This window comes from Lissotriton helveticus, chromosome 2_1 (assembly GCF_964261635.1).
Source record: "Lissotriton helveticus chromosome 2_1, aLisHel1.1, whole genome shotgun sequence".
NCBI classification, from domain to species: domain Eukaryota; kingdom Metazoa; phylum Chordata; class Amphibia; order Caudata; family Salamandridae; genus Lissotriton; species Lissotriton helveticus.
The window spans coordinates 1,836,038,763-1,836,182,941 of record NC_136059.1 but is presented as its reverse complement, the minus strand read 5'-3'; positions in this window follow the sequence as shown (position 1 = coordinate 1,836,182,941).

The window sequence follows — 144,179 nt, the reverse complement described above, 5'->3', positions numbered from 1 at the left end:
CCCCATCCTGTTTGAACTCCATTGTCTCCCATTGAGACCAACACCACCTTCAAAGCCAGACACATTATTTACACAGCCGTCTGACCCAACCTCCCTGCTTAAACTGCAGACAAGCTCACCATCTCTGATAGATCTTGACATATCCTCAGTGAAGACATCATTATACAGCAGACTAAGTAGTGTAAAAGAGAAAAAAGCCAGACAGCAGGCCTTTTACCCTGTATGCACCTAAGATCTGGAACACCATCCCTGTATCCATCATGACCACCCCAGCTCTGCTCCAATTTAGAAAAGAGTTGAAGTGTCACCTGGATAAAGAACAGTATATCACAATGTATTATTCATCCAAATACTTGCTTTCTCCCCTCCTACACATTAGCTTTATTCATGTCTTTGAACATGTACGGCGCTCCGCTGCCTGTTCGCTAGGTTCTTCTATAGAAATACAATATACATAGATCCCGCACCTAGCGAGTATATATGTCACTACTGATTCAATAGGGTGCCTTGTAAATGTGATATAGCAGTGCCTTCCACTTCTCTGTTTTCTTGCTCGAAATCCGGCATAAAGAGCCGAATATGAATTTGCCTAATGATTACCACATCTTTTTGCTTTTTTTAACAGATTTCCATGTTGACATTTCGCCATGCTTTATCTTGATGAAATGTGAATGAGGAAATGTACACAATGTATGACTCTTCCAACACAACCAGTACATTTATTTTAGGCATAGATTTCCAATTGTGCTCGAATGAAAATTATAATGTGACACAGATTGAGGCCTAACGTACAGAAAGGAAGAAAAAATAGCATTAAATTCTGAATTTTCCACCTTAATCCTATATCTAGCATGAAGTCTTTAATCTCAAATAACTTGATTGCCGCTGCATGTTCACGTCTGCAGCACAGAATACTTGCTAATCAAAATCATCTGTCTACCCGGTTTGGCCTTTCGAGATTCATTAATAATGTATACATTAGATCAAACTAGAGCTGATGGGCAACTCACAACTTTTTGATCGCCAGACATTGAAATGCCATCCATATGTTGAAGAATTTCTGAACACCTGACAAATCCTTTCTTCCAATGCATCACATTTCCCAAGGGATCTTTACAAACCTGGACATAATATTTTAATGTTAACATGTCACCATCTTAAACAGGATTGTTTTATGTTTTTCGTTTCATCTTCTTCAGAGAGTCTGCATTTAGTACAGACAAAAAAAGTTGGAAGTAAGCCACTTTTTTCTACAAGTTACTTTACATGAAATGCCTGTTTTAAAAAACAGATTTTAATCATAGCATTTTGATATTGCTAAATAATACTCAACCCATTATTGTCATATTTGAATGAAGACCTTTCAGGAATGCAAATGTAGCAAACGATATCTTCAGTCTTAATCTATAGCTGTATCAAGTAAAAAGCATTTGCAACAGAAAATAGATGTGCTAGATTACTTCTATAAAAAATAATCAAACAATAGACAGTGGGCCCAATTCACAAAATGCATTTTGAGTCACGTAAAATAATACTCCAGTAGTACTATTTGCTCAGTACAAAATGTAATTCACAATCCTATAAGTGGATACCTCCATCTCTGCCAAGTCTTTCTATTCTGAATGGATATCTCCGCAAATGTAGGAACATGTTTTTGTAGTAAATGTTGGCGGGAACAGAGGGAAAGGTGGGAAAATGTGGAAAGATTATAACAAAATGGGTGTTATTAGGGGAAATGTTGGAGAAGAAAGTCCCAATGGAAAACACACATCCACAAAACAGTATGACAACTGCATTCCACAAAATACACTTCAAAATTTAGTACAAGCATAATAGTGTCAAAACAGGCTTAAAGGTACTCCAGCCCAGTCTTGGAGTTAGTCAGCATCACACCACATGGCCAACCAGTGTTACTGCAACCCTCTCTCACAGCTATCAGTTAAGTGAGGGAATTAATCTAACACCCATATTATGTCATGTTATGTTATGTAGATTTGTATGGCGCAACTAATTAGGCCCATAAGAATTCATGCTAAATTAACTAAATTAATTCTATGTTTTGTATATGTTATAAACATATATATACACACACGCACACATATATATGTATATATGAAAAAAATATTTTGCCTACTGGCGGTTGCAAATAGGTAGTTATAGTTAGGACCTAGTTCCCAAAGGAAAAGCACTTTTTGTTTTGCTAATACATTGGGGCTGTTTGACAAATCTTTATGAACTTTTCAAAACTAATACAACAGTCTCTTCAGCTGCTGTCTGGAAAGTTTCAGGGTAATTTGACTAGCAGGGTCTGAGAAAAAGGGGGGTTCCAACATACATTTTCCCCTTGCAATATCCCCATGGCAGTGATAGCTCCTCTGCTAAGGCAGAGGAACTTCACCTCACTGAGAAAGTCTAAAGAGGAAAAGATAAAATGATTCTAAATCATTGCTATGATCATTTTATTTTTCCGCTTGTTCAGCTGGGTTGGGGCAGGGCTGCACTGCTCACAGGGCAGGAGAGGAGTGCTTTGCTCACTCCAAGTGCGCATGAGGCTTTGGCTGTCCATTTCGGGCAGAGGCAAACAGTCATGCACACTTTGCATGTTCTCCATGCAGGCTGCATTACAGCCTGCATGGAAAACATGCCAGCCTCCCATTCACTGGCTGAGCGCCGAACCATGGCACTCAGACCAATCACAATGCTGCATTGCAGCATTGTGATTGGCTTTCGGGAGGCTGGGAGCCGGGTGCTTCCTGCCCTGGAAGCGGGAACGAGAACCAAGAGGAGGAAGCTGTGTAGGCGGGCGGCAGACAGGTAAGTGTGCATTTTCATTTTTTTATTTCCTCTTCCTCCCTTCCCATGACCTTCCCCACACCGCCTTCAAATACCAGCTGCCACTGCCCATAGTGATTTAGATACGACTACAGCCCGAACCACTGAACGGAATAACATCAAATTTGGCAGAAAGCCAGCTCCTAGTCCAGAAGAGGCACCTTTTGTAATTTGGTGTGAATACATTCAGCAGTTTTGGAGTTATTAAGGAAAATATTTATAGATATCTAGGGATGTGAATCTTCTGTGGATCCTACAGGTATTATGGTGAGATCTGATCCACTGCCACCACTTCAACCAAGAAGTGGTGGCGGCCATCTTGGGACTAAGACTCAACCGAGTCCTTAGAAAAAAAGGAAACAAAAAACAGAAGGGGCAGGGTAGGAAATACCCTTACCCCCTAGGCCTGGAGTTGGGGTCCCACAGGTACTTCACCAGTGACCCCCCCAAAAGAAATTCTTACATTTTAGCATGAATTTGCAGAGCATCTGTGGATCCGTGGGATTTTCTTCTCAAAAAAGCAAGCCTGGTTACCCATGTTTGCTTTTTTTACCCTCTGGGTTGGCCAAGTACTAAAGGGAATTTCATTCATTTCTATATTGCAGGAAGGGACACACACTCATTATGGCCCTGGGGACCCCAACCCCTGGGGGACTTGTTAAATTTGAAAATGGGGAGGGGGCCCCACATCATGCATGGCGGGGGTCGGTGGCAGGATATGGCCGCATCCGGGAATATGACAACAGGGTCTGGCTTGCGGTAAGGCCCTGCCATCAACCCCCACATTGACGGCTTTTGGGGGCTGTACGGTAGCGGTTAGATTAATGTTTGGCTAATATTACTTTACGTTAAAAACCCCATAGGAATGCACTGAAAAAAGCAAAGGTTACAAGGATGCTATAGTTAAGAAAAGGAATTAAATACACCTTACAAATTCATTGAAAAAATCAAAGGCTACAGAGAGATTATAATTAGGTTCACATTTTACACACACAAAACCATTGAAATTCAACAGTTATAGTAACACTTATATAAAGAAACTATAACTTGTGCATTTAAGAAAGTTGAGGCCATGACTTACATTTTCTTAACATACAAATAACTATAACTGCTGAATTTCTATGGTTGTGTGTGTGTAACATGTGAACCTAACTGTAATGCCTTTGTTTTTTTCAGTGAATTTCTGCTTAAAAAAAATTCTAAATATAACATCCCTGTAACCTTTGGTTTTTCAGTGTATATGGGGATATATATATATATATATATATATATATATATATATAAATATATACACAAACAAGCTCCAAGTTCCCAACAGATACCCAGCCGGGTTGTTAAGACAAAAAAGCACTCCCAAGAACGACAGTTGCTTAGGCAGGGGTAGGTTTATTCCGCTAGACGCGTTTCAGGAGATGGCACTCCCTTCGTCAGTATTACATCAATGCGAACCAAACTGAATCCTTATCTATGTTTACCCTGAAATAAAGGACATAAACAAGGGACTAAACACGCGCCTCGTAGGCGCCATCTTATAACGTGCAAATACATCAAATAATCACACATTGTTCGTCCATGTGTCACACCACAAATTAAGCCGTGTATCGGCAAATTCGTCATCCAGATTATTACCCGCATGATTTAAAACGGACAACCTGTTAGTGTCTGAGTAGCGGAGCTTGGATGACTGTAAAATACAACCTGTGCAGCATATCATTCATCATTGATAAAAACATCAGGAAAATCTCGCCGTGGATCGGCATTGGCAGCCCAGAAGGACTTCCCACTTAGGGTGGACCATGTTATAAACAATGCATTAAATAGATATTAACAGACAGTTAATAATAGTGGCATCATACATCCCAAGCCTCAACTTGTTCTTTAAACCATCAACAGATATATACAGATAAACCATCATCAAGACAGTATTAATATAGTTACAATTCATTTTTCACAAATCACATATTCATCAGCCCAAATGTGAGGCCAGTTCCTCTCCCATATTCAGACCCTTCGGTGCTTTTGTTTCTAGATCTATGATATAACGGGACTCAAGTCTCCTTAAGGCAAGCAATCTATTGCCGCCCCTCGGATTTACTTCTACCCTATCCAGACAAAAGTACCTTAGAAGACTCCTGTCACTGTTGTGTTTGATCGAGAAGTGGCGTGCCACTGGGTAGGTAAAATCCTTGTTGGCTATTGCACGCATGTGCTCCAATATTCTCAATTTGACAGGATTGATGGTGCTTCCCACATATCTCAACATGCACGGACATATTAGGCAATAGACCGCGTGATCAGAATCGCAGGACATAAATTTGTTAATCCTCTTCTCTCTGCTCTGTCCTGGGACCTCATAGTACAAAGTTCTCCTGCTCGCAGAGCAGGCTTTGCACTTCCCACACGGAAAAAAGCCCTGGGCTTCCTTCAAAGTGCCCTGTCGTTTCGCAATAGGCCGTAGATAACTGTGGACAACTTGGTCACGCAGTGATCTCGCCTTCCTGAAAGTGATTAGTGGCACATTAGGCATATCAGATCCTATAATTGGGTCTGATTTTAAGATATGCCAATGTTTAGCCAATGTATCACGTAATTTATGGGAGTCCGCAGAGTAAGAAGTAATCATGCGGAATTTGCCATCCGTGCTAGAGACCGGTTTCTTAATGAAAAGACTAGACCGGGGGACACTTCTAACTTTCTTCAAGGTCTTTTTGAGAACTTGGGGACTGTATCCTCTTACCACAAATCTCTCTATACATTCTTTGGCTGCTTCCTCAAATGCATCATCCCGGCTGCAGTTTCGTTTTAACCGCAAGAGTTCCCCATATGGGATGTTGTTGATTAGTTTGCCAGGATGGCTACTGGACGCGTGTAAAACGCTATTCCCAGCTGTCGGTTTGCGATACAAATCCGTACAAATATGTCCATCCCTAATGCTCACTTCCAGGTCCAGATAGTTGACCCTTTCCTTACTGATGTCCCCAGTAAATTTAAGATGAAACTCATTGATATTGAGCATATCAATGTACTGATTTGCCTCCTCAATGGTGCCATCCCACACCAGGAACAGGTCATCAATATACCTGCTCCATAGTACCACCTTGGAACTCCAGGAGGACAAGCTGTGGGCCCAGGCTACCTGCTCCTCCCACCAGCCCACGAATAAATTCGCGTAGCTGGGAGCGAAGCAGGAACCCATCGCCGTACCGGTCACTTGGCGATACATTGTATCCTGAAAAAGAAAGATGTTATTGCGTAAACAGAATGCGGTTAGTTCTAGTAGCATCCTATTATGTATTGCAAATTTCATTTCTCTTTTGTTGAGGAAATACTCTATAGCCTGTAAACCCTGATCGTGCTCTATGCAAGTATACAAACTTGTTATATCAAGGGTGATCAATGTATAGGATGGTTGCCAGTTCAAATGTTCCACCTTTTCTATAAAGTCCGAAGTGTCCCTGATATATGATTTCAGAGACAAAACCGTACTGAACAGATGGTGGTCTAGGAATTTGGAGAGATTCTCCGTCAGTCCTCCCATGGAAGAAATTATAGGTCTCCCAGGGGGATCTCTAATGTTCTTATGGACCTTAGGGAGGTGGTAAAAACAAGGTAACACAGGATTGGTAGTCTTGAGGAACAGATATTCTTTCAGGTCAAGCATCTGTTTGTCATGCCATTTTTTAAGTAGAACATAAAGATCATTCATACTGGATAGATAATCTGATTTCTTTATTACAGCATAACAGGAGACATCCTGCAGTTGCCGCATGGCCTCTGCTACATACTTGGTCCTGGACATAACGACAATGTTGCCTCCTTTGTCGGAAGGTTTGCACACTATGGTCTCATCGTCCATAATGGACTTAATGGCTGATTGTTGTTCCTTAGTTGTATTAAATCGAATTTTTTGTTTTTCTTGAGTGGTTCTCATGGTCATCAGATCCCTGATGACTATCTCTGAAAAAATATCGATCGCGTCCACTGCAACTTGTGGAACAAATTTCGAAGCCAATTTAAAATCACTTTTAGGTGCGGTCTGTTCAACATCAACATTAGCCAGTCTTTGGGTAAGCGTGTTATCTGTTGTTTCCATTTCGTTATTGCTTTCCATATATATATCACAATCCACCTCCAGTGAAAACTGAAAGAAGGAGCCACAAGCGAGGACTGGATAGAGAGGTTCTTTATTTGCTAGCAGGTGAGGTGTGATGCATTTCGGCGTGAGCCTTCCTCAGACGCCCCTGCTTAACTGAAAGTTCATGCGCCCAGCTAGTTAAAGTCTCTGCAGCACTCCCTAATTGATAGGAGCACGCCTCCCCCAACCATGTGATCGTTGGTTGTAGTGTAGAGTAGCAAACACTACAATTCCCAGCATTCTTCATACCTGGGCTGAAAATACGTGGGGAAACCAAAGTGAAAATCTTGTGTTTTCAGGCGTCTGCAGCGCTCGGCGAGCTTCAAACAGTTTTTAAAAGCGTGAGAACCCCTCGAGTCCCCGCTGTACCGCTTCAACCTGCAGGGTACAGGTCCTCCAGGTCGTGGGTCAGTAACATTGTACTAATCACCATCCGTGAAATCACAGACTGCCATTTGCGCAACGTCCCGTGCTTTCCTGCTTTGCTGTAGGTGGGATGCCTTATGTCAATCACTTGACGAGAGAAACTGCTTGCGCAGGCACCAGGATTAGGCAGCCAACTTTCCGAGACGGGAGCTCCTTGACGTGTCTCTGGACGACACGAACAATATCACAATCCACCTCCAGTGAAAACTGAAAGAAGGAGCCACAAGCGAGGACTGGATAGAGAGGTTCTTTATTTGCTAGCAGGTGAGGCGTGATGCATTTCGGCGTGAGCCTTCCTCAGACGCCGATATATATAAAACCATAGGCTTCACACCAGTTATAGTTAGCTGGACGTTTTACTGCTGATGATGTCACATATTACATCATTCATGACATGGTCAGTGACATCACTGATGACATCACCGATGACATCTCAAATGACATCACTGATGACATCACTGATGACATTTCAAATGACATCATCCAGTGAATGTGTGTTCCTGAAAATTAAAAATGTGTTTCACATATTGTAGGCTCGTGAACAAGAGGAAACCTCCTCGAAACGCGTCGAGTGGAGCTATCATTAAAAGCTCGTTAAACTGCACAAGCTGGCCCGGAAATTCCTTCTTTGAAATCGAGTTGTGGAATAAGCTTTGATATATATATATATTCACTGAAAAAACCATAGGTTATAGACCATATATAGTTAGGAATTAGCATTTACAAAACCTTGAAAATTCACTGAAAAAAACATAGGTTATAGACCATATATAGTTAGGAATTAGCATTTAAAAAACCTTATTTTACTCACACAAAACCATTGAAATTCCATATATAGTTAGTTGTACTAACTATATATTGGGCACCCGCAATCCACTGCTGATCATGTCACATATTACATCATTCATGACATGGTCAGTGACATCACTGATGACATCACTGATGACATCTCAAATGACATCACTGATGACATCACTGATGACATCTCAAATGACATCACTGATGACATCTCAAATGACATCACTGATAACATCTCAAATGACATCACTGATGACATCTCAAATGACATCACTGATGACATCACTGATGACATCTCATTTGACATCAATGGTCACATCACTGATGATATCATTCATGTGACAATACAATGCATCTCCTCACACTTTAATATAACCTCTGTTACACCCAGTGTTAAATACAGAATATAATTTTTTAAACCATTGACACACCAATACTAGTTACTACATACGCACTCACTGATTCCTACGTCTACACACACATTCACTCATTCACCCATACAATCATTCATACATACAATCACTCATCTTTACAACACTATCATATGCACTCATACACCTATACAGACACTCACACTCTGCCACTCATCCATGGAGTTACTCACACACCTAGTCAGTCCTGTAAAGAATCAATCACACTTCCATTTTCTAATCTATACAGTTAAACATAGAGTACCTTACATTTTCAAACATATACTAACACATACTTACTCTCTTATACAATCATTGATACAAGAACACATTGATCTGCACAGAGTCACACATCTCCCAGCCAGCCACACACATACTCAGTCTCCCATACAAATACTTGGACAATCAATCAATAACCCATATAGTTACTCATATAGCTACTGATCAACACATGCAGCAGTTTACAGAACAACAGACATAATGATGCACAAATTAAGACAGTTTAGTCACTAACCCATGCACTCAGTGACACACATTTATTCACTCACTCATACAGTCAGTCATGCACCTACTAAATCCTTCATCCAGACACTTCTACATCCACTCATTCTTCAATATGTAAGACATATTTTAACTTTACAGAAACATACAGTCACTGGATGTTGTCATCAGTGATGTCATCAGTGATGTCATTTGAGATGTCATCAGTGATGTCATCAGTGATGTCATTTGAGATGTCATCAGTGATGTCATCAGTGATGTCACTGACCATGTCATGAATGATGTAATATGTGACATGATCAGCAGTGGATTGCGGGTGCGCGATATATAGTTAGTACAACTAACTATATATGGAATTTCAATGGTTTTGTGTGAGTAAAATAAGGTTTTTTAAATGCTAATTCCTAACTATATATGGTCTATAACCTATGGTTTTTTCAGTGAATTTTCAAGGTTTTGTAAATGCTAATTCCTAACTATATATGGTCTATAACCTATGGTTTTTTCAGTGAATTTCATTGGTTTTTTAAAAGCTAATATCTGTAGCTGTAAAATGTATTCTTCTTTAAATCCAAAAATATATTTTATATGTTTATTAATAATTTTTTTTTTTATATTTTGTTTTTGTTCGCTCCCGGTTCGCGAACCGGGAAGCTTCCCGTTAGCTCAATTTGATGCCGCGACCCGGTCCGCGAACCGGTAAACGTTCCGTTTGCGCAACTGCCCTGTTAGAAATCAACATCGTGACGCGTCGCGGAAGTGCGACGTATCACGTTGTCGCGTAATGCGTCTTATGACGCGCCGCGTTTGCGCACCCGGAAGTGCTCCGGTACGCGAACTGAGACGCGAAGCGCAGCTCCCCGTAAGCGATCCTGGGCGCGTCGCGAAAGCGCGACGTATCGCGTTGTCGCGTAATGCGTCTTATGACGCGCCGCGTTTGCGCACCCGGAAGTGCTCCGGTACGCGAACTGAGACGCGAAGCGCAGCGACCCGGAAGCGATCCGGGGCGCGTTCCGCAGCGCGTAACATAAGCGGAACAGGTCATGTGACTTGTTAATAAAACTTTTCATTGGTTCATTTCACTTTTGGTTTCATAATGATGTAAGGCTAGGTCAGGTGACCTAAAAATAACACTTTTCATTGGTTTAGAACTATTGTTTTTCCCAAATGATGAAAACCCCTCCTTCTTTCCTCACTCTGACTTTCATCTTTGTGAGAGGAAGACCTTTTTTGATATTTGAGCAATGGCTTCATTGGTAGCTTCAGCTGGTGGACCCCCACCACCACCACCTCCTCATGGGAAGAGAGGACCACCTCCACAGTTCATCAGCAACACAGAGGAGGAAGAGGATGAACAAGAGGAAGAGGAGACAGAAGAACCACAGTTTTTACAAGAGGAGCCCCGGGTTTCTCATCGTAAAACCAGTTTTATTTGGCAGTTTTTTTCAATCCCTGAAGGGCAGAAGAAAGTTAATGCTAGATATGTGACGTGCCTCATATGTAAAGAGGCCTTATCTAGAGGCACCTTAAAAAAGTATAGCTTCGGCAACTACACCATGCATCGTCACATGAGCAGGTGGCATCCATTAAACTACAGCCGGGCAGAGATGCGTGACCTGCAGGACAACCCATCAACTCCTGTGGCCACGACATCAACACAGGTATATTTGACAGGACCAGAGGCACGGGAAACCGTGCCAAACATTCAGGACAACTTTGTCCATATGAAGTTTACCTGTTTGTATTGCGGTGCATTACTCTCATGTGGCAATATGAGCATTACCTTAATCAACCGAGCTTATGAAAATCACAAGTGCTCTAAACGCCCCAGAAAGTAATTTTTTTTTTTGCTCCTGTTGAGCCCTTTCCAATGCCTGTTTTTTGTTGTTTCCCCTCCCAAAAAAACAAAAAAAACATAAAACTGTTCAAAAAATACAAAAAAAACAATAAATGTTCAGAAAAATAAAAAAATATATAAAACAACAAAAACATTAAAAAAAAAGTTCTTTTCAGAACTACCTCCCCTTTCAAAAAAAATTGCTAGAATGTTTAGCACTCTGGCAAGCTGTATTTCTTTTGGTTCGCTTCCTGGTTTCGCTCACCGGTACACGAACCGGGAGCGAACCCAAAATTTTTTTTTTTAAAAAAAGAAGAGTAAGTATAAGGGAAGTAAACAGAGAGTAATGTTAAAACAAAGACAGCTATAGGGTCTAAACCAGAGATACTGTTTAATAGATTTATTTACCGAAGAAAAGAGGGAAGAGGATATAATTGTGAAAAACAAAATAGATAAGGAAGTGAAAGAAAAAAAAGAGAGTAGAACAATAACAAAGAAGAGTTTCTTAGAGAATATGAGTGAATGTTCAAAATAAGATTAAAACATGTGGAATAACAGAGAGAAAAAACAGAAAGCAGAAAAGAAGAAGTAACAGAAAAAGAATAATTGAAACAGCAAAGAAATGTAAATAACATAGGGCCATATGATCAACATAGGCAATAAAAGTTTTGCAGCTTTTATCTGCAGAAATGTGTCGCTTAAGTCGCTTTTGCGGCAGAAAACTGCCGCTAAAACCACTTTTGCAGCAGTTTTCTGCCGATAAAAACAGCAATAATTTTATTGGTTGTGTTCATAATATGCCCCTTAGTGTGCTTCAACTACACAGAAAAAGCATAATGAACAAGTAGTGAAAGAGTGATCAGTCAAAGACACTAAGAGTAATAGAGACGGAGTGAGTGAACAAGAGTGAGGAACTAGGAGAAGAGAGGGACTGAGAAAAGGAGTGGAAGGAGTAGAGTAAGTAGGTAATAGAGAAAGGAATGAGGGAAGTAGCAAAGGCAGGAAAGTGATGCTTAAAGAAATGAAGCTGTGGAACTAATAGTAGGTGAATGTGATAGAAATGTAACGAAAAGAGTACAAAACATTTACCTTATAATTGTCGTTAACTTACTCACTTGTAATTTTTATACTTTCAATCTGTGAAAGAGATAACAAACATTTGAAACATATTAAAACATGTATTTAAAAATTAGAAAAGACAAGGGAAAAGATTGAAGGACAAACAGTTTTTCAACAACTTTGACACTTACAGAAGCTTCTGCTTCTCCAGGCCCCCTACACAGTCCTAATTATATACATTTTAAACTGACGGTATCTTGCTGGAAATGAACTGAGGCCTATCTTGCAACATGGTGCATCTTTTACACAAAAGTGACAAAAGAGGCACACAGCCTTCATAAAACTGCCCTTAACATTTTAAATAATTGTTTCTAGATGCTGATAAGGTGTAACCTATCCACAGATTTGTTTCAGGTAAGTCCTACTCAGGGTTGCAGATGAAATTTAGGATTGTTGAAGAGTATAGAGGAGATAATACATGTGAAGGCCTACCAATGAAGTAAGTCATGTCCACTTCACTCTTGAACAAAGGCCAGACCTCTTCTGTGTCCGTGGACAGACCTAAACTTCATCTGCACAATGTCATTCGTAAACTTAGGAAACACAGGTGATGTAATTGAAAAATGTGGAGTTTCTTTTCCTCATTTCACAATGACATCACCTGTGTTGCCTTTGCTTAGGTATCTCATAGTGCAGATGTAGTCCAGCATATGAAACAGTACCCAGAAATGCACACTGCATGCAACAACTTTGACACTTACAAAAGCTTCAGCTTCTGCATGTCCCCTACGCAGTGCTAATTATATACATTTCAAACTGATGGTATCTTGCTGGAGATGAACTGAAACCTATCTTGCAACATGGTGCATCTTTTACACAAAACTGACCCACAGCGGCGCAAAAGAGGCGCACGGCCATCATAAATCTGATCCTAACATTTTAAATGATTGTTTCAAGATGCCGATAAGGTGTAACCTATCCACAGATTTGTTTCAGGTAAGTCCTACTCAGGGTTGCAGATGAAATTTAGGTTTGTTGAAGAATACAGAGGAGATAATACATGTGCAGACCTACCAACGAAGTGAGTCATGTCCATTGCACTGTTGAACAAATGTCAGACCTCCTCTGTCTCCTGGAACAGGCCTAAACCTCATCTACACAATGTGATGTGTAATGTTAGGAAACACAGGTAATATAATTGAAAAACGTGCAATTTTTTTTGCTCATTCCACAATCATATCACCTGTGTTTCCTTTGCTTAAGTATCTCATTGTGGGAATGTAGTCTATCATATGAAAGACTACGTAGAATGTGAGCACTGTATGCAACAACTTTGACACTTACAGAAGCCTCTCCTTGTCCATGCCTCCTACACAGTTCTAAATGTACATCATAAATGCAAACAGTACAGAATTAATTATACATGTTAAATGGTTTATTTTTGCTGTTCTCAGAATGTATCAAATTTCACTAAAAACAGTGACTTGAAGGTATTCATCATATAACAGCGGGGAAAAAAAAAACACAATCAAAATGATTGTGTTTCAAAAACCCATACAACATAACAAATCAGAATTCAGAACTCCTTAAAGTTAACTTACTTTCCAGGACGTCGAAGGATGTCCTATGAACAGCTTACACTCTGTTGTGCTGTTATTACTTTCAGCCCGCCACTTTCTGAAAGAAAACCTCCATCGTTTTGAAAAATATGTTACATACAATAAATGACTTCTCGCTCTCTACCACACGTTTCCACAAGGCCAAATCATGTAAGAGCCATTTATAACTCTTGGAATTCTTGTAAGCCAATCCCGTCATTTTATATTTCCGCAACTTTCAGAATTAAAATGTTGAAGATCCTTTTCACAATCCTGGACTACTAATATCTTACCCTTCTTGCTCACTCATGTTCTACATTTCAGATGACACTGATACTGCTTACTATGAAGCAGACTTACACTACCTCTATGACTACTACAATTATTTAATTCTCTACATCACTTTTAATCACAAAGCAATATAAAACAGTAGACAGCATTGCAGACTTACATTCCCTCTACTCCATGTTTTGATTGGCTGCTTGAATTAGCTTATAAAAAGAAATAGTTTTTCTGAACTCATTCAAAGTGCAGTTATTTTTCCATGACGTCCAGTGTTATGGTAAGAAGTTATGTCTCTGTACTACACTTATCCTCAAGGCCAAATCGTGTAGGAGCCATTAGAACTTCTTGAAATTCCTCAGAGCACATCCCGAGATTCTTTCCCTAAAATTTTGGTTTTAAAAACACCAGGTAAGAATTTTTAAGGTCATACGGCAATTTTTTTGGGAAAATTAAAACAGAATCGTTGCAGAATGACCAGCCATTTCTAGACTTTAAATAAGCTGTGTAATGTCCTGATGTTATTGAAGGACCGTCATGATATATAATTGCTGCAGTTACAAAAGTCCTTCCTGATATTGACAACTGTGAAGCCACAACATTTTTAATTAAAGTTGTCAATTTTGTTCCATCAGGCCTACATCGTTGGAACATTAAAATGACATACTGGCCATATGTTCGTATAAATAATGTTGACATCATTTCAGATTTACATTGGCTACACTCCATGTTGTGATCAGCTGCTTTTACCAGCTTATTAAAAGAGACTGATTTACTGTCTGGCAAAGTTAAATATATAAATCTTTCTGAGTCTACACTAGTAGTACTTGATACCCTACAGTTCTCGCAGTCATGCTGCCATTGATAAGAAAGCCCAAACAGGTGATCTACATCTACACCTTCAGCATGCAATACATCAAGTATATACATTAAAAACTCCTGACAATCTTGCTGAATATTTTGAGAGAATTGTGTTTGACCTGAACATCTGTCTAACAGATTTCGAATTTCAGACACACTTTCTATTTTTGTTCTATCAGTGCTACATTTCTGTAACACAGAATTTAACAAACTGCAAAATCTTTGATCAGAATTGACCACAATCTCTTCTTTTACATTTTCTAGAGAAAACAAAACATTAACCACTACATTAGCATAGCAGTTGACACCAGAACTGTTTTCAAATTGAAAACCAACAACATCTTCAACAGAATCCTTTTTGTTTCTGCTTATAATTTCAGGTTCATCGACTTTTCGTCTTTTTGCTACAACCTCCCTAGTATTGGTCACATTTCTTCGTTTCCGGCCTACCACACGTTTCTCAAACAAAGGATATTGAGGCAAATGTGGCGCATACTCTCTTCTTAACCTATTGTATTCCTTAACACAATCTAGATCCGCACAAATGTTTGTGACATCACACTCAATCAAGTACAATCCCGATAAAGTTCTAACTTGTGACAATGCCACATATGCCATACCCTCCTTGAACACAGAACTGCCAATATTCACCAATGCACTGTCTACACTTAAACCTTGCGATTTATGGATTGTCACCGCATATGCCAAGCAAACAGGAAACTGCTTACGGCGAACATATAAGTCTTTTACAAGCAAAAATCTAGCAGAACAACGACCAATTAGCTGTACTTCCTCAATGCCATCAAATTTAATTTTTAAAAATTCAATTCCATCTCTATTTCTGTATTTCACAAAATCAACAACATTACCCATTGATCCATTTACCAGACCTCTTTCAACATGTAAATTCCTTCTTAAAATTATACGGCAGTTTAAGCACACATTCAGAGTCTTTTCAAAACCTGCAGTTTTAGATATAGTCTTCTCTAATGAATCCAATTTTGTTTTCAAATTCTCAGACAAAATAATTGTTGATCCCATATGCTCTACTCTGTCAATAGCTTCCAGTTTCACAATCTCTTGCTTTTCTAAATGCAACATTTTGTTGTTGAAGATGGCACATTCTGCAAGAGTTGGCATCAAACATATTCCAGATTTCTTCTCAGTAATTTTCTGAAAAATATTCTCAGGCACAACATCTTGTTCTGGATATAAATTTGACAGTAATCGTGCATGTAAAGCTTCTTTCCCATGCTCGGTCACTTTTCCAATTCTAACATCTTGTAGAATATTCTTGTAAACTTCATCCTTCGCCTGACGCATATTTTCATGCAGTTCAGCATAATTGAAGTTTAACCATATATTGACGTTGCCAATGCTCCCTAGGCACTTCCTGGTATCTTCATGCGTGAGCATTTTGAACACAGGTTGTCCTTTCACTGGTGTCAGCTGCAGAAGATCTCCGAGAACAATGATGTGTTTGCCACCAAATAACACATCATACTCTGTTTTGAGAACTTCTTGCATTCTCAAATGTACAAAGGCAAGCATGACATTGGAAACCATGCTTACTTCGTCAATGATAAGAAGTTTCATTTTCCTCAATATTCTTGAAACTTCACAACAAGCATCTCCAGATAGCTTGTGATATTGTAATTTGTTGTCATGCTCCACTGGCAGCATCAGTAAACGATGTAAAGTAATCCCTTTAATGTTATGTGCTGCCAGTCCAGTTGGAGCGGTGACAACACAGGACAGCGATGACTCAGTCCTTTCCTGCAAATAACATGAAATTGCTTTAATGAGGAAACTTTTTCCAGTTCCCGCTTCTCCACTCACGTACAGTCGGACAGGCTTCAACGACGTACATGAGCACTCTTTCTTCTCATGACTTAATCCATGATCAATTTGCTTGGTAACTTCGTCATATATTTTCCTCTGCTCAACGTTGAGTTGTCTTTCCAAGTCTTCTAAGTTAACTGCATCCTCCTGAGCATGTGCCATGGCTCTTTCCACTTCATTCATGGCAGTGGCAGCTTCATTTTCGATAACAGGTCCTCCTAGTGGATCCTGACTCAATGAAGCAGAACTCTGACTGTCCTGAGAACTGTCTCTGGCAATCTCGGCTGCAATCGTTGCTTCCTGCTCGATTTCCGCATTCAACATTTCTACATATTTAGGAAAAGCAGGACATTCTATGGTCTCCTTGGCGGCAGTGAAAGAGTCTTCGTAACAGAGGAAATCTCCAAGCAGTTCCTCTTCTGCACGCCAAGGCTTGAAAAGTTGCAAAAGTGCTAAATAGAAAAACTCCTTTTTTTCAGGAGATTCGCCACTCAATTTTCGATGGTTTACCAAGTGGCATTTTCTTTGCTTGACCAGACATCCCTCACTTCCAATTACAGCATACACTCCTTTCTCAGTATCTTCTTTGATGTTCCTCTTGAATATGTAAATTTGTAGAACCTCATACAGACAAACATTCTCGAGGTGACTGCTTCGATTTGGATAATATGTATCCAACATGTTGGTCTTCAAAATGTCGGTACTGTTTGGCTCCTTTTCCGCCAAATACTCAATTTCCCGCACAGGTTTCAGAACTCGATCACGTGTTGCAGCAAGACCAAGACTCGCCCAAACGATACTCCTAGATTTGGCATAGAGACTTGCTGAAGACAACCGGTCAGAACATTCGTAAGCTCCGATTTCTCGATGCGACAACATCTTCAGACTGAAACTGTACAACTTCTTACTGAGGCTCTTTTCATGGGAAATGTCCTCCCACATATCCTTCAATTCTGTCTTTTCTTTTTTGGTGATGTAAGATGTCACATACCGAGCCACAGCCATACAGTTATCAGCCACAAACTGTATATCCATGTTAGCATTCCACATGGACAAAATCACTGGGTTGTAGTCGTTGATGTACTTGGACTCTTCGTTCCTCTTCAAATTGTATGTGTTTTTAGGTGATTTCTTCATCACATTATGTCGCAGCGAAGACATCAAACTGTTTACTCTTCCTTTAGAAATCACCGGTCGTGGAAAGCCGAAACGACATTTGGTGTAGATCTTGTCTTTGTTTCGGAATTTACGACGACAGTATTTTCCACAACGATGGCTTTGGAAACGTAGAACTTTTTCTCTTAGGCTTTTCTTCTCGTTTGCGTTTGGTACAGCACACGTAGAATACTGTTGTATGAAACTCATCACTGAGTCTTCTGGATCTGTTCCAAATTTAGGTGCATCCTTGATCCACAACAGCATATGTATGTGAGGAGCACCTCTTGCTTGGTACTCCTTTCTCCAGAAGAAATCCAACACCTCTCCAAGAGGTGGATTCTTCTTATTCATGATGAAAGACATCATAGCTTCAAATCTATGATTGAAGTACCGGCATACATTGACTGGATCCAAAGATCACAGTTCTCCGGGTGTCTTGAATTCGATGTTTTCGATGTTTCCATTTGCCTCTCGTAGAAATTCAAGTAAGTCTTCCCAGCCATACTCGGCACAGCTCAGAGTGAGGAACCATGTGGGAGTTCCTAAGTTCCTCAGCATACATTTTAAATCACCATGATGACGGTACCAGTACTCATTAGTACCACGCTGACACGCCATGAGATTAATCAGGTGAGAATCCAAAATACTGTCTTGGACATTGACTTTATCCATAAAGTCACTTGCCGAGATGTTTTGCATGTGTATACCACTTTTCAAGATGTGGTTCACTGCATATGACAGTCCAGACAGATCGCTTTCAAACAGGAGATGAAACAAATAGGGAATACATTGTCGAAACCTAGCATCTCCTGCATACAATCGCAAAGTCCGGTATTCAGAAGCAGGAATTTGATGAGGTCGCTCATCATATCTTCCTCCCTGACCTGTTGGAAAAAGCTGTGGGAAACACCGAGCTTCCAAACTTTCCTCCCAAACACTAATGGGACTCCCTTTGGCTTGTTTCATTTGAAACAACTCAATAGCATTCCCCATGACTTCCTTGGAATGCAAAGGATGAACACTATAATGTTCATATATTTCTTCACTAGTAGAGGGTTCTACTTTCTCAATTTGACCAGCACACAAATCGCTATCCTCTTCCTCACTTACTTCCTCTTCTGCAACATATATATTCTTATAGTACTTATTATTTTTTTTCAAATACAATGTTGCCTTTTTGACTTTCCTAACATCCACTAAATCTTGCCATATTTTCTTATTCTTTGTCGGAACCCCATTAACTAAGATAACCAGAGGGTCCTCTTCCACTTTTTCTACTCCAATTGTGTTAATGTTTTTCTTCAAATCCAGAGGCAAATAAACAACTCTTCCCTTTAATCCTCTCTGTAAATCTGATGGAGGCAATTTCCCTGTCTTTGGCTCCATTCTTACAATAGCCTGAAAGGGATGGATACTTTGAATCAAAATAGATTCATAAGTATTTAAATCCTTCAATTCAGAAGGAATCTCAACCAATTCCAGATTATTATGAACTGCTCTAGCAGGCATCTGGTTTTGATTTAATTTGCTAGAACAATAAGTACACACACGTTGATCCGATCCCAAATCAAAACAATTTTCTACCATCAAGTATGTTGTGAAATCCTTCCATTCACTATTATTTTCCCTTTCACTTTTTGCATATAAATCCACTAACTTAGTCTGATTCTTATAATAAGCGCGTCGACAACACACACAAGTGAAATTAGGCCTCTCACTTGATTTCACCTGAAACGTCGCAATTTCCCTCTGAAAATTATCTGTAAAGGAAACCTGTACACTATCTTCCACATTACCCTCTTCTTCTTGGTCAATTTCAACATTCTCCTCTTTACTTCCAAAGTAACAAAACTCAATTTCTTCACAAATATTCTTCACATCTATTTCAGAACCATGCAAAAGAGCAGCGCATAATTGTTTAAGCATAATTGCTGGACTCTTAGCATAATACAACATTCTAACTAATTTCCTCACTTTATTATGATGCACTGCTAGCATCCTGAAATGATGAAAAACACTCTGGCATACTCTCCTGGAAAGACAAGCCAGTGAATGACCATGCAAACCTGTCACTTCTCTCACTCTGCAAGGATCTAATTCTTGCAACAACTTCATTTTCTGCTTCAAACTTTTCTTATTAAATGTCCGTACGAAATCACAAAGCAAATTGATGGAATCCTGTCGCACACTGCAAATACTACTACACTTCCAGGTGTACACAGGACCCTTAGGACGTCTTCCTAAAACCTCATTACCTAACACCTCTTCTGTCTCTGTTGTCACAAGTTTTTCTTTTTCAACTGGACAACCATCTTTCACTTCATAAGCTCGACCACTGGTGTCAACTGCATGCACCAAATCATTATCCTGGAAATAACTCTCCTCATTAAAAAATGCCTCACAACTTGAACTATGCATCCATTCTCCGGAAAAAACTTCACAAAAATTACTACGATTAACTATTCTCTTCCATCTACTATTTCTTTTGAAATCATAAATTGCCTTGTTTAGCTTCCTAATTCTATTGATTATCAAAATAAATAACTTGCGTTTAATTTCAAATGCCTGATCAATAACTTTCTCAACTTTTTTTTTCTCTCTTATAAAAAACCACTTTCTGTTGACCTTTCTTAATATTTTTTAACAAATTGCCAATTATCCTGTTGCGGAACATTCGTTTACGAATGTCCCTAAACTGTTGTTTCCTTCTACTATCATGCACAGAGTTATCTCTTGCTCTAGCAGTAACATTTTTGATTGGCCTTTCCTTTCCGTTTAAATTGCTTCTCTTTTTCTGGACTGAAACATTTTCTGTAGTAATACTTTTTTTACTACAAATATTTCTTATGAATGTTTTTGTGGTCTTACCCGGTGCTTTCTTGGTGACTTGACAAGTTTTTTTGGTAGAGGACTGCTGCATTATTTCATGGACCTGCTGTCTTTGACGTTTTGCAGCCTTTCTAAGTCTATCCTTGGTTGGCATGCTGAAATCTTGAAATGATCTGCAGTTGAATCTGTGGTAAAATATAATAAAAAATGTTATTAACCACTATTACCAAACAGTAAATCAATAACAGTCATCAAAAACTTAACACACTACTTCACATTTTTACATAGAATATTTTTTAGTGCTTGGCAAATTTAGAATACAGAAATAGCAGAAAAGAAATGGAATTCATATTCATTTTACCTGTGCTGTTTTATATGTGAATCTGATCTAATTTTATGAGCATATTTTAATATTTTATTGAAGACACTACACATAACCTGTTTTTGAAGGTGTGTTTAATTTAAAATTAAACAGTTTACATTTTTACTTTTCATTTATTGTAAATTTTGAAAATAAATGTTTATAGTTCCATAGGCTCACGCAGGTCAGCTTCCCACCCTATGTCATACAATTCTGACAAATCTGCATCCTCATCATGTTCTTCTTCATCCTCAGGATTTAAATCATCCAAGGGATCTACTTCCACTGACGTTTCAATTACGAGTTCAATGATGAGGTCAAGATCAACTGATTGCTGATTGTCGCTCATGTTGATGTTGTCGTTATCTTTAAAGAAAGATAACAACAATGAGATGTTGCAGAGTAAGAGACAAATCTCAGAGATTATAATAGTAAAATTGTTTAACAAGAGTAACATTTTGCAGCTATTATTTAGCCATGTCCAGCGATGCTGAGGAGGTGAGGCCTATATCCAAGTTTTCAGTGAACAGGACTCATCTCTTCTTAACATTGGATAAGCCTCACCGACTCTGTGTCCCCTGCTCATACTTAAATGTACAGGGGCAGATTTATGCTAAGTGGCGCATCCCCACGGATGCACCAGTTAATGTGCACCGCTGCTCTGCCACCCATAGTGTGCCGCATTTACAATGTGGAGCACCATTGAGCAAAAACAGCACAGATGCGTCACGCATCTGTGCCGCAAAAGCAGCACATTGCAGGAATCACGTCATAAGCGCGACATGTCTACTGCAATGCACAGGAGGAACCCTCACATTGCATGGTGCATCACTTCTTATGCCTGTTTCAAACAGGCGTAAGGATTTGATTCAGCAATGCTATAAAGCTGACTCAGTGAAATCTTCTAAATTTCACTGTGTTAGTTTTACAGGGCTTTCTTGCAAATTAATGCATACCTTGCAACAAAACACCTATATGAAAACTGACGCAGGTTTCATGTGGCACAGGACTTTACAGCATGACACATCTGCCTAGATGCATCAATTTTTAAATATGTCGCCACATAGCAAATCTTTTGCACCACCGCTGCGTCACAAAAGTGACGCACAGCAGCGCAAAAGAGGCACACGGCTATCATAAATCTGTCCCTAACATGTTAAATGATTGATTCAGGATGACGATAAGGTGTGGCCTATCCAGAGGTTTGTTTAAGGTGAGGCCTACTCAGGGTTGCAGATCAAATTTATGCTTGTTGAAGAATACAGAGGAGATAATACATGTGAAGGCCTACTAATGAAGTAAGTCATGTGCACTTCACTCTTGAACAAAGGCCAGACCTCTTTTGTGTCCGTGGACAGACCTTAACTTCATCTGCACAATGTCATTCATAAACTTAAGAAACACAGGTGATGTAATTGAAAAATGTGGAGTTTCTTTTCCTCATTTCACAATCACATCACCTATGTTTCCTTTGCTTAGGTATCTCATAGTGCAGATGGAGTCTAGCATATCAAAGACTACGCAGAAGGTTAGAACTGTATGGAACATGGCTATGTAAGTCAAATAATCAAAATCTAAATTTGCCAAGCACAGGTGGGAGCATATTTACAAGGAACTTGCCCCACGGAGAAAGGTCTTAAATTAAAATGCGAAAAATAACATCAGAGACACTCAAATGCCTTATAAAGAAGCAGACACCATTATGTCCTTGTCATAAATTTTAAAAGCATTCCTTTTCCTCAAAAACGATTTTCAAGACATAATTTGAAAACACTGCACATGGGGAAATGACTGAAAATGTCCTTAAGACACATGAAAGCGTTTTTTGATTGCCTTTGCAGCATTTTTGGGTCACTTTTAACATGGCTATGTAACTCAAAGACTCAAAATCTAAATTTGCCAAGCACAGGTGGGAGCATATTTACAAGGAACTTGCCCCACAGAGAAAGGTCTTAAATTAAAATGGGAAAAATAACATCAGAGACACTCAAATGCCTTATAAAGAAGCAGACACCATTATTTCCTTGTCATAAATATTAAAAGCATTCCTTTTCCTCAAAAACGATTTTCAAGTCATAATTTGAAAACACTGCACATGGGGAAATGACTTAAAATGTCCTTAAGACACATGAAAGCGTTTTTTGATTGCCTTTGCAGCATTTTTGGGTCACTTTTAACATGGCTATGTAACTCAAAGACTCAAAATCTAAATTTGTCAAGCACAGGTGCGAGCATATTTACAAGGAATTTGCACCACGGGGAAAGGTCTTAAATTAAAATGGGAAAAATAACATCAGAGACACTCAAATGCCTTATAAAGAAGCAGACACCATTATTTCCTTGTCATAAATTTTAAAAGCATTCCTTTTCCTCAAAAACGATTTTCAAGTCATAATTTGAAAACACTGCACATGGGGAAATGACTTAAAATGTCCTTAAGACACATGAAAGCGTTTTTTGATTGCCTTTGCAGCATTTTTGGGTCACTTTTAACATGGCTATGTAACTCAAAGACTCAAAATCTAAATTTGCCAAGCACAGGTGCGAGCATATTTACAAGGAATTTGCCCCACGGAGAAAGGTCTTAAATTAAAATGGGAACAATAACATCAGAGACACTCAAATGCCTTATAAAGAAGCAGACACCATTATTTCCTTGTCATAAATTTTAAAAGCATTCCTTTTCCTCAAAAACGATTTTCAAGTCATAATTTGAAAACACTGCACATGGGGAAATGACTTAAAATGTCCTTAAGACACATGAAAGCGTTTTTTGATTGCCTTTGCAGCATTTTTGGGTCACTTTTAACATGGCTATGTAACTCAAAGACTCAAAATCTAAATTTGCCAAGCACAGGTGCGAGCATATTTACAAGGAATTTGCACCACGGGGAAAGGTCTTAAATTAAAATGGGAAAAATAACATCAGAGACACTCAAATGCCTTATAAAGAAGCAGACACCATTATTTCCTTGTCATAAATTTTAAAAGCATTCCTTTTCCTCAAAAACGATTTTCAAGTCATAATTTGAAAACACTGAACATGGGGAAATGACTGAAAATGTCCTTAAGACACATGAAAGCGTTTTTTGATTGCCTTTGCAGCATTTATGGGTCACTTTTAACATGGCTATGTAACTTAAAGACTCAAAATCTAAATTTGCCAAGCACAGGTGGGAGCATATTTCCAAGGAACTTGCCCCACGGAGAAAGGTCTTAAATTAAAATGGGAAAAATAACATCAGAGACACTCAAATGCCTTATAAAGAAGCAGACACCATTATTTCCTTGTCATAAATTTTAAAAGCATTCCTTTTCCTCAAAAACGATTTTCAAGTCATAATTTGAAAACACTGCACATGGGGAAATGACTGAAAATGTCCTTAAGACACATGAAAGCATTTTTTGATTGCCTTTGCAGCATTTTTGGGTCACTTTTAACATGGCTATGTAACTTAAAGACTCAAAATCTAAATTTGCCAAGCACAGGTGGGAGCATATTTCCAAGGAACTTGCCCCACGGAGAAAGGTCTTAAATTAAAATGGGAAAAATAACATCAGAGACACTCAAATGCCTTATAAAGAAGCAGACACCATTATTTCCTTGTCATAAATTTTAAAAGCATTCCTTTTCCTCAAAAACGATTTTCAAGTCATAATTTGAAAACACTGCACAGCTCCTATGCACAAAAACACCCTGTCAGTACTAATACTTCACATTTTCTCCAATTACAATTTCTCAAAGAAACATAATCTATTTGTAAAACACTATTCTCTATCTAAATTAAATAAATCTTTTCTCACCTTAGCAAATACTTTATGAGTTTCAAAACAGTCTCAGAAATACACCAATTTGTCTTCAGCAGAACAAAGGGTATGCACTCCAGAGGCTGCAGCTATAGAAAGCACAGAAATGCTGTAATTCATCACACATATCTCTCATGTCACCCAATCAAAACTCTTCCCTCACTTTTTTCAAATCAAAACCCTTCTCCCCTCTGCCCTCTCTGCCTTTTTTACATAGCAACCACCTCCTGGAAGACCTCTGGTGTTTGCAAGTTCACACAACAATGTTTCAATTGAACTCTGAACTCTCAGTGCCCCTGCGTATCCAGTGCAATCTTTCATTAAATGATTTTTTTTGACCATTCAAATTACATCTTTCAAAGTACTCATCCATGCACCCTAACTTTCTGTTTTCAGCAATCAAAATCCACCAATCACTGTTACTGCTTCATTAACACAGAAACTCCACAGTTTTTTTCATTTTATACTCTTATTTTTTCAACTGCCATTTCATTACCACACTTCATCTGACTGCAGCAGAACCTTCTCTCACCATGTTTTCTGTCTGGATTGTTGGACATAGTTACATCTATTGGGCTCAGAGGTATGCTGAGAACAGAAATTTACCTAACCTCAATTTACAAGATGTGGAAATTAAGTGGTTTGGCCACAGAGGATTAAAATGTCACCAATTGATACCATTGGTGAAAACCTTTACGCATTTGCCAAAACCTGACCTGTTAATTGTGCACTGTGGAGGTAATGATTTGGGCACTTTGACTGGAGTAGGTCTGGAAATGCTTTTAAAGGACACCTTTGAGCAATTAATGGCACTTTTTCCTCAAACTGCCTTGGTATATTCAAATATATGCCAAAGACAGAAATGGAGGTGGTCGAACCAATTTTGTCCACAAATTGAGAAGTCGAGGAAGCATGTAAACAAATCTGTTTCAGCTTACATGAGAGACCATGGAATGGGCTCCGTGTACAACAATAACTTGCGTTACTACATGCAAGATATCTACAGAGGAGATGGAGTTCACTTCTCAGATGAAGGGAACAGAGTTTTCATTCTGAATTTAAAAATGTGCATTGGTACCTACTTATAAGTACCTAAATGTACCATAAACCCAAAAGCTCTTCTCAGAGCTACCCTACATCTGATCACTCACAATTATTATTTTACTCTAACTTTTTTTACTAATTTTCAACAAAGTACGCTCCCCGGAGCGCTACCCGGTACGCGAACCGGAAGCTAACCGCGCAAAATTTAAATTCTTTTTTTTTTCCGCACATATGGGCCTCCTCAGCCATCCTCAGAAAACCTAGGGGGTCAAAATACGTCTACCGTGTCCCCTTCTACCCATTCTGAACATTATGTGCCCTCCATCTTGTATCTTAATTCGACCGAAACACAAAATGGTGGACTCCCGTAACGCTTAAGGTTCGCGTACCGGGGCGCTCGCCAGTTCGCGTACCGGGGCGCTCCCCGGGAAGCGCTCCATTAAAAAAGGTGGGAAAGTAATTTACAGAAGAAACCCTTGAGACACTTTCACCAAATATAGATTTGCTCATACTACATACCAATCCCTACCATTTTCACAAATTTGGTTGAAATTCCATTTAGCCATTTAGCCTGTAGACCTCTCTAAATACCCTGAGGTAAATTACTTCACAAAACACATCTGAAGTGTTGGAATTCACAACCACCAGTAGGTAATATATTACCTACTGGCGATAGCCAGTAGGTATATATAGTTAGGATTTTTTTCCTATGGGATTTTTGAAAATTCTATGTCGAATAACTTTGGCGTTTGAGGACAGAATTGGCTGAAATTTTCAGGAAAATGGAACATTTTGTTTCTGAGCAGCCCCTGAAAATTTGGGGGGGTTTCGTCAAGGGGGGGCCGAGAAAAAAGGGGGGTCCCAAAACGTGTTTTTCCCATGCAATTTTCCATAGGGCGGTTGGCCTCACTTTTAGCCCGAACGGCTGAATGGATTTACACCAAACTTGGCAAAATTGTAGGGACTGGTAGCCCGATGTGCCTTTGCTATGTCTCAAGATATAGGCTCCAGTGGTTTTTACAAAAATTAACTTTGAAAAATATATATTGGGCTACATTGGGCTATATATATGTTGGAGCCCAATGTAGCCCAATGTAGCCCAATGTAGCCCAAAGATGGCCACCAGAGACAAAAAAAAACAAATGTAGCCCAAATATCAGCCAGATGTAGCCCAACTATAGCCCAATGACAGAATGTCCCAGAGTGTTCTAAAGAACAACTAGAGTGCTAACAGTCCTACTTATTACAAAGGTATGGCACACCTGAAGCCATCTTGATTGGAATAAAGTGGTAACTCTTAAAACATTTAATTTAAAAAGGAACAAAATGAGGGGGTTCATTTTGCCATAGAAAGTATGATTAGCGAATATATGACGAAATCCCGCATACCATCAGTCCGCAAAAAAAATCCTGCATGTACTATTAGGCCGCAAATTAAAATAACGAAAACTTTTAGAACGAATATGCCTTTAGCATACACTAAACAACTAAACTACCCTAAACCCTAAAACACTACCCCCAGCATGACCCTACACTACACAAACAGTACAACACTACCCTAAACCCTAAAACACTACCCCCAGCATGACCCTACACTACACAAACACTACAACACTACCCTAAACCCTAAAACACTACCCCCAGCATGACCCTACACTACGCAAACACTACAACACTACCCAAAACCCTAAAACACTACACCCCAGCATGACCCTACACTACGCAAACACTACAACACTACCCTAAACCCTAAAACACTACCCCCAGCATGACCCTACACTACACAAACACTACAACACAACCCTAAACCCTAAAACACTACCCCCAGCATGACCCTACACTACACAAACACTACAACACTACCCTAAACCCTAAAACACTACCCCCAGCATGACCCTACACTACACAAACACTACAACACAACCCTAAACCCTAAAACACTACACCCCAGCATGACCCTACACTACGCAAACACTACAACACTACAACACTACCCTAAACCCTAAAACACTACCCCCAGCATGACCCTACACTACGCAAACACTACAACACTACGCAAAACCCTAAAACACTACACCCCAGCATGACCCTACACTAGGCAAACACTACAACACTACCCTAAACCCTAAAACACTACCCCCAGCATGACCCTACACTACACAAACACTACAACACTACCCTAAACCCTAAAACACTACCCCCAGCATGACCCTACACTACGCAAACACTACAACACTACCCTAAACCCTAAAACACTACCCCCAGCATGACCCTACACTACGCACACACTACAACACTACCCAAAACCCTAAAACACTACACCCCAGCATGACCCTACACTACGCAAACACTACAACACTACCCTAAACCCTACAACACTACCCCCAGCATGACCCTACACTACGCAAACATTACAACACTACCCTAAACCCTAAAACACTACCCCCAGCATGACCCTACACTACGCAAACACTACAACACTACCCAAAACCCTAAAACACTACACCCCAGCATGACCCTACACTACGCAAACACTACAACACTACCCTAAACCCTAAAACACTACCCCCAGCATGACCCTACACTACGCAAACACTACAACACTACCCAAAACCCTAAAACACTACCCCCAGCATGACCCTACACTACGCAAACACAACAACACTACCCTACACCCTAAAACACTACCCCCAGCATGACCCTACACTACGCAAACACTACAACACTACCCTAAACCCTAAAACACTAGCCCCAGCATGACCCTACACTACGCAAACACTACAACACAACCCTAAACCCTAAAACACTACCCCCAGCATGACCCTACACTAAACAACCACCACAACTCTACACTACACTAACACAACACTACACTACACAACACTACACTACACAATCACTAACCCACGAAAAAATTAACACAAACCAACTTACCTCTCTCCTCATCGTGGTTTTCACAACGCAAATGCATTTACCATACATGCCTTTAAAACGTAAATCTTTGTAAAGGCATGCGCGATAAATGCACATGCGTTTTGAAAAAATGCGGGATAATGGTATGCGAGGTCAATGACCTTGCGGGATAATGGTATGCGGACTGAAAGTCTGCGGGATAAAAAATGCGGGAAAATGGCTGCAAACCATGATTAGCAGCAGACTTCCCTGGTGAGCACTAGCTTTACTACAGTGATCTAATGAGCAACTAGAGTGCTAACATTCAGAATTTATGGCAAATGTGTGACACATCTGAATGCCTTCTTGATAGAACCAAAGTAAACAAGCATTGAAAATGCAATAGATCTCGCCCTCGTTTAAGTTAAAGCCATTCTGTTTGTAATGAGGTGGCTTTTTAGCTTTGCTTTTATTAGTGTTTTTAAAACTTTCATGTAAATAACATGCATATGTATGCATATATGTATATGTATGCATGCATTTATATTTATATAGATATGCAGATTATATATGTTTATATATGTATATTACCTACTGGCGATAGCCAGTGGGTATATATAGTTAGGATTTTTTCTCTATGGGATTTCTGAAAATTCTATGTCTAATAACTTTGGCGTTTGTGGACGGAATTGGCTGAAATTTTCAGGAAAATGGCACATTTTGTTTCTGAGCAGCCCTTGAAAATTTGGGGGGGTTTCGTCAAGGGGGGGGCGAGAAAAAAGGGGGGTCCCAAAACACGTTTTTCACATTCATTTTTCCATAGGGCGGTTGGACTCACTTTTAGCTCGAACGGCTGAATAGATTTACATGAAACTTGGCAAAATTGTAGATATGGTTTGCCCGACGTGCCTTTGCTATGTCTCAATATATGTGCTCCAGTGGATTTTGAGAAATTAACGTTTAAAAAAATATATATATCTGTGACAGCGCTCCGGTTAGCGCCCCGGTTCGCGTACCTGACGCGTAATGGAACTTCGCGAAGCGAAGCTGATTGGCTCTCCGGTGTCTGTCAACATTCTAAACAGTCCGAAGCGGCCGCCATCTTGTCTCTCTGTAGGTTCGAGAGACAAGATGTGGTGAAAAAAGAAGGGGGAAATGAAGGAAAGGGGGCAAGGTAAACCCCTCCTGACCCCCTAGGATTGATGAGGGGGATATTAAAGTCCCCCGCGATTTTTCGCGGTAGAGGCGCTTCCCGGTACGCGAACCGGGCAGCTAACCGGCAGCGTAACGGGAGTCCGCCATCTTGTGTTTTTGGAGCGTCCGGTTCGCGTACCGGGTAGCGTCCCGGTAAGCGTAACAAGGGGAAAACCAAGAGAAACAGTAAAAAAAAATGAAGGGAATAGATTTCCAGCAAACTTGGCAAAATTGTAGGGACTGTTTGTTTGATGTGCCTTTGCAAGGCCTCAAGATATGTGCACGTGTGGATCTTGTCTAATTAAGGTTAAAAAAAATATATATATCTGTAAGCGTGCTCCGGCACGCTTACGTTACGGGTTTTGTTTGTGCTGCAGAGCCGATACGTCACGGTTATGCGACGCGTCATGAGGCGTCTCACGTGGCTACGTGATACGTCACGTAATAAAGAATATATTTTACAGCTATAGATATTAGCTTTTAAAAAACCAATGAAATTCACTGAAAAAACCATAGGTTATAGACCATATATAGTTAGGAATTTGCATTTACAAAACCTTGAAAATTCACTGAAAAAACCATAGGTTAGAGACCATATATAGTTAGCTGGACATTTTATTGACATAAAACCAATGAAATTCCATATATAGTTAGTTGCACTAACTATATATCGCGCACCCGCAATCCACTGCTGATGATGTCACATATTACATCATTCATGACATGGTCAGTGACATCACTGATGACATCACTGATGGCATCTCAAATGACATCACTGATGACATCACTGATGACATCTCAAATGACATCACTGATGACATCATGACACACCAATACCAGTTACTACATACGCACTCACTGATTCCTACGTCTACACACACATTCACTCATTCACCCATACAATCACTCATACATACAGTCACTCATTATTACAACACTATCATATGCACTCATACACCTAGTCAGTCCTGTGAAGAATCAATCACACTTCGATTTCCTCATCTATACAGTTAAACACAGAACACCATACTTTTTCACACATATACTAACACATACTTACTCTCTTATACAATCACTGATACAAGTACACATTGATATGCACAGAGTCACACACCTCCCAGCCAGCCACACACACACTCAGTCTTCCATACATCCACTCATTCTTCAATATGTAAAACATATTTAAACTTTACAAAAACACACAGACACTAGATGATGTCATCAGTGATGTCATTTGAGATGTCATCAGTGATGTCATCAGTGATGTCATTTGAGATGTCATCAGTGATGTCATCAGTGATGTCACTGACCATGTCATGAATGATGTAATATGTGACATCATCAGCAGTGGATTGCGGGTGCGCGATATATAGTTAGTGCAACTAACTATATATGGAATTTCATTGGTTTTATGTCAATAAAATGTCCAGCTAACTATATATGGTCTCTAACCTATGGTTTTTTCAGTGAATTTTCAAGGTTTTGTAAATGCAAATTCCTAACTATATATGGTCTATAACCTATGGTTTTTTCAGTGAATATATATATATATATATATTTTGCAGCACCGAGTCCTCACCGCCGTCGCTCCTCTCAGTCCCGGGTGCTTGGTCAGCGGTGGTGAGCCGCTTCTGTATTTCCACACAATTCACTCCAATTTTCGGCTAGAAGAATGACCAGCACACCAATATCATAGATGATAAATTTTAATCTAAGCCCCTACCCCAACAGACGCGTTTCGCCAGATGTCATCAGTGATGTCATTTGAGATGTCATCAGTGATGTCATCAGTGATGTCATTTGAGATGTCATCAGTGATGTCATCAGTGGTGTCACTGACCATGTCATGAATGATGTAATATGTGACATCATCAACAGTGGATTGCGGGCGCGCGAGTTATAGTGAGTCCAACTAACTATAACGTGGGAATTTCAATGGTTTTGTATGAGTAAAATGTCCAGCTAACTATAACTGGTGAGAAACCTATGGTTTTTTCTGTGAATTTCAAAGGTTTTTTAAATGCTAATTCCTAACTATAACAAATGTGAAACCTATGGTTTTTCAGTGAATTTCAAAAGTTTTTTAAATGCCAATTCCTAACTATAACAATTGTGAAACCTATGGTTTTTTCAGTGAATTTCAAAGGTTTTTTAAAAGCTAATTCTTTTGTATATTGAGTTTGTAACCTATGATTTTTAAACTGTTTTTATTAGCTGTTTTTTATAACTATTAATTGTTATTATTTTTTTCAATTTTTTTTCTCACAATGTATTTTTCATGTCGTTTTTTTATCATTTTGTCTTGGAGCGCTGAGGGTACACGCACCGGTAAGCTCACCCGAGCGCGCAGCGTAAGCGTGTCAAGTCATGTGACCTTAAAATAACTCTTTTCATTGGCTGTTAACAGTTTTTTTTACAACTAATGAAACCCCCACCCATTTCCTTCACTTCTTCTTTCACTTTGGAGACAACAAGACCTGTTCTTTTCTGTTCTACCATTTTGTGAAAAGAATGGCTGCCAGAGCACCCAGCAGCAGTGAGGAGTCAGATGACTTCATTCAGGAAGAGCCTCCTCAGCCCAAGGTCAAGTAGCACTAAGCATGGGCGGATTTTGCGAATTGGCAATCCGCGAAATTGCGTATTTACGGATTCGCAATCCGCAAAATCCGCGAACTCTCGCGAATTTGCGGATTTTTAAAAATTTTTTGTGTTCGCAAGGATTTCTGCCAGTTCGCGAGGATTTTGTACCAGTTCGCAAACGCGAACTTACTTTTCGGGTAGCAACGGTCGCGAACATGTTGTTTCTACATCTGGTTCATCACAGCACCCTCTGTTTCACCACTGCCACCCTCTGTTTCACCACTGCCACCCTCTGGCTCACCCATGCCACCCTCTGGCTCACCCATGCCACCCTCTAGTTCATCACTGTAGATTATGGGTGGAAAAGCACACCTGCCCTGCCTCAACTGACATAAATGAATTAGGGGCTGATTAATGTGATACTGAATTTGAACTTCCTGGCTGGAACCTGCTTCCTTATCGGTAATTGCTTTCTCTGAGCCTGCTGTGAGGGTCAGAGCAGGGTCATAGAATAGTTGCAAGTCGGCAACTGAACTCTGAAGGGGCCCCTCAGGAAGCACAACAGGGAATGGTTACTAATGATAAGATTGAACTTTTGCACCTGCTGAGTGCTTTCAGTTTTGCAAAAATCCAAATATCCAGCAGCATCCACAAAAAGTAATCCTTCCAGGCACTACAGGGAATGGTTACTAATGATAAGATTGAACTTTTGCACCTGCTGAGTGCTTCCAGGTCAAGATCCAAATCAAAGTGACCAGCACATGAAGAAAGCACTGAAAGGAGCCTGCTGGACAGGAACAGGAAGTTGGAGACTGTGGGGCACTTCCTTCCTCCCCCCCCCCCCCAAATGGACTCCTTGCAAAAAAAAGTGCAGGCAAATGTCAACCTGAGGAGTTATTCTGATAAAAATCATAATTTTCAAGGTTTATGCTGCCTGCTGGTGGATTTCTTGTGCGAAATTGCAAATTTTGCAATCTCGCAATTGCGAGATTGTTGCTGCCCGCCGCATCTACGTTTTCGCAAGTGTTTACTCCCGCGAAATTGTATAGTATTCTAGTTGGCAAGTGCGACCAAGCAAAAAAATCCGCTTCGCACGGATTTACGAATTTTCGGTAAGTTCGCGAGAGTTCGCGGATTGCGAACTTACCGAAAATCCGCAAAATCCGCGAGCGGAACGGATTTTACGCCCATGCATAAGTAGCACTTTATTTGGAAGTTTTTTTCAATACCTGCAGGATTGAAAAAGGTTAATGCTCCTAATGTGGAGTGCAAAATCTGCAAAACTGTACTTTCACGAGGAGACCCTAGAAGGAAGTACAGTTTTGGCAACTCCACAATGATTCGCCATGTCCAACGGAGGCACCCCCAGAACTATTCCCGGGAGAGTGTCAGAGACCTGGCACGTAATCCCCCAAGGGATGGTGCCTCTACATCCACTGGAGGAGCCACAACATCAGGGAGAGGATGTGCAGTGGAATTGGAGATGATTCAGCCTGTTTTTAGTGACATTACTATCAAGTGCAAGCAATGCGATGAACTGCTTTGCTATGGTGAGCAGAGCATCAAGCTCATTGCACGCAAAAGGGAAGAACACCGCTGCCCTCCTCAGCCCTAATTTTTCCCCTTTTTTTTGCTCCTGTTGAGCGGTTTTGCATTCCCTGTTTTTGTTCAGAAAAAAACCTAAAAAAGAAGAAAAAAACAGTTCTTTTTAGAACTACCTCCAATTCTCAAAAAAGAGCTGTATTCTTAACAAATTCAAAAGGAGTAACTGAAGTGGAGTGCAGTGAGAGAGGAAAGGAAAATGAATGAGGAAGCAAAGAAAGGGATGAGAGGAGAAGGGAAGTGAAGTAGGGGGACTGAAAGAAGGTGAGTGTGGGAGGTGAGTGAGGAGAAGTGGAGTGAACAAGGGGAATGAGGATAAGTGAAAATAATGTAGTAAAGGAACGGGGTGTGGAAGGGTAAGAAAAGAGCAGAGATGTAGATGAAAGAGTGGTGATACAGACTGGATAAAGGCAAGTGGGAGTGAGACAATGGGAGTAAGGGAGTGAAGAGACAGAGAAAGTGAAGGAAAAAGTGAGAGTAGAGGACTGAGTGAGGGAGGAAAGAAACATAAGTGAGGGAGTGTGGCTGAGTTATAGGGAGTGAGCGTGACAGAAGAGGAGTGACAGACTAAGGGGACGGAGAGAATGAGGCTAACAGAGAGAGAATGAGGGAAGGGGAGTGTAGAAGTAAGAGGAAAGAGGGAGTAAGAGAAGGAGTTAGTGAAGTGGAGTAAGGAGAGTAAGGGAAGAGAAAAGAGTGAAGGAGCAAAAGAAGGAAAGAGACAGGAAGGAAAGTAAAGGAGAAGGTTTGAAAAAAGGTGAGTGTGGGAGTATGGCTGAGTTATACGGAGTGAGCGTGACAGAAGAGGTGAGAGAGACTAAGGGGACGGAGAGAATGAGGGAAGGGGAGTGTAGAAGGAAGAGGACAGAGGGAGTAAGAGAAGGAGTTAGTGAAGTGGAGTAAGGAGAGTAAGGGAAGGGAAAAGTGTGAAGGAGCGAAAGAAGGGAAGAGACAGGAAGGAAAGTAAAGGAGAAGGTTTGAAAGAAGGTGAGTGTGGGAGTGTAGCTGAGTTATAGGGAGTGAGTGTGACAGAAGAGGTGTGAGAGACCAAGGGAATGGAGAGAATGAGGCTAACAGAGAGAGAATGAGGTAAGGGGAGTATAGAAGTAAGAGGACAGAGGGAGTAAGAGAAGGAGTTAATGAAGTGGAGTAAGGAGAGTAAGGGAAGGGAAAAGAGTGAAGGAGCGAAAGAATGGAAGAGACAGGAAGGAAAGTAAAGGAGAAGGTTTGAAAGAAGGTGAGTGTGGGAGTGTAGCTGAGTTATAGGGAGTGAGCGTAACAGAAGAGGAGTGACAGACTAAGGTGACGGAGAGAATGAGGTTAACAGAGAGAGAATGAGGGAAGGGGAGTGTAGAAGTAAGAGGACAGAGGGAGTAATAGAAGGAGTTAATGAAGTGGAGTAAGGAGAGTAAGGGAAGGGAAAAGTGTGAAGGAGCGAAAGAAGGGAAGAGACAGGAAGGAAAGTAAAGGAGAAGGTTTGAAAGAAGGTGAGTGTGGGAGTGTAGCTGAGTTATAGGGAGTGAGTGTGACAGAAGAGGTGTGAGAGACTAAGGGAATGGAGAGAATGAGGCTAACAGAGAGAGAATGAGGGAAGAGGAATGTAGAAGAAAGAGGACAGAGGGAGTAAGAGAAAGAGTTAGTGAAGTGGAGTAAGGAGAGTAAGGGAAGGGAAAAGAGTAAAGGAATGAAGTAAGAGAAGAGAGAGGAAGGAAGGTAAAGGATGAGGTCAGAAAGAAGGTGAGTGTGGGAGTATGGCTGAGTTATAGGGGGTGAGTGCGACAGAAGAGGAGTGAGAGACTAAGGGGACGGAGAGAATGAGGCTAACAGAGAGAGAATGAGGGAAGGGGACTGTAGAACTAAGAGGGCAGAGGGAGAAAGAGAAGGAGTTAGTAAAGTGAAGTAAGGCGAGTAAGGAAAGGGAAAAGAGTGAAAGAGCGAAACAAGGGAAGAGAGAGGAAGGAAAGTAAAGGAGAATGTTTGTAAGAAGGTGAGTGTGGGAGTATTGCTGTGTTATAGGGAGTGAGCGTGATAGAAGAGTAGTGAGAGACTAAAGGGATGGAGAGAATGAGACTAACAGAGAGAGAATGAGGGAAGGAAAGTGTAGAACTAACAGGACAGAGGGAGTAAGAGAAGGAGTTAGTGAAGTGGAGTAAAGAGAGTAAGGGAAGGGAAAAGTGTGAAAGAGCGAAAGAAGGGAAGAGACAGGAAGGAAAGTAAAGGAGAAGGTTTGAAAGAAGGTGAGTGTGGGAGTGTAGCTGAGTTATAGGGAGTGAGCGTAACAGAAGAGGAGTGACAGACTAAGGTGACGGAGAGAATGAGGTTAACAGAGAGAGAATGAGGGAAGGGGAGTGTAGAAGTAAGAGGACAGAGGGAGTAATAGAAGGAGTTAATGAAGTGGAGTAAGGAGAGTAAGGGAAGGGAAAAAAGTGAAGGAGGGAAAGAATGGAAGAGACAGGAAGGAAAGTAAAGGAGAAGGTTTGAAAGAAGGTGAGTGTGGGAGTATGGCTGTGTTATAGGGAGTGAGCGTGATAGAAGAGGAGTGAGAGACTAAAGGGACTGAGAGAATGAGGCTAACAGAGAGAGAATGAGGGAAGGAAAGTGTAGAACTAACAGGACAGAGGGAGTAAGAGAAGGAGTTAGTGAAGTGGAGTAAAGAGAGTAAGGGAAGGGAAAAGTGTGAAGGAGCGAAAGAAGGGAAGAGACAGGAAGGAAAGTAAAGGAGAAGGTTTGAAAGAAGGTGAGTGTGTGAGTGTAGCTGAGTTATAGGGATTGAGTGTGACGGAAGAGGTGTGAGAGACTAAGGGAATGGAGAGAATGAGGCTAACAGAGAGATAATGAGGGAAGAGGAATGTAGAAGAAAGAGGACAGAGGGAGTAAGAGAAAGAGTTAGTGAAGTGGAGTAAGGAGAGGAAGGGAAAAGAGTAAAGGGACGAAGTAAGAGAAAAGAGAGGAAGGAAAGTAAAGAGTAAGGTCTGAAAGAAGGTGAGTGTGGGAGTATGGCTGAGTTATAGGGAGTGAGTGTGACAGAAGAGGAGTGAGAGACTAAGGGGACGGAGAGAATGAGGCTAACAGAGAGAGAATGAGGGAAGGGGAGTGTAGAGCTAAGAGGACAGAGGGAGAAAGAGAAGGAGTTAGTAAAGTGGAGTAAGGAGAGTAAGGAAAGGGAAAAGAGTGAAAGAGCGAAACAAGGGAAGAGAGAGGAAGGAAAGTAAAGGAGAAAGTCTGTAAGAAGGTGAGTGTGGGAGTATTGCTGTGTTATAGGGAGTGAGCGTGATAGAAGAGGAGTGAGAGACTAAAGGGACGGAGAGAATGAGGCTAACAGAGAGAGAATGAGGGAAGAAAAGTGTAGAACTAACAGGACAGAGGGAGTAAGAGAGGGAGTTAATGAAGTGCAGTAAGGAGAGTAAGGGAAGGGAAAAGAGTGAAGGAGCAAAAGAAGGGAATAGACAGGAAGGAAAGTGAAGGAGAAGGTTTGAAAGAAGGTGAGTGTGGGAGTGTAGCTGAGTTATAGGGAGTGAGTGTGACAGAAGAGGTGTGAGAGACTAAGGAAATGGAGAGAATGAGGGAAGGGGAGTGTAGAATAAAAAGGACAGAGGGAGTAAGAGAAAGAGTTAGTGAAGTGGAGTAAGGAGAGTAAGGGAAAGGAAAAGAGTAAAGGAGTGAAGAAAGGGAAGAGAGAGGAAGGAAAGTAAAGGAGAAGGTCTGAAAGAAGGTGAGTGTGAGAGAGGAGTGAGGAAAAGGGGAGTAAACGTGAGGATTCAGAATAAGTGAGGCAAGCGCAATAAGGGAACAGGGGTGTGGGAGCATCAGAGAAGAGTAGTGAGGTTAAGGAAAAGAGTATAGGGAAAGTAAATTTTGTACATCAACCTTACCTTATAAGTAATGTAAACCTAATTACATATTTTCATTAAATTTAATATCTGTGAAAGAGAAAACAAAATAAGTTACAATATTTATAATATATATTTTACAATACAAGAGACAAAGTAGGAGATTAAAAGTCATAAAAGGTTAATAAGAGATAAAGTAGAAGTGAAGTACTCAGAAGGAAAAACAAAGGAATGGTGAAGGTCAGAGAGAATTAAAAATAAATAGAGAGAGAGCAAATTACTAAAAGGATAATGACATGGATACATTCAGTGACAGTGAACCAGAGCAGTAGAGAGAAATGAACTGAAGGTGAGTAAGATACTAAAGGAATGTGCATTAGGAAAACTAAAGGAAGAAAGGGGAGTAAAGAAAGGGGAGTGAGTGACAGAGAAGCAGGAGTGAATAACAGTAGATTAATGACAATGAGGCATGGAAGGTGAGTGAGGGTGAATGTAGGGTTGTAAGACAGTGAGGAGACAATGGGAGTGAAGGTAACAGAGAGGGAGTGAGGGAAGACAAGTGAGAATATGAGAGAACAGAGGTGAGTGAGAGAAAGAGTGAGTAAACAGCAGTAAGGTGAGTAAAGGAAGGAGAATGACTGAGGGAGCAAAGGAAGGGAAGAAAGGGAAGAAATGTGAAAAAAAGGGACTGGGAAAAGGTGAGTGTGTGACGAGAGAAAGAAGAAGGGTAGTTAAAGATGATGAATGAGGATAACTGAAGGAACTGGAGTAAGGGAACAAGGGTGAGGGAGGGTGAATGAAGGGCAGTGAGGTTGATGAAAAAGGGAAAATAAAGAGAGGATAAAAGCAAGTGAGCTTGAGACAAGGGAAGTGAGGAGTGAAAACATAGAGGTAGTGAAGGAAAGAGTGGCAGAAAGGAACTGAGTGAAAGAGCAAAGAAAGGTAAGTAAGGGAGTGTGGGTGAGTTTTAGGGAGTAAGCGTGACAGAAGAGGAGTGAGAGAGTGAGAGGATCGAGAGACTGAGGCTAAGAGAGAGGAAGTGAGGGAAGGGGGGTGAGGATGTGAGAGGACAGAGGAAGTGAGAGAAGGAGTGAGTGAAGTGTAATAAGGTGAGTGAGAGAAGGGGAATTATTGAGGGAACAAAGAAAGGAAACAAGGGGAAGGGGAGTGAAGTAGAGTGACTGACAGCTGGAAAGTGGTCAATTGGAGAGAGGGAAAGGGCCGTGAAGGAGTGGATAATGAGAATAAGTGAGGAAAGTGGAATAAGGGAAGGGAGGTGAGGGAGAGTGAAACAAAGCCAGTGAGGGTGAGTTAAGAGGAATGACAGAGGGTGGAAATAGGTGAGTGAGCATAAGAGAATGCGAGAATAATATATATTTAATAATAGAAAAAACAAAATAATTTCAACAACATGTTATATGGTTTATTTTTGCTATTCTCAGAATATATTAAATTTCACTAAAAACAGTGACTTCAATAGTACACATCATATAACAGCGGGCAAAAAACCACAATCAAAATGATTGTGTTTAAAAAAACCATACAATCTTTTAATAAATAATGTAAAATTTAGAAAAAACATATCTAAACTCACTTTTGATCCACCTACTTTTCCACGAGGCCAAATAATATATGGAAAGTCCTTTTCTTTGAAAATTAGTCCAGAGTATTCTTAATCTCTCATTTACCCGAGTTTCTGAAAGAAAAGCTCCAACATCTTTTACATTATGAAACAATAGTTTTATTTCCACCTCTAGCTTACTTTTTATAAATATTTTCTATAATACTCACAGCACACACTATGTGTTATACATATACTATCTCTATGAGAACTACATTTTTTTTATTATCTTCATCACTCTAATTCAGAAAGTAATTTTGAACAGCAAAATAATTTATATTAACTGCTGCAATCTTCATAGGCCAATTACCTTCCCTAAACTTTCGGTTGTAAGAACACTAGGTAAGAATTTTGTAAGTCAGAGGCAAACGTTGTTTGAAAGTCAATTGAGTATCATTACAGTGTTTCCATCCTTTTTGACATTTTAAATAAGCTGTGTAATGTCCTGATGTTGTTGAAGGACCATCATGGTAAATAATTGCTGCAGTTGTAAAGGTTCTTCCTGAAATTGGTAATTGAGAAGCCACAACATTTTTAATTAATGTTGTCAATTTAGTTCCATCAGGTCTACATCGTTAGAACATTAAAATAACCTACTGTCCATATCTTTGTATAAATAATGTTGATAGCATTGCTGTATTACATTGAGTACAGACCATGCTTTGATTTGCTTGTCTAACTAGATTATTAAATGACACTGATTTGCAGTCTGGTAAAGTCAAATATATAAATCTTTCAGTGTCTATTGTAGTACTACTTGAAAAGGAGCAATTGTCGCAGTCATGCTGCCATTTATAAGAAAGGCCAAAAAGATTTTCTACATCTACACCTTCATCTTGCAAAACAACAAGCGTATACATTAGAAATTCCTGACAATCTTGCTGAATATTCTGTGAAAATTGATTTAGACCAGAACATATGTTTAAAACATTTCGAATTTCAGAAACACTTTGTATTTTTGTTCTATCACTGCTACATTTCTCTAACACAGAATTTAATAAACAACAAAATGTTTGATCACGATTTTCAGCAATCTGTTCTTGTACAGTTTGGAGAAAAAAACAACATTAGCATAGCAGTTGACACCAGAACTATTTTCAAACTGAAATCCAACAACATCTTTAACTGAATCCATTTTGTTTCTGCTTACAATTACTGATTCATCTAGCTTTTTTCTTTTTGCTACAACTTCACTACAATTTTTCTCATTTCTTCTTTTTCGGCCTCCCACACGCTTTTCAAATAGAGGATATTGAGGTAAATTTGGAGCATACTCTCTTCTTAACCTATTATATTCTTTTACACAATTTAGATCTGCATTAATCTTTGTCTCATCAAAATCAATCAAGTACAATCCTGATCAAGTTCTGACTCGACATAAAGCAACATATGCCATACCCTCCTTGAACACAGAATTGCCAATATTCACCAAAGCACTATCAACACTTAAACCTTGAGATTTATGAATAGTCACTGCATATGCCAAAGAAACAGGAAACTGTTTTCTGCGGACATATAAATCTTTCACAAGCAAAAATCGGGCAGAACGACTGATTTGTTGTACCTCTTCAATACCATCAAATTTAATTTTTATAAATTCAATTCCACCTCTATTTCGGTAATTCACAAAATCCACTACATGACCCATTGCTCCATTTACTAAACCTCTTTCCACATGTAAATTACGTCGCAAAATTATACGACGATTTAAAGATGCACACAGTCTTTTCCATACCAGCAGTTTTAGATATTGTCTTCTCTAAAGAATCCAATTTTGATTTCAACTTTTTTGACAAAATAATAGTTGCTCCTTCATGTTCGATTTTATCAATAGCTTCCAGTTTCACAATCTCTTGATTTTCCAACTTTAACATTTTGTTGTTGAAGATTGAACATTCTTGCAGAGTTGGCATCAAGCATATGACAGATTTGTTTTCAGGAATTTTCTTAAAAATATTCTCTGGGAGAATATTTTCATTTAGAAACAAATTTGAAATTAATCGTCCATGTAACGCTTCTTTGCCATGCTCAGTTAGTTTTCCAATTCTTACATCTTGTAGAATATTTGTATAATCTTCATCCTTTGCCTGTCGCATATTTTGAAGCAGTTCTGCATATTTGAAATTTAACCATAAGTTAACATTTCCAATGCTTCCTAAGCACTTCCTGGTATCTTCATGCGTAAGCATTTTAAACACGGGCTGTCCTTTCACTGGAGTTAGTTGCAGTAGATCTCCAAAAACAATGATGTGTTTGCCTCCAAATAACACATCATAGTCTGTTTTAAGAATTTCTTGCATTCTTAAATGCACAAAAGCAAGCATTACATTTGATACCATGCTTACTTCATCAATGATAAGAAGTTTCATTTTCTTTAGGACTCTTGAAACTTCACAACAAGCTTCTCCAGATAGCTTGTGGTATTGTAATTTGTTATCATGCTCTACTGGCAGCATCAATAAGCGATGTAAAGTAATCCCTTTAATGTTGTGTGCTGCCAACCCAGTTGGAGCAGTAACAACACAAGAGAGCGATGACTCCGTTGTTTTCTGCAAATATGTTGCAATCGCTTTAATCAGGAAACTTTTTCCAGTTCCTGCTTCTCCACTCACATACAGTCGGACAGGTATAAATGATGTACATGAGCACTCTTTTTTCTCATGAGATAAACCATGCTCAATGTGTTCTGTGACTTCGTCACATATTTGTCTCTGCTCAACGTTTAGTTCTTTTTCCAAATCTTCTAAGTGAACTCCATCCTCCTGAGCTTGTTCCATGGCTCTTTCAACTTCATCCATGGCAGTGGCAGCTTCATTTTGTACAATTGGTCCTCCTAGTGGATCCTGACTCAATGAAGCAGAATTCTGACTATCTTGAGAACTGTCTCTGGCAATCTCTGCTGCAATTGTAGCTTCTTGCTGCATTTCCTCGTTCAACATTTGCAGATAATTTGAAAAAACAGGACATTCTATCGTATTCTTGATTGCATTGAACGAATCTTCATAAGTAAGAAAATCTCCAAGTAGTTCCTCTTCTGTACGCCAAGGCTTAAAGAGTTGCAAAAGAGCTAAGTAATAAAATTCCCTTTTGTCTGGAGAATCACAACTCAATTTTCGATGATTAATCAAATGGCCTTTTCTTTGTTTCACTAAACAGCCTTCACAACCAATTACAGCATATACACCTTTATTGATGTCTTCTGTAACGTTCTTTTTAAAAGTATAGGTTTGCAGAACTTCATAGAGACAAACGTTCTCAAGGTGAGTACTTCTATTTGGATAGTATGTATCCAACATGTTTGTCTTCAAAATATCTGTACTGTCTGGTTCTTTCTCCGCCAAATACTCTATTTCTTGTACGGATTTCAAAACTCGGTTTCGTGTTGCAGCAAGACCTAGACTCACCAAAATGATGGTTCTAGATTTGGCATATAGACTTGCTGATGATAACCGATCAGAACATTCATATGCTCCAATTTCTCGATGCGACAACATCTTCAGACTGTAACTGTATAATTTCTTGCTTAGACTCTTTTCATGTGAAATTTCCTCCTACATTTCCTTCAGTTCCGTCTTTTCTGATTTTGTGATGTAAGACGTCACATATCGAGCCACAGCTATAGAGTTGTCAGCCACATATTGAATATCCATGTTAGCATTCCACATGGACAAAATGACTGGGTTGTAGTCATTTATGAATTTGGATTCCTCATTTCTTCTTAGGTTGTATGTATTTTTGGGTGATTTTCTTGTCACAGTATGTCGCAGAGAAGACATAAAATTGTTGACTCTTCCTTTGGATGTTACTGGACGTGGAAATGCAAAACGACATTTCGTGTAGAACTTGTCCTTGGATTTGTATTTTCGACGACAGTATTTCCCACAACGATGGGTTTGAAAGCGTAAAACTTGATTTCTTAAATTGTTTTCTTCTGTACTTTTCGGAACAGCACATGTAGAATACTGCTCAATGAAACTCATCACTTTCTCATCTGAATCTGTTCCAAATTTTGGTGCATCTTTAATCCATAGCAGTATATGTATGTGAGGAGCACCTCTTGCTTGATACTCCTTTCTCCAAAAGAAATCCAACACCTCTCCAAGCGGATGATTTTTTTTTGTTTGTAATAAAAGACATCACAGCTTCAAACCTATGATTGAAATATCTGAATACATTAACTGGATCCAAAGAGCACAGTTCTCCAGGTGTCTTGTATTCAATATTTTCAATGTTTTTATTTGCCTCTCGTAGAAATTCAAGTAAGTCTTCCCAAGCATACTCAGCACAGCTAAGAGTGAGGAACCATGTAGGAGTTCCTAAGTTTCTTGGCATACATTTCAATTCCCCATGACGACGGTACCAATACTCGTTAGTACCACGCTGTCCTGCCATGAGATTAATTAGCTGAGATTCCAAAACACTGTCTTGCAGTTTCACTTTATCCATAAAATCCCTTGCCGAAACATTTTGTAGATGTGTTCCACTTTTCAGTATATGGTTTACAGCATAAGAAAGTCCAGACAAATCACTCTCAAACAGTAGATGGAACAAATATGGAATTCATTGACGAAACCTTGGATCTTCTGCATATAATCTTGAAGTCCGGTATTCAGATGCAGGAATTTGAACAGGTCGGTTGTCATATCGTCCACCTTCACCTGTTGGAAATAACTGTGGAAAACAACGAGCTTCCAAACTTTCTTCCCATACACTAATTGGGCTTCCCTTGTCTTTTTTCATCTGAAACAAGTCAATAGCATTCCCCATTACTTCTTTAGAATGCAATGGATGAACACTATAATGTTCATAAATTTCTTCACTTCTAGAAACATCAACTTTTTCTATTTGCCCAGCAGAGACATCAGTGTCGTCTTGTACAGTTGTTTCCTCTTCTCCCACATACACATTTTTATAGTACTGATTCTTTTTTACCAGATACAACGTTGCCTTTTTGACTTTCCTAACCCACTAATTCTTGCCAGATTTTCTTACTTTTTGTCGGAACACAATTAACTAGAATAACCAGAGGTTCCTCTTCTACTTTTTCGACACCAATTGTATCAATATTTTTCTTAAAATCTAGAGGCAAATAAACAAATCTTCCCTTTAATCCTCTCTGTAAATCTGAAGAAGGCAATTTGCCTGTCTTAGGCTCCATGCAAATAATAGCCTGAAAAGGATGCACACCTTGAATCAGAATAGACTCATAGGTATTTAAATCCATCAATTCAGAAGAAATGTCTACCAACTCCAGATTATTATGAACAGCTCTAGCAGGCATTCTGTTTTCATTTAATTTATTATACCAATATTTACAAATACGTTGATAAGAACCCAAATCAAAACAATTTCAACCAACAAATAAGTTGCAAAATCCTTCCACTCATTATTATTTATCTTTTCGCTTTTTACATATAAATCAACTAATCTAGTCTGATGCTTATAATGAGTTCCTCGACAACACACACAAGTAAAATTAGGCCTTTCACTTGAATTGATCTTAAACTTTGTAATTTCATTTTCAAACATTTCTGTACTTAAAATCTCTACATTCTCTTCTACATTACCTTCTATTACTGTATCAATTTCTGCACTGACCTCTTTTTAACCAAAGTAACAAAACTCAATTTCATCACAAATGTTTTTGACATCTAATTCAGTTCCATGCAAAAGAGCACTGTTTAACTGTTTTAGTTTAAGTGCTGGACTTTTTGCATAATACAACCTTCTCACTAATTTCCTCACTTTATTATGATGCACTGCTAACATCCTAAAATGGTGAAAAACACTCTGACATACTTTTCTTGAAAGACAAGCCAGTGAATGCCCTTGCAAACCTGTTTTTTCTCTCACTCTACAAGGATCTAACTCTTGTAAAAGTTTCATTTTTTGTTTCACACTTTTCTTAGTATATGTCTGTAGAAACTGCGAAACAAATCAATTGAATCCTGTCGCACACTACAAATAGTACTACAATTCCAAGTATACACTGGAGCCTTAGGACATTTCCCTAAAACTTCATCAGCTAACACCTCTTCTGTATTTCTAGGCACAATCTCTTCTTTTTCAACCGGACAACCGTCCTTCACCTCATATGCTCGACCACTGATGTCAACTGCATGCACCAAATCATTATCCTGAAAGTAACTTTCTTCATTAAAAAATGGCTCACAACTTGAACTATGCTTCCATTCTCCAGAAAAAACATCACAAAAATGAGTCCGATTAATTACTCTCCTCCACTTACATTTTGATTTGAACACATTGATTACCTTATCGAGTGTACGAATTCTATTCATTACTAAACTAAACAATTTATTTTTCACTTTAAATGTTTCATCCACAATCTTAACTATGTTTTTTTTTTCTTTTAAAAAGCGGTCTTTTTTGATACCTCCTTACATTTTTTAATAAATTAGATATAATTCTGTTATAAAACATTCGTCTACGAATTTCAATAAATTGATTTCTCCTTCTATTGCTAGAGACAATATTATCTCCTTGTACAGGTCTACCATTTTTAGAGGGACACACTGTCTTCTTTCTAATTACAGGTGTCTTATTTTTGTTTGAAAACACTCGTTTTTTTTTTTTTTACATTTCAATACGTTCCTGGGAAAATTTTTAGTTTGCTTACCAGGAGCATTATTTTTTTTCTCTGAAGATTTTGTTTTGGTGTAGTCTTGTTTTTTTTTCTTTAGACCTTAAATGTTTTTTATAAAGTTTCTCACGTCTTTGATTGGATGGCATATTTTTCTTTCTTTGTATAGAAGATTATAATCTGTGGTGAAGAAAAAATAACATATTATAGACCACTACAAACATATTACATAGCAATTAAAATAAGTAAACGATATAAACACTAGTATACCACAAAAGGCTGATTTACATTACATGTGCTTTACTTTGTGTCAAAAACGATTTACTAATTAATGTTATGTCTTGCTTATATATAGGTGGCCTGTTTTTGGCCTGTAGAGACTGTGAAATAATATGAGCAGAGACACACATACTGCTTGCAGAAACAGAGATGGTAGATTATATGTAACATTCTGGTCATGTGCCTAAGATCACACTATGAGTCAAGCTTGATTTTAAATGGATCTGGGTGAATAATATGCTTAGTTGAAACTACTGAGTTGTAACTAACAGATATAATAAAAACAACGGTGAAACTACTAAAATGGCGGTGGACGGAGTACGTAATCAACGTTTGGCGCCTCGGCACTACCTTTCAAATAAATATTTAAAAACATGACTATTAATACTGAAGCGGATGACACACACGAACCGAGAAAAGAAAGCAACAGATTTACTAACTGATATAAAGAAAGGATTGCTATTTGAACTTGAAGAAAAAGAAAACGTGGGCTTCGAAACGACGCTGAGCATGCGAAGAGAGTACAGCTGCTACACCAAAAAAAAAGGAAAGCTTTACATACTGTCATTGAAATGAAGGAGCATATTATTAACAAAAGGCGATACATTTTCGCCGCTTTTATCAACAGGAAACTGCCGATAAAGCGGCGATAATGCGCTTGATAATAGGCCCTTGTAACTTCCCATAGCAGCCCAGGTTCTGGTGTTATCCTGGGCTCCTATGGTTATTCACAAGGGCATATTATCAAGCCCATTATCGCCGCTTTATAGGCAGTTTCCTGCCAAAAAAAGCGACGATAATGTATCACCTTTTGTTGATAATATGGCTCATTGCTCTTTTTTTGACCAGTAAACTTACGTGCATATTATCAAGGACCGGTGTTAAAATTATCGCCGTTTTATTGGCAGGAAACTGCAGATAAAACGGCGATAATGAGCTTGATAATACGGCCTTGTTATTTCCCATAGAAGCCCATGTTAACACCAGAACATAGACTTCTATGGGAATTGACAAGGACGTATTATCAAGCCCACCCTCCCAACATTTATAAAAAACTCCAGACAATGCAGGTACCCGGAGCTGGAAGGTCATTTTACATATCACTGCCCCAGAATTGTAGCGTTCCCCGCAACGTGTACGGCGAGAGAGAGAGAGCTCAAAACATATTTTTTTTTAAAAAGACCCGAGGGGTGCTGCTCACTGAGACTGCAGGAAGTAGGGCCGTAACCCCCCGCATACTTCAAAATTAAAACCAGAGGAGTGCCGTTCCCCAGTGCTCGGGGCACCTTACAAGCCCCCTTTATGCAGACAAATTGCCCCCGTACTTTGCCCCCCGGGACCTAATGAATAAAACGGACTTCTACTTTTTTTTCACCTTTTCCACCGGGTACAAGTACTCACGAGTATCCCGCCATTTTTTTTTTAAATAAAAATTGAGCCTAAAGATCCATATATCACCCCCTGACCAAGACTATAGGCTCAGATTGTTTCTACCCTGCCCCGTTTCCTCATTTCTCAACTTTGTTTTACTGTTTTCTTCTGACTCTGCTCTCCCTACAAACAACATGGCTGCCAACACTTCCTGGTTTGGAGTATTCACAGCCAATCAGCATGCAGCTCCTGCTCAGAATTGTACGTATTTCCATATGCGTACGCCGCGATTTTTCTTTAAAAAATAGAGCCTAAACATCCATGTACGACCCCCTAAGCATGCCTAGAGGGTCAGAATGTCTCTACCCTACCCCCTTCCCTTATTTCTGAACTTTTTTTTACTGTTTTCTTGTGACTCGGTTCTACCGAGACACAGGATGGCCACCAACACTTCCTGGTTTCGAGTGTTGACAGACAGTTCATAGCCAATCAGCATGCAGCTCGCGCTTGTAATTAAACAGATTTCAGTACGTGTGCCGAACTCCGTCTCTAGATATCGCTATGCTTTTACTTGCAATTTTCTCAGAAACTACTGAACAGATTTACACCATTTACACCATTTAACAAAAAGCATAATCTGCGAACTGAACTCTACCTCTGCCAAATTTCTTGTTATTCCGTTCAGCCGTTCGGACTGTAGCCCTGGCTAAAGGTCCCTAAGGAAATTTGCATTGGGAAAACACGTTTTGGGACCCACCTTTTTTCTCAGCCCCCACTGGATGAATCACCCCCAAACTTTCAGGGAAGGAGCGGAACCAGGCAGGCCATTTCCTTGAAGAAATTCACGAAGATTTGCACACCAGCGCCAAAGTTATTCCAAATAGAATGTTGTGGCTTTCCTATGGAAACTAGTTCCTAACTATAACTACCTACTGGCGACCGCCAGTATTAATATATATATATATATATATATATATAATATATATAATCTGCATTCATGCGGTAAGAACTAAGTACCAGTCACTATTCAGTGTACATTTTTGACATCTGCATTTAGGCAGTTATGATATGTAAAGTTACCAACTAAGAGATTCGTGCAAAGATTGGGACAAAAATAGTAGATTTTAAAAAAAATGTTACAACGTACATTTTTTGTTTTATATTATTCTATGACGCAATACAATTTTGGCAAACAGATTTGATTTGTTTCACAGACTGTATGATTTTCTCCTGTTATGTTGTGTTCAAATTGATTACAACGAGAAATGTCGTCTGTTTGTTTATCTACAATCTAGCACCCGTTTCTATGGTCATGTTCTATGTCACGTGATGTTTGACAGGAGGTGTGGCCCTTGGGAAGGGTCAGGGAAAAAAGCATATAAAAATAACAGGTTGACTGGTTTAACGGTGTGTGAACAAGAGTACAGGGTACTCGAAACGCGTCATCTGAAAAGGTTTGAATAAACATCCTGCCTGACAACGCTGGGTCTGCTCTCTTCTTTCGCTGCGCCGACGGCGCGGAGGTTCGAGGATTTTGCTTTGCATATATATATATATATATATATATATATATATATATATATATATGTTAGAAAGGGTTCCCCACACAGTAAAGCTTCAGGACTCACAGAAGACTTGCACTCCAGGGTCCGTGTTTGAAGTTAGTTTATTGGCGACGCGTTTCGACCAGGCGGTCTTTTTCGTTAGCCAGCCACATAAACACGCAGTCACCATTTTAAAGTGCACCAAAGGGGTAGTGAAAATTGACAAAGGACCACAGCCCATCTCAGAACTACAATCTTTCAAAGAACTACAAATGAAATAATAGAAAGACTCTGTGGCGCCTAAGTAAATACAGACTGATGCAATAACAAAGTAAATTAATGAAAGTGACATTCTAATGTTTAAATAAACAAGCTGATTTGTCAACTTACATATTTGCACTAATTCAGAACTTAAATTGCATTCCGGCCAAGTGGCCAATTCTTATGCACCAAACAAAATACTTTTGCCAATTTGCTAAATTTAGTCCAGGTCCATAGCAATATCACAGTCACATTCAACAGTGGAGGCCAAGTGGCCATTTCTTGTCTCTTAGTATGAAAGTTCATTTTAAACCTAATCATCGGTCTGTATATTTAATTAGTTATCTCTTGTTACAAAGAATCCATTCCAACCTGACATTTGGTCAGTACATTTCGACACGGAAATAGTTCAAGAGAGGAAAAAGGAAAGGTTAAATTTCAACAAAGGATACAGATTGAGTCAAGGCCAAGTGGCCAAAGAAGGGGCAAATTGAATATATATACACAATAGGGACCCTAGGTGCTAAATCCCTATAACTGACCGGGTTCTCAAGAGAATATGACAGAGATTGTATGTCCAATGGGATGGGGCTGGGTCACGGGGAGTGAGGGAGTAAACCAAATTGAAAGGCCCATCCAAAGAAATGGCTGGGTACAAGCAAAAAAGTGCTAAAATCAATCTTTCAGCACTGTGAGAGGTGCAGAGGGTGAACCCTATACTATTTGTTGAGAGCCTGACAGGACCTACAGCAAAAGGTATTGATCTGGGTGTGATTGTGTAGTTAAAAACGTGGAGTTGGGTAGTGTCCAAATAAGGGAATGGGAAAATTCTTGACCAAATTAACGTGGTGATGGGTTGCTCATCGGGTGTGAGCTAACCATGTGCTTGACCAGGTGGGTCATGCCGAGGTCGTCTAGTCTAAGCTCTTATGTGAAGCTTCCAGATCCACGTCTAATGACAGAGAGAGCCCCCTCTGAGAGAAAGAGTGGGTTGGAAATTGCAAGCACAACAGCTGGGGATATGGTAGGGATGAGGGTCAGGTGCAGGTAGGTACTATCGAAGGCCTAACATAGGGTTTTCAGCCAATATGCACATGTAACTCCTCATCCTCATCCTCATTCAGGCCAAAGGGGTTTCTTGAATCCAGACGTATGATGTACTGAGATTCCAGGATTCGTAGCTGCTTGAGTCTGTTGCCCCCTCTTGGGTTCGCAGGAATTCTGTCAATGCCAAAAAAGGAAAATTGGTTTACATCGCTGTTATGAAAGCGTAAACAGTGGCGCGCAGTGGCATTGCACATGTCAACATTCTTGATTGCCCTCATATGCTCCAATATACGTTTCTTTATTGGGAAGATGGTGCTCCCAATGTAAAATTTCGCACATGGGCAAACAATCACATACACACAGTGGTCAGTATTGCAGTTCATAAATTTCCCAATCATAGCATTCTTGCCTGTAGGCAGTGGATAGGATTTGACATTTTTGCTCGTTGCACAGGCCTTACACTTCCCACATTTGTAAAAGCCTCGCTGCTCTTTTAGCCAATTCTTTTTCTTTGTAGGTGTCTCAAAGTAGCTTCTCACTAGCATGTCCCTCAGAGAGCGTGCCTTTCTATACGTCAACTGTGGTTGTCTATTTATCATTTTGCCTATGACTGGGTCACTCTTAACGATGTGCCAGTGTTTCTTCAGGATCTCTCGTACCTTGCCTGCTTATACGCTGTAAGTTGTTATCATCCTGACATTGTTGAGTCCCTGATTCTCCTTTGCTCTCACTGTTTTTTTGGTCAGGAGAGTCTCCCTATTTCTAGCTTTAGCTTTTTCTCTGGCCACCAGCAGTACCTGGTCTGTATAGCCCCTGGCCTTAAATCTCTGGGTCATGGTGATCTGTTCTTTCTTAAATGTTGCCTCTGAGCTGCAATTACGTTTTGCCCTCAGGAATTCTCCATATGGGATGCTGTCCTTGAGGTTACTGGGATGGTGACTTCTAGCATGTAAAATGCTATTGCCTGAGGTAGGTTTCCTATATAGGCTGGTTTGGAACACTCCCTCCACCACTTTTACTGTAACATCTAGGAAGTCCATTTCTGTTTGGTCTACTTTTTTGGTAAATTTCAGGTTGACCCCATTCCTATTGATGCTGGCAAGGAATTTGTTTAGCTCTAGTTTGGTGCCATCCCAGATCAGGAAAATATCGTCGATATACCTGGTGTAAAAGGCAATATGACGAGTGAGACTGGTATTATCTTCTGACCATAGGACTTGTTCCTTCCACCAACCCATCAGCATGCAGGCAAAGCTAGGAGCAAAGCAGCTTCCCATCGCCGTCCCCACCTCTTGTTTGAACCAAGTGTTATCAAAGAGAAAGAAATTGTTCATCAGACAAAATTCTAGCATGTCAAGCAGCATTTCTGTTTGTTGTAAAAAGAAAACAGACCTATCCCTCAAGAAATGTCTACAGGCTCTCAAACCATCAGCGTGTCTGATATACGTGTACAATGAGACCATGTCTACCGTGACCAACCACAAACTGTCCTCCCATCTAATTCCCTCTATCTTGGTAATAAAAACTGTACTGTCCCTACAGTACGAGGGAAGATTGAGGACATACGGGAAAAGAAAGGTGTCAAGGAAAATGGATGTACTTTCAAGAAGACTATCGTTGGCAGACACAATCGGCCTACCAGGTGGGTTAGTCTCGTCCTTGTGGACTTTTGGCAACATATAGAAAAAGGGGGAAAACGGTTGTTTGACATATAAAAATCCGATTCCGCTAGCAAGTTCTTCTCTTTCCAACCATTAAGTTTCTCATGGTACGTTGTGATGCTAGCTGCATATTCCTCTCTGTTTAATCGCCTGTAATTGTCTGACATTTCAAGTTGTCTATTCGCCTTCTGTTTGTACAGATTTATGTCCCATAAGACAACATTCCCACCTTTGTCAGATGGCTTAATTATACAGCAGGGGTCTGCGTTCAGTGTTCCGAGGGCTTTCCTCTTTTCTGTCGAGAGATTATGCGCATGCTTGTTCTTGCTATTCTCCCATAAAGAGAGAAGGTCTCTGGTCACAATTTCGTGAAATGTCTCTAGGTTGTCATGTGGTGTGATAGGATTAAAGGTGGATTTTGGTCTGTGATTAGTTGCTGTACATCCTCCTAAAGACAAACCCATCCTGTCAAGTACCTCAGAGTCACTCAAACCACTCACATCTTCACCACACAATTCTAACGCGCTCGCTAAACTCTCAACATCCTGTATTTGTAAGACATTTGACACCTTTGTGCTCCAATTAGTATCATTGCCCCTTTGCTCAAGGGCCCGTTTTTTCTTTAGTGCAAACATTTTCATTAACTTAAGTTTACGAACAAAAAGAAATACATCAATTCTTGTTTGGCTATAGTCGAAATTGGCCATCGGGCAGAAACTCAAGCCCAACTCCAATACCGATTTCTCTGCTATAGTCAAGTTTTGGGAGGAAATGTTAATGATAGTCAGATTGTGCTCACCCATCATTGTTGCTTGGTCTGTCATGTTGTCTTACCATGCGACATTGTTCCTCTTGTGATTCTTTCCTCCGCGCCTTGTGACTTTCCTCTTGTGTTTCCGCCTCTTCCTCTTCCGTATGACCGCTCCGGTGGTCTGGCCCTGAGTGTCATTGCCGATTGTAAAAAATCATATTCCTCCAAGGGTTTAAATGAAAGTAAACTCCTCCCGCTGGTATCCAAGACTTCGTACATATCTGAAAAGGTTTTTGAACCTGACTCCGATACAGTGACGTTGCGAGGTCGTCCACTCGCTCCTAGCTGTTTGAACTGTCTTATGGCTCCATCATATTTTTTGCCAAACGTTAAGATCCGCCCACTGGCATAATCCTGTTTGTCCCTCAAGCATTTGCTTTTCTTTTTCTGCTTGATCTCATCCTCATATTTATCGAGTCTTTTTTCCATTTGTTCAATTGCCTTGGTGATCTCATCTTTCGAGTCATGTTTATCAAGTTCTTCCTTCAGTTTGCCAATGTCTATAATAACCTGCTCAAGTTCCATAGCAGCATATTTAGACAGTAAACCAAGCATATTTTTGCAAGTTCCAGCCATCAGTTCAGACCAGTCGGATATCAGTTTCGGATGGGGGTTCGGATAGGTTGGGGTAATCATAATTCGTAGCCCTCTCGGCACCCTGCCAACTTCTATATAATTATCGAGAGAAGTTACCTCCCACCAGCGGTTGATTTCTTTCTTCATAAGTTTTTCATACTGAAATAGCATCTGTTTCAGAGTCTTATCCGGCGGTGTAATTGCCGTCTCATTAGTACTCACTGTATTTGCTGTTGCGCTGTCTGTCTCACAAAATAGCGACCTCGCCTCATCCACCCTGCCAGCACGGCGGATTTTGATCATGGTGGTTTCATTCACCGTGGTGGTTTTCGTAGTTGTTGTTGCAGACGTGGCAGCCGCCACCGTCTGTTTACCCCTCGTCATGTTTCCAGGCAGGTATGGTAATCCCTTGTTTGCACAAAGTTCAATTAATCACGGAAACCAAATCCCTGCCGCGCTTTCCTCAAGATCGGTATATATATATGTTCCTTATTGGGTGTTGCTGTTTATTGAAATATGGAGAATAAATATTGTATGATCATTTGAATAATATATACCACCTTTGTTGGAGTCATGGGGAAAGTGCAGCTGGATCATTTGAGAGGAATCGTTGCTATGAAGAAATATAAACATATGAGTCTTCTTTAGTGGAACAGCAAAAAAAGATACAGAGCCTTATAATTTCATTATAAACACAAACTAGAACAACTAAGTTTCCGGCAATCAACACAGTCTATCGACAAAGAGAGGGACAAGAAGGGCTATTTTTACCGGGGTCCAGCGTACAAGCCCTATGACTATGTAAACAATATAGGGTAAGCAGTTCCCCAAGGTGATTCAAAAATTGATGATGAACCGAGAAATGGCACCAGGCCCCAAAGGGGTGGGAGGAAAGGGAGGGGAATCCTCCCTTTCGGGACTAAAACCCTCACACACCCAGCAAGCTAGGCGGTGCAATGTCGGATGGGCACCCAAAAAGGGGCTCTTATTAATAAGGCCGTTAGCCGCACCATTAAAGTTACTCAGTGGACTACCTAAACTTTTTTAAAACACCACTACTCCCTTTCATCTACACTTCCCCTAGGGCCCTCACACCCACAGCACCAACTGGCAGGGACAAAAGAACTCCGATAAAGAGCCACTTTTTGGGAGCCCGTCAGACATTGCACTGCCAGTTTGACGAGGAGCAAAACCCAGATGATGAAGCATGACACCTAGCTAGCTGCGTACCCTATATTGTTTACAATGAACACAGTCTACTGCAACAAAGGGATAACATCTTCTGAAGGGATTGAACCCTATAAACCATAGATCACTAGCCCTGAACATAGATGTTTTTGTAACTCATTTTAGATTGAGCACAGTCCATTTCCCAGCACCTTTTCCATTCCAGGTTTTATACTTTGTCCTGGTGCCCCTGTAATAATTGTACTCAGCAATCTTTCATTCATTTTTTGCTTTTTTGGGACTTTTACAGCGTACCTTCTGCTTAGATTTTACATCCTATACTACGTGCAATTAACCTTAGATCTTTCAAGTTAAATCTCCAATTTGTATAGCACTTGGATTCACAGTTCATTTGTCATGCAGTTATCACCATGTTCGGGAAGCATAGAGGATTAATATATTGGCCCTATGGCATCATGTTTCATAATGTTTTTAAAATAAGTGCTTTTTAAATGCAATGATTTGTCGTGTATGAGTAGTTTTTTGTAACTTTCACCAATATGCTATGTTGTTATTCAGCTGTTGCACACTTGTTTAGCTCTTTAAGCACTTTATGTAAACCTTTTGCTTTTTTAATTATGTGTTTTATTATTGTGTTTCTGTCTTTTTATGGCTACCTAGCAAAATAAAAGTATTTTGACTGACTATATTGTAAGATTAAAAACTCTTTGACATCAGCAAGAAAACAGGGTTAAGACTGACAATATTTCTCTAAAGTAATGTTTGGTCACAGCTTAACTTCACCTAAAGTATTCATGATCAATAGTACCACTAGTAGGAGCAGTGACACTTCCAGCACCAATCGAGATTGGGGTGGCTATAATAAAGTTACTATAGAAACTGGCCACTTTATGTTCTTCACCTGGCATTTAATTTGCTAAGGTGAAGGTTGGTACCTGAATTTGTCCCATCCCTAGTGTTTAACAGCATCAAGTTGACCTTTGCCACCTCAAATTGCCTTACTATCACAAGCACAAAAGGCATTTACAAAAAGGACTATCTGCAGAAGGTCTGCTAGCAATTCTACAATAAATAGCCTACATAAGAACACCAACATTTACAAGTTGACAATCAGATGAATTACATGAGCATCATGGCCTTTTCCTATGTAGCCACCTGACTAGAACTTCCTCTCACACTTCTTCAGTTTGTAGATCGAGAAGGAGACAACAACCTGAGGGGTAGGTGAAGAGAAGCAAGATATAGAGCACACCTAGTACATAGTACATAGGCTAAACAGGTATCACTGGTTGGTAGCAGGAAAAAGGTATCAGAATGATACTAGTGAGACGTTGACAGTGACAAGATGTCAGAAGAAGCATCCGTGCTATAGTTAGTTCACCATCATATTTTGCAAAAAGTATGACAATAGATGCAAACTGCTATATTTTAAACTCAGGGCCTGATTCACAAAAGAGATCCTCACATATGTAAGTTTACTATTTAGGGGCCAATTACATTGCCGTTCGGAAACTCTTCCGACCGAATCAGTTTCGGAATTGTTTCCGACCGACTTGGGTTCTGCGAGTCCGACCGATTATGATGCTTCCGTACATAGTTTGGTCGGACTCGCATTGACTTCAATAGGAACCTGTGTCATGAATAAGAACACAGGCTCCCATTGAAAAAAGGGTGGTTGGGGAAAACCATGCACCCTCTGATGGGTACCACATGGTGCCTGCCGCACAGTGCATGGTTGGTATGAGGGGTCCCTTGGGTACCCCCATGGGCCCCAACCGAAGGCCTACGGGCAAATTGTGTGCCTGCTACGGGCCCCAGAAACCAGCTTCCGACAGTTGTTTCATGTCGGGCAGACCGAATCAGAACAGCTGTCCAAATCGGTCATCATAATCGCTCATTCGGAAACCGTGTCCATAGAGCTGTATCAATCAGTCAATCATCCAGTGACTGTGTGTTGCTGTAAAGTTTAAATATATTTTATATATGCTAAGGTGTGTTGAAGAATAAGTGGGTGTATAAGTGTCTGGATGAAGGATTTAGTGGGTGCGTGACTGACTGTATAAGTGAGTGATTGAATGTGTCCTACTGAATGCATGTGTTAGTGACTAAACTGTCTGAGTGTCTGTATCAGTATATCTGTTGTTGTGTAGGCTGTTGCATGTGTTGGTCAGGAGCTACTTGAGTGTCTATATGGGTTATTGATTGGTTGCCTGAGTATTTGAATGGTAGACTGAGTGTGTGTGTGGGTAGGTGGGAGATGTGAGGCCCTGTGCATAGATGTGTGAGTGGTTGATTCACTGGGTGTATGGGTTTTAGAGTGCATGTGGAAACAGCTGCATGGGCTGGTGAGTGTGTGTATGAGTACGTTAGTGAGAGATTGGTTGCCTCAGTGGCACATGGCCAAGTAACTACACATGTAAAAGGCAGTGTATGTGAAAGTTGGAGTATATAAGTGACTATACATGAGAGTCAGTGATTGTGGGAGTGGCTGTATGGATGAGAGTGTACTTGCATCAGTGATTGTATAAGAGATAATATATGTTTGAATAAGTGAGGTGGTGTGTGTATATCTGTATAGGTGAGGAAATGGGAGTATGATTAATTCTTTGCATGACTGACAAGGTGTGTGAATAACTCCATGGATGAGTGGTGGTGTGTGAGTGTCTGTATAGGTGTATATGTGCATATGATAGTGTTGTATTGATGAGAGACTGTATGTATCAGTGATTATATGGGTGAATATGTGGATGTGTGTGTTACTGGTATTGATGTGTTGATGGTTTCGGAAATGGTAGTCTGTATTTTACAGTGAGTGTATCAAAGGTTATATTAGACTGTGAAGAGGTGCATCAGATTTTCATGTGGAGGATGTCATGAGTGAAGTCATCAATGATGTCATTTGAGGAGGAGGAGCTTGGCGGGCATCCGAGATGGCCGCGTGAGCACAGCGCTCCCCGGACCCCCGCCGCTCCCGGCATAATATCCTGCATAAATCCTGATTTTTCACGAGGATTTGTATAGAGGACGTTGGGCTGATCTACCTGGACCTTTCAGAAATTTATTTTGACACCGGGTGCCTGAGTTACGGTGATTCGAACTTTTGGGCTCCGCCCTTGAGGTGCGCCCGGGACTGGGTGAGGTTCAGTGGCCGTCTTGGAGTTGAACAACAACGGCAGGGGGATTGGACTTGTGGGTCCCCTTCTTAAGTTTCGGTTTCGATTCTACCTCTGACTGGGACATCGGCGAGAGGGTCGGGCCAGAGCTGGGTCCAGGGCACGAGTCGGCTGTCGGGCCTTTGGCTGGACTATTCTCCTATTTGGCTGTCCCTTTCCTAGTGGTACCCTTGTTGCGGTCCTTTGGTCCCGAGGCCTCCCTTTCTGGTGCCCGGTCCGTTGACCCTGGTGAATCTCCTTGTGACGCATCTCCGAAATGGCGGGCAGAGGGGGCCGGGAGACGCAGAAGACGAAGGCACCTCTGCGCGGGGGTCCGGTCCAATCTAACGTCATGGACCGTTATACCCACTCTAAGGGGTCCCCCGGAGCTGCCCTGCCCGGTCCCAGTGCGTCTGACCACGTCGTGGATGCGTCGACGGAGCCTTCCTTGCAGGACATCATGGGCGCCATTTCTGGCATGAGGGAGTCGATAGGCCAACAATATGAAACCTTGGCCCACAAAATTGACACCGTGGCCATCGATGTGAACTTAATTCGAGCCGATCTCTCGAAAACGAACGAAAAGGTGAAGTCATTGGACATCAAATCATCCAGCCTCACGGCGGACGTCTCTGAGATACAGACGGAGATTGGCAATCTCCGTAGGGTGAACGATTTCATGACCCGGCGCTTGGAAGATTTTGAGAACAGGGCACGTCGCTGTAATGTTCGCGTGGTTGGTGTTCCGGAGAATCCAGAATCCCACTCGGTTGATCTCCTGGTTGAAGACCTGATCCAAAACCACCTTTCTCCATCTGGCCGTAGTAAATTCTTTACAGTGGAGCGTGCACATCGTGTTCCGGGGGGCCAGGGTAAGCCAGGTGCCCCGCCGAGACCTATTGTTGCAAAACTTTTCCACTATAGGGATCGGGACGCTATCCTGCAGGCATCACGGGTGAAGGGCCCGGTGGCCTTTGAGAATGCCACGGTGAACTTTTATCCGGACTTTTCCCAACAGGTCCAGAAGCAGCGGATGGGATTTCGTGGTGCCAAGAAGCGTCTTAGGGACATGGGGATGCGCTACGCTATGCTTTTTCCGACCAGGCTGCGGGTTGAGTATAATGACCGAACTTTCTTCTTTGATCGGCCGGATGCTGTGAATGACTGGCTGGACTCCTTGCCTGGCCGACCTCCTGAGACTGAGTCCGATGTCCACCCGGGCGGTGCTGAAGGTGGTGTAGAGAGCTGAACATTTCGTCTTTGCCTGGTGCCTTGTTTTGAATAACTCTTTCCAGGAGTGTATGCCTACGTTCCTCTACTGCTTATGTGATTTGATGTATGTTCTTTTCTCGTTATTGGTCTTGATCGGGGTGGCGGGTGGGACGGAGCCTTTCCTCTTCCGGGGTCTTTGTGTAGAATAGGGGTTCTTGGGCGACAGGCACACTGCAGGTTGGGGTGGCTTTTTAGCTTTTTGCAGGGGTGCAGGGTGGGGGGTGTTTTCTTGTTATTTGGGGGGTGGGTGGTTGGGAAGTTCGTTGTTTGTGTGTTCTGTTCTCAAGGCGACTTTATCCTGTATTTGAAGATGTTTCTTGTGTCATGCGCATTGGTGGGGGGTTTTGGCTTTGCTGGGTGGGATGGGGGGTAGCGGGTTGAGATTTGTTTCGTGGAACGTTAACGGTCTGGGGGATCGCATCAAACGGAGTGTGGTGTTGAAATGTATACGACGTTTATCTCCTGATATTGTTTTCCTGCAGGAGACTCATTTGGTAGGCAATGTTTGTCATGCGATGAATAGGTGGGGCTATCGCCTCGTAGCACATTCGGGGTTTACCTCGGGTTCTAGGGGTGTGGGTATCCTTGTTCGGGCTTCCCTCCCCCTAGCTATTGATGATGTGATTCAGGATGATCGGGGGCGATATGCTGTCCTTGTGGGTCGCTATGAGGGTCGTGCCCTCTCCCTATTTACTGTTTACGTGCCCCCCGGCTTGAAGACCTCTACCTTTTCCGATTTGGGCCGTGTGTTGTTGGACCTCCCTGATAGTACTCTCTTTCTGGCTGGTGATTTTAATTCGGTGTTCTCCGGTCTCCACGATCGCCACCCCCCTAGAGATACTCCTGCGGCCCAACAGTGGTTGGGTGGGTTTTTGGATACCTTTGGCTTGGTGGATTGCTGGAGGCTTTTGCATCCTACTCAGCTTCAATACACCTTTCACTCTGGGGCCCATGGGAGTCTGTCTAGACTGGATTATTTCCTGATGCCTGCGGCTCAGTCGCCAGCGGTGCGTGAGATTGTACACCTACCCAGGGGTATTTCTGACCACTCTCCGCTCTGGCTCCGTTTTGAGGTTGGAGTGGAGGCAGTGGGCCGGGTGGCGCCCATCAATCCGTGGTACCTTACCTCCCCCGAGACCCGCAGCCTTTTGCTTCAGTCTTTGGACGCATATTTTCTGGATAACGAGGGGTCGGTTTCCTCAGCGGTGTCCCTGTGGGAGGCCTTTAAGACGGTGATTCGAGGGCAGGCCCTCTCCCTTATTGTTGAAGCTAAGAGGGCGACGAATAGGGAGGTGGTGGACCTTGAGGGAGAGATTTCTGCATTGGAGGATGCTTTGGAATCGGGTGTCACGTCTGCGAAACTCCACGCCCTGGGTCTGAAACAATTTGCCTATAAATCTATGGTCACGGATGCTGCTAAAGTGATGTTTCGGGAGCAACAGGGTCGTTTGTATGATGTGGGGGACAAAGCGGGTAAATTGCTGGCATGGCTGGATAAGAAGGAGAGAGCTAATCGTGTGGTGCCCGTGATTCAGTCTTCGAGTGGTGAGAGTGTGACGGACCCGATTGGCATAGTTGATTGTTTTGCTGAGTATTTCCGTGTAGTATATACCCCTGTGTCTGTGAGAGATGTGGCTGACTCTCGCCTTCTATTGCGTGATATAGCTCTGCCCAGTGTCTCCGATTTGGATCGTGTGGCGTTGGATTCCCCCTTTACTGTTGATGAGATAGCTACTGCCATCCGTTCACTCCGTTCGGGCAAAGCATTGGGCCCGAACGGGTTGCCAATTGAACTGTACAAGTTGCGTCCCGACAGAGTGGCGCCGTATCTTCGCGCCATGTTTCTGGAGTCCCGGGAACGGGGTATTCTCCCATATGATCAGCGACTGGCCACGATAGTTGTCATCCCCAAGGATGGTAAACCGCGGGACCTTTGTTCATCCTATAGGCCCATATCCCTGCTGAATGTTGAGCCCAAGGTATTGGCGAAACTCCTGGCGTCCCGCCTCCTGACGGTCATTAGTGGCTTGGTCCATCCAGATCAATCCGGATTTATCCCGCATCGCAACACGGCTCTTAACCTACGTCGTCTCCACGGTGCGATTGCGAGGGCGGGGCTTCTGACGGAGCCGGCCATTTTGGCATCGTTGGATGCCTCAATGGCTTTTGACACGGTGGAATGGCCTTATCTTTGGGCTGCTCTTGAGAAATTTGGTTTCGGGCCTGAGTTTATTGGTTGGATTAAGTTATTATATGCTGAACCTTTGGCGCAAGTAGTGGTAAATGGTAGAGTTTCGACCCCTTTCACCCTTGGCAGGGGTACCCGTCAGGGCTGCCCCTTGTCTCCGTTGCTTTTTGCACTCGCCTTGGAACCATTAGCTGCATGGCTTCGGTGGGAGCCTTCGCTCAAGGGGATTCGCTGGTCACCGGACTTTGAGGACCGCGTCTCGCTTTACGCGGACGACATTCTTTTATATCTCACCTCCCCGCGTAAATCTCTGACTGTTTTATTTGATGTTCTCACTTCATTTGGTGCCAACTCAGGCCTCGTTATTAACTGGGCCAAGTCCTGCGTGTATGTTCTTTCGGGTGTTTTACCCCCATTGCCGAGCAGACTTCCTATCCAGGTGGTCCAGTCTGGCTTCAAATATTTAGGGATTTTCATTACGCTGGACCCCTCGCTCCGATTTGAGCGTAATCTCCTCCCCCCATTGCTTAGATTGCGACTGGACGTGGCCCGTTGGCGTAAGCTTCCTTTGTCTCCTCTGGGCAGGGCGGCTCTGTTTAAAATGATGTCCTTGCCGCGGTTCCTCTATGCGCTCCAGAATTCCTATGACGACATCCCCAAGACCTATTTCCGAGAGATCGAGAGTCTTCAAAGGCAATTGATTTGCGACGGGCGTCCATGTATTGCCCTCGCGAAACTCACCATCCCTTGGTACGACGGGGGCATGGCGCTCCCCGATATCAAGCGATATTATTGGGCTTCCCAGTTGTCTGCTATTAATCACGCGATGTTTTCACCGGGTCGGAATCCTGCATTCGAGATGGATAGACTCCAGCTGCCGGGTGGGGACTTTAATAGAGCGCTTTATTCTCGATCAGCCGGGCGCCATCTTGTGAGCCCGTCTAGGATTGCAGTATTTGTGTGGCGAGCCGCGAATGTGAGTTTGGGATGGGAGGATCGAATGACACTGGCGACGCCGCTTTATGCCTCGGAACGTTTGGGGTGTCTCTGGTCTACTAAGGGCTTCGACCGCTGGGATATGATTGGGATATGTAAGGTGGGTGATGTCTGTTCGAAAGGTAGTGTGAAGTCGTTCCAGGCCCTCCAGGCGGAATACGGTTTGAATGGTAGGGAATTTTTTCGTTATCTGCAGGTCCGACACGCCCTCGCCTCAGTCTTGACTCCTGATGAGGCCCTGCCCGAGTCTTCCCCCCTCGAAGATCGTGTCCTTGATGGGCACCTGCCTGATAGCACTATTTCCCTGATCTATAAGAAGCTGATCAATAATCGGGCGGACTTATTGGTCCGACTTCGGCAGGTTTGGGTCGGCGATGGGTTGGAACTGGACGACGAGGATTGGCAATCGGCACTCTCTTCTCCCAAGGAGGTAGCCATTCCTGCCCGTCTCCGTTTGGTTCAACTTAAAATCCTTCATCGAGTGTATGTTACTGGTCCGCGTCTGGTGGGTTATGTAGGCGTGGTTGTGGGTCGAGTGCTACTTTTTTACACATTCTTTGGGAATGCCCAGTTGTGGCGGCCTACTGGACTGCTGTGCTTGAGGTGATGACTGCTGTGACTGGTGTTGCCCTGCGGCCGGAGCCACGACGGTGTCTGTTGAATGTGTGGGAGCCCACTGACTACTCTGTAGCCCAGACCAGATGGGCTACCTTGGGTTACATGATTGCGAAACGGGATATTGCGCAACTCTGGGGCGCATCCAGGCCCCCTGAGGTCTCGAAATGGGAGGACAACATGGACTGGTCCATGTTTCGTGAGAAGACTGTATATGTGGCCAGGGGCAGACCCAGGGCGTGGACGAAGATTTGGGGCCAGTGGAATGAATATCGTGGGGATATCTGTACCCCTCCCCTTGTAGGCACTACTGATGTTGTCCTATCTCCCTAGGCGAGCGTTCCCGGAACCTTTTCATACTGTTTTGTGAATTTCCGATTCTCCCCGCTGCTCCCCCCCCCCCCGACCTTGTTAGAGCATCAGGGCTCTTGGTATGTTCTCCTGAGTGTTGACCATCCCCTCCGTTCTTTGGGCTGACCTTGATTACTGTGCATTCGCCTTTTTAGTGTTTGTTTTTCTTTTTGTATAAAACTAAATTCAATATGCTCTGTGATATGTTGGGAGTAATGCTTGGTACTTGATTTGTGCCTGACCACGGGAGTACATTTCTAATTTATTCCTTGTGCCTTATTATTAGCGGCCAGCCCGTGAGGTTGTAGGCCCATTCTTGTATTTTTCTATGCTTGCTCAAATAAAGGTTTTTGAACAAAAAAAAAAAAAAACCAAAAAAAAAAAAATGATGTCATTTGAGATGCCATCAGTGATGTCATCAGTGATGTCACTGACCATGTCATGAATGATGTAATATGTGAAGTCATCAGCAGTGCATTGCGGGGGCACGAGTTATAGTTAGCTGAACTAACTATAACCGGGAATTTCTATGGTTTTGTATGAGTGAAATGTCCAACTAACTATAATGTCCCTGAAACCTATGGTTTTTACAGTGAATTTCTAAGGTTTTTTAAATGCTAATTTCTAACTATAATGTGCCTGAAACATATGGTTTTTTCAGTGAATTTCAAAGTTTTTTTAAATGCTAATTTCTAACTATAACGTGCCTGAAACCTATGATTTCTCAGTGAATGTCAAAGGTTTTTTAAATGATTATTTCTAACTCTGCCTACAAAGTTAGTACATTTGAAGAAAGAAGAAGATAAGTGCAGATAGAAGCAAAACAAATGCAGAAAGAGGCAATAGAAGTCCAGAAAGATGAGAAAGGTGCTGGAAGAAGCAAGAGATGTGCAGAAAGAACCAACAGAGGAGCAGAAAGTCCTACTGTGCCCCCAACTTTTTACTGACGGGTACTGGTGGTAACTGACTGACGAACCATGACCGGAGCCAGTGCTATGCCAAAAGATACTTAGAATACAGTGAAAACACCTACATACACTAGGGAACACTATGCGTTGGGGTACCCCTGTGATTAGCATGACCTCCTCTGTATTTGCCATGAGTTAGTGCCTGGGTCATTGCATGAGTACATGGGTACTTACTAAGTTGATGATTAGAGTACTGCAAGGAGAGTGCATCGTGAATTTATAAGTGCTTAGGTTTTGGCGGAGTGATTGGATAAGTACATGGTGCATGCTGGGTGATTGGAGGAGTGCATGGGTAGTGACAGGGCAATGGCTGGACTGCATGGGTACTTCCAGGGTATTGTAGTAGTGCATGAGTTAGTGCATGGGCCATTGCATGAGTGCATGGGTAGTGACAGGACGATTAGAGTGCTACACGGAAGGTGTATGGTGAATTTATAAGTGCTTGGGTTTTGGTGGAGTAATTGTATAAGACACACATGTCACATCTGGCCCCGCCCCCTCCCTTCATCACTGTGCAAACGCGCCCCCTGGCAGGTTTTAAGTTGGGGGATTAATTCCCCTTGAATCCTTTGGGTCCCTGGGGGTCCCCTAGCCCACCAGGTACCTCCAGTAAGCGCCACAGAGCTGCGTTGCAGACAGGTGGTTTGAGGTCAAGCCCCTTTTTACACCGGTCTGCAGTGCAACTCTGTGGCACTTATTGGACGTACCTGGTGGGCTAGTTGGCCCCCAGGGACCCTCAGGATTCAAGGGGACTTAATTCACAAATTAAAACGTGCCACACGGCGCGTTTGCACACTTTTCCCATCAGGCCACACCCTCTCCCTGCACCATTGTGCAAATGCATCCCCTGGAGTGTTGTAAATTGGGGAATTAAATCTCCTTGAGTAATGAGGATTCCTAGGGACCAACTAGCCCACCAGCAACCTCCAGTAAGCACCACGGAGCTGCGTTGCAGAGAGCTGTAAAAAGAGGCGTGGTCTTTGAACACCTCTCTGCAACGCAGCTCCCTGGTGCATATTGGAGTTACCTGGTGGGCTAGTTCACCCCCAGGGACCCTCAGGATTGACGGGGACTTAATCCCTCAAATTTACAATGTGCCAGGGGCTGCGTTTGCACACTTGCTATGTCAAGCCGTGCACCACTGTGCAAACGCACCCCCTGGCGCATTGTAAATTGGGGGATTAAGTCCCATTGAGTCCTGAGGGTCCCTGAGGGCTGACTAGCCCACCAGGCACCTCCAGTAAGCGCCACAGAGCTGCGTTGCAGAGAGGTGTAAAAAGGGGCATGGCCTCTGAACACCTCTCAACAACACAGCTCCCTGGCGCATACTGGACGTACCTAGTGGGCTAGTTGGCCCCCAGAGACCCTCAGTATTCAAGGGGAATTAATTCCCCAACTTACAAAGTGCCGGGGGCGCATGTGCTGAGTGCTGCAGGGAGGGGGCGGGGCCTAACCACAATGCCGTTTTTTAAATTCATTTTTTATTTTACAAGGGGGGCTGTGTGGCCCCCTTTCTTTTACATTAATTATTGCCCTGGGGACCCCATCTCCCAGGGCCTGCTTTTTTTTCCCTTTTAAAAAAAAACGGGAAGAGGGTCATGCAGCCCCCCTCCCGAGGCCAATTATGGGCTCGGGGACCCCATCCCCCGGGGCATGGCCATGCTTTTTTAAAAATAATTATTGGAAGGGGGTGCGCGAGGCCCCCCTCCCAAGGCCATTTTTGGCGCTGGGGACCCTATCTCCCGGGCATGGCCAGTATTTTTTTAGTCTTATTTATTTAGAGGGGGGCCGCGTTGTCCCCCTTCCAAGACCATTTATGGCCCCAGGGACCCCATCCCAGAGGGCTGGCCTTTCCTTAAAAAAAAATGTAGGGGACGGGGCTGCGTGCCCTCCTCCTGGGCCACTTCTGGCCTCGGGGACCCCATCCCCAGGGGCTGGCCCTATCTGTTGGGGACCGTGGGGGGATCCCAATTCCCCTATGGTACCGCTGGCTCCCCGCCTCCTGCGGGAGCCGGCATTGCTTTTCCACACGGGGAGCTGCTAACATGCAGCTCCCCTTATGGAAAAGCAATTCTGCTTTGCTTCATTGAAGCGAGAGCAGGTTTCCCTGCTCTCGCTTCAATGAAGCAAAGCAGCTTGCAATGACAGGGCAGGAGCCACACTGCTCCCTCGCTGTCATTGCTAACAGCAGTGTCCCGGGGGTGGGTACCCCGGGACACTGCTATAGCTGGCCCTGGGGGGTGGCGGTCCCCAGGGCCATGGAGGGCTCCAGGAAGGGGGCTGCGCAGCCCCCCTCCCACCTAATGCACAGGGAGGTGGTGGTCCCCGGGACTTGGGGGTCTGTAACGGACCCCCGCATTTGAATATTAGTGTCCCGGGGAGGAGGCGGTCCCTGGGGTAGCAGGGGTGCCGTGTGTCCCCGCTAAATAATCAATAAAAGTCCCGGGGTGGTGGTCTCTTGGGCTTGGGGTAGCCTTGGAGGCCCCCCACACATTGAAAGAGAAGCCCCAGAGGGTGGCAGTCCTCGGGGTTGCGGCGGGGGCTACACGCCCCCACAACTCAATATTCTTGCCCCGGGGAGGTTGCGGTCCCTGGGGCAGTGTGGGGGGTTTGGGGGCCCCCCACACATTGTTTTCACTGCCCTCGGGACCTGGCCCACCTGGGAGCTTCAATACAAAGAAGCGTTTTTTTTATTTTCGCGATTTGCGGACCCAGCACGAATTCGGTAGATTTTAAAAAAATATGCTTTTTTGGCCCTGGGGGTCCCTGAGCAGACCTAGGGGGTCAGGGTCTTTCTACCCTGCCCCCTTTTTTTATTTTTCACCTTTTTTTGTTCTGTTTTCTTGTGCCTCGGTTACATATCAAAAATCTCAATTGACTACTGTTGTGATTCATGGCAAAATAGTGTGTTGCCACAGTCGATTATAGATACTTCAATCGGATATTACTTTTATGTTCTTTTAAACGTGTTTTAATTTTCCGTTCAGTTTTCCCTATGTAGGGTAATCCACAAGGGCATTTCAGCAGGTACACTACATTACTGGTGTCACATGTGGCAGTCACTTGTAACTTGATAGGAGTCCATTGGGTAGTGTGCATCAGAGTTGTCCCTCTTATTATGTTTTTGCAGCTGCCATAATTGTGGCATGGAATAGTACCTGTGCGTGTTTGGTCAATATTATCCGCTTTCATATGCAGAAGTTGTTGCAAATTCTTCGGTCATTGGTAGGCAAAAATGGGGAACTGATTAAATATTCCCTTGAAGTCAGTTTCCGGCTGCAAAAGAGGCCAATATTTACGAATAGTTTGTTTGATTTTTGGGCTTTTTGTCGGATATATAGACACAAATACCATTCTGTCTTCATTATTCTTTTTACCTGTGTTAAATTTGAGTATTTCTGTTCTGTTTTTCACGCCACCTCTTTCTTCTGCTTGTCTCAAGATGGATTCAGGATATTCTCTATACTTTTAATTTTGGCTTTGTTCTCAAGATATAGGGCCATATGTATCAAACTCCCTTTTTGCGATTTCCATTTTGCCACTTTTCATGAATCACAAATTGAGAATCATAAAACGGTATGTAAATAAAAAATCGGGAAAAAAATAGTGCTTCCGAAAAAATTGCTATTTCCACTGCGACATGTCAAATAGCGACTCCTTATTCTAAAAAATCACAGAATTGTGAAATTCGCAAATTAAAGAATAGGAAACTCAGGGGCAGCTTCATGACATCACAACCAGGAAATGTGACTACCCATGCTGCACCTGAGTTTCACAACCACACTGAGAGAGTAAGAGTGGAGGTGAGGGATCACTGCATTTACGTCCACAGCACCATCAGAAACATGGGTAACAGACAGTGGAGGCGAGGATGAATCCCTTAACCCAGAGGCAACTGGGCAAGAGGAGGAGGAGGAAATGGAAGAGGAGGGCAGCACAGTCATCCCACCGAAATGCAGAAGGCGGAATGCAGTGCCACCATTGGCCCCCCTGGAGGAGGAAGCCCAGGACACTAGTCCAACCAGTCCCGGGACAGTCAGAGCCACAACACCGTGCTCGAGCACGCGCTGATCCAATACCACCACTCCCATCCAGTCGCAGAGCATGTGCATCCACCAGTGCAGCAGTCCCAGGAGAGGCCACAGTCTTCAGAGGGCTGGAGGGGCACATGTTGGAAGTCCAGTGCCTGCAGACAAGAAATAGTAGGTCAATACAGAGGCAAATCATTGTTGGCTTCATGGGCATGATGGGTGCCCTGGAGGCACTCTGTGCTGAAGTGACTGTGGATCGTGCTGCTAGGCACAGAGAGATGCAGCGCCTTGACCTCTACACCAGGGCGGTCAACTGCCTTTCCTCAGCGATCAATGTGTCTGTCACGGCGCAACATAAGTATGCAGCGTGAGGTGGCACACATGTACCAGGATGTGACAAGGGACCTGGTACAGGTGACATGTGCTGTGGATGAGCTGCGGGCAGCTCACACTACTGGCCCAGAAGTCCTCACTCGAAAAGATAAATGTAAATGTCGGAATTTGTAAAGCGCACAGCTACCTCCACCGGAGGTGTCCCGGCGCTGTCCGTATACCGCTTAGGAACCCTTCCTGGCTTTCCTGGGAAATGTCCACTCCTGGGCAACCCCCAGGTGCAGCCAGGCATCCCAGCGCTTTTGGGGCCGTTGTGGAGACTAAGCAAGCTATTGCCCAGAGTTGCAGCGTGGGACCCATGATCAGAACAGGCACTGAGGCGAGAATATCCAGTCAGGGGAATTAATGAGCCGGAGACCCGCCGAGGCGGGAATCGAACCCTGGTCCCTGGCCAGAGCTCTGCAACCCTGGTCCCTGGCCAGAGCTCTGCATCAAGGTCTGCCTGCTCTAACCATTGAGCCACACTTCTCCACTGAGGACGCACAATTTGGCAGGAGCAGCATTACACCCCTGCCCCCCCCCCAGATAGGTGCCTTAGTGTGCGTCACAGAAGGGCTTCTGGGACAGTTGAGGAGGGCACTGTGCACCCGCAGCTAGGGGCTACGGGTTGACAGCACCGCAGTTGAGGTGCTCAGACTTGGACAAGGAGATGGGTGCATCAACCAAGTGTACACAGACACTTGGTCCAGATTTTTCATTCGCACTGTGATCCTAACATGTGCTGGGCATTGAACAGTACATTTTGTGCTACACAGGCTGTGTGCCGATATTATTCCTGTACTAAAGGAAATACAACACAGTCTTGTAATTGATATTTAGTGTTGTGCCAAGTTTTCTTACCTAGAAATAGTTCTGCGTGATCTCGTCTCGCCTCTGGCGCCCAGCAGCTGTATCAATTACACCGGCTGGCATGCGTCCTGGTGCTGGCCACTCCTTATCTGATTAATCTGATTCATTGAGCTCCACTGGTGTGCCTTTCCTGGTGGTGATGTTGTGCAGAATGGCACATGCTCCCACTATCTTGCAACAGGTTTGGGGGCTGTATTGTTGTGCCCCTCCACTCTTACGTAGTCATCTGAATCTGCTCTTGAGTATTCCGAAGGTCCGCTCAATGGTACATCTGGTTGCTATGTGAGCACTGTTGTACCTCCGCTCCCCAGCGTTGGAAAGATTCAGGTAAGGAGTCAGTATGAGTTTACGGACCACATACGCACTGTCACCTTTGGGGTGGGAGGAATATGGTTAAACACTGTCCTGCCAATGCTGTACTTTACTAGTGTGTCCTTTGAACAAATGCAATTACCTAGTAGATATCCCTCACCAAACTTGTGAGTCGATGGTGTATCCCACTGTGGTGGAAGATGAAAGCGTTGTGTGTGCTGCCTGGGTATATTGCGACGATGTCAGTGATAATGTGCTTGGCATTACACACCACCTGTATGTACAGGGAATGGTGGGATTTGAGATTCCTGAACATATACTCGTTCTGGGAGGGGGGATATGGCAACATGTGTCCCAACTATGTATCCAATGACATGGGGAAATTGTGCAATTTGATAGAACTCGTGCTTCGTCAGGTCTAGTGCATGTGGTGTGCTGGGGAAGTGGATGTTTCAAGTTTCAAGTTTGTTTTTATTTTGCATAGTTAATTAAAACTATTGCAATAAAATATTTCAAGATTCTGAAAACATCCTTGTTTAAAACCAATAAAACGTCAAAGAGTGAGAAATTCATTACAGTTTAAAATGATAGTTCAATGGAGATGATTAAAGACATACATTTATACACTGACTGCTGGAAAGTGCTTATCACAGTTTTCACTTGCTCTCATCCAGCTTGACCATTTGTTGTGTTTTCCACATGGACTCTTCTTATTCCACAATTTGTCCCCCTGGTGCTAAATGTACATCTTTGATAAGGTTCCACTAAGTCCTTTTGTCCATCTGCTGGTCGGCTTGGGTCGGTGGATTTTGTAGAGCATTTTTCACTGTTTTTGGCATTCTCTGTTCGACCGCCATCAGAAATTTTACAAATCTGCAATTTAGTTTGGTGTTTGACGGGTTTAAGCAGGCCAGTCCCACTTGCTTTCTGGTGCGGATGCCTTTCTTCTTGAATTGATCTTTAAGGAGCTGTTGCCGAGCTTGGTGCAGCTCTTCACATAGACAGATTACATGAAGGATGTCACCATTGTTGGAGTTACACAGCCTACAAGTATCTTGTTCATTTTTCCTCAGCCATGGTGGTAAGTGCCCAGTACGTGGAAGAATCCCTAGTCTGTGCTTCAAGAATTCAATTTCATGACTTTGGGCTAGCCCTGATTAAAGTATGCTTGTGGAGTTAGTGATTTGTAGGAGTTTAGAGTCATGCATGTGTGAGATCTTTTTTGAGAAAATCGCCTTATCCTCCAGTAAGGAGAGTGATTTTACATTTTTCCAAACTCATTTTTTGAAGTTGGGGTGACCAAATTGTGCATCCCAAAGATCAGAGAGTTTAGTGACTTCCAAGGCTAGCCGAAGATGATTTCTCGCCTCAGAGAAATCCCTGTGTTCTATGTTGCACCACAGCAGATAGTTTAGCGTGTTTGTAGTGGCGCTTCTTATCTTATGCCAGCAGATGATGTATGTCCCGTACCTGGCTAAAACTTGTTTTTGTAGGCCAAACTCCAGTCTTATTTGAGCCGGTGATGTGTAAAGCGCGAGGGAGAACATGGTTCTATAGGCTTTAACCTGCGTACTATCCAGGTGTTTAGCATCTCTTCCCCGCATTGCCTCACTACCATAGGTGGTTGAGGGGAGCAGTTTGGCCTGAATTGCCTTCAGTAACAGGGTCAAAGTTGGGCCCATCAGTTGATTTGCCAGGTTTTCATCGTCATGGTGATCAATAAGCCTCTCCTTCTTATTCCCTGTTTCTGACGCACAAAAGACCCTTCTTTGTCGAATGTAACTCCCAAATATTTGTACTCACAAGCTGGGTCCATTTTTGTACCGCAGAGGAACCAGATCTTCTGTGGGTTCTTTTTATTGTTTATTGACATTGTCCTTGTCTTGCTAAGATTTATTTTTAGGTTATTTTCTGTGGCTTATTTCTGCATTTCAGTCAGTAGTCGTTGAAGCCGATGTAAGTGTGACTGAGCAGCACTACTTCATCTGCATTCATAAAATTGGTCAAAGTTTTCCCACCTACCCTTGGTGAGTGGAAGTTGAAGGCATCAAGCACTTTTGGGAGGTCTGCATGAAAAAATTAAACAAGGTTGGCGCAAGCACGCATCCCTGTTTCAATCCTTTTGCAGTGGGCACTTTTGAGGACAGATGAGTACCGCCTCCTATTTTCACCTGCACCCAGGTATCCGTGTGTAAGAGCATAAGCATATTTAGAGTAGTCTGTGGTATGCCCCATCGGGCCAATTTCCCCCACAGTCTGCCTCTCTCTATATTGTCTAAAGCAACATTGAAGTCAATGTAACACAAATGTAGAGGAATCTTAGATGATTTTGCTGCGTCAATTATTAATGAGAAAGTGAGAATATTTGTTGATGTTCCAGCTGTTTTACGGAAGCCGGTCTGGTTCAGCGGTATTACTTGGTTTGACTCAGCCCAAAGTGTAAGCTCCTCTAATATGGTGCCTGCAAAATATTTAGCTTTGTTGTTGTTGTTGTTACTAGGTGGTAGTTGTTTGGATCAGCCTTGTCTCATTTTTTGTAGATTGGGACTATTGTAGAGCCCCTACAGGATTCTGGAATTCCGTTTATCAGCCTGATTTCCAGGAATAGAGGTTGCAGTATGTCCGCCCACTCTTTGCTCTTTGCTTTATAAAGGGCAGGTGGAATGCCATTTCGTCCCGGGGCACCTTCTTTCCTGCCTTTGGCTATCTGTTTTTTAATTGAGTCTAACTGCTGGTGCCTCGCTGCCTCCAAAGGATTGATTTTTGTGTCTGGATAGACCTGCTCCCATTTCTCTGAAGCAATTGTTTCCCGTTGTCTCTCTGGAATCCAGCTGGTGACCATTTGGACTCTTTTATCCAAATCGCTTCGGAGATGTGAGACCCTATACCTTTGTGTTGTGGACGCATGATCCCGTTAACTGTTTTCCAAAAGCGGGTACTGTTGTTACTATTTATATTGTACAAGAGTTTAGCCCAGACTTTGTTCTCGCCGTCTCTCTTGATATTCCATTTTAATCGTTTGAGCACTGCCCTTTGATGTTTCAAAGATACTCGTACACTAGTCTTCCCAGGGGATCTTCTCAACTCGTGCAGAGTCGAATTTATCGATCTTTTGAGTATTTTTAACTGTACTCTCTGCTCTTTCTTTAAGTTGTTGTTACTTCCCTCTTTTCGAAGGATGTCTTTTGAGGGGGGAGTAACTGCAAGCTTTTTTAGCAGTGTGGCGATGAACCCCAGTAAGTAATATGGCCACCTGTGGTCGATGCTTGCATATTGAAAAGTTGTATTGCAGCTTCAGCCTGGAGGTTAGTATTGGCTGTCGTGCATTTGATCCTATTTTGATTTAAGGTATGGGTTGGCCCCATAGATGTATCTGGCCTGATTAAGCTCGGCATAGATGCTGTTATATGAAATTCCTGGGGGCGATGATCGCTGTCGCCCATATTGCCCATTCTGAACCCAAGAATATATGGGAACAGCGCGAGCCTTGCAAAGGTGTAATCCAGTATGGAGCTTGTTGTTGTGGAGTAAAAAGAATTAACTGGAGGAGAGTCTGCCGGAAATCTGCTGTTCAATGCAGGAAGGTGACCATTTGGACTCTTTTATCCAAATCGCTTCGGAGATGTGAGACCCTATACCTTTGTGTTGTGGACGCATGATCCCGTTAACTGTTTTCCAAAAGCGGGCACTGTTGTTACTATTTATATTGTACAAGAGTTTAGCCCAGACTTTGTTCTCGCCGTCTCTCTTGATATTCCATTTTAATTGTTTGAGCACTGCCCTTTGATGTTTCAAAGATACTCGTACGCTAGTGTTCCCAGGGGATCTTCTCAACTCGTGCAGAGTCGAATTTATCGATCTTTTGAGTATTTTTAACTGTACTCTCTGCTCTTTCTTTAAGTTGTTGTTACTTCCCTCTTTTCGAAGGATGTCTTTTGAGGGGGGAGTAACTGCAAGCTTTTTTAGCAGTGTGGCGATGAACCCCAGTAAGTAATATGGCCATCTGTGGTCGATGCTTGCATATTGAAAAGTTGTATTGCAGCTTCAGTCTGGAGGTTAGTATTGGCTGTCGTGCATTTGATCCTATTTTGATTTAAGGTATGGCTTGGCCCCATAGATGTATCTGGCCTGATTAAGCTCGGCATAGATGCTGTTATATGAAATTCCTGGGGGCGATGATCGCTGTCGCCCATATTGCCCATTCTGAACCCAAGAATATATGGGCACAGCGCGAGGCTTGCAAAGGTGTAATCCAGTATGGAGCTTGTTGTTGTGGAGTAAAAAGAATTAACTGGAGGAGAGTCTGCCGGAAATCTACTGTTCAATGCAGGAAGGTTATGATGTTCTAAGTCGTCAAGAAAGCGACTATTGTCTAGTGGGACACTAGGTGAAGGTATGTTGTAAATTCTAGTTAAAGCCAGTACCTCCTCCCCTTCTGCAGAGCCAATGAGATAATGGTTTAGGTTTCGTCAGGATGAATAGTGGATTTTCCATCTCAGTAGCGTACTCGGCCAATTGGTTGGTAATTTTGGTCGAGTCTTTCGCTTTGCTTTTTGGATGTACATACGAATTGATTATGCAGACCGACAATTCTATTCCATCAAGGACAGTGCTAATTTTGGCTGCTAGTGTTGCACTTATCATTGAGTCCATGAGGATTGCTGAAGCTATTGTTGTTGTAAAGATATAGGTATCCAATCCTCCTGAGAAACGTGCTGGTCCCAGTAGCTGGTGAAGCATGTAAAACCCTCGATGTGCTGTGGGTTGTCAGATTACCGCCCAACCTTGCACAACACTGCGGAAGCGAGGATAAGCCCAGTCCACTACCCCCACTCCGACAGCAGTTACTGAACAATAAACAGTAAACTTGCTATCTGAGCACAGGGAGAGGGTGGGAGAAATATGAGAAGGGAAGACACAATACGCCTCGTCTGAGTTCCACCTGTTCAATCCTCACAAGTGATTAGCAACCTCTGTACCTGTATTGATAGACAAACAGCAATATATGTATTAGAGTAACACACTGTATTTGTCAATCTCCCTATGGACATACATCAACAGTTATTTGCGTGAACAGCACCGTAACCCTCCTTATCTGTATTATATCTGTGATTTGCCGCTTTCCAGTCGTGTCATATGAAGGCAGATACGAGTGATGTCTGTATCAGAAGAGTAAATATACTCCCGCCAAGACATGCAGGGAAAAAAGTCAAAAGACATTAAAAAAACCCTTAAAACAACTTTTGTCCAAAAATAGCTCCTCCGAAGTGACAAAACACGATAAACTGTGGCCACATCAAAAAGTAAGTGCAAAAAAAGCTACTAGAACGCCAAGTCCGTGAATACATAGAAAAAAAACACATAATGGGGTGATAGGTTAATAAAGTCCAGGATGTTTCATGTCGGGAATCCACCGAGGCTACAGCACACAGCCGTATACTGAAACAAACTTCGTTCAGCAACTCAGCACTTCCTTGCTAAATGGGACAAAACAGGACTTCCCACGGTTTCGCAACAAACAGGACAACAGCCCAGAATTCAGCTGAGCGATGCCCGCAATCCTGCAGACACCAACACACCAATGTGGAAGGATTCCAAAGGTACCCACAACAACTCGAGCCACCGGAAGGGAAAGGAACCCACACTTGCTGACCGGGTAAAGAAACCAAGCAGGGAACAACAGCTACAGGCTTTTTTATGAAGCATGCTGATTCGAAGGTGCTACACCAGCTGACCTGGTCTTCTATGATGCATGCCCATAGAGAGAGGACTGAAGAGAAAAAAGGAAAAGGGTTAAGCCAACTAATTCCCAACATGGGTCCTTGAGCCAAGTTTCTTGCAAAATTATTATATCAAAGAGGGAGATGTAGTTCAGAAACTCTGGATCTTCTATTTTTGTGGCTAAACCACTGATGTTCCACGAGCATAGGCCTAGGGTTGGTTCCTTTCCCCTGCTGTGGACTCTATCTTGTGGGTAGCGTCAGTCCTCCTTGGAGCGTATGGTGATCGTGCAAGACAATACTTCCCTTGTTGGGCCTTGTTTTGGATGAGTGACTGCCTTCGACCATAGATCTGGTCGATCCCATTGGCTGCTGGTGCTCCTATTTGGCGATCTTCCCCATGCACCTCTGAGTACACTATTTGAGTGTGTCTGGTGTTTTTTTATTATTGAGCTTGTCATGCTCAGAAATGGGAGAGGGTAGGCTGGTTTTTGAAAGGGGGCAATATTGATGCCCCAGTTTTTAAATAACTCCAGCTCAGCTAAAATCGAGTCTACAATCTTGCTTGAGGACCAAGTTGTCTTTGTTGCCTCTGAGCTTTGGCAGTTAACAGCAGGTAAGAATTCTACAGAAAGTAGATCCTTTGACCTTATGCCATCCAGCTTTGAGATAGATTTAATTATTCTGAGGATATTTCCTCGATTTAGCAAGTCCTCTTGTCCCTTTGAAGTGTATTGAGGATAGAAGACCAAAACCTCTGTTTCCTGCTGCCTGCTTTCTGATATTTGTTGTAACACTGGTTGTAGCTGTATTGTAGCCGTTGATTTGTTGTTTGGTTTTTTGAGCTGTATTTCAAATTGCTTACTTGCTCTTACTACCATGGGGTTCTTGGTATTTAGTTTTGGTGTTATATACTTGACAGGAGTTTGCTTTGAATCTTGCCCCCTGTTCTGTTCCCTTTTTTCCGGTGGCTTCCACCTAGGGCTGATTGTGGTTAGTGTAATAGTCATTTCTATCTCTCTAAATGATAATTCTTGATTTGGCCTAGTTGTTGATCCATGAATTTCTCTTCTGGTCCCTATGTTGGAGCTTGCACTGGTGATTTTTTGCTTGCTTTCGAGCAAGCTTATTGGCTCTAAGTTGCACATCTGTCCGCGTGCTTGCTCTGCAAGTGCAGGTTCATTGAATGAGAGACTTATTTCTCTCCTTAGATTTTTCCAGTGTTTGTTCTTGCCACTGTCAGTTTTTAAAGATGGACAAATCTTTCATTTTTCTTTTTTCTTGTTTTTGTTCTTGTTTTTGTGCTGTTATGTCCCTTAGTGGCAATCCTTGTCCCTTTGTTTCTCCAGGTTCGATACTTGTCCTTGCTATTTGCGGTTGTTCAGAAATGGATGGGGGCTGTTGTGCCTGATGTATTAGCCTTGCGTCTCAGTAGTCGGTTTCATGTTCATTATGAGTGCCTGAGAAAATAGAAAAATATTTTGTTGTGTTTGTTTGCAACTTTTGATTACGCCCTTTCCTTTTTTGTTGACGACGTTGTTTGGCGTTGAGTTTTGGGAATTTTCCATCTCCAGACCATGCCGTCTCCTCAGTATGCACCTCAGGGTTGTCTTTTAGCACAATGCCGAGTTTTTTTTACTTTTGGTTGTTCCCTCTACGCTTCCGGTGGTGCCCAGGTCTTTTGTTGCGTTTTCTGCTGTTGAGTATTGGATATCGCTTATAAGGCCAGTTAGCATTGAAGGCAGTGTAGATAATTTGTCGACAACCTTGTTGCAATTACAACTAAGATAGGTGTTTGTTTGTGCTCTTGTTGTCAAGCCATTCAGGTTTCCCAGTTTTACGTCAATACCTGCAGTAAAACCTGCCAGTGTGTTCAGAAGTGTTAGTTGTATCTCCATCTTTTCTGATTGGTAGTGCAATGCTTCGGCGGCGAGTTGGATTGTGTTTAAAAGAGAAGTCCAAGTGCCAGTATTTTGTTCTTTTCTAAGCTCTTTCTTTTTTGTGCTTTTATTGATGTTATGTTCTGCCAGGTTGGTGTCCTGGCCGGGAGGACTCCTGTGGAGTGTCTTGGTGAGGGTACGCTTTCCGATTAGAATTGTAAGTTGCGAGCATGTCTTCCCATTCTAGTGTGTTTAGGTAAGACATAATTGCCCTGCCTTCTTCTTTCTGGCTTGGGTCCCATGAACCTGCACATGATCCTCCAAGTTGGATAGACACACTACCTTGGGCATGAACATGAGGATCTGGAGTTGGTGACAGTGTTTTATTTGTTTGATATGTTGTCTTGATCAGCGCGCTGTAACTTCTGATCGACATGCTGGTTTAGGGGCTGAAATTAATTTCCCTAATTTGTTCCTCTTCTTCTCTCCTTAGTTCTGCCCCAGGTATGTGCTTGGCCTTCAGCTTTTCGGTGGGCCAGTTTTCAACTCTGGTGTCAAGTTGTGGTGGTGTGATAGCTGTTTGTTGTGGTTTGTGTTCTGCAGACGGAGTCCTCTGGCTGCTGCCCTGTCAACTGTATTTTTTTTTAGACGCATCCTGAGTTAATGGCGCTGATTTGTGCCCCTTCTTCTCTCAATGCATCTATGCTGTCTTTGCTCTTGGCCTTGGTTTTGTTGGAGGCCCAGTCTTCCGCTCTGTCAGCAAATTGTGACGGAGCGTCAGCTATTTCTTGGGGCTTGTGTCCTTTGATCAGGCTCCTCTGGATGCTGCCCTGATGTCTGTGTTTTGATGGCTGGCCTTGATGCTGTGGTGCCATATGTTTGTCTGGGGGCAAAGAGCTTAAAACAAGTGCTTGCATTTGTGGTGGTTATAATAGTGGTAGCAGTGGCTTTTGCAAGCCCTTCAGGGATTTATTGCTGGAAAAAATGGCTGACCCTGCTTCCTTAAAAAAACTGAACTTCGTATAAATCTTTGGTTGGTAGCTGCATGTTGCGCGGGTAGCTTGCAATTGTGCTATTGACTTATCCGGATCCTGATCCTGCTCGGTTGTGATGAGCTTTAGCTCGGCAGTGTTTTTTGCACTGGGGTTTGAATTCTTCCCTTTTTTCCCTTTGATTTGGTATCAGGGGTCTCCCTGGTTCTTCCTGACCTCATGAGTCCGCCTGAAGGCACAGAGATTGTAGATAAATTTACAACCCTTCAACAAGTCCTCAGCAGCTGGCTCTCACGCTTTCGCAATCCAGACACTCCGGTTTCCTAAATGGGCGAGCACGCGGACTGAAATCAGAGAGGCACCAAGAGTCTGAAGAGCTAAAGGACTAAGGGCTTGAGGGAAGAGCCGGGGTTTGCTGGTTTAGGAGAGCTGAGAGGTGCCCAGGTACCCGGCCTGCTATCTTGCTCTAATGTTTGCTCTAAAGTATGCTCAGGGCCTAGGTCATGGCTCTTTCGGCGCTCTCCTCTGCTTCGCTTTCTTGAAATCGTCGGCTGAATCTGCTACAGACGACAGGGGTTCATCAGATCATCAAGAAAGTGCAGGAAGGGGAGGGGACAGTTAAAATCTGAGTTAAGCAGAGAGGCAGAAACCCCTTGTGTCCATCCCAATGCTTGCTCCTCACAGTTTTGCCACCCGAGCCTGCTGGTCCCGCACCGCCTGACATACTCCTTTCTGCTGGGGGGGAAGCCCCCTACCAGGCTCTTGTTGTTTGCCTTTGTGCTGGGCTACTTGCTTAACACCACGACACGACCAGTGCCCTCTGCCACTTTTTCTCCGTCTCACCGCTCACAGCCGCCACCTCCTCACAGGCCGCTGAGGTGCGGTGCGGTGTGGTGCAATTGCACGCCGATAGTGAGGGTGTGTGCCGCGGACCACAGGACCCGCACAGGGCAGTCAGCATGGCTCGGCAGTTTCACGCCTCAACTGTGCTCGGTTGCGGATTTCGGATGTGCTCAGCTGATGCCAGTGGGGAGCAATGTGAGCAGTGTGGAGGCAATGAGCAGGCAGGCAATGGGCAGGTGGAGGGGAGCTATCGGCTCCTGGCTCCCCGCTCCCAGCTCCGGTTTGCGCTCCATGCTCTGTTCTCCGTTCTCCGCTCTCCGATCCTGCAGCTGCGACTTCCGGCCACCAGAGGTCAGTCTCACACAGAACACTGGGGAAGTGAATGTGGTGATTTATCCTCTGTACCATAGCATCAAGGAACATGTGGAAAAAGCGCAACAATGCACTCTGTGAGACCCCTTCTGCTGAGGCTATCACCCCCTGGAAGCTACCTGATGCCAAGAGGTGCAGTGAGCACAGGACCTGGATGTGGGTGGGGATGGTGTGTGTCCTGCGTGTGGGGTGTTCAAGTATAGGTTTGAGCTCCTCTATTAAATCCAGGATGCTCTCTTCATCCAGCCTGTAGTTTGTATGGATCTCCTCCTCATTCCGCTGGAACAGGGTTATGCATGCTCGAAAGATCCTTTCCTGGCGTCTCCTTCTCTGTGCAGCAGCTCTGAGTCGCAGCCTCCTGGCTATCACATACAGCCCAGCCATTGTGGAAAAAAATCTGTTGCATTGTAAGCCTCCTTAAATAGTTTGCACCTGGTTACCACCTGCTCAGACTTGGTGGTAATTGCAATTCTGTAAATTGCAAATTTTGACAAATCGCAATTTGCGATTTTTTCATGCATTCTGTTTTGCGAATTCGCAAAATGCGAGCTCAACAATTGTGAGATTTGCTATTGTTGAGTCACATTTTGCGATTCACAAATAAATCGCAAAGGAGTATGAATTGCAAATTTGCGATTAGCAATTTTGCGTACAGAATGTGTCTCTTACATAGCAAAGCTGTGTTTTGCGAACGAATACACTGTTTTTTTGCGATTCGCAGGATATGCGATCTCAAAACTGCTTCATACATATGGCCCATAATTCCTCGGTCAATGAAATGCATTTAGCCCTGAGTAATTGTGAGTATGGGAGGTGTTTCTTCAAACTCATTTGATGAAAACTAGAAAAATGCAAAAAAATATTTCTGGCCGTAGACTTTGTAAACACAGTTGTTATTAGCTCTCGGTCTTGTAATGTGATCTCTACGTCTAGGAAAGAGATTTTTTTTCTTGTCCACAATGTGTGTAAACTGAATGCGGTCATCATTGGTATTTATCTTGCTGATAGCTTAAAGTAAATCTTTTTCAGTGTCTTTCCAAATTAGAAAGTTGTCATCTATATAGCGATAATAGGTAATCAGATTTTCTTGCCCGATAGGTTTGATAAAATATGATCTAATTCAAATCGATGCATGAAGAGGTTTGCATACGCAGGAGCTGCGCAATTGCCCATAGATGTACCTGAGAGTTGGGTGTGAAATCGATATTGCCAGGTGAAATAACTATGATACAATATAAAATGAATTAGTTCTAATAGAAGTATCTTAAGGTCCTCTTTTTTGTCACTTTTCAAAAGGAAACATTCCATCGCTTGTAAACCTAAGTCATGAGGAATAGAGGTGTACAAGGAGTTTACGTCGATAGTATATAGCAGTAGATCACTGTATTCTTGAAGCTTCGTATTGTTGAGTTTGATGATGAAATCAGTGGTGTCTTGTAAATAAGTTGTGATCTTTTGCACGCTCGATTGTAAATTTCGATCTATGTATTTACCAATGGGCTCATGTATTGAGTTCCTTGCACTTACGATAGGCCTCAACGGAGGTTGGTTCACATTTTTGTGGATATTAGGAATCATACACAAGTATGGTGTACTTGGATTCTCTTTGATTAAAAACTTCTTATCACGTTGAGTGATGGTGCCCCAGTTCAGTGCTTTATTAATGATGGTCTTCAATACTTTTGTGAATTCTTGCGTCGGATTTGAGTGCAATTCCATTTAAATAGTTTTATCAGAGACATGAGCTTGTACGTTATTGAGGTAGAAATCAGTGTCCAGAATGACTAGTGCTTCCCCTTTGTCTGCTTTGCAACACGTAATTTTCTCATTATTAGCCAACCGTACTATGACATTGCATTCTTTAATGGTTAAATTGGGTCTTTTTGTCACGTTGGTTTTGAATATGTCATGTATCTCCTTTTTTACCACTGCCTCAAACATATCAAGAACCCTGTGGCTCACAGGTGCTAGGAAAGTACTTCTAGGTCTTAAATCCATGAGTGTACCTTTATCCTCTGTTGATTGTGGTTCAATGATTTTGCTGAAAAAGTGTTTGAGACGTAGTGTTCTCATGAAATTAAATACACAAATTTGTGATTCTAACTCGTTGGATTCATATGTGGCCACATAGGACATACCTTTTTGCAAAGTTTGTATCTCAAATGGGGATAGTTCGATTTGAGTGATGTTAATGACTAAACTTTCTGGCTTCTGATGGATTTTGCTATGGGCTAATCTGTTTCCGTTGTGCCTTGCCCTCCTGGTTCGACGAGTGTGCCTCGACCTCTTCGTAAAAATGGAACTTGAGGGTCTACTGTCTCTTTCAGGGTTCATGTTTCTGGGTGGAAGACCTTTTTGGTATGTCTGGGTTGTGACTCATCAGACAATGGCGTTTCATCAGTTGATCGATTGCCAAAAGGTCTCTGTTATGTTCGGGAGGCATAAGCCTCAGCCCAGTTGTACACCTCTCCTAACTTGTAATCAAAAGTGTCTCTCTTGAATTTTCAGAGCTTTCTTTGATTGATCTCTGTTGTATACTTGTCCAACTGTGAATTGATATCCTCAAGAATTTTATTCCATTCATCAACAGGTAGTTTATCACTTAATTGTTGTTTCAGTTGTGAAACTTCCTTCTCCAGTTTTTCAAGTGCTCTGGATAATTCTTCAACAATTAAAAGGATTAGAACAAGCGAACTCTTACACAATGTGGACTTTATCGGTATCTGTAAACCCCTTGGTATCCTCTGAACTTTATGATACTATATTAGTGTACTGGCATGGAGTCTCTGATTAATTTCCCTTTTAGCTGTAAATAACAGTTGCTTAATGCTTAATGCATTTTTCCCAACACCTCTAGGCCGGGAAGTGAATCTCTATAGCACCCTTACATTGGAACTGCAGTGTAAACTATTTACCTTGATTTGAACACAGGAGTGCGACAACTCTTTCATCTTTTCAGTTCCGGTGTACACCATGTTCTGCACCAATATACAATAGCCTGCCAAAATCCTCCATAGCTTTCCTGCCCAACTCCCTCCTTAAAGGAAGGGTGGGTGTGCTTTGTGGGAGACTGGTTATCGTTCGCAGGAACATGTTCTCAGCGATAGTTAGCTGTGACAAATTCTCTAGGCCCCACAGCTAAGCACCATAAAGGGCCGAGCTCACCACTTTGGTATTATAAATTTGGAGTACCAGGCTGAGTGGCTTTGTCAAGGAGGTTTTAAATTCCTCTCTCAGGACACCAGCTAACTGCAGATATTTTAATGGCATGGCGTCAATGTGTGGCTTCCATCTCATATCCTTCTGCAGTTTGTTGCCCAAATAAATAAATGCATTACCCTGCTCGAGGGAAGGCTCATCCATTGTTATTCTGCCCTAAAAGGATCTATGTTGATTGAAGGCCTTGAACTTTGTCTTATCAGCCTTAATTTGTAAGCCTCGTAAAAGACAACAGCCAGATCATCAAAGCAAAATCGGCTCGCAAAGGGCCAGATTCTGAGAATCTGGCCCTTTGCGAGCGCTATTTTTGCATTTGGTATTCATCATCCCAAATGCAAAAATCGTAATTATAGAAATCGATAAATTGAGAAAAATTGCATTTAAGGAATCTCAATTTGAGATTCCTTAAATGCAATTCATGAACCATTTTAAAATTGCGAATTCGCAATCTGGGGCCGCTATTTACCGCGTAGTCTAACTACGTGGTAAATAGCGAACACTTAGAAAAATGCACTTTAGTGCATTTTTCTAAGTTGTATGTTACATACACACATGTCCTTTGGACATATGTGTGCGCAACACCAGTGTACATTACCATTTCAGGGGTGCTACCCTGGCACCCTTGAAATCGCTTCCTTATTTGCGATTCGCTAATTGCAAATCGCAAATAAGACATGACTCCCCATTCATTCCTTATTTGCGATTAGCAATCAGCGAATCGCAAATAAGGAAGCAGTAGAAATCGCAAAATATATTGCGATTTCTACATGCATCCCATTTTGCGAGTCTTTAATAGCGATTCCTTAAAAATCGCTATTAAGGACTTGCAAAACGGGACTTTGATGAATCTGGGGGAAAATTCTTCATATCATCGCGGTGCACGCTGTAATCCACTTGGAGTTTAAGAAATAATCAGCATGTCATCTGCGAACATTAAAATCTGGATCTTTCTAGCAGCTAGAACAGGTGCATCAGTGTTTGTAGCTGCAAGGAAGTTTTCCGACTCCGTTAAAAAAATAGAGAAAACAATGTAAGAGCTAACACACATCCTTGAAAGATGATTTTTTGTACAGGGTAAGGCTCTGTCTTGTTTCCCTGCACCCTCCCATCGGATTTGGGCAAGGTTTTCCTCATGGAGGCGGAAAAGGAGGGAGAATAAATTTGGTGGCATCCCCACCTCCTTCAGTGCCTCCCACAGTTTATGTCGTGAGACCAGGACAAAGGCTGATTTCAAATCAACAAAGACAGCATACATGCTGCCCTTGCCGAGGACTATTGTCCGCCAATATATTATGACAAAATGAAAGAGCTGGTCAATTGTACTTATATGGGCCCGGAACTCCTGGAGATGAATAGGGATGGAGTTTTCATCCATCCATGCGTGAGTCTTGCCCAGGACAAGCGGGGCCACCACCTTTTGTATGGAATCTATAAGGCTTATTGTTCTATAATTACCAGGCAAGTATTTATCTCCTTTTTTATATACAGGAATTATCTCCACCCTCGCCAAGTGTCCAGGATAGGGGCACCGCGGGCAATGGCGTTAGCTGACAATAGTATATATTGAGTCCATTTAGGTCTGTCCTGCAGAAAAATGTTGGCAGGGACACAGTCTATCCCTGGTGCTCGACCTCCTTTGAGTGCATTAAGTGCAGAACTAACAACTGCCTCATCAAATACTTTATCAGTAGGGTAAAGGTATATCAGTAAAGATCCACAGTGCTCTACTTCGTCAGTGGCATACTGAGAGGCAAAGTAGCTAAACCACACACGCGGGTCAACATGATTTTCCGGGACAGTGCCACTCCTCCCCTACCCCATTTTACCAAATACCAGAACCGTTGTGAAATATTACTGCCACAAGCGCATTTTAATTCCAACCACCTATCCTCATCCCAGGATTTTTTGGCACAGAGGATAGCCTTCTTGTAACTAGACCTAGCGGATCGCACTCTGGCTGCATCGCCTGACTTGATTGCCTCACTAAGGGCTCCACTGGTGTATCTAGAGTCAGTATTGTACCAGTGAGGCTTTCATTGGGTATCTGTCCTCCTATATTTGCTACTCTTTGGAAGTAAGTACAGATTTTTGAGAATAATGAGTTGTGCAGTTGTGTGAGATCATTTAGCGGCTGGTGGTTAAGGAGGCATATCTACATTACTATTACTGTACTTTCCATCTCACTAGTTATGGAGGATAAGATTTCTGGGCATTCTAGGATCATGGGCCATTTTACTTGTTGCATTTTGATTGAGAGCTGGTGGTCACTGGTAATGAGTAGGATGTCAGTTTGTACTTGTACATTTAAATCCCTGAACACGAACCTGGAGCCCAGAGAGTCATGGTCACTCTCCACACGTGCCTGGACAACCATGTCCTTAAGAGTAGGCCACAGGTTCAAGCTAACTAGAAGATAATCAAGGTGAGTTGAGTGGTATCCACTATTAAAGGTGTGTGCCCCATGTCTGTCGGAGGTGGTTCTACCGTTGGCAGCCCATAAACCGTATTCTAGAAGAAGAGTTTTCAATTGGATGGCAGCCTTGTTCCATCGCTTATTTGGTGTTAGTTCCAAGAGTGGAACACCCCACTGCTTGCCCTCCTCTCTCGCCAAGTCATTATCTTCATTGTCAACAGGTTCAAATGTCGTGTTTAGATCCCCAACTATAACTAATGAGGCTTCCCCTGAGTGGGTATCTAAAAGCCCACTTAAGGAGTCAATGGTTTCAGATTCCCTCCCCCTGCTGACGCCTCTTGCATATACATTATAGATGTTGATAATGCTATATGGGCCAGACACTAGCCTGATTGCAAGAATATCATTATTGCCTGTGGGTAAGGCCAGGATCTTGAGACCAATATCCTGTCTAACCCAGAGTGTGAGGCCCCCCCAATGGGTGACCTCTAACACCCTGGGTTGCCGGGATATTATATTCAAGATGTCCAGGGTGGTAGCGTGGCTCTATTGACCAAGTTTCCTGGAAAGCACACATGTCAAAATTTCTTATAAAATTGTTCCACTCAGGAGGGACACCCCTATGTCTCAATCTGGCAATGTTCCAAGATAGTACTGTGGTGGTATGTGACATTGAATGTGTATCTAGAGTCAGGCCAGCCCTAGGGATTGTGGGTCCTGGCGTCTGGTCTGGCACACACCTAGCACTACTAGGAGAGCTGGTCACTGTTGGAAATGTACCTTCGGGGCAAGGAATGCTAAGCTCACTAGTGTAAGCTATTTTGGCAGCCTGTGAGCCGGTGGCAGGGGGCGGAAGAAACCTTCAGTCTATCTCTCTGAGTGGAGACCCGGTTGATTGAGGGGTGGCAGGGGGGTTGGGAATCAAATCAATGATCTAATCTGCCCGGCTGTATTTGAGACGAATGTTGGTTTTACAGAGATGTTGGGTCCGAAGTTCAAAGGCTACCAGGTTTTCACCTAGGTCACGGTGGGATAGTGTAAGGGCAATGGCATCAGTGGTGGGCCCCGGGGTAGCATGTCTTTTAGCCCTGACTATATCATCCCTTATAATAGATTGACACCCCCTCACTCGCCGAATCCAATGAATGGACTTATTAACCAGAGTGGCCTCAACTTCGGTATGTGACCTGTGTGGGAGCTTAGGTACATTAGTCAAGTATATTATCCGCTTCTGCACTGGGGAGCTATCTGTACCAGGGGGGATGGATTGCCTGGTTGCCTGCAGAAGCAGAATGGTTGCTTAGGGGCCCTGTAACTGATTCAGAGTTGGCAATTGGTGGGGAGCTGCCCTGTTATCGATTTCCTCACCCAAGTTCTTGGGGTCTTGATCATCTCCCTTGGCGCTCCCCTGAATTACTCTGCTACCACTAGCGCCTGTGTTAGCGCCCTGAAGTTCCCTTGTTGTAAAACGGAATTGTGATAGACTTAGATCCGAAGATTTTTTTAAGGAATTGGAAATCATTAAGTACCTTACTAAAATATTCGGAAAGGCTACCTATAGCTGTCTTAAGCGCTCTGAATTCTTCTACTAATTTAGTTATTTGTGCTGATATCGATCTTGGCAAGGACATCTCCGTATGAGTAGGATTTGTGTGGGTAGCTATGCTTTTGCTAGAATTAACAACTACCTTACTGGCATGGAGGACAGAACCTAAATGAGAAATCGCACTCTATGGAGTCACCCTGTTTCATTTGAGCTCCCTTTTTGTGCCACACTTCTCAATTTGGTGAGCTTTTCTGGTAAATCGGCATTGTCCTTGAGTGGGGGGAAACTGTTCCTACAAGGAAAAGCTGAAAGATCATCTACAGGCGTTTGCTCCTCTATAGCTTTATTATCACTATCACAGAGACTAGGATTTGGGGAAGCTGTTGGAGATTTCTTTCCCTATACTCTATTAAAAATCAATGGTATATGACCTTAATTGGTGTTATAAATAGAGCTTCCAGGAGACTGTCAGTTGGGTGCTGGGATAGTTGTAGTATTTGAGTCAAGAAGGCCTTCACATTCAGACAGTAAACTGTAAATACGTCTAACACCCCCACACCCCTCAACAAAGCTTGTGGCCTTTTTACTCTTCTTCTTCATTTGTTTGGTGGCAGCCTTTGAGCCCTCCTTAATAGCTTTGCACTTTCCCATTATGGATCTAACTCCCAACGCAAAAGAATAGTTACAAACAGTTACATACAAAAGGGTTCAGAAAGGTAAAGAAGCAGGATAGCCACTGTGTGTAGTCAACTGTAATTCGAAGACAGTACCTTAACCTTGGTATAGGCATCCAATGAAAATGTGGGGCGAGAGTACCAAGTACCAAATTTCAGGGGAGTGGCCAAGCCCAGCCTCTTTCAGGCTCTGACAGGTGCAGACGGGCCTGCTCTTGGTCCGGGCTTTGCCAAGGCACACCCACAGGTTTCCCGAGCTGTGGTAGCCCAGGTCAAATTCAAAGTGCCTCCTGGCACGCAAAGTTGACGGCGAGCTAGCCGCTTTGTCAGCTGGGCCTTGGAGTCCTCCCCCCCCCGGGCAATGTGGGTCAAATTTTAAGCGCCTCCTGGCAAGCAAAGGTGACGGTGGTGGCAAGCAAGCCGCTTTGTCAGCTGGGCCTTGGAGTTCTGTCCTCAATCGGCAATGTGGCAGCAGGAAAGCAGGAGCAAAACAAACTCTTAGTCTTGTAAGATGCAATTGCTGATCCGAAAAGAGTAGCTGCATCATGTTTTATGTCATTGGTATGGTAATGATAAATCTTCTTTAATGGTAACAATTGATTTACCATTCCTGTTTTAGAAATGCCACTTTTACAAAGTTGAAAGAACATGAAAGCAGAGTGCACAACTTTCCTTAAACTGTTTCAAAATGTGTGATTCTGTAATTTCAATTTGTATTGCGTGCAAACTGATTCCATGATCAATCCCAAAAATCACGGCACTCTATAAAGTAAACCAAAAGACGTGTGTTTAATGCGCCCATCAGTTGCACTGCGGCATGAAGGATATGATCCTGACTGTAAGCAGGTTACATTTTTTTTCACTCTTTTTTTTGAAGTCCAAATAGTAAACCAATCAATTATTCACTTTCCAAACGTAAATCCAATCAAATATAATCACAATGAGGAAAGCCACTAGAATTCTTTATTTCATTTGATGTTTCCACAGCCTTCTGAGTGCCCATACGGGCTTTCACATTGATATGTAATAGTAAACAATTTTTCCTGGCTAGCCTTGCGTAACTTCACCCAATGCATTTCGGGCCTATTTGGCCCTTCGTCAGGGATAGTGGAAATTAAAGTAACAAAGACAACTAAACATCAGTTCTAAATATAAAGTGATACTAACAATATGCATGCATATACTATTCACTCACCCTCTCACTGAACCCTCCCATCAACCCATGCTGCCATGCCCAAGCAAAACAAAACTGAAAAGAGTATCCACCCTCCCAAGACCTCTGCAATAGACTCAGCACCTTCTTCCACCTCAAGATCAAGATGATCTATAACAACTTCGAAAACCATGACCTACACACTGCTCCTGCTCCTGCTCTTCACCCTAGTGATGCCACTGATGAACCCTGCTCAACAGGACCCCGCTCATGACAGAAGACACCCTGAAGACCATGAGAAGCATGAACTTTGGGGCACCCCCAGACCCCTGCCCACACCACATCTTTAACAGAGCTACCTCGGCCATTGCACATGAACTATGCCTGATGATCAACTGCTCCTTCAAGACCACCACCTTCCCTGATGACTGGAAACACGCCATGGTCAGCACCCTATTGAAGGAACCCGCTGCCGATCCGACAGACTTGAAAAACTTCAGGACCTGCTTCCCTTTGCAGCTAAAGTAAAAAGTTATCGAAAAGGCCGTCAACACCCAGATAGCAAATTTCATCAAAACAAACAATGTCCTGCACATTTCCCAATCTGGATTCTGTAGCACCCACAGTACCAAGACCGCCCTACTCGCCGCCACCGACAAAATCCGCTCAATCCATCTACAGGGACAAATTGGCATCCCTCAGTTTCTTGGTCCTCTCGGCTACTTTTGACACCATCTCACACCGCAACCTAGCCACCAGACTACAAGACACCAGCATCCATGACAAGACCCTCAACTGGATATGCTCATTCCGCAGAACTCAATGAGTCAGAATCTCGTCCTACATCTCAGAACTGACAGCGACCAACTGTAGAGTGCACCAGGACTGCTCCCTCAGCTTTACCTTCTTTAACATCTATATGGCACCCCTCGCAACCATCATCAGAAACCGTGGGCTCAACATCGTCACCTATGCCAATGACACCCATCCTCTCCCTCACCAAAGAACCCAACATCCCCAAACACATATTCCAAGAAGAGATGAACGCCATTGCCACCTGGATGAAGATCAGCTGCCTGTGACTCAACTCTGAGAAAACCGATGTCCTCATCCTGAGCTTCACCCCCTCTGCATAGAACGACTCCTTGTGGCCGCCGCCTGAAGAAATCCCCCCACCCCGACAGGCCACGGATGAAACCTCGGCATAATACTGGACTCATCACTCATAATGAACCGCCAGATAAACGCCGTAAGCTCAGCCTGCTTCAACACCCTCTGCATGCTTAAAAAGACTTTCAGATGGATCTCACTCAAATACAGAAAATCCGTCACGCCCGCTCTCATCAGTAGCAGACTAGACTACGGCAATGCACTCTCTGTTGGAATCAATAGAATCTTCTTTGCAAACTCCAATCAATCAATCATAACATTTGTAAAGTGCGCTACCTACCCGTGAGGGTCTCAAGGCACTAAGGAGGGGGGTTCTAGTACTGTTCGAAGAGCCAGGTCTTGAGGCGTCTTCTGAAGGTCAGTAGCTCTTGAGTCTGCCATAGGGGAATGGGGAGGATACTCCATGTCTTGGCGGCAAAGTGAGAGAATAATCTGCCGCCGGAAGTCCCTCTTCGGATGCGGGGGACAGTGGCGAGAGTGAGGTCGGCAGGGCTGAGCTGGCGGGTGGGGGTGTAGAAGCTGAGTCGGCTGTTGAGGTACACTGGTCCGGTGTTGTGGAGCGCCTTGTGTGCGTGGGTGAAGAGCTTGAAGGTTATCCTCTTGTCAACAGGGAGCCAGTGCAGGTCTCTCAGGTAGGCCATGATGTGTTTGCGGTGAGGGATGTTGAGGATCAGGCATGTGGAGGCGTTCTGGATGCTTTGGAGCCGTTTCAGGAATTTGGCCGAGGCTCCTGCATAGAGGGCGATTCCCTAGTCCAGTCTGCTGCTGACGAGGGCCTGGGTGACTGTCCTTCTTATTTCTGTGAGGATCCACTTGTAGATCCTGCGGAGCATGCAGAGGGTGTTGGAGGAGGAGGAGGAGACGGCGTTGATCTGTTTTGTCATGGAGAGGGTGGAGTCGAGGATGACCCCTAGGTTTCATACGTGGTCGGTGGGTGCTGGAGCTGTCCCTAGTTTCGTCGGCCACCAGGAGTCGTCCCAGGCCGAGGGGGTGGATCCGAGGATGAGAACCTCTGTCTTGTCCAAGTTCAGCTTCAGTCGGCTGTTCTTCATCCAGTCGGCAACGGCCTTCATTTCTTCATGGAGGTTGGTTTTGGCGGTGTGAGGGTCCTTTGTGAGGGATAGAATCAGCTGGGTTTTATTGGCGTAAGAGATGATGTTGAGGTTATGCAGTCAGGCAACGTGGACGAGCGGTGCCATGTAGATGTTGAACAGCGTTGGGCTGAGGGATGAGCCCTGGGGTACGCCGTAGATTATCTCGGTGGCTTCGGAGTGGAAGGGGGGAGGCGGGCCCTCTGAGTTCTGCCGGAGAGGAAGGAGGTGGTCCAGTACAGTGCCTTCTCTTGGATTCTGGCGTCGTGGAGGCATGCTCGTAATGTGCGGTGGCAGACCGTGTCGAAGGTGGCTGACAGGTCCAGGAGGATGAGGGCTGCGGTCTCTCCATTGTCAAGCAGGGTTCTGATGTCGTCGGTGGTGGCGATGAGGGTGGTTTAGGTGCTGTGGTTGCTGCAGTACCCAGACTGGGATGGGTCTAGGATGCTGTTCTCCTCAAGGAAGCTGGTCAGTTGTCTGTTGACGGCCTTCTCAATGACCTTCGCCAGGAACGGGAGCAGGGAGATATGTTGGAAGTTCTTGGGGTCCTTGGGGTCCACCTTGGCTTTCTTCAGTTGGGCGTTGATCTCGGTGTGCTTCCAGCTCTCTGGGAAGGTCACTGTCTAGAAGGAGATGTTGATGGCATTCCGGAGATGGGGTGTGATGGTGGTGCTGGCTTTGTAGAAGCTGTGGTGTGGGCAAGGGTCTGACAGGGATCCGGAGTGTACGATCTTCATGATCTTGATGGTGTTGTTGCCATCAATGTTGGTCCAGGAGAGCAGGCAGTTGGTGCGGATGGTTGTCGTGGGGGCAGAGGTCTCAGTGGTTGCCGGGACGGTCGCGGCTTGGAAGCTGTCGTGGATGTCTGCAATCTTGCGGTAGAAGAAGGTGGCCAGCGAGTCGCACAGGTCTTGCAACAGTGGGATGTCATTGGTGTTGAAGCTGGGGTTGAAGAATTCCTTCACGATGTTGAAGAGCTCTTTGCTGTTGTGTGCGTTGTTGTCTAGGCGGTCTTTAAAGGAGGGCCCTATGGCGGATCTGATGAGGTGGTGATGTCTGCGGGTGGCGTTCTTGTGGGCTGAGTAGCTTTCCGATGTTTGTTCACGGATCCAGTCTTTCTCTAGCTTTCGTCATGTTTGCTTGGAGGCCTAGAGGTCTTCAGTGAACCAGCTGGCTTTCTTGCTGTTGAGTCCGAGGTTGGTGAGGTTCTCGATCAAGGTGGAAGAGTTGGCATCGTTGTTGTTCTCGAGGTGGAAGTTCAGGTCTCCGTGCAGGATGTAGTCCGTGGAGGCGAGGGCGTGTGTGATGATGAAGTCGGCAATGGAGTCACGGAACTGTGGTCGGGGTACGGGAGGTCTGTAGACAAGGGTTCCTCTGAGGATGGTGTTGGGGTTGGTGGGGATCTGGAAGTGCAGGTCTTCTGCGGTGCTGAGGGTGTTGTCGGTGCTTTTCGAGACTTTGAGAGTGTTCCTGTGGAAGATGGCGATTCCTCCTCCCACTCCGTTGGTGCTGTCCTTGCGGGTGATCTTATAGCCTTCCGGGAAGGCTATGGCGATGTCCAGTGCCGAGGTGGGGTTCAGCCAGGTCTCTGTCAGAAAGGCGACATATGGGGAGGTTGATTTGAGTAGGCCCCAGAGTTCAATGGCATGTTTGCAAGCGGAGCGTGTGTTGAGGAGAATGCATATGAGGTAGTTGGGTTCTTTGGTCCAGGCGTGGACGGGTGCAGACAGGCTTGCCTTAGGCACGCCATTCGTGCGCCAGCGGCATGGCCGCACAGCGGCTGCCATATAACGGGAGGTGGTAGGGATGAGCAGCTGGGAGGCAGGAGCAGGGTGGTGAATGAGCGAGCAGGGGGGTGGGACGCAGGGGACGCAGCAGCAGTAAAAAAAACGGCAGAGCGAGGTACAGAAGGCAAAAAGGAGAGAAAAAGACAAAAATCACAGTTCAATAACCAGAAAAGGGGTAAAAAAACAATAAGCACACTACATGAGCAGGCACAAGTTTACAGTAAGCCTGCAGGGAGAGGGGGAAAAACAAAGTCACAGTGCAAGAAAAATCAGAGTGAGGGCAGAAAAACAAATCACATATGAGTAAGAGGCACAAAATACAAAATTACAGTGAGGCTGAGGGGAGAGGGGGCAGAGCACAGAGAGCTCGCTCAAACTTCTTACAGTGATAGCAGCAGGGCAGAGGACTCACAGGTGGTGCTGTGCGGTGAGGAGGGAGCGACCAGCCTGTGAGCAGAGGCAAGGGTCGCTCCTTTCACCACGCAGTGGCCGCCATATAAGGGGAAGTGGGAGGGAGGAGCAGCTGGGAGGCGGGAGTGGGGCAGCGAATGGGAGAGCAGGCTGTTGGGCCGCAGGGGACACAGTGGTAGGGAAAAACGGCAGAGCGGGGGAAAGAAGGCAAAAAGGAGAGAAGAAGGGGGTCGGGCGCGCAGGCGCATCACCAATAGCTTGTCAGCTATGGAGGCTCACGGGAGCCCTTTAACAGGAAACAGCGAGAGAGCACACCACTACCCTCTCAGCCGGATCGCCCCTTTGCATTCTGGTACATGCAGTTCGTATGATTCAGGACAAAGTTCGTAAGTATTTCACCAAGGTTTGTGCAAGTAGGTATTTGGTATAAGGTATCTCTAGACACGAGACATGACTCATGTTTCTGAATAATATCCTTCATCAGTAGAGATCAGTTTGGGGTGGCTTTGAAGGCTGCCAAACAACACTAACAGGCTTCGTTGCCTCTCGGGCGCGCAGGTGCATCACCAACAGCTCGTCAGCTACGGAAGCTCACGGGAGCCCTTTAACAGGAAGCAGCAAGGGAGCACACCACTACCCTCTCAGGCGGATCGCCCCTTTGCATTCTGGTACATGCAGTTCGTATGATTCAGGACAAAGTTCGTAAGTATTTCACCAAGGTTTGTGCAAGTAGGTATTTGGTATAAGGTATTTCTAGACACGAGACACGACTCGTGTTTCTGGATAATATCCTTCATCGGTAGAGATCAGTTTGGGGTGGCTTTGAAGGCTGCCAAACAACACTAATAGGCTTCGTTGCCTCTCGGGCGCGCAGGTGCATCACCAATAGCTCGTCAGCTACGGAGGCTCAAGGGAGCCCTTTAACAGGAAACAGTGAGGGAGCACACCACTACCCTCTCAGCCGGATCGCCCCTTTGCATTCTGGTACATGCAGTTCGTATGATTCAGGACAAAGTTCATAAGTATTTCACCAAGGTTGGTGCAAGTAGGTACTTGGTGTAAGGTATCTCTAGACACGAGACACGACTTGTGTTTCTGGATAATATCCTTCATCAGTAGAGATCAGTTTGGGGTGGCTTTGAAGGCTGCCAAACAACACTAACAGGCTTTGTTGCCTCTCGGGCGCGCAGGTGCATCACCAATAGCTCGTCAGCTACGGAGGCTCACGGGAGCCCTTTAACAGGAAACAGCGAGGGAGCACACCACTACCCTCTGAGCCGGATCGCCCCTTTGCATTCTGGTACATGCAGTTCGTATGATTCAGGACAAAGTTCGTAAGTATTTCACCAAGGTTGGTGGAAGTAGGTACTTGGTATAAGGTATCTCTAGACACGAGACACGACTCGTGTTTCTGGATAATATCCTTCATCAGTAGAGATCAGTTTGGGGTGGCTTTGAAGGCTGCCAAACAACACTAACAGGCTTCGTTGCGAATCACATACGAGTAACAGGCCCAAAATACAAAATTACAGTGAGGCTGAGGAGAGAGGGGGTAGAGCGCAGAGAGCTCGTTCAAACTTCTCACAGTGATAGCAGCAGGGCAGAGGTCGCACAGGTGGTGCTGTGCGGTAAGGAGGGAGCGACTTGCCTGCGAGCAGGGTCAGTGGTCGCTCCTTTCACCGCGCAGTGGCCGCCATATAAGGGAAGGTGGGAGGGAGGAACAGCTGGGAGGCAGGAGCGGGATGACGAATTGGCGAGCAGGGGGGCGGGGCCGCAGGGGAATCAGTGGCAGGAAAAAAGGCAGAGCGGGTACAGAAGGCAAAAAGGATAGAAGAAGATAAAAATCACAGTGCAATAACTAAAAAAGGGGCAAAAAACCAACAAGCACACTACAGGAGAAGGCACAAGTTTACAGTAATGTTGAGGGGAGAGGGGGAAAAAACAAAGTCACAGTGCAAGAAAAATCAGAGCGAGGGCAGAAAAACAAATCACATACGAGTAACAGGCACAAAATACAAAATTACAGTGAGGCTGAGGGGAGAGGGGGCAGAGCACAGAGCGCAGAGTGCTCGCTCGATCTTCTTTCAGGGCAGAGGACTCACAGGTAGTGCGGTGAGGAGGGAGCGACCTGCCTGCGAGCAGCGTCAAGGCTCCAGACTTTCCACAATGCCGCAGCCAGACTGATCCTCAACATCCCCTGCCACAGCCACGTCCCCCAAAACCAATGCTTTGTCCACTAGCTCTGAGTCAAAAGAAGAAGAATCTTCAAACTCCTCACCCAAGCATACAAGGCCCTGCACAACACCGGACCAGCATAATTGAACAGCTGCCTCTCCTTCCATGCACCCTAATGACACCTCAGATCAGCTGACCTCTCACTGAGCACCGTCAAACACATCCACAGGACCAGAACTGGATGAAAGTTCTTCTACCTTGCAGCCAAGGCCTGGAACAACCTCTCCCTCCACCTCTGACAAAAATCCACACTGTCCCAGTTAAGGAAAGAACTCAAGACCTGGATCTTCGCTGCCCCCTCCCCCCAGTCCACTAAGGACATGACAACCTGACTCTTTGGACGACCCCTACACTCAACAGAGCCAGCACCTTGAGACCCTCACAGGTGAGTAGTTGTACTTCAACAACCCTGATTGATTGATTCATTGATTGATCAAGAGAGTGATTGGCCATTATTCTTATGGGCAGCTGACTGTGGACACAATAATGCAAAAAATGTGTCTACAGGCTAACACGCCTTTTTACTTGAATTATGATTAACATTTGAATTTTTCTATTTCTTGCCCAAGAGGTGGCAGTTCTAGCTGTGAAAGATCTGGCGGAACATATGGCTTCGATATGCAAATCAGCAACTGAGAACTTAACCAAGGCTAAGGAAAATTGCAATTTCCATCCCGATAAGAAGAGATGGCTCAACTCTAAGAATCTTAGACTTAAAGGTTATAGGAAGCTTCAGCCAGGCTTTGTAGGTCCTTACCCATTAGTACAAAAGATAAACCCTGTAGCATACAAGGTAAAATTACCCCAACATCAGAAGATGCATCCAGTGTTTCATGTCTCTTTATTAAAAAATATAATGTAATGTAAGTTGCATTTATATAGTATTAAAAGGTTTAAGAGTAACTCTGCTACCTAAGCCAGTGCAAACTGAAACAGGATCAGAATTCAAAGTGAAACAAATCTTAAATTCAAGGGTATCCAATGGTGACATTTTTTATTTGATTGATTGAAAGGGTTATGGCCGTGAGGAAAGATCTTGGGAACTTCATTCATATGTGCATGCCCCTCGCTTGGTTAAGGCATTTCACATTACATTTCCAAGCAAATCCTGACCGGGGGGTTCATCCTTAAGAAGGGGGTACATTCAGACCCCACAGATCCTTGGCAAAACAGGAAGATCTGGAAATGTATCAAGACTGAGGCATAAGAACTTCAGTTTGTACTTGACAAAGAAGATTAGAAGTTCCAAGATGGCCGCCAGAATACCAAGATATTTACAACATTCCAGTATTGCAACCCTGAAGACAGGAATGGAATGTTCAACTCGCTCTGCCTCAAAATAGTGCACTTCACATAAGAAGTTTCTCAAGCAGGTTGGAATCCTTATTGCTCAGCTAAAGTTTTAGTTAGGGTAGCTGCATTGTGAGTAAAATCATGTTTTAGTCCGTCGCTTTTGCTATAAAATTAATTCTGTTCATGAGGTGAGAAGTGTCTCTTTTCTGAGTCTGCCAGTCAGGTACGGTAATCCCTATTGGCTCTAGCAGGCCTCAAGTGAGACATAGTGTCTTGTTTCGGAGGCTGACTGGAGACAATGTAAATTCCCAAGTCCTGTCGAAAGTCGTGTTGAGGGAGGTTAGTGTCTCTCTAAGTACCCAGAGTCTAGATAATCTCTCATTGATATTGGACAAGAGGGAAATATAATTTCCTCTCTCACTCAACAAGAGTAAAACGTTCAATAACCAAGGAACGTGAATAGAGAACAGCAGTGAAGTATTGTATTACAAAGGAAGGAAAGCACTTACCTGAAGGTAAAAAAGAACTCCAAATTCTCCTCCTTCTTTGAATTACCCTAAGACAAAGAAAAGAGCAGAAATTTATCTCTGATGAACTAATATGTTTTTGTGATAAATATACATGTAGTTTAAGAAGGACTATTTTGCTGAAATTACATATGCTAAGGAATAATTTGAAAAAGAAGATATAAGGCTATATATAAGGTTATAAAAGAGGGGCATCAGTCACAGGCATATTGGGTAAGATAGCAAGTCAAAGATAGAGAGACAAATTGCAGATAGAGTTAGGTACGATATAACAATACATGTGTGTTTGTATATATTTCCTATGCAGTTTCCTGTCCAGAGAAGAATCGTTGAGAATTAAAAAGATCTCCTTGTATACCAATCGATTGTCATAAACAGACATCATATGTATTTTGAACGAGTACTGGTATAAATTTCTGATGACGTCAAGAGTATATGCTATTCAGATAGTATTTGATCCTAAGCATCTCTTGGCCCTGTGGCACATCTGTAAGCATCAGCCTCCTCAATGGTGCTTGGTTGTCGCACCCGAGCAGAGGTCGGAGTGCGTCACTGTCCTCCTTCAGGGTGAGAAATAATGTTGCGTCCTGCATGTACTTCTCACCACTCTTAACGCCATGCATTATACCTGGCTGTCGCTGCCTTCAGCATTTCTTTCCACCCGGTCTCTCTGCCTCTAGCATTTTCTTGCACCTGGCTGAAGCCTCCTTTATCACTTCTTCGTCTTTAGTGTGTCTTCTGTGTATCGATGCTAGCTTTGCGTTATGTTGTAGCACAGTATTTCTTCTTTCAGCCTTATCTGTAGATTTTTGGCAGACTTTCTCACTGTGCTCCTCTGTAGGGGCCTTCATCTTCTTCGAGGGCCTCTCAAAAGCAGGAGTTGCATTTTGACTCCACATGCGCCAAACAAAGAACACTTCTTGAGGAGCAGTTTGATGGGCCATGGTAAACTCTCAGGGAGTGCGGTTTTGTATCTTTGAGGGCACGTATCCTCTATCTTGTTGCCAGTTGTAGCTATCCTCACCAGCCTGGGAGCATGTAACAGGCCAAGGCACACATGGAGCTCTGGTTTGCATGTCTTTATTCTTCAGCATGCAACTGTTAACTTAACACACTGCATCACAAATGTTATTAGCCACACCCAGTCACTCCCAGCAGATTACAAAATATTTGTAAGAAGCCTGCTGAAGGCCACTAGAGGGCTCATACATATAAACACAGGACACTGCAACTTCCTCCTAATATTGAATGACCTAGGATGGGTCTACTGACACTCATAGTGATCCAGATGATAGATTGGATAGATTCTTGTACCGATTTATGTCGTAGAAATATGCCAGTTTAAAGATATTATACATCTTTAAGAGATGTTGTCTCAATGTGACTTTGGAGTTTATATATCAACATTTCTTTTGACCATGCAATGGAATGGCATTTTAATACAGTCCGTAACATTATTATCTTCCCTCGTTTTGCTCGTGTTCGTTTATGACTTAAAATAATTTCAATCCATTCATTTAAATATTTATTTATTTTGAGATTTTTTACATTTTGCAACAACTCTCTTGCATTCTGCCTGTAATTTTGTGATGCAGCTTGTATAACTATTAGGTGGCATTTGCTGGTGGTTGCAGAACATAATTCCTAATGAATATTAATTAGGCAGGTTGCTATTTGTGATGTCTTGTGATTGGCTACGAACAAATGTATGGTGTACATCAAGGGACGCCAATCCATCATCCCTGCCTTCACAATTGGTCGCCTTTGAGAATGAGTTACCACCTCCTTTGAGGTTTTAAGAGCTTTTTAGTGATTTAGAACCTCAATTCTGATCCCAAGCCATTTATGCACCTTATTTCTAATTGTGAATAGGAAGGGACACCTTTTTAAATTGCAATTCAAAATGAGTAACAAAACCATTTTTGTGAACCAGTAGGGCCTTTCCTAATCACAAGAGGGGGTTAGTCTGCCGTAAAAAGCCATTATGCTTTCGCAAAAACTGTGATGCTCTGAATATCGGCCGCAAAATGGCTTTTAACATCAATCCTTGTGTGTGGTCTTTTGGCTATTTCTGAAGACAAACCTTTAACATAAACTTCACCTTCAAGTACATAGGAAAGTCTTAGTATTTATTCAGAAATTCTAATTGTTCCAAAGATAAATGGTGAGATAATTGTTTATGACAGCGAAAATCTGCAAAAGCAATAAACGAATCAGCAGGAGGATACACCATTTACTTAAAATAAAAAGGCTACATAGCCACATGCAAATTAAACAAGTTTTATTGGTGTCATAATCTGATGCCATCTGGAGCAAAAAGATTGACAAGTTGAAAGATGCTTAAACATAACAACAGGACACCAAAGTGTCACAAGGAGGATTTATCACTGTCACAGTATGCGATAGTTGATAATACTTAATAATAGGCACTGTTTATTTTATTTTTTTAGAGCAGGTTACATTTTAAAGGGCACTTTTGAATTCTTCAGCAGTAATGTTCTGTTATAAACTTTAAGTGCAGCATAAAAGAATAATTGGATCTGGCAGCATAGAGTTCAACTGAGTTCATTTTTGCGTAGGTCAGCACCGCAAGTCTTCTTGTTGCGCTGCCCTACGCCAAAGCGAAAGGGTCTGAATGCACCATGTTTATGAAATACAGTGTAGTTCAGTCCTGTCCCCCTTGCTGGTGCACAATTTGCTGCCTAGCACCAACACATGGAAACTTGTGTAAGGGTGCCTCCATTGCAGGCAGGATTGTTTTATGCAGGAAGAGGCACCATCCTGCACAAATATAATTCCAAGAGGCATTTTCCTTGGTTGTGGAAAAAAAGAAGAAAGATGAGGAGAAATAAAAATATTTCTCCTTGTTACCCCCTGCCCTGGAGAGGCGTAAGATTTTGGTGCTACCCCAGGTTTACGTGATTAAGTAAATCTTGGGCAGCGTCAAAATCCATGGGTTTTGTGTGGTAACACCCACCACAATGCCCAGGGAGTGACTCCTTGATGCAGAGTAATGCAATGCAAAGACTTTAGCTGCTTTGTCTTACTCCATATCTATGAGGAGATATAAAGCCACACAGAGAGTGGCTTTGCATCGCCTCATAGATCTGATTGAGAGGGTTGCGCTGCCGGAGAATTAAAAAAAGTCAGGGCATATCAGCAAGGGCGTTATCTCCGCTTTTTGGCTTTAAAAGTCAGAAAAGCAGAGATAAAACCATCGCCCTATCAGCAAGAGGGTGCTAACATGCATATTCGCATATTAGCACCTATTAGCGCCTACCTTTGCATCTCTATGAGATGCAAAGTGGGCGTTCCTGACATACACTACATGTCAGGACATCAATAGCGCGGCTTCGTGCTAACAGCAAGGATGCCCTAGCATTAATGCAAACGTTAGTTTTTGGGGACAACTGCTATTTTCTCTAAAAACTAACGTCTGCTAAATTCTTGAATCAGCCCTAACATAGGGGGTGGATTCTGCTGATACGACCGCAGGGTCGTATCAGCAAGGTTATCGCCGTTTTGCAGGGACCATCGCTGGAAAACCAGGGTTGTTCCCTGCAAAACGGCGATTTCCCCGCTATCGCAGGGATTTTTATCGCCTTGGAGATACGCGTTGCTAATAACGCGATATCTCCCCGATAAAAACCTGCGATAGCGGGCGTTAGGGAAAGGAGCACTAAGCACGCTTTGCGATAGTTAAGGCAAAGCATTGCTGATATGTCCCCCGATGCTCCGGCGGCACAGGCCTCTTATAAATACCCCCTGGGTCTTAAGCTGCACTCATTTAACTGGAAGGAGTTGGAAATACATCACACTCACCTTAGGAGAAAAAGCAAATTGCAGGTAAACCATCAAATACTATATAAAATCAAGTACTGACAAAAAAAGAGGTTTGCCTTTGAAAAGTGTAAGCACACATTCTATCAAACAACTTACAAGTACATTGCCTTATGACACATGCAAACAAATACACAGATATACCTGCAGACATTTATATGCACACTGACCTACATGCATACAACAACTCATGGAAGTGTGCTAAACACATTGGGCCCGATTCACAGAACTAACTTAAGACAAAATCCTAAACTTACTACCATTTTCATATTCACAGAAGACACTTACTCATTTTGGTATTCACAGAAGACACTTACTCATTTCGGTATTCACAGAAGTTAGGAGTACTAACTTTAGGACTCCTAAATGCCTTCTGTGAATACCGAAAGTCTTAAAATTAGGATTTTTCTCAGTTTAGTAGTAGTAAAGTTGAGAAACATCCAAATATTAAAACTTTTGCTATTCACAGAAGGCATTTAGGAGTCCGAAAGTTAGGAGTCCTAACTTTACTACTACTAAATTGAGAAAAATCCTAACTTTAAGACTTTCGGTATTCACAGAAGGCATTTAGGAGTCCTAAAGTTAGGATTTCTAACTTCTGTGAATACCGAAATGAGTAAGTGCCTTCTGTGAATTCCAAAATGAGTAAGTGCCTTCTGTGAATACCAAAATAGTAGTAAGTTTAGGATTTTGTCTTAAGTTAGTTCTGTGAATCGGGCCCATAGATCACCTGGTATACCAACACCAATTTAAGTTGCCTATGAGACATCTGGCCCGGTTCATAAACTGCATTTTGTAATACATATAGTTGTAGTGCAATAGCAATACTAAAGTACCATAAACTGCTCTTCACAATAGCATGAGGATAAATCTCCACCTTTCCTATTTTTTCCATGGGAAGATCCTCACGCATATAACAAATATAAATACAATTTTTTTTATTGTGCACAAAAACAATAGTTGCGGCTCACCGCCGAAGCGCATCATTCGTGTGCACAAAAAAACTATTGTGCTGACCTCAGGTGTGTCGCATTGTATTTCCTGGGGAGATATATTGATGGCAGCTGCCGCCATTGCATGCACCAGCACCATTTGATGGTTGAGCGGTTGAGCGCAGCAAACCTTGGACATATATATATATATAGATGCTGGGTAGAGCACACTGTGGCTCAGCCCCTGTTTAACTGACTCTCTGGATGTGACGGCTGCGGTGGTATTGGGGGACCGGAGGTGACACTGGACAACTGGCACACCAAAACGGGACTGTCACACTTGTTTCCTTGGGGCTCACGCTGTTCCCTGCCCCCCCGAAATGACATTTTACTAATTGGTGACTTACTCCTGCACCGCTGGTCCCAGATCTCACACTGTTGCATTCTGGGGCTTGCAGTTTTGAACTACGCTCAGGACTGCTCACAGGTGTGTGGAGCCAATTACTGGGGGTGGAGCTGGCTTGCAGCAGCAAGCATTCAAATGAGGGACTGATTTCCAGCATGAGACATTACTCACGGATCGTTTTGGGCGCTGAAGAAGGCAGAAGGCTGCCGAAATGCATTCGCAATTGTGCTAAATAAAGGTGTTGCCTACCGTTTCCCCTGGGTCGCTGTCTTTCTTCGTGGAAGGAGGTTGGTGCATATATATATATATATATATACACACACACACAGACAAGACAATACAACAATCCTGCTGTTGGGAATATGTACTGCAGATTAATTTAATTTACTTGAATGTCTATATTTTTACACAGGTACCTTCCAAACAATTGTGAAATAAACATTGTTTTAATTTAATTTCATTTGAACAATACAAAAACTCAAAACAGTATTTTTTCTATGTTTCAATGCACTCTGCGTTGTTTGCAAAAGGTCATGTGAACAAGATATATAAATATATATCCTGATAAGGGGACATCAGCTCAATAATAAAGGTGAAAAATCCTAAGTCCTCAAGTGTATCTTACATCCTTTGTATAATACTGCCTCCTGAGAAGGGGGCAGAAGGTGATGGAAAGCTAAATGAGTGGCAGAGGTAAAAGATGTCAAGGAGGAGGCTCAAGAGGAGGAAAAACATAAAAAAAGCCAGAAAAGTCAAAGACACTACACCAGTACTTCATGTTCTAGTGGAAATAAGCAAGAAGGGTCAACACCAGAGAACAATACGATTGTGTCAATGGTAAATGATATTGTCATTATTTGTCAGATACAGGTCTTAAATGATGAGGAAAATTCTGTCCTCAGTCTGGGTCTTTCCTTCTGTCCTACATAAAGATATGACTATACACCAACCCACATTGACCTTTTCAAGTATATTCAAAAGTTATGTCTAAAGAACTGGCATTATTTGAAAGGTGAAAAGCAGGGCAATCTACATGAAAACATTAACATGGAAAATGTGAGCAATCTGTCTATTGGGTATGTGGACATTCTCTTAATCCTTCAAGAGCTGAAGCGTGAAGATAGCTAGAGTGAGGGAGCCCACAATATAAGAGACTTTCTTGACAGTTTGCGTATTGTATTTGATTGTGCCACACCTATCAAATTTGAGACTAAATTCACTTTGTACCTCAGATAACATATGATCTTATTGACACTTTTCACAACAAGTCAGTCCAGGAACTCAAAAGGTTGAGCCATGTCAAATATAGTAGTTACCTAACACAGTAAAAAAGAAACCCAAAGAGGTTTATGCAATTAGTACTCACTTAAGCCGAAATTAGTAATCTGTATATTTATTTGAAAATACACGGTTCTTACATCTATTTGAAATGCATATGAAAAATATTCTTATAGATTACTCATTTTGGCTGAACTGAGTACTAATTGCATGAACCGGTTTGGGCTACTTTTTTACTGTGTTCGGTAATTACCTTCAATATTGAATTAACTTAGACATTAAAAATACTGCATTCTCATTGTTAAAGCTCATGGGAGAGTATATGCAAAAATTCAAGATACTTGCAGCATTGTTAAAAGTTTTCTTAAAATGAGTACCTTGTGAACAATTGTTTCAGCTTAATAGCTATACTCAGTTCACATGGGCATATGGGTTGCTCTTGTGTAATTGAAATATGTCAAATATAGTGAGAGATTTAAACTATCAAAGGCACAGTAACTGACTGTAGAGAATCTTGCTACTAATGAGAACGTTGTGCTTTTCCCTACTGACAAAGTGAGCAACATTGTAATCTTGTCTAGAGATATGTATATTGAGGAAACAAATCGCCAAGTGAATGACGACGCATGCTATTAGACTGTAGATAGAGAAACCTATATTAATATGGTTGGCATATTCTAGGAATACCTGGAGAGTTGCAGGGACCACGGGCTACTTGAACAAAAGGATACCAGTATCTTAGAACTGAATAACCTCACTTGCCTGTATTGTCCCTCTTACCTAAAATCCATAAGAATAAGTCTAAACCACTTTGTACGCCAATTGTCCCATCCAAGGCTAGTGTTCTTGAAAATATGTCCAAATATGTTGACTTGTACCGGAGGGATTTTATAAGAGCTTTTCCTTCATATGTAACAGATACCAAATATTTCTTCAGTAGAATACAAGACATCGAGTAGACAAAGTGATCTTCTGCTGATGTCACTGTGTGTATGTTCTCTATATACTTGCTTCAAACCCAATATGGGAGCTGAGGCATGGCAATACTAATTGAGAGCTGGACCAATGTATCTTTGGGCACACACCAATATGTCGCTAGGCATGATGAGATATGTCTCACCATTAACATTTTCATGTTCAATGGGGTCTTACACAGACAACTGACAGGAACTGCATTGGGCACCTGTTTTGTCCCCAGCTTTCAACATATTTTCATGGACTGGCAAGACCAACATTTGTCCTTTGCGCCAGATGATGCAAGTACAATGGAAAGTACAATTATGTGGCTTTATTACATGTATGTCCTTTTCGTTACATGAAAGGGAACAGAAAAATCAGCTAGAGATTTTGTAAATAAAATCAAAGCTAACACCATGAGCCTTGACCGCTCCTACATGTTGAGCAAAATACAATTGGAATTTCTCAATGTGTTGATTGAAGTCAAGGGGGACAAACTTCAGACTAATCATTTCAGAAATCCCACAGAAGGCACCAGCATTATTCACACCCTCAGCAGCCACCCAAGATACTCAAACCCAGAACCTGGGAGTTGCTGAGGGTAAAAAGGAGATGTAAAACAGAAGCTGTATACCATAGGAGAGAGGTGAATATGATACAAAGCTTTAGGGAAAAGGGTTATCCAGAATGATTTCTCAAAAGAGCTACTATACATATAAAAGACATCTTTAGGAAACCACCAATTTTCAAAAAGTAACTATAACTCATGCCCTAAAGTAACTATAACTCACCTCTTGCCAAGCACAGTATTGTCCTCAATCATGTCCTTCTAAATGTTGCAGTAATGCACTTATTGATGTCATAGATCATGTATGAGTAACATAATATGAGGATTAATTAGCAGTGCATGGTGAGTGCATGAGTTATAGTTACTTTAGGGCACAAGTTATAGCTAATACATAACTATAACTGGTGAAATTTGTTTGTTTTTTTGTTTAAAATGTTCTCCTAACTGTAACATTACTTTAACCTTTATTTTTCTAGGGAAGTTCTAAGGTTTCTTTTAGATGTAAAGTAATATGTTATGTCCATACGTAACACCAGCACCAAGGTGCGCATTGCCTTCTGACATACATAGCGTGCATACATAGCGTGCAGTTGGTCCCGCAAATTGCAGCCACACTCACTTTCATCAAAATATCAAAAGTGGGCATATTGACATTATCAACCAGTGAACATATCAGAAAATAAATCAGATCTATCATCTATCTCCAAAAATCACAAATGTTTTAATCAAAAGTATATTTCAGTTACTCACACAATGCCATGTTTTTTAAAAGTTATTAATATAAAAATGTTTAATAAAGTTATAATTAAAAAAATATAGTGTTTATTTTTTCATTTTGTGGCCTAAAAATATTAAAGGAACACATGACAAGGACATGTTGATTTTGTTTTTATTTTTAAACTAAATGAATATTGTTGGAAATGGCCCTTTTTGCAGGGTTATCCCCAAACTTTTAGCTTCTTCCTCGTTCATTTTTACTGACCTGTGGTTGTTGGCAATAGGACTCTGGGCACTTTACCACCGCTGTTCAGTGCTAAAGTGCATATGCTCTCTGTATAAATTGTTATTGCGATTGGTTAACCATGATTGGCATATTTGTTGTACCAGTAGGTCCCTAGTAAAGTGTACTGAGTTTGCCAGGACTGGTGATTCAAATGCTACTAGTGGGCCTGCAGCAATGATTGTGCACCCACAAGAGCAGCCCTAAAATGGTGTCTTAGGCCTGCCACTGCAGTGCCTGTGTGCAGTTGCTAACTGCCATGCTGACCTTACCAGTGTCCACACTGGCCAGGCCTAACCCTTCCCTTTATGTACACATTGGACACCCCATGGAAGGCTCAAGCTACCCCCCTAGGCAGGGTGCAGTGTAGGTGAAAGGTAGAGCATGTACTAGTGTGGGTGACATGCTCTGGTAGGGAATTGCAGCCATTTTTGTTTTTCACTAATGAAAGGCTATCTTGCCCATAATGGGGAATGCTGTGTATAATGTTTACCTACATATCTTGGCGGTACAAAATAGGGTGGTGATGGACTGAGCATCTGAATCAATCAAACACTCACACCCAGTCAAAAGATCTGGGTTTAATCCATTACCATTCTTTAGCCCACTCTGCCACCCCAGTTCAGACATGGCCATATGCCAATCAGTTTGAACCTGTGCCTCATGGGAACAGTCCAGCCCGAACTGCCAAGCCATGCCTTCCCTGGACCGGAAACAAGCTTCCTAGGACCGGTTTCTGGCATTTCACGGTCTTCAGCGAGGCTTGCTTGAATCCCGTGGCAAAGTGAGCAAGGGACTCACGTCTGAGCATACCCTGCCAACTTATGGCGAACAAAGCGGTACAAAAGGGGGAGGTGATAGACCGAGCATCTGAATCAATCAAACACTCACACCCAGTCAAAAGATCCGGGTTTAATCCATCACTGTTTTTAGCCCACTCTGCCACCCCAGTTCAGACATGGCCATATGCCAATCAGTCTGACCCTGTGCCTCATGGGAACAGTCCAGCCCCAACTGCCAAGCCATGCCTTCCCTGGACCAGAAACAAGCTTCCTAGGACCGGTTTCTGTCATTTCAGCCGTCTTCAGCCAGGCTTGCTTGAATCCAGTGGCAACGTGAGCAAGGGACTCCCGTCTGAGCATACCCTGCCAACTTATGGCGAACAAAGCGGTACAAAAGGGGGTGGTGATGGACCGAGCATCTGAATCAATCAAACACTCACACCCAGTTAAAAGATCTGGTTTTAATCCATCACCGTTCTTTAGCCCAGTCTGCCACCCCAGTTCAGACATGGCCATATGCAAATCAGTCTGACCCTGTGCCTCATGGGACCAGTCCAGCCCGAACTGCCAAGCCATGCCTTCCCTGGACCGGAAACAAGCTTCCTAGGACCGGTTTCTGGCATTTCAGGCGTCTTCAGCCAGGCTTGCTTGAATCCAATGGCAAATGTGGCATCCAGTGGCATGTCTGAGCATACCCTGCCAACTTCCCGTAGGAGCAAGATAGAAAAATGAAGTCTGGTATACCTGAACTCAGAATTTAATAACACATCTTTTAGGAAGGATGGTTTTTAAATCCTGTGTTTGAAAGCGGCACTTTTAGAAAGTGGCTGCTTTCTTGTCTGAACTTTCTGTGTGCCTTTGGCTGTTTGTGAATTGACTGTCTGGTTTGTGAGTGACAGGGCTGGGGGATTCCAGGAGACAGAATGAGTCCGCCCAGTGGTGAACAGAGAGATCTGCATCTAGATGGGAGGGAGGAGTTGCACTTGGGACCTAAATAGGACTGTGTTTTCCTTCCACAATGTTGGCTCCGCCTCCTGTGGGGCGTCTGATGTTTCTGCTCTGCACTGTGAAATGAAAGAAGGAGTCATGTAAACAGAGTGTTCCAGAACTGGGTTGGACCGGGCTCAGAGCCCTCCTGCACAAAGGGAACACAGACTTTTTGGGGTATAAGTACAGGACCCAGACTACAGAAAATTAGATCATCCTGGTATCAAGAAGGAACCTCTGCCAAGGAGAATGCTGGAAGACTGAAGAGGAAGGACTGTCCTGGTGTGTGCTTGTGGACTGACCTGCAGTTGCTTTGCTGCCAAAGAGAGGGGAAGGACTTTGCTGTGTGCTGTGTCCCCTTGCTTTAAGAGATCTCCAAGGGCCTGAGGAGAGCTGGCCTCCTGTTAAGAAGTCCCAGGAACAAAAGGACTTCACCCCCAGCTTTCCCCTGAACTCTGCTATATGAGTTCTGCCCTTCCTAGAGTGCTTGGTCCAATTGTGGGACCTCTGGAAGTTGTGCCTGCTGTTTGGGGAGCTGGACAAGGAGAAAAGAAGACAATCTGAATTTTCATGCATCGCTCGCTTGCGGAGCGCAACCCCAACAGTGCGAGGAAATTTCCGCCGCAGCGAAGAAGAGATTGTCGCAGCGCCTATTGCCGCTGCAAGAACCGACGCATCGTTCATTTGCGGAACGCATCACCCAGGTGCAGGAAGATTACTGTTGCTGCGAGTATCGTCGTAGAGCCTGTCATTGATGGGTGAGAATGTTGCACCGCTTGCTTCCGGACTGCATCACGTCACAGCGAACATCATCGCAGAGCTATCGTATCAAGGGGCCGCGAGAGGAGCAGATCGACACTGCGCCTCGCCGCTGCACCTGAGATTGTTGCCGTCCCGAAGATCGACGCATCGTGCCTGTGCGAGACGCTTCTTTCCGAACCTGCGCACCGGAGTCCATACAAGGTATCGCATCCCTACCCATACAGACGGGATTCGTCGCAACACGCCCGCTGCGTCCAGTGGGGCTGTCACATCGCCTCCCCAGGGTCCCAGAAGTGACATGTCGCTTGTTTTTCAATGCTGCAGCTTCCATTTGGAACTTTTGTTGCATCTACAGGTACTTTGGGCTAAACGTGATGCAACTGTGGATTATTTTGACGCAAATCCTAGAACTCTTTAACAATTGTATTCTTGAACTTTGTATGTTGGATTTTTGTCGTTTTGGTCTTGTGTAGTTTAGATAAAGATACTTTATTTTCTAAACGAGTGTGGAGTCCATATGTGGTGCTTTCACTGTGCTACTGTGAGTGTTGGTACAAATACTTTACACATTGCCTTTGATAAGCCTGTCTGCTCGTGCCAAGCTACCAAGGGGGTGAGCAGGGGTTATCTAAGAGTGTATCTCCCTTACCCTAACTAGAAGCAAGGGTCCCTATTTGGACATTGATACCTACCTCTGCCAACTAGAGACCCCCACATCTAACATTGGTGGTCAGTGGTGAGGATTTGAACTTGTATTTGTACTTGACCTACAGTAATTGGTGTACATCACTAGTTTAGTGCAGACCACTACGCAGCAACATACTGTGTTTTGTTTTGGTTCTATTTTTGATCATAACCCCGAGAGTACCCACACATCATTTCTCAGAATGGTAAACCAGCAAGTGAGGTTGCGGAACTGGAGTTTGATATTGAAATGTTAAGTGATTACAAAGTAGGTCAACTCAAGCAGTTCTGCAGGAGCATTGGATGTCCCATGAAGCGCCGCTTCAAAAAGGAGGAGCTACAAAAGGCCTTAAGGACCTGGTGGGAGACCAAAGGGGCTGTAGAGACAGATGGTGCAGAAGTGGATGAGGATGCGGAAGGGGATGGTTTCAGGTCACAGGATCTGCCTGTGTCCAGAGCAGCCTCCAGGGCTGGCAGCAACCATTCCGCTAGAAGTTTTTCATCAGAGGAGCTGGAGGAAAACCAAAGGGTTAGAGATCATGAGTTAGAAGTCATGATGCTTGAGTTGAAGCTGATGGAAATAGAAATCCAGACCAAGGCAGAGTAGAGCAAAGAGAAGTATGCCTTGGAAGAATTGAAATTGACCTTAGCTCATGAATTGAGAATGAGGGAGCTTGATTAGGAGCTCAAGAGGCTTGAGGCTATGAGTGTCTCAGCTACAGAAGAAAAATGTGTAGCTCAACAGGTACGCTTTGCTGAGTTGGAGGTGGAGTCCAGCTCCAATGGTGGCATCAAGATTGTAGTTTCTAGTGCTAAGAGAAAGGTACAAACACCCAGAGATGTGGCGCCTGACTTGAGGGAAGAGGTTGATATACACCAGAGGGGTCAGGTTTATGAGGTAGCTCCAGTGGTGTCCAGTGTCCCTGAAGTAAATTGGGGGACTGACGCAGGGGATCATATTCCAAGTGGTACGAGGGACACTCTACTGACTCTAGATGAGAGGTACAGGGAGAGGGGTTCCCCCATGGTAGAAACCTTGGTGTGTGAGTATGAAGACCGCCCAGAAGAGTGTGGGTTGTGTGACAGAGACAGTCAGATACTGTCTTGCCAGTCTCAGGAGATTGGTGTGCGGTACTTGTGTGAGGCACTGGAGGGTGAGGCAAAGGGTAGCTTGGTCAACAACTGTGGGGGGCTGTGTGATTCATTTGGTGGAGAGCATATTTTAAGTCCCTGTTTTCTAGAGCTATGTCAACACCTGGTGGAGTGCGAGTCCTCTGATTCCAGCGGGCTTGCGTTGGAGGAAGACCTCTTGGTATATTCCAGAGAGTCTGATGAGGCATTGGGGAGTGATCCCAAAATGACTGGTGCAGATATCGTCCAGACCTGTGAGGTGGAAGAGGTTCAGTGTAGCTTAGTTAGGTCCCAGTGTAGTGAGAGGAGTGTAGGGGCTCACGTCCTGTCTCAGTGGAGAAGGAGTGAGTGTGGGACTGTGTGTCCCAAGGTGCCCGAAACCCAGTCTCAGGGCCTGAAGGGTTCCTTAAGGGAACACCAGGTTGGGGACCTAGGCTGTACTTGTAGGCCATTTGAGGGGGACCTCCTAGTGTCAGGAGAACCGGGGGCGTCTGTAACCAGAGCTCCAGTGGTTCAGGTGTCTGGCGGTACCGCTCCATTTGGGAGGGTGCAGAAGTCCAGAGTGAGGGGTGAGAGGGGGATGTGTGGGAGAACCAGTGGGTCAGGGACCAGCCAGAAGGGCTGAGTCTCCCAGGAGTGACCATGGTGACACCACTTCTGTCCTGGAGGATCTTCGTGCACTCTCAGGTGGACAGGGTTCGGGAGATCTGCGCCAGGCAGACTGTCACAGGACACATGAATCATGTGTCACCCTCGGGGGAATAATGTGTGAGACCCCAGAAGTCCTGGCATGCCAGGCAGGTGTTCAAACGCATGGTTTAGTCCCTGGATAGAGAGGCCAGGTTCAGGTTCTGCCTGACCTGGAGGGAAGAATATCTGTAAGCAGTGTCCTGACCGATTTGGCTTCCAGAGGTACCACTCCAGTGGGGAGGGTGCAGCACTCTGGAAGGAGGTACAGAGGGCCTCGCCTCTGACCCCGATGCAACCCGAGGGTTTAGACCCTAGGTTGGGAGAACAGTTGCTGGAAGAAGGTCCTGAACTGGTAGGAGAGTTGTGTTCTGAGGGCGCCTCTCATGAGAGGAGAGGGCAAGAAGCAAGGGTCCCTATTTGGACATTGGTACCTACCTCTGCCAACTAGAGACCCCCAGATCTAACAAATATGGATTTGAATTTTTTTAAAACATTTTTCGGCCCACAAAACATAATCATAAAAACAACCAAAAGAGATTATTGTACTCCATATGAAGAGCATAGACCTCCAGCTAGGAGTAATTTGAAACATATAGTAAGTTCTTCAGGGGCAATGGATTCAATGTCTCAGGAGACTTACGGTTTTATTTTAATGTTGCTGGGGGCTGTTTCTCTTTCTGTAGCCCCACAGCAACATTTAACAAATGATTTCTAGTTTACAAAAATACTGGAACAAAAAATGCCTTGCAGTGGCACTCATTTATTATTCACTTTGCCGGTGAGCCTTTTTATATACTATTTCCTTTTGACAACGATGCGAATTCCATTTCATTGTTATTTTTATTTTTATTTTCCAACACTCTGAGATCCTTAGCATTCGCGCGCCCTAACCAGCCACATGTACGACATTTCGTACTCTAAGGATCTAGTCATGTTTCCCAAGGAGGCTAACAAACTGTGGGTGCCTTGTTGTAAATACATTCTCTCGCCGCACTACTTCACCATTCTAAGATGGCGAACTCCTTTTCTCTAACATTACTGACATTTGGACATCATTGATGTCTAGTTTGTTTTACAAAACGACCCCTCCCACTCGATCACGTGTCCGTACCGAGAGACGGCGACCGGGAACCTAAGGAGGAGGGAGACCAAAATACGGGTAAGCGGTGAAACAGATCTCGAGCCATTTGCAACCCGTCACAAATGTATGTTCTGTAAACATACAGAACCGGACTCTTTATGAGCTAACTCGTGCTCTTGCTTTTCACTTGTAGCGCATCGCCCGACAAGAAACGCACCCGTTTCTAGTGTGCTTTCGACCAGAAGGATCCCCTCCCGGTTTCTGCCTGACGCATACCAATAGTCAGGTATTTTGTCTATCTAAACTCCTCTAAGCAGCAGATGTGTTGCAGTGTGCATCTTTTAAGCACCGCGCTACTACGCGCTTATAGTTGTTAAGAGCCAATTTGATTTTCGTTTTTCTCCTTTTTACTGCCCCTTGCTCAAACAGAAAGTTGAAGATTCCTGACAATCAACTAGGCAGACTGCCTAAACATTAGTGCTTTCCTCGTGACTACCCTTAAAGAACGCACAGTTTCTATTTAGTCACTGTTACACTAATCATCGGTAAGGATACCGCATGTATTTCAGCCATCTATTTTACTAAATGGATGCCATGGCCCCTTTTAGAATGTGTTCCCTGATTTCTCCTTTTTATATAAAAATGATTTTTTATGTTTCTCTCTCCTTCAGTCTCTCTATGACATAAACGTCAAACACTTGAATACCAGTCCAGACCTAATCGCCAAGATTATACTGAGCTTTAAGGTAAATAAGCCATCATGTCGAGAGAGAGTGTATTCTCTTTTTTAAACTACAATTTCACTTGCGCGGTAACGGAACTCCTTGCTTGCATTTACAAATCACTTATAAACACCTTGTTTTAACCACGTCCGGCTACCGTTACAGTCCCTCACCAACACCCCCACACAATAGCTCACCAATTTTACTTTTCAATCGACTCACCCCCGCACGATCCTTTAAAGTGCAAGATCACCGTGTTTGAGTTACATGTGACCACACACTTTAGTATTATGCCACAAGATCGCACGGTAGTAGACCGCCACCCAAGGGCAACCACCCACAGCCTTGGGGTGACACACTTCCTAAGTATGTGGCCTCACCACTATACACGACCACCATGTGCCAACCCAGACGCACGGCACTACTGCATGTTGGTTGCACTCTGTCACCATTTGCAGTATGTGACCAAGACAAGCTGCATAAGTAAATCTGCATATGTTATTCTTGTATCATCAGCCCTGAAGAGTCGTGTTGACTCAACTGTACACGACGAAACACGTGTCGGCTGGCTTTGTATGAAATTCCAAGAGTCTGGAGAAAATAAAACATCTTCTTGCTGTAACCAAGAACACACCAAAGAATCTGCTTCTGTCTCTATGAATAACTACCAGTCATTGTACTGTTTGTGTGATAATTTACTGTAGTAGCGAGAGCGTAACTGTATATATTATTCACTTTGTTGTAATGATGTCTAGCTGGGACACCCTTTTTAAAAAACATTATTGGGGAATGGACATGCAGCCTCCCTCACTGAGCCTTTTCGGGCCCTGGGGATCTCATCCCTGAGGAGTCAGGGAGAACTTTTGCCGTTTAAGAGAGGGTTGTAGACCTATCTCTTTCCAAGATCAGTATGATCCTTGTAGGTGTGCATTAGCTATGTATAGTCAAAGCGCCAGGATACCCTTTGGGTGACAGTGTTGCGCTATAGAAGTATGCAATACATACATACATACATCCCAAGACGTCATTTTTTCTAATAAGGGGAGGGGAGTTGCGCGGCCTCCCTCCCTGTGCCACCTTGGGCCCCAAGAACCCCATCCCCAGGCATATTTTATTAATACAGGGGAAGAGGCCTGCCATCCCCTCCCTGAGCCTCTTTGAAGCCCAAGGACCTATTTTATTGATTATGTCCAGGGGGTACATGGCCCACTCCTTGAGCTTTCTTGGAGTCTAAGGACCCTATCCCCTGGGACCTCAGGTGGGTGCCACAAAGCCCACCCCCGGGCACCCACAAACCACTATGTTAGGGGCTGAGCCCCAGGGTCCTGCAGCCCTGTCAGTTCACCACTTGCACCCATCAGCTGGCTCTGTTCCTGCCTGAAAGGAGCAGCTGATTTTCCTTGCCCCCTCCGGGCAGGAGCAATTTGAGTTCCCTTGCCCAAAAGAGCATGGGCAGTAAAACAGAAGTCTTCTCCCACCTGGTGGGAGAATTTTTTAAGGTCCTGCTGAGTGGGACACACATGCCTAACCTACCCTCGTTGCTGTGAGGAGGGAAGGCATGTCTACTCCCAAAGGGTGCTAGCGTTAAAAATGCTTCCAACGAGTGGGAGCAGACCTCTGTTTCCCAGCCGCAGTCCGTGGAGGGAGTTCCGTGGGCCAGTGAGGCGGGATGGGGGAGTGGCAGGGTGGGGGTTATTAAACACCGGAACATGGATAATTGGAGGTTAGTAAACAATGTAATAAATAAAACAAATTTCGTAGCGCAAGCTGCATTACATTTTGCAATGCAGGGCGCGCTACAAATTTAGTTTTATTTATTAAATTGTTTACTTACCTCCAATTATCCATGTTTAGTACCCCACCCTGCCCCTCCTCCGCCCGCCTCTCTGCCCACGGAACTCCCTCCACGGGCCACGGCTGCTGTTTCCCCATCTGTGCTGTTGCAGGCAGGGTAAAAACTGTTACCCGGAAGTGTTGCAACAGACACAGTAATCGAGCTAGCCCTGGCAGATGGGGTCCCTGTGGCCTTTCTGGCTCAAACTTCCCTTTAAAGTTCAGTTTGGTACGAGGGGATGGGGACCCAGAGTCCTTTTTAGGTTTCGCCTTGCTGAAAGCTGCGCAGCAGACTTTCGCGCAAGCGAAAAACTTTTGTTTACAAGTATGGGGCTTCGTCCCGCCTCTCTGTCCCATTGGCTAGCTCCATAAATGGAGGCTAGCCATTGTAACAGAGATGCGTCACTCATTCCCCGAGCAGATTCGTGGGCGTTCCGGCCATTTTTACTCATCCCGCCCCTTTTTTGCCATCATGAACATATGGGTGTTTACTTTTTTTTTTCCCCCGGATGTTTTCGGCCGCCATTTTTTCAGGAAGCTGGGACGGGCGGGTCGCAAATGCCTGCCGTTGCTTGTTTTTCTTCTGTTCAAATAGACAAAACGCATTATAGCAACTGATATTGCAATAAAATCCACCTCATTTACTGACTTCGCTGTATGGTGGCAAATGGGGTCACACCCTCCCTGGCTCAGGCTCTCCTTCCTGTTTAGGTCATCTTTTGTTAGCTTTACTATCTCACCGCTGTTTGCATTCCTGTCTACCATGCTGGTGATCGCTGAGCCGTTGTGGGACCTCAGCTGTTTATCCTAGACTGTAAGAGATCTTCCTCAACAGATGTGTTTACATCCCACACGGGCTCCTATTGGCTATTTCTCATCACGTGCCAGACTGTCCAATCAGGAAGGAGCAGAGCCGGGCGGGCGGCAGCTACTTCCTGGTGTTGGCTCTACCGGTCCTTGCCAGGTGAGTAGGACCCCCCTATCCCTTCCAGTGCAGCGCGAATGGATCGGTGCCCCCCGCACCTCTGGACTTGCTAAAACCCCGCCTGCTTAAAAGCTTGTTTATAACGCCGCTTTCACTATCGTCTTTTTGCTTTCCCAACTTATTATGTGGGGTCTACAATGCGTGGCAATTTACACTATGACTGTTTAACAATATTCATAGTTTCGCAACTTTCTTCAATCTCCCAACCCCCACAGCACACAAAATATCACCTCCATCCCATTTGAGCAAACGGGCAAATGGAAATATTCCCAACCTTTATGAGTTAAAATCTCCTTGCTGGCCTCTCCCTAGGGTAGCATGTAAATAACTGCCTGTTTGCTTTAGTTAAACCCCTCCTACTTTGATAGGTCCGGTCTGCTGGCTTTACTGGTCTCTAATCACTGATGTCAACATTGTGCAATGTCTGGGGTCAAAGCCTGTTATCCCAGTCCGGTCGCCTCCTACCTTGCTCTCTGACATATCATGTCATCTCTGACATATCATGTCATCGTCATCAACCCCGTCCTTGTGAACCAGAACCCGCTTGCTTTCCTTGGCCCTGCTGCTTTCCATGGGGCATCCAGACCCTCCCTGGCACCTGCATGTGGGTAAGGAGGTCACCTTCGCCTTGCTGTCCGAGTCACGCTGCCTCTTCTCTGGGTTCAGAACAGAAGTCATATTGTGAGTGGCAACCAGAACTCTCACTCGTCCATGCAATATCTTACCCACCAGTTTTTACTGTGCAATCTAAACCTGTAATTGTGGATTTAAAATTCAGTAAGCAGGACTTTAAGGACCAATAAGCCTGAACTCTTTGAGGCTCAATGTTTGAGCTACTCTCGTGTGGATCTCAGGAACTTGAAAGCTGAGGGATCAGAGTTTGGCTACTGTTTTTGATTTGAATAGTTCAAAGACTAATATCCACCACTGAGATTACTTTCATATTTCACCATACTAATTCACCACTAATCCTTTATGGGCTTCCGAAGTAGCGTGCTTAAACACCCCATCAGGGGTAATAAGCTCTATATAAAAACAAACCTAATTTCCTCCTATATCCTTCTACTATCATTCCAAATCCAAATAACTGACTAACCTATCCACCACTTAAAATGTACGTTTCACTATACTAATTCAACACTAATCCTCTATGGGTCACGGAGTAGCGTGCTACTCGCTGAAAAAGCACTTTGATGCCTCGTCAGGGGTAGTAAGCGCTATATAAATGCAATACAATACTTTCTAACGATTACTGTAGTTCTGGTACTCGTTTTGTCGCCGTTAATACACGTGTCTTTAAAGGAACTCGTAGAGCTCTGAAAGTTTCTCAGGTCCACATGTGAGTAGCCCACCAGTCCAAAGTTGTTTTTAGGCTTCGCCTCGCCGAAAGATGCGCGAAAAACTTTTGTTTACAAGTATGGGGCTTCGACCCGCCTCTCTGTCCCATTGGCTAGCTCCATAAATGGAGGCTAGCCATTGGAACAGAGATGCGTCACTCATTCCCCGAGCAGATTCGTGGGCGTTCCCGTGATTTTTACTCATCCCGCCCATTTTCGTGCGCCATTGCGGCGGTGGGCGGATGATATTTATTTTTTTTGGGTCTCGGCATGTTTTGGTCTTTTTCGAAGTATCCTTTGCAGGAGTGGGCTGCGCGATTGAAGTTGCCAGGAAGTACTTTGTATTTGCGATCAGGTAAGCAGCATTTTGTTTATATTTTCTTTTCACTTTGTACCTCTACCCCGTCTCATGTCGTCTCCCTGTTTGTTTTATGTGTTTGCGTGTCTCCTGGTCCCGTGCAGTCGTATCCTGCCCCCCTCCCGCTGTCCGTGCCTTTCAGGAGCTGCTTGTTATTATTATTTGGTAATGTAAACCTTGCCGCTGAACCGAGTTGTGTCCCGATGACATGGACTCAAATGCAGTGTTCCAGCAGGAGTCGTTTGTCGAAAGCAGCAGCTCGCCTAAGTTTTTGCTCAGCAGAGTGGCGGCTTTAGCAATGGCAGCTTTATTATTTGTTTCCAGAGAGTGAATGGCTTCGGCGTTGCTTTATGTCGTGGCAGTTGTAAGTGTAGTGATTGGCTGATTTCGGGAGTGCGTCATTGCTTTGCGTCGGAGGAGGTGCTGCTTGCCCGGTGTGTGTGCGCTGTGTGACAGGTCAGACATGGCGGCTCAGTGTATGCGGACGGCGTTGCAGCAGACTTTGATTTTGAGAAGCACATCATTGCGGTAAGAGTGCGGGTGTGAACGTTGTCGGAGGTCACTTCAGTGTCTCTAGCAGGGGTCACTCCTGTGGGAGAGTCGGGGGAATTAGAGGAATCAATGCCTTTTTTTCACTCTGCGGAGTCAATACGAAAGGTCTTTTGGAAGGTGATCTGGAGCCTGTAATGAGCTGCTCCTGTTAATTTATGGAAAGTTCTTTTTTTCTAGAGAAGAGAAGGCACGGTGATCATTTTGAAACTTAAGGGAAACACCTGTCTTGGCAGTGTGTAAATTCCTGCTGATGAAACTCCCTGGTAATCGCCAAGATTGACTGCCGCATTATTCCCACAGTGCCCTATCTTGCATCTAGGCAGAGTTATTAGCTTAGTTCAGTTCTTCCCAGCTTTATTGAATGTTAGATAAAAACCTACTCGCAAATATAACATTGATTTTCACACAAAAGTAAGCATATACAATATTAGCATTAAATCACAAATCTTAACGGGCCTGAACACATAATTTAATACCACATACATAGCATTAGACACTGTATGGGATAAACCCTACTAACAACAGTTCTAACAAGCAGAGCATGTATATTTTTTTCTAGCTACAAATTCACGTTGCTGGTTGCTGTTAGTCGAGTCGTAAAACCTCAAAACTGAGTGAATTTTGTTTTTCTCGAGATGATTCTCAAGTCACTCCCAAACTATTAACGTGGTCATCTGCACACTTCCCCAGCCATGGGCCTGCTTTCCCATGCCTCCATCTAGACTGTTAGTCTAGTAGTCACTCTGCTTAATTACCTCATGTTTACCTTTTAAGATGATGCGTAGTACACCTCCTGCAGTGACCAACCACGACCACGACAACCTTTCTGTCTTCCGATTATCAAGTTGCCAAATAAATCCATGTTAACAAGAGTGAACTGATCCAATCCCAGGTTATGAATCTACAGCCTATTATAGTTGTAGTCCAGATTTAGTTGCTTCGGTTGAACTAACATACCTGAAATTAATGTTTTGAAGAAGAAAAAAATAAGCCCAGGACTTGAGCATCAGACCCTTGGGGACATGAAGCAGTTCGATAAACTTACTAAATCACCCTACATCTCATCCTGTACCCTGCTACTGCCACCGATACCATCATACTAAGAGCAGAATGTTGCTTTATGTAGTTAACCCTAATTAGTTAATTTCATGCTATTTTCACTGTATGGGCGAGAAACTTGTAGCTACGCTTTCAAAACTGTAGTCAGCGACATTTCGTGTGAATGGCTTCTCAGCACCGCTGCCCACTCCTGTTGTCGGGCTGAATGCTTGCAGGTGCATATAGGTCCATCCATACTAGACACCCCCCTCCTTTTGACATCTCTTCACCTTTTCCCCAGTGATTGCATCTTCTGTCTGTCGCTTTCGTTAGTGACAGTTCTGCTTGGAGAAGCACTACAGTGTTCTGTATTGAAGAGTGAATCTGATGTGTGTATTATCTTCTCCTGGGCTGGGATCTTTATTCTATTGTTATTTGAGGTGGTACGTTGATGGCTGTACATGCAACCGTGAAGGTACAAGTTGTTTAGGTTACTTTTTTAGAGCTTCATTTTATTAATTGACATCACGGTTTTAACGTAAGGGTTACGAGCATATGTAGATAATCACTTTATTTTGTAGAGCTATTGCTTGATGCCACTCGTGGTTCCATTCTCTGCACTGATGCTTAGTTGATAAGTTGGTAAGTTTTTGCCCATCCGTCTTTCCCCTTGTCTTTAAGTGTCTTTCCCCTACAGTAAATAAGGCTGGCACATAATCGGTGGTTGCCACACTTGATGTGTACCGGTATTGGGTCCATACTGTCGGGTTGTCACAACGTGAGATCAAGTTGAAGCGCTTGAATTATCTATTTGGGGTATTGTTTTCTGAAAATGTAATACATTTCTAATTTTTATCGCTATTAAAAGCTTACGTCTAGAATGCAATGTTTGTGTCTTGATGTATTAGCAGTGTTAGGTTGGCACTATTTAGCTGCCTCACCTTTCTGCGTTTCCAATGATGATCTGTCATCACTTCCTGCACTGAAGGATTGTGGTTTTTAGGTTTCGCCTGGCGCTCGCCACACACACCACACCACACACAGCTCACCACACACAGTTCACTACCATACATGCCAACATTTCAGAAGAGCAAAGTGTGTGTGTGTGTGGCTCTGTGTGTGTGTGTGTGGCTCTGGGTGTGTGTGTGTGGGTGTGTGTGGCTGGCTCTGGGTGTGTGTGTGTGGCTCTGGGTGTGTGTGTGTGTGGTTCTGGGTGTGTGTGTGTGGTAGTAATTGCTGTCTGCTGAGCTCGTCCATAGGGTACAATAGGTCTCACATTTGCAAGAGATTAAGCTAATGGCAATGTAAATGACAATGCCATTTATTTATCTGTTTTCAAAACCAACACATAAATACAAAATTTGTCATTTACAATGCCAATAGCTCTAACCTTTCCAAAGGCGAAACCATTGCATTGTAAATGCTTGTTTAGGATAGGGTGCATCCCCCTCCTGACGTATGACACACACACACACATTTACCGGCCTGTTCCATCTACATCAAGCAAATAATGTGTATCCAGACCGAGAATTGCTTTTAGTTATCACTGTTATCACAAGGGTTAATTATGGAGAGTAGTGATATGCACTGATATGTTAAATGAAAGACTAAGGCAAAAAGGATCGTGCCAAATACTGTGGGATAAGCTAACTAGTGTGGCTATTTTCGTGTTACTGGTCTCAAATCAATTTTGGTCTTGGTATTTCACAATATGGGTAAAAGCAAGTAAAATCTATGTATTTGAGCTGTTTTACAATGATAACATTAAAAAAAATATTTGTGAAATCGCTTTCTTTCACACAAGTTAAATGTTATTGCAATGTTTAACAATATTCCTATGTGTCTACATTATGTTTATTCTACTTAAATCACTATTGCAGAATGACAGCTTTGCTCTGAAAGACGTTTCCAGCAGCTCGGCACACATTTATGGAGGCCATGCAGCTTTACAGGAAATGCCCGAATCACAGTGCTCTCTGATCTGTTTCCTTCCACTACATCAGGCCACTAACGAAGGTAACAGATAAATATGCATGGAACAGAGAAGGGCCTAATTTTCAACAAAAAAAGTAGAAAGATCTGCACATACAGAGGTTTTCCTCCTCAGGAAACAGATCTACGATTTTTGTTAATTCACAAAGATTTTGTACAAAGAGAGGGAAAGTTCTTTTACAAGAAGGGGGTTTCACCACTACTAATAAGTGGTAGGTCCAGCTTCAGTATTGCCCTGAGAACATGTAAAGATACAAAATTACTGGGCTGTTCCTTAGTAAGAGGAATGTACGTGTCCATGTGGTGCAGAGGATGTTGTAGGGTCCAGAGGGACTCCTACAGTTGGGCATCCATTATGTTGGATGTAATGCCCTCACACACCCTTTCTGGTGTCATGCTTCATCATCTGGGCTTGCTCATCGTCGGGTCGGCGGTGTAATACCCAACGGGCGACACCTCAAAGAGGGGCTCTTTAGCGGAGATCTTTTATCCAACTGCCGTTTAGATGAAGCGCGGGTGTGGGGCCGGAAGTACGTAGATGTGTGAGTGTGGTTAAAATAAAGCCAGGAGTACCAGGAAAGAATTTATTCAGGTGGTCCCCTTGCTCTAATTAAAATGAACTATCTGTTACTCGTTTGAATATTATGCTTCAAGGTCGCGAGTGACGGTCTAGTGTGTGTTATGGTTGGTCGACATGTTTCTCGCTTGTTGCAAATAGCTAGCGATTCTTCAGGACCTAATGTAGAAATTAGTGTATCTAATATGAAGACTATCTACGTGGTTGTGAAAAGGTGTCTGTGTATCAGACAGGTAATCAAGTGTATAGCTCACAGAAAAAGAAGTTTTTCCTGCGTCCTATTCCTGTCGGGCTGCATCTACCTGGATTGGGAGAAAAGGAGCACATCACAACAGGTATAGTAATAAAACCATAGGGTGGAGAACGTACATTCCTGGTGTCATGCTAATTCCAGTGCTACTAGCGTGTGGTTAAAATTGAACAAGTGTTCATGCAAATCCTTAGTGAGCAGTCAAGTGGTCATGCTCATGTTGACAATCGTTTAACTGTGAACCTTAAGTCTGAAATTAAGATTAAAATCAAAAACATTCACTACAGATGGAGGAGCGTACATTGTTCAGGTAAGCGTGACTGATCACTCACCTAATCAGTTGTGTATACAGACCCCAACAGTATCCGGCGGGCTGTACAAATGTGAAGAACCTCCAAGTTTCTGACTGACTGTAGTAGGAAACAATGATTACGAGATTGCGCAGTGTAATTCTCTCATAGTACAACCCTAAGCTTTATGGAGTAATGGTTTCGCTGGCGCTGTGTCTCTGTTGCTCCTAGTTGGAGCGTGGCATCTCTATTATGCTCTGGCAGGGATTCTGGGGGGGGGATTGTTTTATTACACTGTGTAATGCTCTCATGGTACAATCCTAAAGTTTTATGGAGTCAAAGTGGTACTGAGACTGTGGTGGTAATCTCAGTTGGTAATCGTTATTTGCGATATATTATTGCATGTTGTGCTCTACCTGCTTGAAGCCTGGCTGTCCAGCCTCCGTACCCTTGTTAGTAGTATGCAGTGTGCATCTTAATGTTTAGCCAATATGTTAGGGGCGCCGAACCTATCGGACCGCCCTTGGTTAAACAGATCACAAAACCCCTTTAAGCTTAAGTAGACCTGCGGGGGCTCCGCTCGGTGGTCGGGGGCAGACTACTAGAAAATCCGTCTCCCTCGATTACCTAAGGCACTTACTTGGTGACTTCAGCGTGGTTCCTTCTCTGCACCTACCCCTCGCCGCCAGATCCGGGTGGTAGTTAGTGGTCCGGTGGCGCAATCTCTAGTACCCGTCCCGCGGTCACGTGATGCCGTGACTCTGCGAAACGTAGTGTCAGTCTAATATCTATGGTACCAAGGCGGCCATCTTAGCATGGACTGCCTTTGCCGTGTATGTGGGGGTAAAGCGTTGCTCAGTGAGGTTCTTGCCCTAAAGTAGGGGATGATAAGTGTTCCTTTTATAAAAAATTAAAAAAGGGGGTTTCCGCAACATATCCTGCGCATGTATATTGTAATTTATAAATGCCTCGTGGAATACCAAACTTAACTTAAGTAATTGGATATAGCTAGTGTGTATCCTACATCATGTTGGTCATAGTATGCGTCTTCAGGGTGCCTGTCCTATGGAGGTGGCGCTGGAGACACAGCTAGCACGTTATCTCGTTGAGTACATTGCGAGTTATTGGAGTGTGGGCAAAGACGCCTGGCTGGAGGTGTTGGTGCTGGCGGCCATCTTTCGGTGTTGTATGCTCAAAGGGCGTGTTGGCTGGTGATGTAACCGGGATTATTGAAATTGCCCCCACCCTTATAGCATGGTGGCCCCCACCATATAGTGCCTCATCACTTTTCAAAATTTGTTAATTATGGGCAACAGAATGACAAATATCTCATTCAGTTCCTCGTGGATTACGACCAGGATCATATGGCATATAGAATCAGGGCTGGTGGCCATATTGCAGGGTTGTCTGGTCACTCGAGATGTTGGCTATGTATGTCTCAGGGATTATGAAGCTAACCCCTACACATAGTGCTCTATTGATGCCTCGAGATGGACATGATTTCTACTGTGGTGATCAGTTGTCGTATTAATTCACAGTAGTGGCGGTAATACCCATATGTCTCCAGTGTGCAGGAGTAACTGGCTTTGGACAACTCATGGAGTTAGATTAAATCACAGTGCACTCCATGGAATGTCTTCATTGAGGCCTCTGCTGTCAGAAGAGAGCCTATGTATCCAGCGTTGTTCCTTATAGAACAAATTCCGTTTTGAAGTTCTCGGGCTAGCTTCTAATACCAACCATTGTAGTGAGTCAGGTGTATGGTTTGACTCAAGATAGTGTCTACACATTTTCGTGTTGGTCTTTTTGCAACGGATATTGCTTCTGTGTTCTGAAATGCATAGCTTAATGGCTCGGGTTGTCATCCCGATGTAGTATAGGCTACATGGGCATATCAACAAGTAAATGCAATTGGAGCTATTGCAGTTCGTGTGTCCTCTCATTTCCCAATCAAAAGTATTACACAGGGTTATGGTTTTGTATGTTTTGGTAAAAGGGCACGCACTACAATTGCCGCATGGGTAATGTCCCTTGACTGGTGGTAGTACTACATCCTCTGCACCATAGGGACACGTACATTCCTCTTACTAAGGAACAGCCCAGTAATTTTGTATCTATATTTCACAATGATTCCCTAGAAACCATTTGAAAAGCTGTGTCAGAAGCATTTTTCCAGGTATACTTTTGAAAATACTTTTGTGAATTTCTTTTTCTGCCAGTGTGTTGATATTTCTTCCAGAATAAGTCTATATACTGTACATTTACTTGTGTTAAAATGTAATTTTGTAGTTGTTGTATTTGTTCATAAAATGTTACTCCCTGGAATGAAACTTGTAACCTTACACTATCATCCCTCTCCTATTTTGGGGAAGTACACTTCACCTTTCCCTTTACCGAAAGTAGTTTTCACTGCACTTTCTCATTTCTTGAATTCATCTTTTCTCAAGTCCAATGGGTTGTTTTGAGTTGACCTGTTTAGCAGGATACAGTGCTTGGACACTAAATAAGTGCTTCCTTAATGTTTTGAACCACTGCTAGTTTTTAGAAGTGCAAACTTTCGTGACCCATCTAACTTTAATTGACACGAGTTGAGCGATTTTTTTAATGTTACTAAAGTATCATGTTGTCAACAGTGGTTTTCGCCCTATTGCATTGGTGCGTTGCCCCACTTATATTTCGACCTTCCCAGCCCCCTAATATCATGTGACTGACTTAGCATTTTTGTTTACAGAAACTCAGCTGGTTGCAGCTCTGAAGGGGGCACTGGGCCTTAAATTTGATGGTCTGTGGCAGTGACAAGTGCAGGGCTCCTACACCACAAAGTGTGCATGTTGGATTGGCCGACACTCTTTCTCCATCCAGCCGGAAATATGCACTGCAGGCTTCTCTCTTAACTGCCCATTAGTGAGTGAGGGGTGACCTCCAGTCACTTAGTAAGCGGTCAGTTTGGCCGCTCAAACCAATCCTGGTGCTGCTCTCAGTAAGGTAGTAGTGTCTGGATTGGCAGACAGTTTGTGCATATGGCATGGCGGGGTAGGAGGCTCGGCTCATGGAGGAGAATGGCTTTGTGAAGCCATGCAATGATCGGTCATTTCCTCCATTGCTGGTCTGATGGCAAGCCTGTCTGTCTCTCCCCTCTTCCGAGTGAGCGAGAGGGAGTCAGGCTACACCCTTGACCTCATCTCACACTGCTGTAGTCAGGCCGGCTATAGTCAGAAAGATCCAGATTTGAGGAGTGGGCACTTTGGTTATGATGGAATAAGCCAGAGCAGTGCTTAATTTGTGCCGGTGCATTCCGATACTTATTTATCAGTGTCAACTCACATGGTGTCAAGGTGTGTCATACAATATCGGCACTTCATGCTGTCTCCGGTGAAGAGCCATTTGATATATCGCACAGGAAAATAAATCCATGCATTCAGTCAGTGTTGCGCTGGGTGGGGCACTGATTGGGCTGGATTTGGTCCCGTGTGCGGTAGTGGCAGCGTAAGCGTATCTTTTTAAAAAATCAACGCTGCCCGCATTATCATGAGGCACACGCATACGTCGCACGACCTCTATTCAGACAGTTCAGTTGAAGCAAGCAGCAGCGTGTCGTGCAGTGCAGCAGCAGGCTTCGGATTTGTAATCAGAATTAATAAAAGCAGTAAGTAATGCCCCGATTACTTACCGGTAATCTTCATTACTCCGAGTCCTTGTCTTCCTCGCCACAGTAATTACCCATGAGCCTCCGGCTCCACACAGAACTCCAAGTATAAAACAAAAAAAACGCTCTAGTCTCCCTCTCCCTCCTCCAAGATGGCCCCCAGTGGCTCCAGCCAATCCCATAAAGGGATACAGAAACACCAACACGACCTGAAGAACCAAGCCGCAGACATGAAGCCACCAACAGGGCCGGGAGGGAAATGAAACTATACTGTGGCGAGGAAGACAAGGACTCGGAGTAATGAAGATTACCACTAAGTAATCGGGGCATTACCTCCTGGTCCGTCTTCCTCGTCACAGTAATTACCCATGAGCCGATACCAAAGCAAATCAGCTTCATGCAAGGAAATAGATCACAACACGACTGCAGTGAAACACAGTTGAAACACAAGAGGTATATCAAACAAAGGAAAAACCTAAAGGCAAACCAGCAGTAAGAACAGAAGAGGCAAAGGAAACAGAACCTCCACCCCCAACCTGAAGGCGGCAATGGGACATGAAGGCATGAGGGGACGACCAGGTGGCAGCCCTGCAAACATCCGCCATGGAGACCCCCTTGAAAGCAGCCCACGACACAGCAACAGACCTGGTGGACCGACTCTGAACAGGAAGAGTGGGAACCTCGGAAACAGAACCATATGCCAACAGAATGGCCTCCGTGATCCAACGACTGACCGTGGAGAGGGAGGGCTTCAGGCCTTGACGGGACAAACCAAAATTGACAAAGAAATTGTCCACCTCACAAGAGGAAGAAGTGCGTGACAAAGAAAACAATAAGGCACGACGAACATCCAAGAGGTGCAAAAGACAATCCTCAGCCGAGGAAGAATCAGGTCAAAGAACCGGAAGAACCACCTCCGCAGACCAGTGAAAATAAGAATCCACCTTAGGCACAAACGTAGGATGAGGGCGCAAGACCACCCGATCCATCAAATTAACTAAAAACGGAGCAGACCTCAGGAGAGCACCAACTCCCCAATGCGCCGGGCAGAAGCAATAGCCACAAGAAACACGACCTTGAGCGTCAAAAACTTCAAGGCCACCGACACCAAAGGTATGAAAGGAGTCACCTGCAAGGAACGCAACTCCAAAGGAAGGTCCCAAGGAGGAGAACACACGATAGGACGGCGACGTTGCAAAGAAAGCGACTTAAAAAGTCGAGCCACCAAAGGAGAAACAAAAACCAAAGGCAGGACATGAAATGCCCGAATGGCGGCCCTTTGCGTCCTGAGAGTGGAAATGGCCATTCCCAAAAGAAAACCATCATTAAGAAAATCCAGAATGCGAGCCGGGTCCAAAGAAGCTAATGACAACCCGTGACTCACACACCAAGAAGCAAAGACATCCCAAGGCTTAACGTAGGATTTAAGAGTAGAAGGCCTCCGAGATTGCCGAATGACGCCAACAACAGCCAAAGAACAACCTTCATGCATCAGCGACTCCCTCTCAAGAGCCAGGCCCGCAGACCCAGGGACCGGAACACAGGAAGAGGCAGAAGACAACCCAACAGCGGGTAAGGCACGAATGGCAATACCCAACCCGGAGGCACAGCCAATTCCAATAACAAGGGACACCAAGGTCGATAGCACCATCCCGGAGCAATCAGAAGGACAAAGGACCCCTCCCTCTTGATCTTCTGCAAGACCGCCGGAATCAGGGGAACAGGAGGAAAGGCACACCACAGGTCCCTCGGCCAAAGGAACGACAGAGCGTCCACACTCCAAGCATCCAGACAAGGCATAATTGTGTAAAAACAGCGGAATGTGGCATAGGCCCGGGAAGCAAAGAGTTCTACAATCAGAGACCCAAACATCCACCGCAACCATCTGAACATCAAGGGCGTCAGCGACAAAGACCCCATGGATGGAAACACACGGCTCAGACAATCCGCCACAAAGCTCTCCTGACCAGGCAGGTAAATCGCAGACAGGGACGCCAGGCTCATCTCTGCCCAACAACAATCCGACGGCCGAGGCAACCGAGGGAACGTGACTGTCCATCCGGACCCGCACACTGTGACCCTGCGCAGACCCAAAAAGGCCAACAGACCCAACAGGATGGACCCAGCCCCTTAAAGTTGGAAGAACAAGACAACACCGATTGAGGCCAAACCCCCTGAGTCATAGAATCCCCCAGAGTAGTACCCTACCCCAGCAGGCCGGAATCGGCAGTGATAACCCGGGAGGGAACAACCAGAAACGGGCTGCCCCTGGACAGACGACCTTCGGCCAACCACCACACCAGGACCACCTGAACCCCCGGGGACACAGGGATCAAAACACTCATATCTAGGGAACAGGGGTCCCAATGCAACAAAAATGCGGGACACCAACTGATATATGTGAAGGCGAGCCCATGGTACCGTCAACAAAGAGGCAGACACTAGCCCCCGAACCCGCAATCACAGGCTCACAGGATGAGAAGGCCCCGACAACAGGGACCGCACAGCAGACACCAGGGACAGAATCCGAGCGGGGGTCAGGAACACCATCCCCAACTGAGTCCCGAACAGAGCCCCAACGAAAGTCAATACCAGCGCCGGAACCAGGGAGGATTATGGAACAATCACCAGGAACCCCTAAGGCTCCAGGACAAGGCACACCTACCGGACATGCAACTCCGCCTTCGAAAGAGAAAAAGCAGAGATTAAAATATCGGCCAGAAAGGGAAAAACACCAATGCCCTGCCCTTGCAAATGGCCAATAAGAGGAGCCAGAACCATAGTAAAAATCCTGGGCGAAGAGCGGAGGCCAAAAAGGCAATACCTGGAACTGAAAGTGACGACCCAGGATGCAGAAACAGAGAAACCTCTAAGAATCCGGGTGAACAGGCACATGCAGAGAAGCATCCCTCAAGTCCATGGAGGCCAGTAAATCCCTTTGAGATATCAGAGGGAGGAGCACCTGGAGGGAAACCACCATGAATGTCGGATGAGGAACGAGAGTATGCACCCATTACAAATCCATCACAGGTCTGAGATCCCTTGTGCGTCTTGACACCAGAAAGAGGATGGAACAAACCCCCAACTCCAATTGATCGTCAGGCACGGGAACGACGGCCCCCTACATAACAAGGGACTCAACATCCTCCAAAAGAGCCACTCGCATCAAAGCGTCTCTGGAACAAGGAGTGGACCTGAAACCGTCTGGGGGTGCCTGGGAAAATTCAAGATGAACACCTCCTGACACCACCTATAGTACCCACTGATCTGACACAGACTTGCGCCAAGATACCATGAAGTAAGTGAGGCGACCCCCAACTGGACCCACACCAGAAGCGATCCAGTCAGGACTTGGAAGCGGGAGTGGAGGATGAAGAAGCACCGGAGAACTGGGATAAATCAAAGGAAGGCGCACCCCATTCACGCCCCCTCCCACGAAAGGGCCGACCAGCACGACCCCACCAGGAAGGACCAAAAGCCCTCAGAGAACAAAAGGAACGGAATCGACCAGCCCGTTCAGGAGCAAGGATTTCACAGTCCTCCGCCGTCATCATCACCATCTCATCCAAAGGTGAACCAAAAAAGCTTAACCCCAGAAAAAGGGATCGTCATCAGAAGACTCTTCAGCGCAGCATCCGCTTTCCAGGAGCGAAGCCACAACTGACGCCTCGCAGCGACAGAAGACCCAGCCGCAGAAGCCGCCACCCCCAATGAATCAAAAGAGACATCAGAAAGTAGGCGAACCTGCTGCTCCAACATAGCCAGAGTAGAAGGGTCATCTTCCCCCTGGTCCAACAATTCAGCCAAAGACTGAAAACCCTTAATCAAGGAAAGGATCGCGCAAGAGGAATAGGCCGCAGCCCGGATATAAAATTCAGCAGCTGCAAAAGTGCGACAAATCGCACCATCCACCATACGAACCACAGGATCCGCAGGAGAGAAATCCTCAGAAACAACAGCCCCCTGAGAGGACATACAGGCCAACAAGGAATCAACCTCAACCGAGGACGTGAATTTATCAGCAAAGTCCAACAGAGGATAGCGTCTATTCAAAAAACGCGGATAAGAGCCCCTGCCCACATCTCTCCACTTCGTCCCAAAAACCTCCAATACAGAAGAATCCAGAGGCAAAGAATCAGGCTCAGGACGCTGATACCGTGAAAAAGTCATCCTCCAGAGGCACGACCGATTCAGGAAAAACAAAGTTCATTTTGCGAATGTGACACAGCACCTCCTTAAGGCCGGCACCCTGCACAAAGCGACCCTTGACATCATTGCCAGAGTCAACATCAGGAGCGCCATCAATCCTCGCCCAATAGACGGGAGGAACTGGCAATTAATCCCGCAAAGCAGCAGCCACAGCAGAATTTCCCATAAGCTGCAACCATCCCATAGAAGGAATAGTCACCCCAGAACCAGAAGCCCCCAAGGGGTCAGGATCAGTGAAACACGAAGAACCACGCTCCACGATGTTCCAATACATGAGTGAAACAATGCACAGAAACCCTCGACCGGTTAAAAAAGGCTGGATGTTGCCAGGCAACCAAAGGAAACACCCATGGCACACCCTGTAAGTAGGACAAACATCGAGGAAGTCATGCACGCCTCACCTAACGAGGCTCCAGACCCCCAGCAGCCCAACCCAGCAGCGCGATACCAGCGCGCCTACCCCAGCCGTCCACAATTATCACGGCCATCAGGTAAGCTCAACAACAAAAACCGGCAAAGAAATCAGCCGACCGCGCGAATCCCACTAAACAGGACGCGCGGTCGGCAATGGGCACACCATAACACAACCTCCCGCTCAGCAGGAAGCGCAGGAGTGGCCCCACAGAAAGCGAGACCCCCAAGCGAACTCGCATAAGAAAAAGCACCACAGGTCCGCTAAAGCAGGACAAGGCGCCTGGCATTAGAAAGGGGGAAAAACACTTTTAAACATAAACGAATAGCACAAAGGAAAACAATTTCGAAAAACTAACTTCCCCCCAGCTAAATACCCAAGGGCACAAAGGGTTGCTCAAGCAGGACCGCAGCCCCACTCACCTGACCAGCAGGGAACACCGCACTCGGAGTAGTGCAGAAAAAAAGGACAGGTCGTGTTGGTGTTTCTGTATCCCTTTATGGGATTGGCTGGAGCCACTGGGGGCCATCTTGGAGGAGGGAGAGGGAGACTAGAGCGTTTTTTTTTGTTTTATACTTGGAGTTCTGTGTGGAGCCGGAGGCTCATGGGTAATTACTGTGGCGAGGAAGACGGACGAGGAGGTAATGAGGCTTTTTCTTGAGCTTTCCGGCTAGCACAGTTTTATGCCAGCCATTTTATTTGTATCTACCATGCTCCACTGGGGATGATGCTCCGCCATTGATAGCTGCTAAGCTGAAATATGGGTGATTTCCTTGGAGACAACAGTTTTGTTCTGACCTAGAGACGACCCTCTAACTGATCCTCACTTCCGGGCTCTACTTAAGAATATATTTTTACTGCATGCTTGTTTTGGCTTCTGATGTTCTAAACCAACAATTGCTGAGAAACATTACATTACGTTAATACAGTGTGGATAGCTCAGTGGATTAATGTGAATGCTTTTTATCACAACATATTTGTATGACATTTTCATCTTGCGACAATGACTTAACTCGTTCTTACTGTGTGCACATTCAAACAGTTCATTTAATTTTGTATGTGCGTCTCTTTAAATTGAATCAGAGAACAATCCATGATTGGGTGGGAGGTAGGTAAATTTATTATCAAACTGGGGCAAATCTTCGCCCCAACCAAACGCACAGCTCAAGTCGCCATTTAGGCTGTCATCCAATCCTTTCAAATTAATCCATGTATTTCATGAAATCCAATTTTGTAAACATTTTATGTAACTGTTACCATCATCAACTTTTCCACACATTTTTTTATTATTCCCGGGGGATTGCACCCGGGAATAATAAAAAAAGTGAAAATAGAATGAAGAACAATGAACAATGTACGATCACACACGGCTGGCGAGACATCGTGGTTCGTCCGAATATAAAGGTGTTGGATTTAAGTGAACTGGAAAACCTTCATCAGAATGAAATGACATATGGACTTTAGTTGTATATATTACGAACATATTTTTAGTATGTTAAAACCATGTGAGGGGGGCGTGGCTTGGATGGCAACGCAGGCGGTTGCCTAAGTTCGGGAGCTCCGTACCCCCGGGTAAAAAAAAAGGCGAGCAACATAGCGAAAAGAGCCCCAATCCTCATGTGAAGCAGAGCGGAGGGTGTGGGAACATAAGGGGCTGACCTCTAGAGAGCGATCAAGAAAGGAGGCGGACCAAGATGGCGGAGCACTGAGAGGGGCTGAAGGAGAAAGGGAGGCTACCGCGACACGGACACTGGCACCAGATGCACCAGATGCGCCCGGAATCCTCAGAACGCTGAAAACAAGAGCGGAGGTAAGGGCAAAGGCGGCAGAGATCGCGGAAGCATCCAACCCCCCCAGGCAAGCACTGGAAGCTCCGATACAGGAGAAAGCGAAACCGAATCTGATCAGCCTAGGGCGGCCTTCTTAACAGCTGAACTACAACAAAGGAAGCGGCGTCAGGAAGCGAGGCAAACAAAGTGCGCAGGCCCACAGGGTCAAGCCCCCGTGTGAGCGCACCGGCAATCGGCAATTGGCAAGCATCAGACCCAGACCCCAAAAGATCTCAAAGAACTCAAACAGCTTAAAGACTTACAGCCACACACCGTAGTTCAAAAAGCAAAAGGCGGCGGCCATCTTAAGGAGGGCGTACGGCTGCACGTACCGACTGTCAGAAGGACAGAAAGAAAAGAAAGGGAAGCAATGCAAACAAGGGGTAGTTCTTGCGGTTTTGCCGAACTAAGAGCTCAGTGGCTAACACCGGCCGAAGGACGCACAAAACCCTGACACCCAATATCAACCGGACACGTACGGCGGCCATCTTAAGTGAGGCAAACAACGCTGAGGCAAAAAGGGTGGCGGCCATCTCAACTGGGGCATAAGGCAGACGCAGGAACGAGGGCAACACGTAGTTCGCCGGCAAGCTAAAAGTCACAAGCGAGCACCAGGCAAGAATCCCGGCGGTGGCGACACAAGGGCAATAGGAGCGGCGCAATAACGTACAGGCGGAAGTGAACGAGCACAAAGCACCAAGAGACAAGCAACAGGAAACGAGTCATTAACGAGCACAGTGAAAGGCATCGACAAAACCTGGCAGCGGCGTATACACAGCCGATCCCAATATGCACAAGCAGGTCGCCAGACAGATCAGCCACACTGCCACCAAACACAGCCGCAGAAGCCCTGGCATCCGGAAAAACAAGAACAAGGACAGTGAGGTGGCCCAGCAGGTTCACCTTTGGGGGCACCACAAAAGACAAAGAAATAAGCACTACAAAAAACAGCCCACAACAAGGGGTCCAGCAGGTAGACCAGCAAAAGAAGGACAGGCAGTCCATCTACCTGGAAAGAAGAGGCTTTGATAGGATGTCCGGCAGAGAAGACAAAGTGGTCAGCAACAACAAAAAAATAAGGAAAGACCTGGTTGACTCGCCAATCAAAACGAAAAACAACCACAACACTGATGCAGCAATGGACATGCTCGTCAAAAAGATAACGGAAGCCAATGACCTGGCCAAGGCCACCAATACCTCTATGGACAACGTCCAGCTAGAGCTCACTGCAATACGTGCAGACCAGAACAGGATCGCCAGCAGAGTAGGAGAGGCGGAGAGAAGAATAAGCGACATAGAAGACAAAGCAGTTACCACGACAGAGACGTACGCTATATATCCAAGATATCGAGTGACATAGAGAAACTGCTCGCGGAACAGGAAGACATAAACAGAAAGGGGAACATCAGGATCCTGGGAGTGCCAGAAGATGAGGAAGAGGCGGCAGGGGCATGCGCATTATTACATGAAACCCTAATCCCCAAACTGACAGGCCTCCATTTCGAAAGAGCCTTCGAGATAGATAAAGCATATAGGGTACCGGCCATGAAGCAACAGCACATGAAGGGACCAAGAACAATCATCTGCAAGCCCCTAAGAGCAAATCACACCGACGCCATTTTCGCTTTTGCGCGGAAAGGCCAAACACTCAAATGGAATGGCAAAAAAATAATTATCACCCAAGACTTCTCAAAAAGTACGGTAAAAACCAGGAAAGGCTTCCTGGCGCTGAGAGACACACTGAAGAAGGCCAGGATCACATGTAGCTTTGCAGGGCCAGCGAAAATGAAGATAACTGACAGAAGAGGCACGCACATTTTCGATGACCCGGCCGAACTTCGCAGATATCTCCTGGAACAGGAGCAGGAGGAGATGTAACAAAACAGCCCAGGAACTGCAAAAAGAAGGGCATCATCGGATGGCCCAGAAATCAGGGAATTTGCGGAAGCAGGTGGTCGATGAGAGACTCAGACACTAGCCCGAATACCCGAACAATGGCTACCTCAATACGGCTACCTCAGCATGCCAAGCACAGAGATACTACAGTCATCCATGAAGCTGACACTTACCTCATGGCCTGCAGAATTAACAACCCATCTACCTCAACGAACGATGTACTCTGAACTACCATATTATCCTTTTTGTCTCTGTACTAAAGACTACTACACACAGTATTATGCAACTCTCAGGAAGTGATCACTGACGGACGGGCCCTAGTGATCTGCAAAGAATATCCTTTTGGCAAATGCACAGCACGGAAAGGGGCGGGGGGACTTGGTACACCCGGGGTGGCGGGGGGCGGAGAACCGTTGCTGTCGCACGTTTACAGTATGTTGACAGGGGGGAGGGGGGGAGAGGGCCGGGGGGAGGCCATGAAGCACAGACATTCACATCGTGGTGGAGTTACTTATTCTCTTTTTCCTTCTTTTTTCTGTTCTGGCACACATCCCCAGTCCTAATCACAAACCGGGGGGCTTATTTACTCGTGGTGGAAGGCAGTATCTGTGGTACCACAGCTGAAACAAGGCACCAGTCCAAGCACCAGCTCAGGAAGCAGCGATATAACCACTGTACCATGACCATACCCGACACTCAGGGCCTAGCATGGATAGCCGCAGACATCAAGATCGTATCCCTGAATGTCAAAGGCCTCAACCACCCCGTCAAGCGACGGAAGACATTAGAATACTTAAATAAGTAAAAAGCAGACATATACGTCCTCCAAGAGACCAGAGTCTCCATAGAGGACGCAAACAGGCTCAAGGCAAACTGGATAAGTGAGGTAGATTGCTCACCAGCCGTGAATAAGAGGGGAGGAGTGATCACTATCATTAGCAAGAAAGCAAAGTTCAGGGTCCATGACCACCAAGCTGACACAAACGGCAGAAGACTACTCACATGCATCAAAAGGGGGGAGGAGACCATGCACATAGCAAACATATATGGGCCGAACGCAACAGACAAAAAATCCTGGGAAGAGGTAGAAAGCGAGCTCAGCAACATCCCATTGGGGGAACTGCTAATCACAGCTGGAGATATGAACCAAGCGATGGACAACGCCACAGACAGACACCCACACAGACCTAGCCATGCCACGCAAGAACAGAACACACTAAAAAACCTATACACCAAATTGGCACTATCAGACCCGTGGAGACTACAACACCCCAGCGCCAGAGAATACACATTCTACTCGAACCCACACAACTCATACAGCAGAATAGATTATATACTCATGTCTGACACACACACACACCTGACGGACACAACTGAAATAGGCCCAATAACAATTTCAGATCATGCTCATGTCTCCCTATCCATAAGCGGGAAACACAATGATGCACCAAGCCGGAGATGGCGCCTCAACAGCGACATACTAGATAACCCCACAAACGTCACCGAAATAGAAGAGGCAATCAGAGAATACCTTACATTTAATGACACAGAAGACACCGAAGTCATGACATTGTGGGAAGCACTCAAAGCCACAATAAGAGGGAAACTCCTGAGCATCAAGGCAAGGATGAACAGAGGCGGGAACAAGATTATCAGAGAACTGGAGGGGCAGATAAAAGAACTAGAAAGGAACCACACTGCTAATCTGTCAGACAGGAACACACTAACGACACTCACAAAGAAGTACGAACTGAACAGGATACTAAGTGAGAGGGCCTCCCCATGGATCAACAAATACAAATCCATAAACTTATGCTCAGCAAACAAAGCAGGAAGGGCGCTAGCAGGGTACCTAAAAGCCAAACAAAGGCAGCACTCAGTCGCAGCAATTACTGACAAAAACAACAAAACGCACACGGTAAACAAGCACATTCTTGAAACATTCAGAGATTTCTACAAGGAACTGTACACAGCCGATACATCGCTAGGTGCGGACGGGGGAGCAAGCTTGCTAGATAAACTAGACCTGCCCAAACTCAGCAACGAACAGAGAGAGGCACTAGAGCAAGACATAACCAGAACAGAAGTAGGTATGGCAATAGACGCGCTGAAAGCAAACAAAGCCCCAGGGCCAGACGGTTTCACGGCAACATTCTATAAACAGTTCCAACCACTGCTAAAAGATACAATGGTCAGAGTCTTCCAGTCATGCGCGGAGAGGGGCAGCATGACCAACTCAATGGCGGAGGCAAACATCATTGTCATCCCCAAAGAGGGGAAAGACCCTCAGTTCCCGCAAAACTACCGGCCAATCTCACTAATAAACGTTGACTGTAAAATCTACGCCAAAGTAATGGCCGCAAGGCTAAACACATATCTTCCCCTTCTCATACACAAAACGCAAGTGGGCTACCTAAAACACAGACTCTCATAAGACAACACCAGACTACTCTGTCACTTAATAAACCACACCACAAATAGCATGGAGAAGGCTGTTATGATCGCGCTTGACGCAGAAAAGGCCTTCGATAGAGTCTCGTGGCCATTCCTAGACCAATGTATGCGCATGTCTCTATACAAAAACCCCATGCACGAGTGGTGGTCAACGCATCCACGTCAGAAACATTCACCCTAGGCAGAGGGACAAGGCAGGGATGTCCACTGTCACTGGGACTATTCCTACTAGCACTAGAGCCGCTCCTCCACATGATTAGGATTAACCCGCGTATAACTGGAGTGCAAGTAGAGGGACAAGCTTTCAAACTGGCGGCGTACGCGGACGACATCCTGATCACCACCAGTAGCCCAGAAGAGTCAATAGAAGCCCTGGTACAAACAATCGAGGAGTACGCACATGTCTCAGGATATAAACTAAACAGGGACAAATCCGAATGCAAACCGATGAACTGCCACACCACCAGGATAGTCCTAGGGACGTCCGGACTGGCGTGGCAAACAAAACCCCTGAAATATCTAGGCCTCCTCTTCGGGAGGGACCTTAGGTCCACCTTAGAACACAACGAGGAGGCAATGCTGAAAACGATCAAAACCAAGCTAGAGACATGGAGCCCCAAATTCATTAGCTGGTGGGGCAGAATCGAGACAATCAAAATGATGGTCACACCAATGCTAAACTACTTGCTGAGCATGCTGCCACTCACCCTAACCACAGATTTCCACAAACATATAGATAAAGCAATCAACACGTTCCTATGGGGGGGAAAAAAGACAAGAATCAGCCTAGCAAAGCTCAGACTAAAAAAAGATCAAGGAGGACTGAACCTCACGAACTACAAGGCCTTCCAAATGGCATGCCTTGCCAAACAGGGAATACACTGGATTGCCCCTACACCAGAGTACGTGCCGGTCTGGCTAGACCTGGAAAGGGGAATCCTGGGGGAGGTCTGACTCGATCATGGCACTAACAGCCAACAGGCACCCAGAATTTAAAAATGCGATACTCCGGAACACAAAAACGGAATTACTGAGATTAGACAGAGAACTAGAAGTCAGCATCAGAGGTTCCAAATGGGAGTCAATATGGCATAACCCCAAAGTAACATACAAAGGGAAAACTCTAGACAACAAAGAGTGGTACAGCAGAGGCATCACGGTGCCGGCACAACTAGAAGCAGGGAGCAACCCACTCACTTACAAAGCACTGCAGCAGATGCACAAACTACCAAACAAGGAATTCTATGAATTCCTAAGAATCAAAGCAGCCATCACCAAAGCAAACCTCTCGAAACACAAACCCACCATCATACAGTACTCACAGAACTTAAACAAGACAGGCCACCAAACAGCGCAGATCTACAAACTAATCACACCACGCACCACCTCTCTAAACAACAAGACAATAGCTTTCTGGGAAGAGAAAATACAGAGACCACTAAACGAAGATGAGAGGCTAGACTATGGACATCGGCGTCTAAAAACAAAGTAACCCCACAACTAGCACAAACAAAATACTGGATATTACACAGGCTACACTGGACACCAGCGAAGCTAGAAACAGTGGGGGTGAGCGAAAACGGCACCTGCTGGAATTGCCATAAAACAAGGGGAGACCTGGCTCACTTGCTGTACAACTGCACCATAGTCAAAACATTCTGGAACAAAGTCTACAACCTCATAGACACGATCACAGGCTGCCAGATACAACGTGGATTAGAGGGTATAGCCACGGCCTTCCTAGCACCCCAGCTTGAATCCAAAGAATAACGCGAACTAGTCGATGTTCTGCTCACATCAGCCGTTAAAACAATCCTGGGGAACTGGAAAAACACGAGCAAAGCCACCTTCAAACGCTGGTTCAACTGGGTAACATTCCTTCGGGGGGCAGACAACATCACCTCTAAACACCAGGCGGCGAACCATACTGCCAGGGAAGACATGTGGGAAGCCCTTGACGCCCACCTGAGGCAGTAAGCACCCCCCTACCCCCCCCTCTTCCTCTCTCTTCTTTTCTTCTCTCTTCTCTCTCTCGAGCTCCACGAAGCCAACAGTACACATTTGTTGGAACTGCCAAGAAATAAGACAAACTGTTTCGTGTTTGTATGTGCAAAATTTATTTTCAATAAAAATTCTTTGAAATAAAAAAAAAAACATCTGACAAGTACGTTTTGGTGCAAGTTCCCACAACTGCATTGGATTGTGGGTAATGCAGTCATTTTGACGGAAAAGTAGCTTCACATAATCTGTTTGGCGGGAAACGAAAAGTCAATGAGGAAGGGGTGCATGTGTTTAAATAAGGGGTGGAAAGAGGGAGGGTATCAGCTTCTGTTAGTTAAGCAATGAAGACGGTTGTTTTGTAAGGGCAGTGACAGGTACGTGATGCAGCGCAATCGCTAGCGTAATGTTGATTATGCAGCCGGGCGAGGATGGTTGTTAGAGCTAAGAAAAATGAGCAAGAGCACATTTCAATGATGAAGGTGTGGAGTAGTGGTTGGAGAGAATGAGGAGAGAAAGTGTTTATAGTTGGAGGGTAAGTGTGTTTGCTATGAGTGAATCCAGCGACAAGAGAGAGTGATGTGAAAGTGAGATTAGGCATGCGAGGAGGGGTCAACTTGAAAAGGCATGCAGTATGTCGGGTGTGATCGTTAGTGTATGACTGGAATTGGACAAGAGTGAATAGGAATAGGATTGAATGCAGCAGCTTAAATGAAGGTTTGGTGGAGTTGTACACGGGTTGTTATGAGTGTCAATAAAGTAGGCAGCGCAATGAGCGATGGAAAGTGGGAAAGGAACATGGATTACAAAGTGAGTGTTGTGCAATTGGAGTGCCCAAGTGGGGGCGTCTGTTGCGCGCATAAGGCAGGCGGGAAATGTCAATAAAAAGGGTTATAAATCTGGCAGGTCAATCAGTGTAAACACGCACTATTGAATTAAGAACATTTAAATGAAGGAATAATTACAAAAGCAACTGGGGACTACACAGACTATGGACAAAGGTAGTAAGGTGGGTGGGTAAGATAAAAGTTTGGTAATGTTTGGTAAATCCTACCATTGTAATGAGGTTTATCGAAAATATGAGAAGCGGTGTATAGCATGTTAATTCACATTGAATATTCAGCATTTAATTAGACATCAACGTTTCATTATTAATGTTGGTAAAGGTGTTATGGTAATATTGGTAATTTTATTTGTCATTTTAGCAACCCCTGACGAAGGGCCCCAGTGGCCCGAAATGCATTGGGTTTTACAATAAACAACACTGCCTCAGACGAAAATGCTTCTTTCGTGTTTTGTGTAATGAAGAGGTTCGGATGGCCCAGCAAAACATGAGAAAAACTTGAAAATTGGCATATCCACTTCGTGTGTGGAAAAGTTGATGATGGAAACAGTTACATAAAATGTTTACAAAATTGGATTTCAATGGAATACATGGATTAATTTGAAAGGATTGGATGACAGCCTAAATGGCGACTTGAGCTGTGCGTTTGGTTGGGGCGAAGATTCGCCCCAGTTTGATAATATGTTTACTCAGGTGCCGGTTGGGCAGGGCATCAAACCAAACTGCACGCACTCTGATTAAATATGGTGAATTTTGGATAATAAGAAGATGGTGTGCATCCCCACCCACGAGAATCTCTTTAAATTGAATCAGAGAACAATCCATGATTGGGTGGGAGGTAGGTAATTTGCTACTGAGAGTGAAATCTTTAGGAATTAATGTTAGTATCCAGTGGTGGCTGGCAGCCGTGGCCCGTGGAGGAGGTCCGGTGGGGCAGACAGGCAGGGGAGGGGCAGGGTGGGGGGTGATAAACACCGGAATATGGATGATTGCAGGTAAGTAAACAATTAAATTAATAAAACAAATTTCGTAGCGCGCCCTGCAAAGCATTTTGTGCTGCAGGGCATGGAACAAAATGTGTTTTATGATAGTGTCTCCCAAACTTTAAGATGAGCAGTTTACAAATTGAAAAGTATTTTGAGTGCGGAAGTGAGGGGTCGTGACGCAGCACTTGTGAATATTCAGCCAGCATTAGGCCCCTGATTGCAGGGGCTGGTTTAAACTGTTGATAAAGAAGGGGATTTATTTCAAGTGTGCCACGTCTGGGTGCTAAGTTCAGTAGGATGGAACCAGTAGAGCAGAGGGAATGCGCCAGGGAGGACTTGCACCAGTGAGCATGTCTAGTAAGGCTTCTGGTATTGTGATTTGTGACTGACAAGCAATCACACTTACATGCTGGACACGCTGGAAGGGCAGGCCGTTTTTGAACAGGGGGTTCGCTTTGTTACTGAAGGCCTATTTTTTTTTTTAAACTCAGCCCACAGTAACAAAATCAGAAGGCCACTGTGACAGACTGCACTCTGCACCAAGCCCATGATTCTACGAACCCCCCTTCCCCTTCTCCCTCCCGGCAGGTGCCAGCAGCAAGCCCACTTTTCAGAGTTCAGGTTCACCGTGCACACTCTTTACACGCACTGAAGCCTGCACTGCTTTTTTTAAAAAAAACATTCCTCGCGGCCGTCATTCAATCTGGTAGCTACAAATTTGATTGCCCTAGTGTGGTTGGTCTGCATTGTCCCCGTGGCCTCTGCCCTAGTCATCACCATGGCATACATTTGCATATTATTTAATGCTTAATTCCATGTGGCACGAGAGCATCAGCTTTAAATTATATGCAAATTCATACCTGGATTCCCCAGTAGTTCCTCTCTGCAATATGCAGAAGCCCCTCCCTTCTGATATGTAATCCCTCGCTGGCTACCCCTTGCCTTGCACACATGCACAGGGCTCCCTGGGTGCTTCTGTTCTGTGGCAGAGTGACCTCGAGTTTTGAACCAAGACTGTGTTGGGCTTTCTCCAGTGTCAATGAGCCATGAGGGCAGAGGGTGGCACAGGCAGAGCAGTCTGGTGGATGTGAGTAAAACCTGGTAAGTTTGCATTGTCTGAACTTGGGGGCACATTACGATCGCGGACGGACTTGCGTACGTCCGCGAGCCCTGAGTAAGAGGGATCGTCCGCATGTCCTGCGGCGTTCCCTCCTGTGCAATTAGGATGTGACCGCCACCCTGGCGGTCACATCCTCTATTTTTAACATTGCGGCCGGTGCGGCTTGAAGCAGCACCCGCTGCAATGTTAAAAATGTAAGCAGTGCATTTGCATGCACAAAGCGGCAGGCACCGCGCGGTGCCTGCCGCTTTGTGCACACAGAGGCAGGGGGATACCTTAGGTACCCCCCATGTGCACACCCCACCGCCCACTTCACCCCTGGGGGCCCGCAACGGGCCCCGAAACAAAAGTCTGTATGCCTTTCCACGGCGGAAATGCCGCCGTGGATAGGCATAGTACTCCAGACATCCTAATATGCCTGGCGGTGTCTATTGTCTGATAGACACCGCCAGACATGTTAGAGCTTTTACGCCGCGGTTGTAAACCGACCGCGGCGGAAAAGCGGCGGACTGAAACCAAGACTCATCAGCCATCCTAATTTGGCGGTGGGTCTTTGGTGGGTCCGCAGCGGATTTTCCGCATCCTCCGGGCCGGCGGTGGCTTCCGCCGACCCGGAGGATGCAGAAAATCTGCGATCCTAATCGACCCCTTAGTGTGTGCCATTGCCATGCTTTTTGGCATGGGCCATAGGTCCTGGAAATAGATGTGTGGATGCTGCCGCCGCACCCCCAAAATATTCAGGGTAGAATTCAAATGGGGAATGGCTAATATAATGCCTTTACTTTTTTCTGTTCATCTTGTCACATTTGCTGTGCGCTCAAAGACAGGTCAAATGGCAGGCTATGTTGTCTGATAAAGTGCTGTTTATTCTTTGTAAATGGAGTGTGGTGTTTACTTTTATTTCTGTGGCTGTAAAGTTAGTGGCGTTTGTAAAACAAACTATCTGTAAAGGAACTGCACAAATATTTCAAAAGTATATCAGCATTTAGAGAAATTAAGCACATTATTTTGTACTTCTGAAGTATGATGAAAACAATGATGAAAACAATGATTTTAAATGGAGCACAATTAATCAAGACACCTTGCTTTCTGAAGCCCAATTTCTACTCATTATCGTTTGAATGGCACATTGTTTTATCAGTAAAACTGCATGGTTTTTTTGGGCAATTTCAATGGAAAATGTGTTGTCAGTATTTGACAGAGTGATACCAAAGCATGCTTCAGAAAACAGTGGTTTTCAAAATGCTGCACTGCTACATACCACACCCTCACCACCACCGCTGGAATGGGCAAGGCTCATTTGCTTGCTTAGATTTTTCACAATCCTAACGAAGTGATGTTATTGTTGATTGTTACTTTAGCCAATTTGTTACAAAATTGTGCTTTAAATGCACTTTTTATTTCATATTTTTCAAAATGTTCATGAGGAAGGATCCCTAGTTGAAATTCAGACCGGGTATTACATCTGGCTTTCATCAGTGCAAGTTGAGGATGTGGGTGGAGCCAACAGAGTAAGAGAGTGGTGCCAGTGAATGAAGTGGGCGGAGCCGGGGACAGTGAGAGTGGCCTCCTACAAACATTTGAGCACCTGGACTTAATATTTTACAAATTAAGCACTGCACCAGCCACTTCTCAGCAAAAACGGTAGGTCACTGTGCCACAATAATGATTGGTGATTTTTATGAATAATGTGGCCAGGACAGTGCCAGTGATCGGAAGTGGATAAAGGAATGGCCCCCGGGGCAGTTAAAGTGTAGTGAGGGGGAGAAACAGGATTCATGGATCTGTTTTGCAAATTTTTGGGCTGAAATTCGAGGGTGTTTCAGATGGGGCTGCTTGTATGGGCGAATAGATGGTAACCTCTAGGTTTCTTTGCAAGTGGTTTGAAGGAAACTGATGCAGGGAAAGGGGTGTTTTGGGTCTAATTTTTCGACACGATTTAGGCGCAACATGAGGCCTAGTTGCAGTATTGCCTGTTTTTAAGAACCGAAATTGGGGATGTTTCCACTGGTTGGCAGTTGGTTCTAAGGGTCGATAGTTATACTGGGAATGTATATTTTTTGTTGAAAGTGGAATTTGGGCTCTGGGTGGAGGAAAAGGTGGAGTTTGGTCATGTTTTCAGAATACACTTTTCTGCTATAGGTTAACTTAGGGCCGAATGCAGTCATGGTGGTACTTGTGGTTGCACAGTCACTTTCAAAACTACTTGTTACGGCGGTGGGGGAGCAACACTTATATGGTTGGAGGGGCAGCAAGGATGGGTGGGCCTGGAACCGGTGCGGTAGCAGTGACTTGGGCCATCCTAGAAATTGTTGTGGCCTTGGGCAGGACTGTATTGCGGTGGGGCTCGCTGCAGTAATACTTACTTTTAGTTTTGTTTTCCTGTTGTTTGCATGGCTGCCAGAGTCCATATCAGCACATGTCCCTGTGATCTTATTTCTCCTGCGGGGGAGCAGCCCTCA